Below are 144,179 nucleotides of genomic sequence, written 5' to 3'. Positions count from 1 at the left end.
TTGAGTCAAAACATAAAAGTCCATTTTTCTTCGAAACTATAAGAGATACGGCCAAAACAAGAGAAATCTGTGATCACTTCTATCTCATACAAAAAATCGATATTTTGAGTGAAAACATAAAAGTCCATTTTTCTTGGAAACTATAAGAGATACGGCCAAAACAAGCGAAATCTGTGATCACTTCAGTTTCATACAAAAAATCGATATTTGAGTGAAAACATAAAAGTCCATTTTCTTGGAAACTATAAGAGATGCAGCCAAAACAAGCGAAATCTGTGATCACTTCTATCTTATACAAAAAAACCGATATTTTAAGTGAAAACATAAAAGTCCATTTTTCTTGGAAACTATAAGAGATACGGCCAAAACAAGCCAAATCTGTGATCACTTCTATCTTATACAAAAAACTTATATTTTAAATGAAAACATAAAAGTCCATTTTTCTTGGAAACTATAAGAGATACGGCCGAAACAAGCGAAATCTGTGATCACTTCTATCTCATACAAAAAATCGATATTTTGAGTGAAACTTAAAAGTCCATTTTTCTTGGAAACTATAAGAGATACGGCCAAAACAAGCGAAATCTTTGATCACTTCTGTTTCATACAAAAAATCAACATTTTGAGTGAAAACATAAAAGTCCATTTTTCTTGGAAACTATAAGAGATACGACCAAAACAAGAGAAATCTGTGATCACTTCAGTTTCATACAAAAAATCGATATTTTGAGTGAAAACATAAAAGTCCATTTTTCTTGGAAACTATAAGGGATACGGCCAAAACAAGCGAAATCTGTGATCACTTCAGTTTCATAAAAAAAATCGATATTTTGAGTGAAAACATTAAAGTCCATTTTTCTTGGAATCTATAAGAGATACGGCCAAAACAAGCGAAATCTGTGATCACTTTCAGTTTGATACAAAAAATCGATATTTTGAGTGAAAACATAAAGTCCATTTTTCTTGGAAACTATACGAGATACGGCCAAAACAAGCGAAATCTGTGATATAGTCTTGACTATAGACTAGACTATAGTCTATATACTAGACTATAGACTGGACTATAGACTAGAGTATAGACTAAACAATGGACTATGCTATAGAGTTGAATATAGATTAGACTATAGACTAGGCCCTCCTATTAATCTTGTAACTAATATTTATTTCCTTTTGTTTACATTACCTTTTTCAGGTTGTTTTAGATGGCGAAGAAGTACAAATAGATATATTGGACACAGCCGGTCAAGAAGATTACGCTGCCATTCGTGATAATTATTTTCGCAGTGGTGAAGGTTTCCTTTGTGTTTTCTCCATAACAGATGATGAAAGCTTCCAAGCAACACAAGAATTCAGGTAAGTTTATTTTTAGCTATTAACCTAAAAAACACTATATATTTATACTGTTTGATGTATTTACAAGCTGTCATCCTTGACACACATTTTTCCAAAGAAATTTGATATTTATAGCTGGAGAGTATTTTCTGCGTTATATTTTTCTTGAAATTGTTTTCCTTTTTTTTTTCAAAACAATTAAAAGTGTTTTTATTATGACAGTGTTTTTGGGGTCTTTGGGTTTTTGTGTGAAATTGTGTTAACAAGTTGTCACATCTTATGTCTTGCGTTATAACGTCGCCACACTAACTATGTATATGTATTAGTGTAAAAAGTGTGTTTATTTATTTAGAGCCTTCATTAACACTTACTTTTTTTCATCGCTGGGGATGTGTTCATGCATTTTGCCTTTATTTTAATTTTGTTTAAGATTTTTGCTTTAGAGGTTTAATGAGAGGCTGGTATTTAGATTTTGCCGGTTTTTTAATTTAATACAGGTTATTGCACAAGGTTTGTACTGGACAAACATTGCTGTTGATCCAGAATATGCCCTGCAGTCTACTAAAAGCCCCATATAAGGATTTTATTCTAAATAAAATGCCTTCTTAATTGTTAATTTTCTTAACAATATATTTTTTATAACACAGCCAACTTATGACACTTTGACAATTAACGTCTCTGCTCTAACCTGTGTTCTAAATAAATAAAGTATTTATTTCAATGCCTTAACTAATTAACGCTTTGTCATGTGTTTATTATTTTTTTTCTATTTAATTTTATTTTATATAGTTTTTAGATGAGGGTTGTTTTGTTTATTCATTGTTTTCTAATCTTAGTCAAGTATAGTGTTTTTACAACTCCTTTATTGCCAGACATGTTTAATTAACTGTAAAATTATTTAAATAACATTAGAAGTTAAATATTAACAATACAAACGGAATTGAACTTTATATTCAAAGAAGATTTGAGGCGAAGATTGGACAGTCACAGATGTGACTGAACATTTTAACTAATCATTCGGTTGGTCCTTCAGCGTCTAGTTTTAATAATCTTAATCGAAAGTTTTCGATGTGGCGCATCAACAAACAGTATTTTTTGCATGTAATGGAGTATGTAAATGGGGATCCTAACATTACAGTTCATTTGACAGTTCAGCCTTTTGTAAGTCCAACCGGCAGCAGCTACAAACTCTCTTTATACTCACTATCAAAAACGATGTGATATATTGGTTTTGTCATACTGTTTGTAACACGTCAAATTTATTGTCTAAGGCCCCCAAAAGTATGTGTACATGTTCTAGGTCCTTATTAGGTTTTAAGACGATCTTGCCACATATATTTCTTAGCGGTCGAAGATTCCACCTAGCCGCCATACAAGTGCCCGCCCAGTATACTGTTTGAACTGTCCATAATTGATTCTACCTTGCATGTTGAAAACACGAGAGAGTTCAAACGAAAATAGCTAGAGATCTGAAATTTACCACGTATATTTCTTAGCGGTTAAAGATTCCACCTAGCCGCCATATAAGTGCCCGTTCAGAATACTGTTTTAACTGTCCATAATTGATCCTGCGTCCCAAATGAAAACTCCTTCAATGATGCAATTTGTAATAAACAAATTTTGTAGGAACCAAAATCTATCTACCAAATTGTATAAGAATCGGTCCATATCCTCCATTAACGATTTCCTCCAGAAAATTACTTCAATGCTCAAAGCTATCGGATTCGACATAAATAAGTTTTGCAGAAACCAAAATCTCATGGTGAATTCTCCAAAACCAACTTTTTTTAGCAAATGTTTAGAAAATCGGATATTTTAATTGATCCTATCCCCCCTATAACTCTTACTCAAAACGATTTTTTATTAATAATTATTGATAAAAGTGGACAGAATGTGATAAAAGTGGACAAAAACAATTTGTTTTTAAAAAAGAATCTCTCTTTAAAATTCGAAAGAACTTAGTCCACGATGAACCCAAGTAAAGGTCATATTCCAATACCCATGATGGGCCTCAAAAATAACCTACTATTCTCTATTTATTGTCACATGTAAAGCAGATCGATCTTCTGTTCTCCGTTTTTCTTTAATGTTAAGAACGGGAACTTAGAAAAATTCTGGGAATAGCCCTACTCATGCAGAGTTGGGAGTAGGAATAATGATTGTGATAGATGGGAGAAGTGTTTATGGAAATGTGTTTAAAAAGAATTCTAGATGAAAAGCATCTTAAAGTAGCTGGTATTTGGCAAGAAGTTCTTACTGGAATTTTACAGACACCGCAAGAACCTCACGCATAACCGGGATAAAGTTCGAACCACTGCCCTGCTGGCTATTGGTTCCCGTGTTTTCAGATTATATAAATCATTCCATGAATACATTTGACACCACCAGTTTATAGTTCCGACAGACTAGAGGTACTGGTATCAAGCACCTATTTTCCCCTGGATTGCAATCACACCTAGATGGGGAAGTTCATTAAGGTAACATGCCCCGGGTGGATTTTTCCAGACAGTTACGAATTGAGATTACCTCCGTTCCCACGTTCACTTGCCAAGATTTTCACCAGATTTCGCATTTGGAAAAAAGTTCTTACTGAAATTTCACAGCCACCTATAACCGGGACAAAATCCGAAACTCTGCCCAGTGGGCTATCGGTTTCTGTGGTTCCAGATTATACGGCTCTCTGGTTCGATCTCAGATCAAATTATGCCAAGGAAAGACCATGCATACATTTGACACCACCAGTTTATAGTTCCAACTGACTAGAGGTACTGGTATCAAGCAACTATTTTCCCCCGAATGGCAATCACACCTAGATGGGGGAAGTTCATCAAGGTAACATAGCCCTGTGTGTATTTTTCCAGACAATTGTGAATTAAAATTATCTCCATTCCTACGTTTACTTTCCAAGATTTTCACCAGATTTCACATTTTGTCTTATAAATAAATGTCACTGACAACAACTCAAGAGTATATATATGATTGGAAGTTTGAGAAAAAAGATTCTTAAGTTTCTTTAATCTACAACAACTCGAAGAAAGCGATCTGTGCGGAAGATGCATCCAAATGGATAAAGCTATTAACAATACTAAAATATCTAGAGCCAACGGCTAATGGAAGACATTATCTATCTTATGTTCAAGATGATAGTTTAAATTCTATATTTAGGACAAGGTTCCCTGATTATAAACGATATCGAGCTTAAACCCATGTTAAACATAGGGTGCACTATTTATTTCTTGTGCACTCTTTATACTAATAATAACTTTTATACTTGAAACTATAAATATCCACATTAAACTCAATTTACTTGGGGTATATATTAACCACTTGTCCCTTGATATTCAATATAATAAGATTTTAGTTTCAATAAATAAAAAAATTATAAAAAAAAACGTTTATCACAATTATAAGCAAATCACCGAGTCACAATAAAAAAAATAATTCTGAATAATGTTCAAAGTATATTTATGTTTCACAAATGAGTGATAGATATTTTCAGGGTTAAGTAAACTCATTATACTGATAAAATTCTCAAGTGATTGGTTATGGAAATAATTCTAAAACAAAATTATTTGCACGAGAATTTAAAGCAGTCACGAGCAAAACTGAAATTCTAATGCACGCGTGCATAGGCCAAGAAATTCTGCTGACGCTTTGTTGACACACCTACACTATAAGCTTGTGTGTATTAGTGTGTCTGTGTTTTACTAACATGACCACTTGTTTGTTGCTTTGTTACGATCTCAGAGATCAAAATCAAATCAGTTGCTGTTCAGCTTTTGTAGAAGCAAGATCACGTTGCGGATTTTTTTATGCTTATGATTTTTTCTCTTTTATTACACCTAGCAAAATGTTTGATATAAATTGGGAAAATGATTTCTTTTTTATAGAAAACATGGACGGTGAGGCACAATGCGTCGTATGTTATAAAATTATATGTAGAAAAGCTTTATTTTTTTTGAAAAGGCATTATGAAACTTGCCATGGACCCTTAAATGACCTTAGGGGACATGACAGAAAAGTAAAGTTGTTGCAATTAAAAGGTTAACCGATCAACACATTGGTGACTTATTGCGTATTAAGGAATATAAAGGAAACATTGATTTGGATAGATTAGTTGAACTTTAAATTAAGTTCAGTTAATATCTCGGTAATATCCCTTAAAAGTTCGAAATCGAATAGAAAGTCGTGATTTTCTTAATGATATTTCAGTAGTTTTATTTAATACTACTTTTTAAAAATACCACTACTTTTCTTAAATGAAAAACTCTTTCCCTTTATTCCATTTTTGTTTAAAATGCCCAAAAGTTCATGAGTTTTTCTCGTCGTAAAAAGTATTTGCAATAGAAAACAAATTTCAAAACTTTTCTCAGTGTACCACCATTTTGTTATAACGTGCAGTCATCTCTCTGCTGCTTAACGCACACAAATATACACATGGTGGTATGTGTTTGCCCATGACTGATTTAAAGGCATTTAGAAAATTGTAAAAATTAACGATTGTGAATGAAACATTATAATGAATCATATTAAAACATATGTTAATATTTAAATAGGCACAAGTTAATAGTTTTTCTTGTTTTATTTAAACTGGGGGAACCTGGATCAATAATTTGTTGTGTATACATATGCATTTAGAGAGAGAAAAAACAACTACAACAACATTTACTTAAAGTTACATATGTTTTCCATACAAACTTGCCCTTAATGAGCAAGTTGACACATGCGGAAGTTGGTAACAGTAACTGAAGCAGTTAAAATACAAAACTGCAAATAAAACCGACAATCCAACCAACAAATTACTAAATATATACATACATACATCAGGTAAACTTAACTGTGCGAGTATTTAAGACGATTTTTTATGTTGGCGTGTTAGTTTTACATTAATTTCCTAGTTTTTTTCCCCCCCTTAAGTATGTTTATGGGAGTTTGTTGTCGCCTCATGATGATGATGACGATGATCGACTGACGACGTCGTCTATATTTGCATAAATAAAGGGGTTTTGCAAAGGTTGTGTTTATTTAATTGATATCTGACCTTTTTTAAGGCATTATAAGGCCAGATAGATCATATTTCTTGTTCGGTAGACTACACTGCAATCCCGATTATGAACTCTAGGATTTAATCCGGAGTATAGTTCAGTCTAAAAACAAAACAAATATCTAAACTATAACCAAAGCTATAGTCCAAACCTATTCAGAATATAGACAAAACTATAGTCCAGTTTATAGACCAAACTGTAGTCCAGACTATAGACTTTTCTGAAGTTCTTAGTTAAATCAAATTATAGACAAAAATATAGTCCATAGCCTAAAGACTAAACTCTAATCCAGAGTAGAGTAAAGTAAAGTAGATAGTCTAGGCTATAATTAAGACTATAGATAACACTTTAGATAAGACTATAGTTAGGACTTTAGACTAGACTATAGGAATCAGTAAAACCGGAAAAATTAGTTAATATTGAAATGTCATTTCAAAATTGTATTTCTTTACTTGAATTTGATTTCTAAGAAGCTTTCCCAATTCAATGACTATACTAGTGATCCACGTAGACTATTCGATTACTGTATTAATTACGAGAAAGTTATTATATCATATATGATTCTTTGCAAAGTACATGCAAGTACAACAAACAAAACACATAGAATTTTTTTCTATTTTCGATGTATTAATTCGATTTCCAGCCTCATTTTCAAATCCCCTATAATTATGTCTACATTAATGTGTATGTAAATATTAAACTCGAAAACATACATATTTGTTACTTACCGTCATTTGTTGTGTGTACACGCCCAAAAGCTTTTCACTAAAACTCATTAGAAAAAGTCATAAACAAATGAGGGTAAATTTAGAGCAAATACTTTTATATTTTATGGATCTTCTATAGAAACGTATAATATACATAAATCCAATTGAAGTTAGAAAAGTCAATTATGTATTTATATTTCGAAACAATTAGGTGTGGGACATTACCTCATTTATTAAATAATAAAGAATTGTTTTCTAATTTCTTTGAAATCCCTTTAGGAGTTTGTTTTGTCATATTTGAACTAACTTAACCGTAACTAGAAGTTAAAATTTTAATCAGAATACCGAATTTTAACCACTAACTGTTGTCTTGTCTACAGTCTAGACTTAAGTCTTGTTTTTAGTTTGCACAATAGTCCGGACTATGGCCTCGACTTAAGTGCTTCCTTGCGTAGAGTCTTACCTATAGTCTGGACTATAGTCTTGTCTATACTTAGTCTTGTCTATAGCCTGAACTATAGTCTTGTCTATAGCCTGAACTATAGTCTTGTCTATAGTCTGCACTATAGTCTTGTCTATAGTCTGCACTATAGTCTTGTCTATAGTCTGGACTATAGTCTTGTCTATAGTCTGGACTATAGTCTTGTCTATAGTCTGAACTATAGTCTTGTCTATAGTCTGGACTATAGTCTTGTCTATAGTCTGGACTATAGTCTTGTCTATAGTCTGGACTATAGTCTTGTCTATAGTCTGGACTATAGTCTTGTCTATAGTCTGGACTATAGTTTTGTCTATAGTCTGGACTATAGTCTTGTCTATAGTCTGGACTATAGTCTTGTCTATAGTCTGGACTATAGTCTGGACTATGGTCTTGTCTATAGTCTGGACTATAGTCTTGCCTATAGTCTGGACTATAGTCTTGTCTATAGTCTGGACTATAGTCTTGTCTATAGTCTGGACTATAGTCTTGTCTATAGTCTGGACTATAGTCTTATCTATCTTGTCTATAGTCTGGACTATAGTCTTGTCTATAGTCTGAACTATAGTCTTATCTATAGTCTGGCCTATAGTCTTATCTTTAAGCTTTAGTATTGGCTATAGTCTTATCTATAATCTGGACTATAGTCTTGTCTATAGTTTGGACTATAGTCTTGTCTATAGTTTGGACTATAGTCTTGTCTATAGTTTGGTCTATAGTCTGCACTATAGTCTACGGACTAGTCTATGGACTAGTGTATAGTTCTGACCATTTTATAGTCAAGTATATAGTGTAGACGGCAGTCTAGTCTTTAGTCTTTTCTACAGTCTGGTCTATAGTCTTATCTCCAGTCTGAACTAGAGTCTAGTCGTCAGTCTTGTCTATAGTCTATAGTTTTATCTCCAGTCTGAAATATAGTCTTCTCTATAGTTAGACTTGTCTGCAGTGTGGATAATCTTTTGTTATAACTAAAAAAGTTTGCAAATCCTACAAAACTTTCGTTTGCTAATCAATACAATACAGTAATATTTAATTAAACATTTAAAGGTTGTTAGCTTTAACAAAGGAAAACACATAAAACATTTATAATTACTATTAAAACTGTTTAGATATAAACTTTTTTGATCAGCAAATTTTTTAATAAGTACAACAATTAAATAGAAAAATTTTAATTATACAATTTTTTGTTAGTTTTTGTTTACTTTTTTTACTGGCACAATATAAAATTGCTATTTAATTGCGGTTGGAAATTCCTTGTTTTTTTGCAATCAAAAAAATTAACATAAACATTTATGCCCATATTCTGTTTAAAAAATATATGTATTTAAAAAAAAATATGCTGGTTTTTTGTTCAACTAAAAATACCTTCATAATCTTTACAAAAAGTTTTAGGGTTGGGTCTAAAAAGTACTTTTTAAATTTAAAGGCGATAAACCTTGTGTTATGGCGAAAATTTGTAGTTGTTAAACAATTAAAAAGTACTTATGGGGGAAATACATATGCTATAGAGAAATAAGGTACTTTTTGTGTACATTTTTTATTAATTGAGAAATTGCTATGCGTTTATTGTTATTGTTTTTATCTTTTTCTGCTTAATTTTCGCACTATTGTTTTATGATTTTGAGATCCTCATCTATTTGTAATTGTTTGTTGCTTTACTACGTAGTAAATATTAAATTTACTATGGAGGGTAAAATTAATTTTTTTATGCTATAAATTAAACCACAGCTTGAGATTTTCGTAATAAGATATTCTAACAATGTTGGGGAATTATTAATAAATCTTGATTAAAGCAAGTAAGAAAGTATAGTCGGGCGTGACCGACCATATGATACCCTACACTAGTTATGAATATTAAATGTGATTTATTTTTCATAATAATTCATTGTTCCGATACATTTAAGCAATTTATGGATGAAAAACTAATTTTCTGGGGGCTGGAGGCAAGAGTGGACCAAGTTCGATAAAGTTTTGTGAATATATTTATATTTATATACTATTTATAAATTTATAAGTTAATTTTGGACATTCAAGTAATTTTATGAAGGGGACTTTGTATGGGAGCTAGGGTCAAATGAGGCCCGATCTTTATGAAATTTGGCAAGGTCATCAAGGCTTGTATAAAACTTAGTTGTGCCGTTTTTTTGTATCGATATACAGGTATATTTAACATAATTATGAACTCAGAAGCCCTTTTCGGAGGGTTATGTTGTATGGGGGCTAGGTGAAATAATGGACCGATTTTAACAATTTTCAATAGGCTTCGTCCTTGAGTCACAAAAAACGTGTGTGCCAAATTTCATCCAATTATCTCGACATTATAGCCCGACAGACGGGCGGACGGACATAGCTAAATCGACTCAGAAAACTCAGAAAAAATCTAAGCCGATTGGTATACTTTAATGTGGGTATAGGACGAATATTTTTGTATGTTACAAACATCAGCACAAACCCAATATACCCTTCCCACTAAAGTGGTGTAGGGTATAAACACTTGATTTTAGTTTTATGGAGGGGAAACAAATCAACTTACAGCTTAATAAGTAAAAAGTGATAAAAACGATAGTAAAACTTAAAACTGCAGTAGATAAGACATTAGTCCAGATTATATTCAAGACTGCAGATACAACTATAGGCCATATATTACAAATGAGTACGTATCAGACTAAAGACAAGATAATTGTACAGACTATGGACTGTAGACCGGAATATATGTATATAGTATATTCTTCAGTCTAGTCTATATTATAGTCTATAGTTATATCTAAAGTCTACAGGCTATATTCCAATCTCTATGTGTCTATAGTCTAGTATGTAGTATAGTTTATAGTCTACATTTATAGGCTAGTCTACAGTATAGTCTAATCTATAGTCTAGTCTATAGTCTAGTCTATATTCTAGTCTATAGTCTAGTCTATAGTCTAGTCTATAGTCTAGTCTATAGTCTAGTCTATAGTCTAGTCTATAGTCTAGTCTATAGTCTAGTCTATAGTCTAGTCTATAGTCTAGTCTATAGTCTAGTCTATAGTCTAGTCTATAGTCTAGTCTATAGTCTAGTCTATAGTCTAGTCTATAGTCTAGTCTATAGTCTAGTCTATAGTCTAGTCTATAGTCTAGTCTATAGTCTAGTCTATAGTCTAGTCTATAGTCTAGTCTATAGTCTAGTCTTAGTCTAGTCTAGTCTATTATAGTCTAGTCTATAGTCTAGTCTATAGTCTAGTCTATAGTCTAGTCTATAGTCTAGTCTATAGTCTAGTCTATAGTCTAGTCTATAGTCTAGTCTATAGTCTAGTCTATAGTCTAGTCTATAGTCTAGTCTATAGTCTAGTCTATAGTCTAGTCTATAGTCTAGTCTATAGTCTAGTCTATAGTCTAGTCTATAGTCTAGTCTATAGTCTAGTCTATAGTCTAGTCTATAGTCTAGTCTATAGTCTAGTCTATAGTCTAGTCTATAGTCTAGTCTATAGTCTAGTCTATAGTCTAGTCTATAGTCTAGTCTATAGTCTAGTCTATAGTCTAGTCTATAGTCTAGTCTATAGTCTAGTCTAGTCTGATCTATAGTCTAGTCTATAGTCTAGTCTATAGTCTAGTCTATAGTCTAGTCTATAGTCTAGTCTATAGTCTAGTCTATAGTCTAGTCTATAGTCTAGTCTATAGTCTAGTCTATAGTCTAGTCTATAGTCTAGTCTATAGTCTAGTCTATAGTCTAGTCTATAGTCTAGTCTATAGTCTAGTCTAGTCTATCTATAGTCTAGTCTATAGTCTAGTCTATAGTCTAGTCTATAGTCTAGTCTATAGTCTAGTCTATAGTCTAGTCTATAGTCTAGTCTATAGTCTAGTCTATAGTCTAGTCTAGTCTAGTCTATAGTCTAGTCTTTCGTCTAGTTTATAGTTTAGTCTTTAGCCATGTCTACAGTCTACTTAATAATCTAATCCATTGCCTAGTCTGTAGTCTACTCTATGGTCTAGCATATAGTAGTTTATAGTCTTCACTATAGTCTGGTCCATAATCTAGTCTATTCTACAGTCTGTGGTTTGAAATTTGTTGCATCAAACCTTGAAATAAATTTGCAATAAAGTTTGTTAATGGAAAAATTCAAAACGATCTTATTTGCATTCTAAAATGTTTTTATTGTCAAATTTTATATAGAAAGGTGCTAAGTCTTGTTTACTTCTACAAGAAACATTTTTCTTGTTAAAACTTCTGATATTTATTTATTGATTAGTATAATTAAGCAAAACCGAGAAATTATTTTTATATATTTTTATAATGTTTATTAATCATCATTCAATGTAAAATATATATATTTTTTTGTTGCAGGGAACAAATATTGCGCGTGAAAAATGACGAAAGCATACCATTCCTGTTGGTTGGTAACAAATGCGATTTAAATGACAGGCGCAGAGTTCCACTGAATGAATGTCAGACAAGAGCTCAACAATGGCAGGTGCCATATGTGGAAACATCGGCCAAAACACGTGAAAATGTCGATAAGGTAAGTTGTTGCTGTTACGATTACAATGCAATTACTTGTTTAAGGTTTTCATTTTCTGCTATAAAACAAATCCTGTCTGTGTAGTTCAATTATTACCAATGAAAAGGGTTTATTACAAGTTTTCTTTTTTAAATGCAGCTGAGTTTTTAAGTTAGTTTATGTTTTTTTTATATATAGTTTATTTTATTACAAGTATTACTTTGTTTTATTTATTTTGTTGTTTTTGTCCAGTGAACACTTATACGTAACCCTTCTATTTTACATTTAGTTCTGATCTCTGTTTTTTATTATAATTTTACATATTTACCCATGCATACTTCTCAAACACACTATTACACACACGCTGCAATTTTTATTATTATTATTTTTTTTTTTCCTTTAAATGTTTTATTGTTATTTTACTTTCATTTTTTTATTTTCAATATTTTTCTTTAATGTTGTGTCTTTTGTTTAGTTGTTTTTCATTAAATTTTTATTATTATTGTTGTCGTTTAATTTAAGTTTTTCTTTATGGCATAATTTTCCAACTTTCAGCATTTTTTTCACTTTTTTTCTTTCACAAATTTTCACTACTTTCAACACAAAGAGTTTGAAATTTGATTGTTTGCAAAAAAATAAATTAGTTTAATTTTAGGCAACTTGTTTAAAATGTTGTTTAGAAGAATCTTGATACAGAAGAAGAATTGAAACTAAAAGAGGAATTTTTGTAGAAACTAATCTTTAAAATAATTCTTCAAAGTTGGGCTTAGCCCAAATCGCTTTTCAAGAAAATATATCTCCTATAGACAAGGCTGTAGTACAGACTATAGAGCAGACTAAAAGCAATACTATAACCCAAACAATAGACAGGACTATATTCCATACAATAGAGTAATCTGAAGTACATATTATAGTACGGACAATAGTCCAGAATATAGACAATACTATAGTTTCCACCATAAACATGACTGTAGACAAAAGTATAGTTTAGAATATAGACAAGAGTCTAGTCAGGAATATAGGTAAGATTATAGGGCAGACTTTAGACTATACTGCAATCCCGATTATGAACTCTAGGATTAAATCCGGAGTATAGTTCAGTCTAAAAACAAAACAAATATCTAAACTATAAGCAAACCTATAGTCCAAACCACAGTCAAAACTTTATTCAGAATATAGACAAAACTATAGTCCAGTTTATAGACCAAACTGTAGTCCAGACTATAGACTTTTCTGAAGTTCTTACTTAGATCAAATCAAATTAAAGACTAGACTCTAATCCAGAGTAGAGTAAAGTAAAGTTGATAGTCTAGGCTATAATTAAGACTATAGATAACACTTTATTACTATAGTTAGGACTTTAGACTAGACTGTAGGTCGTATTCCAGAGTAGAGAAAATATTGAACGCAGGACTATAGTTTAGACTATATACAAATAAATTATAGATACAAATATAGTCCATAGTCTGAACTAGAGACTAGACTGTAATCCACAGTATAGAAAAGTAGAGTAGATAGTCCAGGCTATAATTAAGGCTATAGATAATACTTTAGATAAGACTATAGTTACGACTTTAGTCTAGACTTTAGATAGTAATCCAGAGTATAGAAAATATTGTACTCCCGACAATAGTTTAGACTATATACCAATCAATTGGTCAGACTGTAGACAAAATTGTATCCCAGAAGCTAGTCCATACTATAGTTTAGACTACATTGAAAGCTATAGTTCAGATTGATTGATTGATCTTTCTATTATCTATAGTCTGAATTATAGACTAGATTGTAATCCGGATTATGGATCAGACTATAGAGAATACTATAGTCTAAAGTCAGTTTTATAGACTTGAATGTAATCCTTACTATAAAGCAAAGCTATAGTCCAAACCACAGTCAATACTCTATTCAGAATATAGACAAAACTATAGTCTAGTTTATAGACCAAACTGTAGTCCATACTATAGACTTTTATGAAGTTCTTAGTTAGATCAAATTATAGACAAAAATATAGTCCATAGCCTAAATTAAAGACTAGACTCTAATCCAGAGTAGAGTAGAGTAAAGTAAAGTAGATAGCCTAGGCTATAATTAAGACTATAGATAATACTTTAGATAAGACTATAGTTAGGACTTTAGACTAGACTATAGTTCGTAGTCCGGAGTATAGAAAATATTACACTCACGACTATAGTTTAGACTATATACAAGTCAATTATAGACACAAATATAGTCCATAGTCTAAACTAGAGACTAGACTGTAATCCACAGTATAGAAAAGTAGAGTAGATAGTCCAGGCTATAATTAAGGCTATAGATAACACTTTAGATAAGACTATAGTTAGGACTTTAGTCTAGACTTTAGATACTAATCCAGAGTATAGAAAATATTGTACTCCCGACAATAGTTTAGACTAATCAATTGGTCAGACTATAGATAAAATTGTATCCCAGAAGCTAGTCCATACTATAGTTTAGACTACATTGAAAGCTATAGTTCAGATTGATTTATCTTTATATTATCTATAGTCTGAATTATAGCCTAGATTGTAATCCGGATTATGGACCAGACTATAGAGAATACTTATATCCATAGTCTGTTTAATGGACTTACTATAAACCGACTTTATTTTACACTATAGACAAGAATATAGTAGTCCGGACTATGGACAAGTTTATAGATACGATTAAGGATAAGACAATAGTCTAGAATATAATTCAGACTATGGTGTAGTTAAAACTATAGACGATAATTTAGTTTAGACTTCTATAGTTTAGATTATAGATAAATCATAGACTAGACAGTAGCCCAGCACATAGTCCTTACTGTAGACAACACTATAGTCCAGACTCCAGTAAAGACTATAGTCCAGAGTGAAAACTTTTCTATAGTTACAATAATAGGTACAATTATAATGCATATTCCGAACTATAGACTAGACTATAATACAGACAATAGACAAGAATATTGTCCGAACTACAGGGATTATTATCTCTGATAATATTAGGAAATCTGACTTACCGACTTTAGGAAACTTTAGCGCTTAAAAAATTTAGAACGTTTATAACTGAGGTGCCCTATAACTGATCAAACAGTATGACATAAAATTATCTACTTTCTCCTTTTTGAAAATCTTTTGAATTCATATAAATATTTGATTAGTCTCTAAATAGATTAGCGTGTGTTTTAGAGAAAAAATTTTAGAGAATTTAAATTTTAGAACTAAAATTATAATATTTTTAAACTTTATTTAAAACTTTCTTAATAATTTTTAACTAATATTTTAACTTACTAGTTTGTTTCTTTATAATTTGCTGCAAATATTATAATTTAAATTGTTTTTAATATTAACACTTTTGCAAATAAAGATTGTTAAGTTTTGTAGAAAAAATATATATCTAATAAATAATAAAAATAATAATATTTAAATATTACCGCTGCTGCTGCTTCTATAATTTAATTTGATTTTTTTCTTCTCTTTCTCTCTTTTTCTCTTATAAAAAAAAACCAAACAATTTTTTTAAATATTCTCTTTTTTGACCATCATCTCGTATATTGTTTCATTTTTTTTCTTATTATTATTATAATTATTAATTGTTTTTTGTATGTAAAATGCAGGTATTTTTTGATTTGATGCGCGAAATAAGATCACGCAAAACTGAAGATTCAAAAGCGACCAGTGGGCGAGCTAAAGATAGATGCAAGAAACGGAGATTAAAGTGTACATTTCTTTAGGCAATAGGTGCATACTTTTTTACTCTATCTCTCCATAAAACCAAAACAAACAAAAAAAAATACCAAACAAATTAACCAAAATTAACAAAACTATTATTAAAACTAATTTAACAAACAAATAAAATAATAATTTCTTTAACAAACAAAACATTATTAATATTAATAATGGTTTTGAAAAAATACCTCTAAAATAGTTTAACACACACACTTTTACTTTTTTCTAATATTTAATTTAAGTAATTTTTACATTTAACAATTTAAAGTAATTTTTATATCAGAAAAATTTAAATTTCTTTTAATTTTGTTGTTTTTAGTTTAAGAGGGAATTCATGGTCATGCTGTTGCATGTTTTAACAAGTATGATTATTTTGTAAAGGAATTCAAAACTAAATTTTTCCGTTGCTAATTCGTTTGGCAAAACAATATAAACTTATAAAAGAGAATAGTCTTAACTATAGACCAGCCAATAGTCTTGACTATAGACCAGCATATAGTCTTTAATATAGACCAGTCTACAATCTTGTCTTTAGACCAGCCTATGGTTTTGACTATAACCTGCCTATAGTCTTGAGTATCGAGCAGCCAATAGTCTTGACTATAGAGCATATAGTCTTGAATATAGACCAGCATATAATCTTGTCTATAGACCAGCCTGTGGTTTGGTTATAGTCCTGCCTATAGTCTTGATTATAGATCTGCCTATAGACTTGACTATGGACGTGCTAATTGCGTTGACTATAGACCAGTCTATAGTCAATAATCTTGAATATAGAACTAGTTCTAGTTCAGTTCTAGTTCAGTTCTAGTTCAGTTCTAGCTCAGTTCTAGTTCAGTTCTAGTTCAGTTCTAGTTCAGTTCTAGTTCAGTTCTTGTTCAGTTCTAGTTCAGTTCTAGTTCAGTTCTAGTTCAGTTCTAGTTCAGTTCTAGTTCAGTTCTAGTTCTAGTTCAGTTCTAGTTCAGTTCTAGTTCAGTTCTAGTTCATTTTTAGTTCTAGTTCAGTGCTAGTTCAGTTCTAGTTCAGTTCTAGTTCAGTTCTAGTTCAGTTCTAGTTCAGTTCTAGTTCAGTTCTAGTTCAGTTCTAGTTCAGTTCTAGTTCAGTTCTAGTTCAGTTCTAGTTCAGTTCTAGTTCAGTTCTAGTTCAGTTCTAGTTCAGTTCTAGTTCAGTTCTAGTTCAGTTCTAGTTCAGTTCTAGTTCAGTTCTAGTTCAGTTCTAGTTCAGTTCTAGTTCAGTTCTAGTTCAGTTCTAGTTCAGTTCTAGTTCAGTTCTAGTTCAGTTCTAGTTCAGTTCTAGTTCAGTTCTAGTTCAGTTCTAGTTCAGTTCTAGTTCAGTTCTAGTTCAGTTCTAGTTCAGTTCTAGTTCAGTTCTAGTTCAGTTCTAGTTCAGTTCTAGTTCAGTTCTAGTTCAGTTCTAGTTCAGTTCTAGTTCAGTTCTAGTTCAGTTCTAGTTCAGTTCTAGTTCAGTTCTAGTTCAGTTCTAGTTCAGTTCTAGTTCAGTTCTAGTTCAGTTCTAGTGCAGTTCTAGTGCAGTTCTAGTTCAGTTCTAGTTCAGTTCTAGTTCAGTGATAGTTCAGTTTTAGTTCAGTTCTAGTTCAGTAATAGTTCAGTTCTAGTTCAGTTCTAGTTAAGTTCTAGTGCAGTTCTTGTTCAGTTCTAGTTCAGTTCTTGTTCAGTTCTAGTTCAGTTGTAGTTCAGTTCTAGTTCAGTTCTTGTTCCGTTCTAGTTCAGTTCTATTTCTGGTGTATTACAGTTCCACTTCAATTCTAGTTCAGTTCTAGTTTAGCTTTAATTTAAGATAGATATAATAGAGATACATATCTCAAAAATGGAACAAGTTATAACATATGAGAAAACTTTACATTTATCTACAAATGTAATGGAGAAATTGCGAATTCTATAACAGACTGTGAATTCCTCTTATATTATTTTTATTTTTAAAATTTTCTATAAAACTTCTTGTCTTCTAACAAATCAAATAACACTTTCTAACTTCTTTTTTTCATCTCTCTTTCTAAAACTTTTAATTTTTTTTCTACGTTTATCATTTTATTTATTTTCATATTTTGTTTTTTTTTTCTGCATAATTTTGTTTTGATTTTTGGCTTTTGTCTTTTATTATACTTTTACTATCACACATGATTATTATTAATTATAATTTTAATATTTTATGTTTTTATTTCTCTTGTGGATTTACTAATTCAGATAATTTTTGGTCCACATGTTTAACTAATTTGTATATTTTTAATTTTTCACTAAAATGTATGTATGTATTTATTTGTTGTATTTGTGTTGTTTGTATTTATGCTTTTTTTGTTTTCTGAAATTAATATAATCATATTTTTAAAATTTAGGTTAAGAACAGTGTTTTAATGATGGTGTTGTGGTTTTTATTGTAGTTTGTTAGAAATTTAATATTGTTAGTTTTGTAGTTGTAGTATTAAATAAGTATTGATTACATTTGGATAATTTAGATATAGTTAACTAAAAATATTAAACAACAGACAGCTTTTATTAAACCTTCGGAGAGTAGGTATTCCTCAAGGGCCAACAATTCGAAAAAAAGTTTTAGTTAGTTAGTTAGTTTGAAAGGAGGATCCAAAGAAATACACCTAGACCTCCAATGGGCCTTTAGCAGTGTCTCTGATGGGAATCAATCCCACAATCTCTGGTCAGATCGTGGATTTTCTTCCAAACATACGTGTTTGAGAAATAGTCTTATTAGAATCGAAGTTTGATAAGCTATAATTTTCGAATTGTCGTGGATCGTTGCCAGAGTAACGTAATTATCCTCATGTTAAGCAAAAGAACATTTTTAATCAGAATATTGTGTTATTAATTTTGCATAAAGTCTAGAATATATACTAGACTAGACTATAGAATAGACTATAGACTAGACTATAGACTAGACTATAGACTAGACTATAGACTAGACTATAGACTAGACTATAGACTAGACTATAGACTAGACTATAGACTAGACTATAGACTAGACTATAGACTAGACTAATAGACTAGACTATAGACTAGACTATAGACTAGACTATAGACTAGACTATAGACTAGACTATAGACTAGACTATAGACTAGACTATAGACTAGACTATAGACTAGACTATAGACTAGACTATAGACTAGACTATAGACTAGACTATAGACTAGACTATAGACTAGACTATAGACTAGACTATAGACTAGACTATAGGACTAGATCTAGACTAGACTATAGACTAGACTATAGACTAGACTATAGACTAGACTATAGACTAGACTATAGACCTAGACTATAGACTAGACTATAGACTAGACTATAGACTAGACTATAGACTAGACTATAGACTAGACTATAGACTAGACTATAGACTAGACTATAGACTAGACTATAGACTAGGACTATAGGACTAGACTATAGACTAGACTATAGACTAGACTATAGACTAGACTATAGACTAGACTATAGGACTAGAACTATAGACTAGACTATAGACTAGACTATAGACTAGACTATAGACTAGACTATAGACTAGGACTATAGACTAGACTATAGACTAGACTATAGACTAGACTATAGACTAGACTATAGACTAGACTATAGACTAGACTATAGACTAGACTATAGACTAGACTATAGACTAGACTATAGACTAGACTATAGACTAGACTATAGACTAGACTATAGACTAGACTATAGACTAGACTATAGACTAGACTATAGACTAGACTATAGACTAGACTATAGACTAGACTATAGACTAGACTATAGACTAGACTAGACTAGACTATAGACTAGACTATAGACTAGACTATAGACTAGACTATAGACTAGACTATAGACTAGACTATAGACTAGACTATAGACTAGACTATAGACTAGACTATAGACTAGACTATAGACTAGACTATAGACTAGACTATAGACTAGACTATAGACTAGACTATAGACTAGACTATAGACTAGACTATAGACTAGACTATAGACTAGACTATAGACTAGACTATAGACTAGACTATAGACTAGACTATAGACTAGACTATAGACTAGACTATAGACTAGACTATAGACTAGACTATAGACTAGACTATAGACTAGACTATAGACTAGACTATAGACTAGACTATAGACTAGACTATAGACTAGACTATAGACTAGACTATAGACTAGACTATAGACTAGACTATAGACTAGACTATAGACTAGACTTTAGACTAGACTATAGACTAGACTATAGACTAGACTGTACACTAGACTATAGACTAGACTATAGAGTAGACTAGACTATAGACTAGACTGAAGACTAGACTATAGACTAGACTTTAGACTAGACTATAGACTAGACTATAGACTAGACTGTAGACTAGACTATAGACTAGACTATAGACTAGACTATAGACTAGACTATAGACTAGACTATAGACTAGACTATAGACTAGACTATAGACTAGACTATAGACTAGACTATAGACTACTATAGACTAGACTATAGACTAGACTATAGACTAGACTAGACTATAGACTAGACTATAGACTAGACTATAGACTAGACTAGACTATAGACTAGACTATAGACTAGACTAGACTATAGACTAGACTATAGACTAGACTATAGACTGGACTATAGACTAGACTATAGACTGGACTATAGACTAGACTATAGACTAGACTATAGACTAGACTATAGACTAGACTATAGACTAGACTATAGACTAGACTATAGACTAGACTATAGACTAGACTATAGACTAGACTATAGACTAGACTATAGACTAGACTATAGACTAGACTATATACTAGACTATAGACTAGACTATAGACTAGACTATAGACTAGACTATAGACTAGACTATAGACTAGCTATAGACTAGACTATAGACTAGACTATAGACTAGACTATAGACTAGATTATAGACTAGATTATAGACTAGACTATAGACTAGACTATAGACTAGACTATAGACTAGACTATAGACTAGACTACAGACTAGACTATAGACGAGACTATAGACTAGACTATGACTAGACTATAGACTAGACTATAGACTAGACTATAGACGAGACTATAGACTAGACTATGGACTAGACTATAGACTACACTATAGACTACACTATAGACTAGATTATAGACTAGACTATAGACTAGATTACAGACTAGATTATAGACTGGACTATAGACTGGAATATAGACTAGATTATAGACTAGACTATAGACTAGACTATAGACTAGACTAAAGACTAGACTATAGACTAGACTATAGACTAGACTATAGACTAGACTATAGACTAGACTATAGACTAGACTATAGACTAGACTATAGACTAGACTATAGACTAGACTATAGACTAGACTATAGACTAGACTATAGACTAGACTATAGACTAGACTATAGACTAGACTATAGACTAGACTATAGACTAGACTATAGACTAGACTATAGACTAGACTGTAGACTAGACTATAGACTAGACTATAGACTAGACTGTAGACTAGACTATAGGCTAGACTATAGACTAGACTGTAGACTAGACTATAGACTAGACTATAGACTAGACTATAGACTAGACTATAGACTAGACTATAGGCTAGACTATAGACTAGACTATAGACTAGACTATAGACTAGACTATAGACTAGACTATAGACTAGACTATAGACTAGACTATAGACTAGACTATAGACTAGACTATAGACTAGACTATAGACTAGACTTAGACTAGACTATAGACTAGACTATAGACTAGACTATAGACTAGACTATAGACTAGACTATAGACTAGACTATAGACTAGACTATAGACTAGACTATAGACTCGACTATGGACTAGACTATAGACTCGACTATGGACTAGACTATAGACTCGACTATGGACTAGACTATATGTATTAAGTATATAATTTAGGTGTTTTTATTATATTTCAGGTGGTCAACAGACTAGACTATAGACTAGACTATAGACTAGACTATAGACTAGACTATAGGCTAGACTATAGACTAGACTATAGACTAGACTATAGACTAGACTATAGACTAGACTATAGACTAGACTAGACTATAGACTAGACTATAGACTAGACTATAGACTAGACTATAGACTAGACTATAGACTAGACTATAGACTAGACTATAGACTAGACTATAGACTAGACTATAGACTATACTATAGAACTAGACTATAGACTAGACTATAGACTAGACTGTAGACTAGACTATAGACTAGACTAGACTAGACTTAGACTAGACATAGACTAGACTATAGACTAGACTTAGACTAGACTATAGACTAGACTATAGACCTATACTAGACTATAGACTAGACTATAGACTATACTATAGACTAGACTATAGACTAAACTATAGACTAGACTATAGACTAGACTATAGACTAGACTATAGACTAGACTTAGACTACTATAGACTAGACTATAGACTAGACTATAGACTAGACTATAGACTAACTATAGACTAACTATAGACTAGACTATAGACTAGACTATAGACTAGACTATAGACTAGACTATAGACTAGACTATAGACTAGACTATAGACTAGTATAGACGACTATAGACTAGACGATAGACTAGACTATAGACTAGACTATAGACTAGACTATAGACTAGACTATAGACTAGACTATAGACTAGAGTATAGACTCGACTATAGACTAGACTATAGACTAGACTATAGACTAGACTATAGACTAGACTATAGACTAGACTATAGACTAGACTAGACTATAGACTAGACTATAGACTAGACTATAGACTAGACTATAGACTATAGACTAGACTATAGACTAGACTATAGACTAGACTATAGACTAGACTATAGACTAGACTATAGACTAGACTATAGACTATAGACTATAGACTAGACTATAGACTAGACTATAGACTATAGACTATAGACTAGACTATAGACTAGACTATAGACTAGACTATAGACTAGACTATAGACTAGACTATAGACTAGACTATAGACTAGACTATAGACTAGACTATAGACTAGACTATAGACTAGACTATAGACTAGACTATAGACTAGACTATAGACTAGACTATAGACTAGACTATAGACTAGACTATAGACTAGACTATAGACTAGACTATAGACTAGACTATATAGACTAGACTATAGACTAGACTATAGACTAGACTATAGACTAGACTATAGACTAGACTATAGACTAGACTATAGACTAGACTATAGACTAGACTATAGACTAGACTATAGACTAGACTATAGACTAGACTATAGACTAGACTATAGACTAGACTATAGACTAGACTATAGACTAGACTATAGACTAGACTATAGACTAGACTATAGACTAGACTATAGACTAGACAATAGACTAGAGTATAGACTAGACTATAGACTAGGCTATAGACTCGACTATGGAGTAGACTATAGACTAGACTATATGTATTAAGTATATAATTTAGGTGTATTTATTATATTTCAGGTGGTCAACAGAAATGAAGACAGATTATGTAATGATTGAATGAAAGTATATCATCGGGTTTTATATTGTTTTACACATTTTAGGTTAAATAGTGTAAATATTGTATTATATATATTTTGTAAATATTCTTTTAAACTTATCTTATGTTTTAAACCAATTCTTTTCTATATAAATTTCATTATTTACTTTGCTTTAATCTGCACAACACTTGTACATTTTACTTTTCTAAAACATTTGGTTTCTCTATGGTTTTTAATGAATTAAAAACATATTAATATATATGGGAATTATATAATGATTATTAATTTATTTTTATTCTCTTTATCTCTCTTACAAATAACTTTAGATATTTTACGATCTTATCAGGGATATTTCAACACGTAAAAAACAACGTCAAACTGAGGTACGAGAGCCGACAAAAACCAAAACTCATTGCTGCCAATTGCTGTAATAAAACATCATTATTAAAAAAAACATATTTCTTTTTATTATTATTATTATTAATAATTTTTTAATTTAAAATTAAAATAAACACAATTTACTATATATTATTCATGAAAAATAAAACAAAAATAAATATTTTTTTTATTTGCAAAATTTTCCTTTTTTTAAATAAGTTTTTAGTTTTTTTTTTTTGTAAAATGTACCATGTACACCGTGAAAAAAAGTATTTCCACAGTTTTTAGTTGTTAATTTCCTTACTTTTTTAAAGAATAAACAAACAAAAATTTAACTAAAAGAACAAAAAAAAAAAAAAAACTATTATTAAAGTAATTAATTTGCAATAATTAAAATGCCTTGATTTTTATTATTATTATTATTCTTTTTTTAATAAATAATATTTGTATGTTAGAAATTCTCCTATTTATATGTATTAAGCTTGTTTTTTATATATACACACACATGATAAACAACTATATTTAAACAATAAAACAAAATAAATTTATTAATAAATTAAACAAAAAAAATAATAAAATTTTACGGCAATTAGTAACTGCAAAACTTTAATTAACAAACAAAATAAAAGTGAAATTATGTATTTATGAAATAAAACCACAACTTAAATGAAAACGATTGTAATGGTATGAAAATAAATGAACAAAATACATAGAAAACATAAAGAAAGCTTTTAGTCTCTTAAAAAATAAAACAAAAAACTCATAAAGTCAGTCATATTTAAACAAATTATATATCATTAAAACAGAAGATATTACAAAACGATGTAATAAAGGTTAACAGATAGTGTTTTTGTTAAAAAGTTATACCAACTAAACTATAGACTAGACTATAAACTACAACATAGACAACACTATAGACTAGACTACGGACTATACTATAGACTTGAATATAGCCTAGACTAAAGACTAGACTCTAGACTGGACTATAGATTAGACTATAGATTAAACTATCGACTAAACTATCGACTAGACTATCGAGTATTCCAAAACTGGACTATAGACTAGTTCATAGACAAGACTATAAACTGGACTATAAACTAGACTATAAACTGGACTATAGACTATACTATAGACTAGAATTTAGACTACACTATAGACTAGAGTATAGCCTAGACTAAAGACTAGACTATAGATTAGACTATAGACTAGACTATAGACTAGACTATAGACTAGACTATATACTAGATTATAGACTAGAATATAGACTAGATTATAGACTAGACTATAGACTAGACTATAGACTAGACTATAGACTAGACTATCGACTAGACTATAGACTAGACTATAGACTAGATTATAGACTAGACTATAGACTAGACTATAGACTAGACTATAGACTAGGCTATAGACTAGACTATAGACTAGACTATAGACTAGACTATAGACCAGACTATAGACTAGACTACAGACTACACTATAGAATAGACTATAGCCTATACTATAGACTAAACTATAGACTAGACTATAGCCCAAACTATAGACTATACTATAGACTACACTATAGACTAGAATATAGCCCAGACTAAAGACTATACTATAGACTAGACTATAAATTAGACTATAGACTAGATTATGAACTAGACTATGGACTAAACTATAGACTAGACTATAGACTACACTATAGGCTAAACTATAGCCTATAGACTAGTCTAAAGTCTAGACTATAGCTTATAGACTAGTCTATAGTCTAGTCTAGACTATAGGCTAAAATATATACTACACTATAGACAAGACTATATACTAGACTGTGGACTAGACTATAGACTAGACTATAGACTACACTATAGACTACACTACAAACTAGACTATAGTCTAGACTACAGACTACACTATAGAATAGACTATAGCCTATACTATAGACTAAACTATAGACTAGACGAAAGCCCAAACTATAGACTATACTATAGACTACACTATAGACTAGAATATAGCCTAGACTAAAGACTATACTATAGACTAGACTATAGACTATACTATAGACTAGACCATAGACTAGACTATAGACTAGACTAGACTATAGACTAGACTATAGACTAGACTATAGACTAGACTATAGGCTAGACTGCACTATAGACTAGACTATAGACTAGACTATAGACTAGACTATAGACTAGACTATAGACTAGACTATAGACTAGACTATAGACTAGACTATAGACTAGACTATAGACTAGACTATAGACTAGACTATAGACTAGACTATAGACTAGACTATAGACTAGACTATAGACTAGACTATAGACTAGACTATAGACTAGACTATAGACTAGACTATAGACTAGACTATAGACTAGACTATAGACTAGACTATAGACTAGACTATAGACTAGACTATAGACTAGACTATAGACTAGACTATAGACTAGACTATAGACTAGACTATAGACTAGACTATAGACTAGACTATAGACTAGACTATAGACTAGACTATAGACTAGACTATAGACTAGACTATAGACTAGACTATAGACTAGACTATAGACAATAGACTATAGACTAGACTATAGACTAGACTATAGACTAACTATAGACTAGACTATAGACTAGACTATAGACTAGACTATAGACTAGACTATAGACTAGACTATAGACTAGACTATAGACTAGACTATAGACTAGACTATAGACTAGACTATAGACTAGACTATAGACTAGACTATAGACTAGACTATAGACTAGTATAGACTAGACTATAGACTAGACTATAGACTTAAGACTACTAGACTAGACTATAGACTAGACTATAGACTAGACTATAGACTAGACTATAGACTAGATATAGACTAGACTATAGACTAGACTATAGACTAACATAGACTAGACTATAGACTAGACTATAGACTAGACTATAGACTAGACTATAGACTAGACTATAGACTAGGACTATAGACTAGACTATAGACTAGACTATAGACTAGACTATAGACTAGACTATAGACTCGACTATAGACTAGACTATAGACTAGACTATAGACTAGACTATAGACTAGACTATTAGACTAGACTACTAGACTAGACTAAGACTAGACTATAGACTAGACTATAGACTAGACTATAGACTAGACTATAGACTAGACTATAGACTAGACTATAGACTAGACTATAGACTAGACTATAGACTAGACTATAGACTAGACTATAGACTAGACTATAGACTAGACTAGACTTAGACTATAGACTAGACTATAGACTAGACTATAGACTAGACTATAGACTAGACTATAGACTAGACTATAGACTAGACTATAGACTAGACTATAGACTAGACTATAGACTAGACTATAGACTAGACTATAGACTAGACTATAGACTAGACTATAGACTAACTATAGACTAGACTATAGACTAGACTATAGACTAGACTATAGACTAGACTATAGACTAGACTATAGACTAGACTATAGACTAGACTATAGACTAGACTATAGACTAGACTATAGACTAGACTATAGAATAGACTATAGAATAGACTATAGACTAGACTATAGACTAGACTATAGAATAGACTATAGACTAGACTATAGACTAGACTATAGAATAGACTACAGATTAGACTATATACTAGACTGTACTATAGACTAAACTGCTGGACTGCAGACTAGACTATAAACTAAACTATAGACTGGACTATAGACTAGACTATATATATATCTTGAGCTGCACTGAATCCAAATCTGACCCTAGAACTTTCCAATCACATCAGTTTTTTGGGATATCATCGTTTTGGTCATATCTGGGACTTTATAACAGCGCTCATCACAGCTCAATTGTTTAGAAAAGTGTACTAGGGAACATTAAATTGAATTTTTATGATGTTTCAAAACCTAATTAGGCGTAAAGACCCTGCTCTAATATTACCATTAAAAAAACTCACTTTACCAACTGATCTGTTAACCTCTGTTATAAATATTTTGTGAATCATCCATAATAATAGTTATTTATATTGAAAAGTAATATACAATTTTTTTTTAATTTTTTTTTAAATAAATAAAAAAAACTCCAGATTATGAAACACACACAAAACAAGATCAATAACTATTTTTTTAATATTTAAAATTATTAGAAATTTCGACTCTTAGATGCTTTTACATAAATATGCCATGAAAACTTTAAATAATTGTTAACTGAGAGCTGTAAAAGGCGATTAATAAGAAATGTGTGACAGATCTCAAAAAAATATTTAAACCTTTCATTGCATATTTATTACTAAAACTGATGATGATGTAAACTACATATTAACAAATTTGAATACTATCCAATTTGTCTATTAAATTTCAATGAAATTTCAAAACCTTTTCAATACTAGTTGTGAAAATGTAATGTAATTTCAGAAAATTTCAAAAATATCTCAATTTGAAAATTCTGAACCTATAAATGGACATTTTCTAAAACTTTAAACACTTAAAATGATTGCAGATTTCAATATCAAAACCCTATTCTTTAATATTTTAAAATATCTGTCTGTCTGTTTTAACATTTAAGTCAATAATTAGTCAACCTTAATTACCACAAATACATTTCTTTATTAAGTTTATAATACGATTCTTATTAATAAGTTTTTAATAGAACATTATAAAAACAACAACAACATACATATATAAAACTAATACTTTTGAGGTTTTCTATTATTTATATATATATTTTTTTTAGCAAACAACTCATTGTTTATAAATCACCGAAGGTTGTTAAAAACCTCATTATATAAATAAAAAAACATACAGAAAAATATGTAAAAAGTAAATATTTCTTTTTTATATAAAAATATTCAATATGCAGCATCTTAATTTCCAGTTAAAATAACAAATAAATCAAGTAATTTAACAAAATTTAACAACAAAAACTAAATTGAAAGTTTATATTTAACACAGGATTTAAATTTTTAATTTTTTATGAAAATATATTTATATTTAAAAAATATTTTTAAATTTTAAAACCTGTGTTTAATGACAACTTCAAGTTTAGCAACTACTCTAAATTTGTTATACAGTTTGATTTTCAGTTAATCAAATTTTTCTTTGTTTTTAACCAAAATTTAAATAGTTTGTATTATTTTCAATAATTATTGTTTCGACAACCATAGTATAGAGAACTGATAAAACATTAAACAAATGCATTTTCGATATGTTTACGAATCAATGAAAATAAACTTAATAAAAATACATAAATAGCTTCAATAAATACAAAACAAAAATACATTTTTATTTGAAATAAATTGAAATTGTTTTATTCAATTAAAAATTAAATAGCAAGTAAGTTGAGAATGCTCTATAGGTAGTTGGCACTTTGGGAAGCAGAAGGTATCAGAAATTTTCAGAAGAAATTTCCGGAATGTTTAACTGTAAGTTTTGAAATATTTTTTTTTTTTTTAAAATTTTAATTTTTTTTCTGTTCTCTTGCAGGTTTTTTGGATTATTTCACTCGGACTACAGCTTGATTCAGCACTATACGTTTTTGTAATATATAGAACCAATTTATGTTCAGACTAGTTTATTATATAGTCTAGTATGTAGTTTAGACTATAGTATTTTGTTTAGACCAATCTATAGTTTTTTTATAATGTCTATTCTATAGATAATAGATTAGACTAAAGACTATAACCTAAGTTTTTAGTCTAATCTGTTGATTAGCCTAGTTACACTTAAATCTAGTCTGTACTCTAGTCTATTGTTTAGTCTATTATCTAGTCTATAATGTAGTACATATATAGAGTAGTTTATAGTCTAGTCTATAGTCTAGCCAATAGTGTAGTCTAGTCTATAGTCTAGTCTATAGTCTAGTCTATAGTCTAGTCTATAGTCTAGTCTATAGTCTAGTCTATAGTCTAGTCTATAGTCTAGCCTATAGTCTAGTCTATAGTCTAGTCTATAGTCTAGTCTATAGTCTAGTCTATAGTCTAGTCTAGTCTATAGTCTAGTCTATAGTCTAGTCTATAGTCTAGCCTATAGTCTAGTCTATAGTCTAGTCTATAGTCTAGTCTATAGTCTAGTCTATAGTCTAGTCTATAGTCTAGTCTATAGTCTAGTCTATAGTCTAGTCTATAGTCTAGTCTATAGTCTAGTCTATAGTCTAGTCTATAGTCTAGTCTATGGTCTAGTCTATAGTCTAGTCTATAGTCTAGACTATAGTCTAGTCTTTAGTCTAACCTATAGTCTAGTCTAGTCTAGTCTATAGTCTAGTCTATTCTATAGTCTAGTCTATAGTCTAGTCTATAGTCTAGTCTATAGTCTAGTCTATAGTCTAGTCTATAGTCTAGTCTATAGTCTAGTCTATAGTCTAGTCTATAGTCTAGTCTATGGTCTAGTCTATATCCTAGTCTATAGTCTAGTCTATAGTCTAGTCTATTGTCTAGTCTATAGTATAGTCTATAGTCTAGACTATAGTCTAGTCTATAGTCTAGTCTAGGGTCTAGTCTATAATCTAGTCTATGGTCTAGTCTATAGTCTAGTCTATGGTCTCGTCTATAGTCAAGTCTATAGTCTAGTCTATAGTCGAGTCTATAGTCTTGTCTATAGTCTTGTCTGTAGTCTTGTATGTAGTCTTGTCTATAGTCTAGTCTATAGTCTTGTCTATAGTCTAGTCTAAAATCTAGCCTATAGTCTAGTCTATAGTTTAATCTATAGTCTGCTCTAGTTTACACTATAGTCTAGTCTTTTATCTAGTCTATTATATTGTATAGTCTATAGTCTAATCTATAGTCTAGTCTGCATTCTAGTCTTTAGTCTAATCTATAGTCTAGTCTATATTCTAGTCTATAGTCTAGTCTATAGTCTAGTCTATAGTTTAGTCTATAGTCTAGTCTATAATCTAATCTATAGTCTACTCTATAGTCTATTCTATAGTCTAGTATATAATCTGATTTATAGTCTACTCTATAGTCTATTCTATAGTCTAGTCTATAGTCTACTCTATAGTCTTGTCTATAGTCTAGTTTATAGTCTAGCCTATAATCTAGTCTATAGTCTACTCTATAGTCTTGTCTATAGTCTAGTTTATAGTCTAGCCTATAATCTAGTCTATAGTCTAGTCTATAGTCTAGTCTATAGTCTAGTCTATAGTTTAATCTATAGTTTAATCTACAGTCTACTCTAGTTTACACTATAGTCTAGTCTATAGTCTAGTCTAGTCTTTTATCTAGTCTATTATATTGTATAGTCTATAGTCTAATCTATAGTCTAGTCTGTAGTCTAGTCTTTAGTCTAACCTACAGTCTAGTCTATATTCTAGTCTATAGTCTAGTCTATAGTCTAGTCTATAGTCTAGTCTATAGTCTAGTCTATAGTCTAGTCTATAGTCTAGTCTATAGTCTAGTCTATAGTCTAGTCTATAGTCTAGTCTATGGTCTAGTCTATATCCTAGTCTATAGTCTAGTCTATAGTCTAGTCTATTGTCTAGTCTATAGTCTAGTCTATAGTCTAGTCTATAGTCTTGTCTATAGTCTAGTTTATAGTCTTGTCTATAGTCTGTAGTCTAGTCTTTAGTCTAATCTATAGTCTAGTCTATATTCTAGTCTATAGTCTAGTCTATAGTCTAGTCTATAGTCTAGTCTATAGTCTAGTCTATAGTCTACTCTATAGTCTATTCTATAATCTAGTCTATAGTCTACTCTATAGTCTTGTCTATAGTCTACTCTATAGTGTAGTCTATAGTCAAGTCTTTTATCTAGTATATAGTCTGCATATATTTTTGTATATTGTCTAGTCAAATCTAATCTATACTCTAGTATATTGTATAATCTATAGCAAAATCTGTAGTCTAGTCTATAGTTTAGTTTATTGTAAAGAATATAGTTTAATCTTTTGTATTTTCTATAACCCAAAGAAGCGTCGTCTACGTAAATGTCCGTTTCTACTTCAATTGACAATGCTGGGAGTTCAAACTAAAATAAGAAGTTCAAAATAAGAAGTTGAACGGGAATGGTAAGAGGACCATACACGGAATAACTCCAATACTAAGAGATTTTAATAGATATAGACTAGACCATAGTCTAGTCTATAGTCTAGTCTATAGTCTAGTCTATAGTCTAGTCTATAGTCTAGTCTATGGTCTAGTCTATATCCTAGTCTATAGTCTAGTCTATAGTCTAGTCTATTGTCTAGTCTATAGTCTAGTCTATAGTCTAGTCTATAGTCTTGTCTATAGTCTAGTTTATAGTCTTGTCTATAGTCTGTAGTCTAGTCTTTAGTCTAATCTATAGTCTAGTCTATATTCTAGTCTATAGTCTAGTCTATAGTCTAGTCTATAGTCTAGTCTATAGTCTAGTCTATAGTCTACTCTATAGTCTATTCTATAATCTAGTCTATAGTCTACTCTATAGTCTTGTCTATAGTCTACTCTATAGTGTAGTCTATAGTCAAGTCTTTTATCTAGTATAGTCTGCATATATTTTTGTATATTGTCTAGTCAAATCTAATCTATACTCTAGTATATTGTATAATCTATAGCAAAATCTGTAGTCTAGTCTATAGTTTAGTTTATTGTAAAGAATATAGTTTAATCTTTTGTATTTTCTATAACCCAAAGAAGCGTCGTCTACGTAAATGTCCGTTTCTACTTCAATTGACAATGCTGGGAGTTCAAACTAAAATAAGAAGTTCAAAATAAGAAGTTGAACGGGAATGGTAAGAGGACCATACACGGAATAACTCCAATACTAAGAGATTTTAATAGTCCAGTTATTGTAAAGAAATTGCTTAATTTGTTAATAGTTAAAGAAGTTAAATATGTATTAATAATTCTAATTTTTTTCCTTACATTTCATTGGAGACCCTTTCAAATCATGCTATGGCCAACCTTCATTTCGGATTGATATCAATAATATCCAGTTATTCGTCTGCTGCTAATATAGCAACATTATTGTCACGAACATGAAGCAGATAACAAATAATTTTTTGGGAAAGATAACATTAGATCTAATATATTTCTAAGTTTTGATATGAATTTAGATTTAATAGAAAACTGTTCGAATTTGTATGTAGAATACATTGTACATATGTTTGTATTTTAAACATTTTTCATACAACAAATAGTTTAAACAGTAAGATAACTATTAAAACCTGTTGCACACTAGTCGTTTTAGTATAAATTTTATAATATAACAAAAAAATTTCTAAAAATAAAGAAATTTTCGAAAGTCTGGCAACAATGGAAAGATAATTTTTCAATCAACATTTAGCTTAAATATAAAGCTAACGATTGATGCTAATATCAAACAAAGACGATCATTATTATTTGAGAAACTGTAATTTAAAGAAACTGAATATATATAATAAGGAAAGTATAGAATCTGGCAACCCTGGTAAAATAAGTTTTACTATAACCAAAAAACAAATTAAAATCTACCGATTGACGCCAGTTTTACTAAAATTGATAAAGTATTAAGAGAGTTATAGTATTTTCAAATATTTACGTTAATATAGCAAATTACGAAATATCTGGCAACATTGGTAAAATTGTGTTTCAATGAACATTTAGCTTTAATATTTTTCTATCGATTGATACCAATTTTATCCAAATTATAAAAATATCTATTGAGAAATACAAATTTTGAAATACTTAACATAATAATATGACATATGGAGATGTATGGTAACCCTGGTAAAATAATTTTTAATAAACCAAAAAGTCGTAATTATAATCTACCGATTGAAATTTGTTTCATTAATGTAGATGGAATAGTTCAAAAGTTATAGCAATTTTAAAAATCCCTTAATTGGCACCATTTTTTAAAATACGACAACCCTGCCACTACATCGGTTCAGCGCCATCTATTGGTAGAGTACATGGTTTTTTTGCAAAGTGAAAGACAGCATCCAACAGATACCTATTTTCAAAACGTTATAACTCAAAAACTACTGAACCGATTTCTATGAAATTTATGCTGTCCTGTAGGGTTTATATTGAAGATTCAGAAAATTTATTTTGCCGGAGTTGCCACCTTTTTAAGAGAGTGCTTTTGAGGACAAAAGAGATATATTTTTAAAATCTCATAACTAAAGAACTACTATACTGATTCCTATTAACTTTACACGGACTTTTAGAGCATATTTTGAAGTTTGTAAAAATTATTTTGACAGAGTTGCCACTATGTTGAAATTGTCAAAAACTTGGTTAAACATAACATATCCAGAACGATATGTATTCATAATGCTAAACCGATTTCGATCCCATTTATATGGCGATATTTTGTAAATTATCATGTTCAGAAAATGTTTTTAACCAGAGTTGCCACCTTAAGAAGTGTACTGTTGAGGACAAAAAGTTGGTATTTTAAAATTTTATAACGTAATAACTGCAGAACCGATTCGGATTAAGTTTACATAGACTTTTATTTTAAAGCATAAATATATTGAGATTTGTTAATTTTATTTTATCACAGTTGCCACTATCTTAAAATTAGTAAAATACTGGATGCAACATATAACATACATATTTACAATACTTCTGAACATACATATTTTAAAAACACAATATCGATATCTGAGCTGATATCAATCATGTTTATAAAGAAATATTTTTCCAGAGTTGCCACCTTACATTAATATTCCATAACACAATAATAACGTGATCGAAATCAGTTACAATGATTCAGTATTATGTTTTCAAAACATCAGTAACGTTTCTGCTTTTTTGTAAAATAAGGGATGGCCACTCTGGTAAATAAATTTTTCATAATCTTCAACATATCCCGTGCAAAACTATGTAAACTTGAACGAAATCGCTTACGTAGTCTCAATATCATATTAAGAAAACATTTTATATTATTTTAAGTAATTTGACACTTTTAACATAGTGGCAACACTGGCAAAATAAATTTTTGCAATCTTCAAAACATGCGCATTCTGTTGATATAAAGTTTATCTGCATCGCTTCAGTAGTTTTTGCGCTATAATGTTTTGAATGTTTCTATCTGTATACTCAGTTTTCAACACTTTTAACAAGGTGGCAACTCTGGAAAAATAAATTTTCCGAATCTTCAATTAATCCTCTACGACATCATATACATTTTAACAAAATCGCTTCAGTAGTTTTCGAGATATAACGTTTTGAAAATATGTGTCTGTGGTACGCAAAATTTTGATTTGCAGAAAAACCATGTCCCCACCAATAGATGGCGCTGAACCCATGTCGTGTCAGGCTAGTCGTGTTTTGGAAAATTGGTAATTTTAAGGATTTTTAAAATTGCTATAACTCCGAGAATATTCAATGGAATTTAGTGGAACTAACGCCATTCGTTAGTTTAGAATTTAAACCACTTCCTATAGTAAAAATTATTTCACCAGTGTTGCCAGACTTTTGAAATTATTATGGTATTACATGAAGTTTCTTTATTTTGCTATTACTGCAAAAGTACTGACATGATTTGACTGAAATTGGATTCAATTGAAACGCAGTGATTTGTGCTCAGTGTTGTTCATAAACTTTTTTAACTAATGTTGCCAGATTTTCTATAATTGTAATATATTTATCACAATCATTGAATGTTTATAACTTTGGAAATACTAAACCGATTAGCGTAAAACTGGTATCTATCGTTAGGTTATGAATTACACTATAGCACTCATGAAAATTTAGCACACCAGTGTTGCCAGATGTTTGAAATTATTCTAGTATTGCCTTAAGTTTATCATTCAGCTATTACTGCAAAATAACTGACATGTTTTGATTTAAATTCGATTCAATTGAAAGAGTGAGATTTGCGCTATGAGTTGTATTTATCATTTTACCAAAATTATTTACCAATATTGCCAGATTTTTAAAAGTTTTTATTAAATTCTTTGATTTGTTATAACTTTGAAAGTACTGTACCGATTTGCGTAAAACTGGCATCTATTGTTAAGTTATTAATTATGCTATAGGCCGCATGTAAATTTAGACCTAGTATTGCTAGACGTCTTAATTTACTCTGGTATTGCCTTAAGTTTTTTCATTCAGCTGTTACTATAAAAGTACTGAAATGATTTGATTGAAATTCGATTCAATTGAAAGGTTGAGATGGTGACTAGGTGAAATTATGGGCCGATTTCAAACATTTTCATTGGCGTTTGCCCTTGGACCAAAAGAAGCGTTCACTTCATCAAATTATCTTACTAACTGCGACCTGTAGAATGCCCACAAGGTTTACATGGACGGAGGGACATACGGACATAGCTTAATCGACTCAGAAAGTGTTTCTGAGTCTATGAGCACCATGGTCCCTAGTATTTAATATCTAGTTTAAAAAACCTTGACCAAGACCAGAAAACCACCCATACGACGTAATGGTAGTGTTAAGAAAGTGTGCATACAAATACACAACATGGAAGTTTAGAGGAGGGGGCTGTAAGGAAATGGGAATATTAACTTTGAAACATTTTCTACAATATCCTGCCAAAATGCTTGCGTTTCACTCAAATAGGTTTACTAGTTCCCAAAACTGCAATGCTTCAAAGAATGTGTTAAAAAAGCAGCAAATTCCGGAAATTTGGCAACATTGGTAAAGTATTTTTGCAAACAGCGTCTAGCTTAAGTGTGCACCTATCCAGTGATACCAATTTCATCGAAATCGTACCACAATTTTTCGAGAAATGGCGATTTGAAGAAAGAAAACCACCCATACGACATAATGGTAGCGTTAAGAAAGTGTGCATATAAATACACAGCATGGAAGTTTATAGGAGAGGGCTGTAAGGAAAAGGGGATATTAATTTTGAAACATTTTCTACAATATCCTGCCAAAATACTTGCGTTTCACTCAAATCGGTTTTCTAGTTCCCAAAACTGCAATGCTTCAAAGAATGTGTTAAAAAAGCAGCAAATTCCGGAAATTTGGCAACATTGGTAAAGTATTTTTTTTCACACAGCGTCTAGCTTAAATGTCCACCTATCCAGTGATACCAATTTCATCGAAATCGTACCACAATTTTTCGAGAAATGGCGATTTGAAGAAACACAAAATAAATCGAAAAATTTTAAAATCTGGCAACCCTGCTAAAATAATTTTTTATAAAAGAAATAAAGTTAACTAAAACCTATCGATTGACACTAGTTTAACTAAAATTGATAAAGTAGTTTAGGAGTTATAGCAATTTTAAAAATGCAGCCAAAATGTACTAATTTCAGGAAATCTGGCAACATTGGTGAAATAATTTTTGATGTATCACTTATACAAAGATAAACCTATCGATTGACACCAATTTCATCGAAATTATATTGATATATTTTGAGAAATAGCTGTTAAAGGAGACTTAATATAATAATAAGAAAATAAGGAATCTTCTGGTAACCCTGGTGAAATAATTTTTAATAGAACCAATTCCACAAATTAAAACCTAGCGATTGACACCAATTTTACTAATGTTGATAAAATAGTTCAAGAGTTATAGCAATTTTAAAAATCCCTTAATTGGCACAATTATTCAAAACACGACAACCCTGCCACTGTATCGGTTCAGCGCCATCTATTGATAGGGTACATGGTTTTTCTGCAATGCAGAAATTTGTGTACCACAGACACATATTTTCAAAACGTTATAACTCTAAAACTACTGAACCGATTGCTATGAAAATTACACTGGCTTGTAGGGGTTGAATTGAAGTTTCATAAAACTTATGTTACCAGAGTTGCCATCATATTAAAAGTGGTGAAATTCCGTAGAGCAGAAAGTTATTTTCAAAACCTTATAACTAATGAACTACCAAACCGATTCCGATCGATTTTATTAACTAACTTAATTACATTAACTTTTAGAACATATTTCAAAGATTTAAAAATTTATTTTGCCAGAGTTGCCACTATGTTAAAAGCAGCGAAAAACTTTCTAAAACAAAATAAACATTAAAACGTTATAGTAATACAACTGATTAACCTATTTAGATATATTGAAATTTATAAAGCAATATTTTGCCAGAGTTGTAGGGGTTGTATTGAAGTTTCATAAAACTTATGTTACCAGTGTTGCCACCATATTAAAAGTGATGAAATTCCGTAGAACAGAAAGTTATTTTCAGGACCTTATAACTTTGGAATTACCAAATCAATGAACTTTACATTAGCTTTTACAACATGTTTAAAATATTTGAAAATTTATTTTGTCAGAGTTGCCATTATGTTAAAAACTGCGAAAAACTTTCTAAAAGTAATTCATATTAAAACGTTATAATACTGACATTGATGAACCCATTTAGTTATATTGAAGTTTATAAAGAAATATTTTGCCAGAGTTGCCACATTATCCTTTGTACAATAACATTCAATTGTAGACTATCAACGTAATTGTTCATAATTAACAAGATATCCACTAAAAGAACATATAAGTTCAGTTACCAAGTTTCAGTATTGAGTTTTCAAAACAATTAGAAACGCTTTAGCCCCATTTTATTTATTTAAAGATGGCAACTCTGGCAAATACATTTTTCATAATTTACAACATATTTGGTGCAAACCTATGTAAACTTGAACGAAATCGCTTATGTAGTCTCAAAATCATATTTAGAAAACATTTTATATTATTTTAAGTAATTTGACACTTTTAACATAGTGGCAACACTGGTAAAATACATTTTTGTAATCTTCAAAACATTCGCTTCAAGTTGATATAAAGTTCATTTGCATCGCTTCAGTAGTTTTTGTGCTATAATGTTTTGAAAGTTTATATCTGTTTACTCAATTTTCGACACTTTTAACAAGATGGCAACTCTGGAAAAATAAATTTTCCGAATCTTCAATTAATCCTCTACGACATCATATACATTTTAACAAAATCGCTTCAGTAGTTTTCGAGTTATAACGTTTTGAAAATATGTGTCTGTGGTACGCAAATTTTTGCATTGCAGAAAAACCATGTACCCCATCAATAGATGGCGCTGAACCCATGTCGTGTCAGGGTAGTCGTGTTTTGAAAAATTGGTCATTTTAAGGGATTTTTAAAATTGTTATAACTCCGAGAATATTCAATGGAATTGAGTGGAACTAACGCCATTCGTTAGTTTAGAATTTAAACCACTTCCTATAGTAAAAATTATTTCACCAGTGTTGCCAGACTTTTAAAATTATTATGGTATTACATGAAGTTTCATTATTTTGCTATTACTGCAAAAGTACTGACATGATTTGACTGAAATTGGATTCAATTGAAAGGCACTGATTTGTGCTCAGTGTTGTATATAAATTTTTTTAACCAATGTTGCCAGATTTTCTTTAATTGTAATATATTTATTACAATCATTAAATGTTTATAACTTTGGAAATACTAAACCGATTAGCGCAAAACTGGTATCTATCGTTAGGTTATGAATTATACTATAGCACTCACGAAAATTTTGTACACCAGTGTTGCCAGATGTTTGAAATTATTCTAGTATTGCCTTAAGTTTTTCATTCAGCTATTACTGCAAAAGTACTGAAATGATTTGTTTGAAATTCGATTCAATTGAAAGAGTGAGATTTATGCTAAGAGTTGTAAACAAAATTATTTAACCAATGTTGCCAGATTTTTAATAGTTTTTATAACATTCTTTGAATTGCTATAACTTGTAAAGTATAAAAGCGATTTGTGTCAAATTGGTGTCTACCGTTGAGTAACTAATTATACTATAGACAAAGTATAAAGTTGCCAGATTTTTTTTAAATTTCTTTTATATGTTTGTGTATAGTTTTTTATTTTATGTTAAAGCATAGCATATTTACCTTTTATGTTAATACGTAATCAATGATATTCTTTTCTTTTTTAATTTTTGTAAAATTATTTTTATTTAAACTGTTTCTTTTTCTTTTTTATTACTTTTTGATTATAAAAAAAATCATAAAATGACACAAATTTTCGGAGTTTCTTTCAAATTGCTTTAAAATTAAAAAAAAAAAATAATAATAAAATAATTATAATAATAATAATAAAAAATAAAACAAATAATTTTCTCTTATGTATAAAAGCTTAATTCTCATGTTTGTTTCAATTAACAATATTTTATTACAGTTAAAATATAATTATAAAAATAATATAATAATAATTAAACATAAAATTTTTATTTGTTTTAATAATAATTTAAATAGTTTATATTTTAAGAAGAAAAATTGCTTGTATTGAAAGATCATTTTTAATAAATTTCTTGGTTTGAAAAATCATATGTATGTTATTGTTATTGCTTATCATAAAATTATGGTTATTTTTAAGAAAAAAAATTAAAGTAAAATTAATATTTTATTGTAGTTTTCATAATTAAAATTGTAATTATTTCACTCATGTTTAAAAATTAATATAAAATTTAAATAAATTTATAAAGAAATTATAGATAAATTTGAGTTTATTGTTATTTTTTTAAGGTATATTTATATTGTTATTTATTTAAACTTACATTTATTGTTTTTTACTTTTACTTAATTTATTTGATTTTTTTTCTTGTTTTATTTTAAATTTTATTAATATGTATAATAAGTTTGAAGTTTTAAGTAATTTACAAAATTATATTTTATTGTTTGTTAAAGAAATTAACTTATTAGTATTAAAAACTAAAGTTTTTTAAATGATTTTTTTTTATTATTTTTTATAGATTTTCAACTGTTTTTATTTAGTTTTATATATTATTGTTAAGTATACATAATTATTTAGGTTATTTTAGAATTTTTCTTTTGTTTTTGATTGAAATTTTCTATTGTTTTGTTGTATTTAATATGAAATGAATAAAAGTTAATCTTTACCTTCAAAAAAAAGTTTAATTCAGCAAAAAGCAACAAATATTTTAAATGGTTTTCTTAATGAAAAAAGTTTACTCTTGTTCCAGTTTAAATCTTTTACAAATGTTGCCCTCAAACATGCATAATGTTGCCTTTTTGGTAATGATAGTTTAAGTAACAATAAAATATTAATTGCAGAATAAAATTTTAACAAAAAATGTTAATAAAAAAAGAAGAAATTTTTAAAGATTTTATATTAAATCAGTTTTAATGATTTTTAATCTATTTTTAAAGGTATAAAAAGAAAACAATGCAACATTTTCATCCTCGTCAAAGAAACACTCACATTTTGACTATTACTTAGAGAATGGAGTTGGAAAAGAAAGAATATTTTCTTGCAAAAGTAAACTGAGGGCTTTTAAGTTGTTTTTAAGAAGAACGGCAGAAAAGGGCAACATTTTCCCAAAAAAATGCAAAAAATTTGTAACAAAAAAGTAAGTTGCCTTATTAAAGCCTATCATTGTTTCAGATTGGAGCTGAAACCAATAAATTTAGTTTGATATTGCCATTATCGGAAGTGGAGTTAAAATTGAAACGGAAGAACCGAAGTTATAGCATCAAAAGGGCAACATTTTCTCAAAAAATGCAAAAATTTTTGCCAAAAAAAGTAAATTGAATGATTATAGCCTATGATGGTTTCAAACTGGTGCTGAAACCAACGAATTTAGTTTGATATTGCCATTATCGGAACTGGAATTAAAATTGAAACGGAAGAACCGAAGTAATAAGACTGATTCCAAGAAGTGGTTACAGTGCAATTGAACTGGTTCGTTTAGAACTTCTTATAAGTACTTTAGAATCAACACAATGTTTAACAGGGTTCGGTTTGCACTCATTCTAGAACTGGTTTCATGAAGTAGTTACATAACTAGTGTATTATCAGTGCAATAGATAAGTACTTTGAAATCACCACAATGTTTCACAGAACAGATTCCGTAAGATTGATGTTAAATAATTTGAAGGGGTTCTGTTTAGAGTAGTTCTAGAATAGGTTCCAAGAAGTACTTACGGAACTTGTATGCATTCTTTCAACTATTGTTTTAAGAGTGCAATTGAACTAATTCCTTTAGAACTTCTTATAAGTACCTTGGAATTATAATGTCTCACAGGACAGGTTCTTGAAGTATTTGCAAGGTTGTGCAATAATCGAACTGGGTTCGATTTGCACTCCTTCTAGCACTGGTTCCAAGAAGTAGTTACAGAACTAACTAAACCAGTGTATTATCTATGCAATAGAACTGGTTTCTTTAGAACTTCTAACGAGTTCTTTGGAATCACTATAATGTTTCATAGAACAGGTTCTGTAAGTTTGCTGTTCAATAATTTGAAGGGTTTCTGTTTACATTAGTTCTTGAATAGGTATCAAAAAGTACTTATGGAACAAGTATGTGTTATTTCAACTATTGTTTTAAGAGTGAAATTGAACTAATTGCTTTAGAACTTCTTATAAGTTGTTTTGAATCATAACAATGTCTCACAGAACAGATTCTGTAAGGTTGCTGTTCAATAATCAGAAGGGGTTGTGTTTATACTCATTCTAGAGCTGGTTCCAAGAAGTAGTTACAGAACTAGTACGTTTTCATTAAACAAGTGTATTACCAGTGCAATTGAACTGGTTCCTTTAGAACTTCTTATAAGTAGATTGGAATCACAACAATGTTTCACAGAACAGCTTCCGTTAGGTTGCTGTTCAATAATCTGAAGGGGTTCGGTTTACACTGGTTCTAGGACTAGTTCAATGAAGTAGTTACAGAACTAGTAGGCGTTCATTAAACTAGTGTATTAACAGTACACTAGAACTGATGTCTTTACAAGTTCTTTGGAATCACTATAATGTTTTACAGAACAGGTTCCTTAAGGTAGTTGTTCAATAATTTGAAGGGATTGTGTTTACACTCATTCTAGAACTGGTTCCAAGATGTGGTTACAGAACTAGTATGCGTTCTTTCAACTATTGTTTTAACAGTACAATAGAATTGATTCCTTGAGAAGTTCTTATAAGTAGTTTTGGAATCACAACAATGTTTTACAGAACTGGTTCCTTAAGGTGGCTGTTCAACAATCTGAAGGGATACTTTTTACACTCGTTCTATTTTCAAGAAAATTACAAATTTACTAATAAAATTTAAAAATTTAAACTCACTTGGAGGCAATATTAAAACATTTTGCAAAGAAATATGTAATTAAATGTTAAAGTTGCACAGAAATGTTTTATTGTTTTAAGTTTTTTTTTTTTTAATTAAAAAGAATAGTATGTACTAACTAAAAAAGGTAATACATTAATAAATACAATTGATTTTTATTTTAAATTTTCTTTTTAGCAAGTTTATGAGATTTTTTAAATATTTCTTTCTATTTTAATTACATTTCTTAAACTTTTATTCATTTAGATTATCAATTACACAATTTTTTTAAACTCTTTTTTTTTAATTTTTTTTTGTCTGTCACGTAGGCACTATTATTTTTTTATATTTTGTTTAGATAATGTTCTCTTAATGAATTTTAGTTTTAATTTTTTTATTATTAAATTTATGACAAATTTGCAAAAAAAAAATTTTTGTTTATTTTAAAGATTTGTATTTTGTAATGAAACTTTTTTTTATTATTATTGGTTGTCTTGTCAATTCTGTTTTTTTTAGAGATGTTTTTGTAAGTAAATTTATAAATATGTATACGTTTTATTTTAATTATTTTTAAATTTCTATATAGTTTTTGTTTATATATATAAAAAAAATTATTGTTACTGTTTACCCTTCAATTATTTTTAGATATTGTTAAGTTTTTATAATTATTTTTTATTAATGAAAATGTATTTTTATTTATTGTTTTTTATTTTTGTTTATTATAAGTTTAATTTAAATCATTTCGTTAAGTTGGTGTTTTAAGAGAAAATAAAACAAAAATATTAGCTTTAAGTTTATTAAATTAAGTTTAAAGCGAAAAAAAAAAAAATTATGAAAATACTTTTTACACTTAATAATTAATTTTTATATGTATATAAAAAAAAACTAAATTAATTTACTTAATTAAAAAAAATTAAAGAACAAAAGTTTATTTTATATATCAACTAACTAAGTTTATAAAATAAAATGTTATTATTCTTTCTACAAATTATTAAAAAAAATAATAATTTTTAAATTTCTTTTTTTTTAGAGTTTTTGTTTTTTAAAAAACGGTGGATGGTTCAAATTCATAAACAAATGAATTTATTTTTTTTTGTTAAATTTAGTTTTAATCTTTTTTTTATACATTAATTTTACAATAATAATTATTTTTTCGTGTTTTTTTTGTTTATTTTTTTTAATAATAAATTTAAAAATTATTTATTTATTTATATAGATTTTGTATTTTTGTTATATAATTATAATTAAACGATTTAAAATCTTAAAAATTAAAAAAAAATTGTTATTACACAAATATATATTTTATATATATATAATTTACACTAAACAGAAATTAAAACTTTTAAATTGTTTTATTTTTCAAATGGTTTTTCCACATAAAAGAAAACTACTAATTAACTTAATGAATTTTTAATTTGTTACTTTAACAGCTTAAAAAGTAATGTTAAATTAATAAAATTGGAAATTTTAGGTTTTGTTTTAGGAAATGTTATAATTTTACAAAAATATTTATATTTCTTAAAAAATTTTTGAGATCATTTTATTTGTTATATAATGGATGGGTTTATATGTTTGTAGTTGTTTTTTTTTTTAGAAAAAATAATTAAAGAAATATAAATATTTTATTATATACTTTTTTTTAATTTAAAAAGATTTAAAAAACTTGCTTTAAAGAAAATTTTTTAAAAAATTTTAAATTTCATATAAACACCAATAATCAAGCCTCTTAATTTTAAGTAAACCCTAAAAAAGAATTCTAAATAAATTCTATAAAAAAAAAAACAAAATTGTAAAGAGATTTATTTTATAAAATAGATTTTGTATGTTTAAAAATATAAAATATTAACATTTAAATAAAAAACTTGTTATTTATATATTAAAACATAAAAATTCTAGTAAATAGTTTCGAAAATTTAAAAAAATTCTTTATATTTTCGTGATATTATAAAAGTATACATTTTTGTAAGAGTCTAAGCTTTAAAGTATGCAAAACTTTTATATTTTTTATTCAAAATTTAGTTTTAAATTAGTTTTGGAATCATGAAAGCTTTAGCTTTCTAAAATCATCTATTTCATTATATTTGAAACTTATATTTCAAACATAATTTAAAATTTAATTTTTCTTAATTTTCCTACTTTAACTTAATTTTTCTAACGAATTTTCTATAAAACCCTTTAAATCTTTTTCATAATTTTAAAAGTTTGTAGTGTTTTAGAAACAAATTGTATAAAATTTTTGAAATCGTTTAGTAATAAACAAATTTAGAAAACTTTATTTCTCTTAACATTCTTTACAATGTTTTGTTTGAACGCCTAAAAGTAGGCTATGTATATAAGGACACAAATTGAAGAAATTCTATATGTTTAGAAACTAGCAGGTTTAAGCTTTTCATGTAAATTTTTATGCTTAAATTCGAATCCCTTTTTGGAACATAATAACAAAATTGTCTCAGCAATTAGAGAGCTATCTGTCACTCAACCTTCTTTACAATATTTTATATAAACTCCTAAAAATAGGCTATAGATTTAAGCATACAAATTTAATAAATTCTATATATTTGGAAACAATATGTGCGAATTTATTTCATTATTTTCGAGTCTCATTTTCGAACGAAATAATGAAATTTTTCGTTCGAAAACTTAAGACATTTAATTTTTCTCCAGTTTTTATACTTTGATTTAATTTTCTTACCGACTTGTCTTCGAAAGTATATATTTATAATTAAGCTTTTTAAAGGCTTAGCTTGTTGTTATTAGAGTTTTAGAAATCGCTTAAAAATTGTGGTAATTGTGGATCGGCAATAAAAATTTTACTTTTTTCATTCACTAATTTTTCTGACGTCAACAGATTTCCTCTGTTGTGAATTTTATCGAATTTTGTAAACAATCAATCAACAGCTGTTGCGAACAAATTCAACTATTGTGAATGAATTGCTTAGGACAAGTTCGAAATAGCAATTTTTCATCTAGAAGAATAAATTCTTACTTTACTTCTTACTGTGCGAATTTATTTCATTATATTTCAATCCCATTTACGAACATAGTAACGAAATTTTCCCTGTGAATTTATTTCATTATTTTCGAATCTCATTTTCGAACAAATTAATGAAATTTTCGCAACAAACTTAAGACATTTCTTTTTTCTCCAGTTTTTATACTTTGACTTAATTTTCTTACCGATTTGTCTTCGATCCAATTGAGCTTTTTAAAAGCTTAGCTTGTTGCGATTAGAGTTTTAGAAATCGCTTGAAAATTGTGGAACTAATCATACCGATCGGCAATAAAAATTTTACTTTTTTTTCATTCACTAACTTTTCTCACGTCAACAGATTTCCTCTGTTGTGAAATTTATAGAATTTTGTAAACAATCAACAGCTGTTGCAAACAAAATCAACTATTGTGAATGATTTGCTTCAAAATTGAAAGTTTGATACAAGAAAAATGCTAAGCTTTGATCTACAAAGATTTTTTTTACAAATGATGAATTTCTTTTAAAATCTCTATACAATTTTGTTTTTATGGAAATATCATTTCTATTTTAAACAAATTATCAAATTAATACCCATTTGTTATCAAAAACAATTGCTGAAATAGTTAATTCTGGAAAAAATTCTCTATAAACAATTATTTTTAATACAAACTCTTAAATTTCGAAATTTTTTTAACCTAGTAAGATTTATTATAAAGAAATATTGTAATCAGTGATGCCAAGTGTAGGGATTTTTCCCTTTTTGTAGGGATTTTTTTCAAAAATTTCACGTGTAGGGAAAAAGGGAAAGATTTCTTACTATTGTCAAATTGTAGGGATTTTTCAATTTCATAGTTTTTAACAACTAAAAATATACTCTTTCATGTATTAAACTTTTAAATTAAAAATGAAATCAGTTTTAAGTGTATCGTTAGTAAAAATTCCGCTTGTAATTTCTACAATATATGTACCTACATATCGCTACAAGACTGGCATAATCCAAAATTCGGCTTTCTTGAACTAAGGTCTTCAAAACATGCGACATACTAAAATCTTTCATATAGATTTATGAAATTTCAAATATGTCTATTATTTTCGATGTGAAATCGATTTTTTGTAAACGTAAAAACTAAAACCCACGTTTTTGTGAATATTAGACAACTAAAAATTTAATTTCAATTTAGATGAGAAACATATTAACCTCAACTATCTGAATCTGGATTTTTAAAACCCCTTGATTTGTTTAAAAGTTATTAAAAAAATAGTTAAATGTCATTAAATATTCATATCCGTTTTTCTTGAAACGACTTTTTGGATTATGCCAATCCTGTAGGGCGATATATTCTGACTCCTTATAGATAGAGTAGCCGGGGGCTTAATGCAGTAACTCAGGATTAAATAAATGAATTTAATGTTCTGAAAATTTATAAAAGTAAACCGCAAAAAGTAAACGCAAAAGTAAACCTTATTTAAAATAATTATTTTATGAAAATTTTTTTGTTGGAGGCACATAAAATAAATTTTTATCACGATTCGATATACTGCCATAAATCTTTCAATTGTTTTTTTTTAATCTTAACTGAAGAGTCAGGGTTGGAAGATTTGTATGATGTAAAATTGAAAGAAAAAAAAAATAAAATTTAAATTCTAGAAATTTCATTCCTAAAAATTAAAAAAAAAAAATACATACATATATGTATATTATAAAACGGAGCTAATATTTTAGTTTTTGATGTTATTTTTGTATTTTTTAAGATAAACTTTGAAAAAAATGGAAAAAAGTAGTGTAGGGAAAAATGTAGGGAAAATAAAAAGTGGGTGTAGGGAAAAAAGGGATTTTTTCTCATAAGCGTAGGGATTTCTGAAAAAATTCTCCTGGCATCACTGATTGTAATTAAAATAACATTTAAACAATAAAAAACTTCACAATTTACTTAGAAAAACAAGGTTTCGAGTTCCAAAACTACTATAGAATAGACTGTAGCCTGCACTATAGATTAGACTATAGTCTTGACTATAGTCTGGACTATACAATAGTCTATAGTCTGTACTATAGAATAGACTATAGTCTGGACTATAAAATATACTATAATCTGGACTATAGAGTAGGCAAAATGTTCGAATTTGTTTAAATAACTCATTGTAGTTCAAAATAGTTTCCTTTCGATTCGAATTAGTGTTATAAGTAGTTGTTACCAATACGATTCTAGAGAATTTCGAAAACTTTCTCAAAATAGAAAGCAATCAATGGAGTTTTTTTCATAGAGTTCTTGAAAATCACCCAAATTTGATAATTTTTCAATTTCCTTAACAAATGCTGAATTGTAAAGTTTTTCATTTAACCAAATGTTATTTTAACAAGAATATTTAAAAATATGTAAATTTGTTTCCTAAACCTTAAAATTTCCAATATTTCCTATAACATTCACGAACAAACAAAAATAAAATACATACAACATATTTAATGATGCAGTGACGAGGACAAATCATTGCTATTGCTGGCATTTAGCAATGCTGTACTATTACTACTACCAATACTACTTAAAATATTACTAACACCACCACCACCACCAACACTTGCACCACCACTACTCGCGCCCACTACTAAGCCACCCACTAGAGGTGAAGAAGAAGAACTATTATTACTTACAGCTCCAGTGACATTGGCTACTGCTGCGGCGGCCATGGCAGCAGCCGCTGCTGCTGCTGAACTTAAATTTAAAGCTGCACTTTCAGCGGCTGTTGTATATTCTTGCGCTGATAACTTGAGAAATTGTTCGTAGGCCGTTAGGCGTGAAGAGGCAGCAGCTGCAGCGGCGGAGGAAGCAGTTAAGGGATCTGGGGCTGTGGAAGAAACCATAGAATCCATTTCATTTGTACAAGTTGAATTTGCAGAGGCTGCAGATGAGGCATGATGATGATATAGTTTTGTTTGAGAGGTTTGGGAATTTGATGATGTTGCTGTTGTTGTATGATATGAAGGAGGTGGTGGTCGTTGTTCGTGGACAACAGCCGCTGCTGCTGCCACTTCTGAGGGTGTCAATTGACACTCAGTCATTGATGTGGTTAAAGGTAAAGGTAACTCTTGTTTTTGTCTTGGATATGCAATATTTTGTGTACAATTAATTAAAAGATTGCTGGGGTTTGTAACGGTGTTGCTGTTGTTGTTGTTGCTATTAGCATTAAGCCTCAAATTTGTGTGCTGTTGATGATGATGATGATGCTGTTGTAAATGAGAGGATTGCTGTTGCAGCTGCTGTTGGTGGTGGTGGGACTGTAAAAGAGTTGGATGATGCAGCTGATGTTGTGTAGATTGTGACGTTGTTGTCAAATCTAAATTTTCATTTAGATTTGTTGTAGTATCATTAAGGTTGTCTATTGTTGTTGTTGTTGTTGAGTATATATCTTCTCTAGGCTGTTGAGAAGTATGTGCCGTCGTTTGTTGCTGTTGCACATCCATGGGTATGGGTGACGTGGGTGATTGTTTAATTATTGTCGTTGTTGTATTGTTGCCAGCTAAATATCTTGTACTATTTACCACCGTTCCACTAGACTCCTTTTTGTCCATTATAACACCACCACGTTCTTCTAAAAGCATACTGCTGTTTAATCTACTATTGTTTTCACTAACAACACCATTACTTAGATCATCAAGACCTGTTCGAAGGCTGCTGCTATTAACAGTGCCGCTGCTGGTTTTATTAAATTCATTAAGTGCTGTTGTTGTGGACAGTGTATTGTTGTTGTTATTACTATTATTATTGTTGTTATTATTATTAGTGTTATTGGCCAATGCTGGGAGTTCATGCTATTCCTTTATTAACCGATAAATGTGATGCGTGGCACCACTATTTTGTGCTGCAACTTCAAAGACATACGCTATGCAGAGTAATGTCTCTTGTGTTTCGCGGGATTGAATTACCTTTGAGTAAAAAGAAAATAAAATTATTGAAATAACTAATTTGCATTTAGTTTAAATTCAAAAACTTACTTGCAATATTGTAAAATTTTCCAATACACTATTCATCATATAGTGTTCAGGTAAATTTTTCAACTTTTGTATGAAATTAATCATATATTCGCACATGGGTGAACGTTCAATGCGATAAACAAAACGGCCATTTTCCAAGCGTGAATATTCGGTTTCAACCTTTTCCACTACTTGCGAACCAAATGAGCAGACTTTTGTCGAACACACCAAAACCACATTTTCATTACTTTCGTATCTAGTGAGGTAGAGATCAAAATTATGAAATTAATAGTATAAAAATTCGTTTGAAAAGTATTAGTTCTACACCATTTCCAGTTATATTTTAGAACTTTCTAGTTTTAGCTGAGTTTTCGTTTAGTTAAAGTTTAGTCCTAATTTAGTTCTAGTTCAGTTCTAGTTCAATTCTAGTTCAGTTCTAGTTCAGTTCTAGTTCAGTTCTAGTTCAGTTCTAGTTCAGTTCTAGTTCAGTTCTAGTTAAGTTCTAGTTCAGTTCTAGTTCAGTTCTAGTTCAGTTCTAGTTCAGTTCAAGTTCAGTTCTAGTTCAGTTCTAGTTCAGTTCTAGTTCAGTTCTAGTTCAGTTCTAGTTCAGTTCTAGTTCAGTTCAAGTTCAGTTCTAGTTCAGTTCTACTTCAGTTCTAATTCAGTTCTAGTTCAGTTCTAGTTCAGTTCTAGTTCAGTTCTAGTTCAGTTCTAGTTCAGTTCTAGTTCAGTTCTAGTTCAGTTCTAGTTCAGTTCTAGATCAGTTCTAGTTCAGTTCTAGTTCAGTTCTAGTTCAGTTCTAGTTCAGTTCTAGTTCAGTTCTAGTTCAGTTCTAGTTCAGTTCTAGTTCAGTTCTAGTTCAGTTCTAGTTCAGTTCTAGTTCAGTTCTAGTTCAGTTCTAGTTCAGTTCTAGTTCAGTTCTAGTTCAGTTCTAGTTCAGTTCTAGTTCAGTTCTAGTTCAGTTCTATTTCAGTTCTATTTCATTTCTAATTCAGTTCTAGTTCAGTTCTAGTTCAGTTCTAGTTCAGTTCTATTTCAGTTCTAGTTCAGTTCTAGTTCAATTCTATTTCAGTTCTAGTTCAATTCTAGTTCAGTTCTAGTTCAGTTCTAGTTCAGTTCTAGTTCAGTTCTAGTTCAGTTCTAGTTCAGTTCTAGTTCAGTTCTAGTTCAGTTCTAGTTCAGTTCTAGTTCAGTTCTAGTTGAGTTCTAGTTCAGTTCTAGTTCAGTTTTAGTTCAGTTCTAGTTCAGTTATAGTTCAGTTCTAGTTTAGTGCTAGTTCAGTTCTAGTTCAGTTCAAGTTAAATTCTAGTTCAGTTCTAGTTCAGTTCTAGTTTAGTTCTAGTTCAGTTCTAGTTCAGTTCTAATTCAGTTCTAGTTCAGTTCTAGTTCAGTTCTAGTTCAGTTCTAGTTCAGTTCTAGTTCAGTTCTAGTTCAGTTCTAGTTCAGTTCAGTTCTAGTTCAGTTCTAGTTCAGTTCTAGTTCAGTTCTAGTTCAGTTCTAGTTCAGTTCTAGTTCAGTTCTAGTTCAGTTCTAGTTCAGTTCTAGTTCAGTTCTAGTTCAGTTCTAGTTCAGTTCTAGTTCAGTTCTAGTTCAGTTCTAGTTCAGTTCTAGTTCAGTTCTAGTTCAGTTCTAGTTCAGTTCTAGTTCAGTTCTAGTTCAGTTCTAGTTCAGTTCTAGTTCAGTTCTAGTTCAGTTCTAGTTCAGTTCTAGTTCAGTTCTAGTTCAGTTCTAGTTCAGTTCTAGTTCAGTTCTAGTTCAGTTCTAGTTCAGTTCTAGTTCAGTTCTAGTTCAGTTCTAGTTCAGTTCTAGTTCAGTTCTAGTTCAGTTCTAGTTCAGTTCTAGTTCAGTTCTAGTTCAGTTCTAGTTCAGTTCTAGTTCAGTTCTAGTTCAGTTCTAGTTCAGTTCTAGTTCAGTTCTAGTTCAGTTCTAGTTCAGTTCTAGTTCAGTTCTAGTTCAGTTCTAGTTCAGTTCTAGTTCGATTCTAGTTCAGTTGCAGTTCCATTCTAGTTCATTTTCAATTATGCGATATTAATAGTTCTGTTCTGCATTATTTCTAGTTTAGTTATGTTTCTAAAAGAGCTCTACTTACTGGCTAGTTACGCCATAAAAGTCACCGGTTTCGGTGCCAGTTAAGTCTGTATTTAAATCGGCCCAACATTTCACTAAATAGAAAGCATTCTGAGGACCTTTCTCATAGAGATCTTTAAGACCACCCGATTTTTCGGGGAATTTATCAAAGATTTGTCGTATATCAACAGTCTCAAGTAGGGGATCCGAAAAGGAGGGTTTACCGCCCAATTGTACAAACAAATGCCGGTTGTACTATAATAATTAAAAAAGATAAAAATTAATAATTAAACCATTTTTTAATAAATATATAATTGCTAATTATACTCACAATTTCATCTCGTCTTATTTCCATAAACGCTGAAAATTCTAATAATCTAAATTTGTGCGTTGCTATCGCTCTGCCCTCCCACGGCAGCTGTGCTGGCGGAAGTCCAGCTTCAATATCACCAGATACAGCTGTTGATGGTTTGCCGGCGGGATATGGTTGTTGTGCAAATGGTTTTATACTGTAATCATAAAAACTTTGAGGGTCAATGTAATCAGATAAATTATTTTAAGCCTTGAAAATTAATAATATATGATAACTTACTCTTGTGAAGTGCTCGGCTGTAGACCGGGTTGCCAAAATTGCTAAATAGGGGAGAAAAATAATTGATGTAAGGTTAATAAAAGCTTTATATAAAAAGCATCAATTAAATAGTTATTACTAAGGTTTTTTTTTTAACATAAAAGCCATTTTTTATGAAAAAAAGCAAGGTTTTTATTATCCTTTATTAAAAATGAGGCACACATTTATTTAATTACTTTAAAATCTAATTAATATTGATATTAAGAGTTTTCTGCGAGAGCAAGCTTTAAGTTTTAAATGAATAATTTATATTTTATGATTGGTTTCTTATAGTACTAATGGTTTTTATTTTAATTACGAACGCCTTAAAAATACTGGAATAAATATTTAATTCCATCCAAAAGCTTTTGATTTAGCTTTTTATATTATGAAGCTTAAAATCAAAATAAGTTGTCTTACTGCCGGTCCACACTAGGAAACTTTTTTTGGGAAACTTTTGATTTTGGGTGAGAGAGAAAGAGAAAGAATATCATTCATCTCTCTCGCGGTACGGAGTTTCTCGTACTCGGATACTTGTTTTGTTATTCTTCTCATTCGTACAACAACAAATCAATGCAATTAATACGTAGTTTCTGAAACAAAAGTTTCTATGTGTGGACATTAAGGAAACTTCAAAAGAGAATTAAGAAAAAGTTTCTCAACAAAAGTTTCCTAGTGTGGACCAGGTCTTACTGATTTTTATGTAGACGTGAGCTTAAGAAGAGTGAGAGAGCTATTGCCGATAACTGCTTTAAACATTCAAAGGTTATGTCCTGATAGCTTACAATGTTATATATCATGTTAAGAATGATGCAGTACGAAAGTACTGCACGATCGCCTTATTAAAGTGGTAACTTTAATCGTCTTGAGTTTAATGATCTCACTTTTGCGGTCATCGCTCTCTACTTTATTATTACAAAGTAGATTTTAGGGTGAATATTTTCTATTTGTAAGTATAGCGAGTTATGTATGTACGAACAGACCTCGAATGTTATTTCTATAAGTTCTTCTGTAATCGTTTCATAGTTAAACGGTCTCTCTCATACACTATCGGTTCATGAAACACACCTCCGTCAGCGTCAGCTTAAATTATCTTTTTGGGCATATTCTACTTTAATGTAAGTGTTAATTAGATCTCTACGATCTGGTAGTTTAAGAACTTTGAACCTGAGATATTGAAAGTAAGTTAAATCAGATCTAATCTGAGTTTTCTGGAAGTTTATCGGGATTTAGAAGAGAGATGTTGTAGTCAAAAGATCTGGTAAGAAATCTAGAAATTTAAGAGAATAAGATAGTATTTGAAACATTAATGTTGAGTTGCTACAATTTTGAGACTACAGATTCCCTTTGAGGACTTTCAACCATGTTTTGACGTTTGCAGCTTGGAGCGTGTCAATCCCCTTATTCGGCGTATCAATTACGTTTCTGCATTCAGATACGGAACGATTGAAAAAAGTTGTTCCAGCATAAAACGAAATCCATTTTATATCGATGCTTTACGATTATATGTTTCGATTCGAATTGAAATGGTGAATATAGTACGGAATCTAGATTCTATAATCTAGTTTAGTTAGTTAGTTAGTTAGTTTGAAAGGAGGATGTATATACATCAAATCCGAAGAAATACACCTAGGCCTCTATCGGGCCTGTTGTGCGCTCCTTAACCAGTGCCTCAGGTGGGAATCGAATCCACCACCTCCGGTCTACCAGACTAGAACACTAACCACTAACCTACCGGAGGCCACATATAATCTAGTTTAAGCTTTAGTATAAAATCGTTTATATAGTCTCATCTAGTTCTAGAGAATCTTGTGGATATACTTTCATCAAAGATGAGGGTTAACTTTTTATCGGCTTTCTGATCTTCTAACAGATCATGGGTTTCTGGATTTGGAGTACGCCAACGTTTTATTTTAAAATTTCTAATAGATCTACTGTGGAGTCAATAAACAATACTTTTAATCCATTGCTTTAAAGATCCCTTTGGAAACGGTCTTCAAAAGTTACTTACTCTATAAATATAAATACCTAAAGTCATTGCATATATAACCCATAATTAAAAATACATCTAGCACACATACATTTAAAATCTCAATGATACCACCACAATAAAAAAATGCACACACATATATATATGTCGGTAAATGACTTACGAACACAATGGGTTAAAGTTAGCAGCGCCTTAAAATACTAATTTACATACGAACATACAAACATAATCAGATAAAGAATACAGATACAGAAGAAGGACACACAAATAGCAATTAGTACAAGACAATCTTACTACCGGATATAAAGGCAAGGACGAGGCCACAGGCGCTGATGAACAAGACGAGGAAACAGCAGCAGCAGCAGCTACAGCAGCCAATTGTTGTTGATGATGTTGCAAATAGCCAGTACCTAAGGCGGCTGCTGCTGTTGCCGTTGCATGATGTTGCAAATGCGTAGAAGATTGTAGGGTCTTGCTATTGTTATGATTACTACTAATATTATCAGTTATACTATTGTTATTGCTATTGTTAGGATTACTATTAGTAAACGACGAATTTGTCGAATTAATATTGGTAGCAGTAGTAGTTGCTGCTGCTGCAGTCGTTGTTGCTATTGCTGTTACTGGGGTACTAACCGAATTTGTTGTATGTTGATTGTGGTGATGGTGGAGATGATGGTGGGGATGCGGCGGTGGTGGTGGCATATCTGGCCGTAAAGGATGACCCAAAGGATTTGCGCTAACAGCCGAAGAAGACGAAGACGACGTGGACGAATTGGCCGACGTGTGATTGTGTAAGGGATGGTGGTGGTGTTGATTACTAGGGTGGTGGTGGTGTTGGTGGTGCAGATGATGATGTGGGTGGTGTGGATGCACAGCATGATGATGATGGTGGTGGTGGTGTAAACCACTAAGGGCAGAGGCAGCTAATGTCAAATTTTTCACCGCCTGAGCGGATACTATTTGTGAACTGGTCATGCCAGACATAGCCTGTAATGCCTTTTCCTTTTCATTTAACAGCTGTAAAACGGCGGCATTATTTGCACCAGGACCACCTAAAACACCATTTGGTTCCTGTAACCGAAAATAAAATTTTCAAAGTGAAGTTGTAGAGTGTGTGAAACAAAAAAAAAACTCGTAGCTTGACTTGATTTCTGAAGTTTCTGGGGAGGCGATATTGGTTGATTTTGAGTATAAATGTATGTATGTAAATGTGGTGTGTTGTGGAGATGGTAGATGAATGGAGTTTGTTTTTTTTTTTGGATAGTATAATGTTATGGTATCCTGGATGTTTAAGATGTTACCTTGTAAGTTATAGAGTATGTGTGAATTTGAAGGATGATTTTTTTAAAATGGGTTTAAACGCAGCTGGTTTTTAAAGTAGTTTTGAAAACTACTTTTCTTTAATGTTTTAGCATTTTAAATGGGATGATTATGATTTGTTGTTTTTTGGTTTGTATTTACACTGAAACAAAATGTTGAAAATTTTTAAAAATTTATTGATTTGTTAAAAAAAAAATAAACTAACATTTTAAACAAAACAGTTGATCTAATACAGACTGAATTAGTCTTTAGTCTAGGCTCTAGTATAGAGTCTAATCTAGACCCTATTATAGAGTATAATCAAGACTCTAGATTTAGTCTAACATTGATTCAATTAGACTTTGGTTAAGGCTTTATTAGGATCTTGTAAAGTGCTCTGGAAAAGAGTTTAGCCTAGGCTCTGGTGAATAGCCTAGTCAGGCTCTAGAATAGAGTCTAGCCTAGGCTCTGGTGTATAGCCTAGTCAGGCTCTAGAATAGAGTCTAGCCTAGGCTGTGGTATACAGTCTAGTCTAGGGTCTAAAATAGAGTCTAGTTTATACTCTAATAAAAAGCTTAGTCTAGTACATGGTATAGAGTCTTGTCTAGGTTATGGATCTAATATAGAGTCTAGCCTATGCTCTAGAGTAGGATATAGTCTAGGTTACAGAATAGAGTCTAGTCTATGCTCTGGAATAGAGTCTTGACTAGGCTCTACAATATACTCCAGTATAGGCTCTAGTGTAGTCCAGGCTCTTGTATAGAGTTTGATCTATGCTCTAGTATAGAGTATAATCAAGGTTCTAACTCAGAGTTTAATCTAATCAAATAAACAGTCCAGCCTAGGCTCTAGTACAAAGTCTAGGCGCTAGTACAGAGTTTATTCTATGCTCTAGTTTATAATAGGATCTAGTTTAGAATATATTCTAGTATCTTGTTTAGTATCTATTCTAGGCTCTAATTTAGAGTCTAGTCTAGGATTTAGTTTAGAGTCTAGTCTATGCTCTAGTATAGAGTCTAATCTAGACCCTATTATAGAGTATAATAAAGACTCTAGATGCAGTCTAACATTGAGTGAACTACACTTTAGTTAATGCTCTAGTAGAGAGTCTAGTGTACTCTAGGCTTTGGTATAGTCTAGTCTAGACTTTGGAATAGAGTTTAGCCTAGAGCTAGATATAGAGCTTAGTCTAGTACATAGTATAGAGTCTAGTCTAGCATTTAATATATAGTCTAGCCTAGACTCTAGAATAGAGTCTAGTCTATGCTCTAGAGTAGAGTCTAGTCTATGCTCTAGAGTAGAGTTTAGTTTAGGCTCTGAAATAGAGTATAGGCTCTAGTGTTCCAGACTCTCGTATAGAGTTTAATCTATGCTCAAGTACACAGTCTAGCCTAGGCTCTAGAACAGAGTCTATTGTAATCTCTAGTTTAGAGTCTATAATACATTCTAGTCTCTAGTTTAGAATCTATTCTAGGCTCTAGTTTAGAGTCTAGTCTAAGATATAGTTCAGAGTCTAGTTTAGGCTCTAGTATAGGGTATATTCTTGGTATAGGTTGTTGTCTAAACTCTAGTATTGGCACTAGTCTAGACTCTAATATGGACTGTATTTAGCATCCAGTATTAAGTGTAGTCTAGGACCTATTCAAGACTTTTGTGTAGAGCCTAATCTAGGTTGTAATATAGAGTATAATCATATCTATTCTCTAATATAAAGGCTAGTCCAGACACTTGAATAAAGTTGGGTCTAGATTTTAGAATAGAGTCTAATCTAAGCTCTTGCATAAAACCTTATCAAGACTACAGTATAGAGATTTTGAATATAGTATGGTCTAGGTAGGTTGGTAGGACAGAAACTAATCTAAGCTCTAGTTTAGAATATAGATTGTACATTATTTTCTAGTTTTGTTAATAATGCAAACTCTAGTATGGAGTCCAATCCATGTTCTTGTATAGAGTGAATACTGATTAAAATATGATCTAATGATATGATATATGATCCAACATCTGCCTGAAATATATGTCACTGCCTTTAATGTTTTTAACATAATTATGTTATAATTTTAATTTATTTCAAATCAAAGTGATTCAGGCCCTGGGAAAAAAATATAATATTTTAAAGTGCTTTGATTTCTAGCTAAACAGTCTAGAAAAGTTTGAAATATTCTTTTATATATATAAAAAAAATAGAAAAACAGTTTTTTATACTTTTTGCGAAATTACAAAAAATTTTAACAATTTTCTTTGACATTATAGTTGTTTGTTTTTGTGTTTTATTCCTTTATGTTTTTGCCATGACTGTCAAAGGTTTCTTTTTTTTAAACTGAACGCACAAAATCTTTTTGTTAAATGTTTCTTATTTATTTTATATAAAATTTTATTGTTATATGTAAGTACATCTACATACATACCATACAAATGTATGTATGTATGTACCTAAAGTTGGTAGTTTAAGATACACTCCCTGGGCAGGATGCAAACCTTTGTATAGTTTATTGCTTTTGTTTGCTATGACTGACTGAATGCCAGCTTTGCTATGGTAGCAGCAGCAGTAGTTTCTCAGCAGTGTATGTATGTATGTACATGAAATGAATTTTATTTTTCTATTTGTTAAAAAAATGCATTTGTGTAAAGTTCAAAAAAAAGTTTGTATGTTTTTAATTTTTTTTGTAGTTTTTCCTTTTGCAATTTTATTGTTGTTTTCTATGTGTATTGTATTTGTTTCTGGTCTGTTTTTTGTGTAGCCTGTGATGGCATCTTTTTCTATGTGAAATATCAAAGTAAGTTAAGTGTTTTTCTCATTTTTTTTGTAATAGTTTTATTTGTAATTTATTTAGTTGTAAGTTTAAAATAAGTAAGTAATACTAAAAAACTAGAAATCAAATATGGAAAAATTGTTAAATCTTTTAACTTTTTAGTTTGCCTCCTAAAACTAGGCAATAGTTAGCAATATTTCAATCACCCTAAAAATAGGCTTTAAATTTTTCTTTATCTTTTATTTTAAAGAGCTTTAATTTTAGTTTAATTTTTTATGTAAATTTCTTAATAAAAACACTTGCTTTTTTTCTTTTGTTAATAAAAAAATGACTTTCATTTTCTTTGGGAATTTCTTTTTTTACAATATAATTTTGTATATTAAACGATAAAATGATAAATTATGAAATAAAGCATGAAAAACGCAGGAAACATATACATATAAAATGGCAAAATATTTATGTGGTTAATGATTTAAAAACGAAATATAAATTAATAAAATCAAATAGATAAATTAAATTTTTTTATGATTTTAGTAAGCGTCACACAAAAATTTAACTTACAACTTTGATTTTCGCCTGTATTTCGCGCAGTTTTCGACGTGCCAACACTTGTATGTGAGAACTGACTTGTTTGCGGGTTCTCGTTTTGCCGGTGCGTAATTTAATATAACGGGCGATAAGTTCGTTGCGTCCTGAAAGAAGAGCAAAGAAGAGGGAAATTGTTAAAAAATATATTTAAAAATATGAAAAGAAATACTTTGTAGACCAAGGGTCTTATTCCTGAACATTTATCAAAGGTTTATAAAGGAGAAATTGTTCAAATTTTAATAGTATAGTATCTAGGCTTTAGTAAAAAGTCAAGTCTAGACTCCAGTATAGTATCTAGTTTAGGATCTAGTAAAGATTCAATCTAGGCTCAGCGTATAGTCTGTAGATTCTAGTCTAGGCTATAACATTTAGAATAGTCTAGGCTCAAGTATATAATATAGTAGATTCTAGTACAGTGTATAGTCTAGTCTCTAGTATAGCGTCTGGTATAGAGTCAGGTCTAGGCTCTTGTATAGCCCAGGCTCTAGTATATACTCAAGTCTAGCCTCTAGTGTAGAATCTAGTCTGGACTTTAGTATAGAATCTAGTCTAAACTCTAGTGTAGAGTCTAATTTAGGCTCTAGTATAAATTCTACTCTAGGCTCTAGTATAGTCTACTCTAAGCTCTAGTATAGAGTCTAGTCTAGGCTCTAGTATAGAGTCTAGTCTAGGCTCTAGTATAGTCTACTCTAAGCTCTAGTATAGAGTCTAGTCTAGGCTCTAGTATAGAGTCTAGTCTAGGCTCTAGTATAGAGTCTAGTCTAGGTTCTAGTATAGAGTCTAGTCTAGGCTCTAGTATAGAGTCTAGTCTAGGCTCTAGTATAGAGTCTAGTCAAGGATCTAGTATAGAGTCTAGTCTAGACTCTAGTATAGAGTCTAGTCAAGTATCTAGTAGAGAGTCTAGTCTAGGCTCTAGTAGAGGGTCTAGTGTAGGCTCTAGTAGAGAGTATAGTCTAGGCTCTTGTGTAGAGTCTAGTGTACGCTCTAGTATAGAGTATAGGCTCTAGTATAGAGTCTGGTCTAGGCTCTAGTAGAGAGTATAGTCTAGGCTCTACTAGAGATTCTAGTCTAGGCTCTTATCTTAGTCTAGTCTAGGATCTAGTACAAAGTCTAATCTAGGCTCTAATATAGAGTCTAGGCTCTAATATAGAGTCTAGGCTCTAGTATATAGTCTAGTCTAGGCTCTAGTATAGAGTCTAGTCTAGGCTCTAGTATAGAGTCTACTCTAGGCTCAAGTATATAGTCTAGTCTAGGCTCTAGTATAGAGTCTAGTCTAGGCTCTAGTATAAAGTTTACTCTAGGCTCTAGTATATAGTCTACTCAAGGCTCTAGTATTGAGTCTACTCTAGGCTCTAGTATAGAGTCTACTTTAGGCTCTAGTATAGAGTCTACTCTAAGCTCTAGTATAGTCTAGAGTCTAGACTCTAGTTTACAGTCTAATCTAGGCTCTAGTATTGAGTCTAGTCTAGGTTCTACTATAGAGTCAAGTCTAGGCTCTAGTATAGTGTGTACTCTAGGCTCTACTATAGAGTCTACTCTAGTCTCTAGTATAGAGTCTAGTCTAAGGTCTACTGTAGACTATAGACTATACTCTATACTAGAGACAGTAAAGAGTGTATACTTGGCTCAAATATAGATTTCAATTAAATATTTTATTGTTCCTTAAAGTATGCTATTATATTCTTTGATTCAAATCCCTACAGAATATATTAAGTTATATTTTTGTTTTTATAATTTATTTCAAAAACATGTTTTGCAAAGTTCAGAAAAATATTGTTTTGCTGCGTATTTACGTCTTCTAAAAACATACTTTATTGTTTTTAAATCTTCCTTAAAGTATGCTGTTATATACTTTGACTAAAATCCCTGAAGATATGCTAAGTATTATTTTTTTAGTTTTGAAGTTATTTATAATTCTGTATATTTCTACCTTTAAGCTTAAATATTTAGCTGCTTTTAACTGTATGTCTGTCTATCCTTGCCTTCATTTGCTTTTTATTTCATTTCTATATATTTTTATTTAGTAATTGCACATTCCTAAAATACTTTAAGTTCACTTTTAAGTTCCTTCCATAAGACAAAAACAAGAAAATCATTAATTTATTTTTAGTATTTAATCAAAAATTGTATTTTTATGTTTTTTAATTAAAAAAGATTTCTTTCAATTATTTAATTTTGGTGCAAATTTACTTTAGCTTTGACTTAGTTAAAATGACTAGTTATAGTACTTAGAGCAAACACTTTTTTATGTTTTTTAATTGAAAATCCCAATTAACCCCTTTGAGTGATCTTTAATAGACATAGAGAAACGCCCCAATTCATTTCACATTTTATTTAATTTTTTTAATTCTGTTCTCTATAGTTCCTTTTGTTTGAGTCTTTTTATTCAAAAGTATTTTTTGTTTTGTTTTTGCATTCAATTGTGTCTAGAGTTTGATATAAAAAGACATAGTATACAAATTTGACCTTTGATCTGGTTGGTTTTATTGCATTTGTTGTTTTTTTGTTTTATTAGTTGGTGTAAATTAACACAATTGTATTATTGTGTTTTGCATTATAAAGTGGGAATTGTATTAAATTGATATTATTTTTCAAAAAAAAAAATTAATTTTACAGTAAATGTTTTAGAAATGAACAAATTTATTTATGAATAAGTTATAACAGAATATAGAACAAGAATTATTTTTTGTTTTAGTTATTGCATAAATTTAGTGAAATGGATATGCAAATTTATTATTTGTGAAACAGAAATTGAAATTATTTATATAGAACACAAAATAATATATATTTAAAAAGAAACCTTGAAAGTTCAATACTAAACAAGAGTTAGAGAGTCTTAAGTGATTTTGATTTGTTATAGAATCCAGTCTAGAGTCTAATCAACACTCTATTATAGAGTTTAGTTTAGGCTCTAGCATGATTCTAGAATGGACTCTAGTACAGAGTATAGTATAGGCTGTAGTATAGAATCTAATATAGGCTCTAGTATAGAGTATAGTATAGGATCTAATATAGAGTATAGTTTAGGCTCTAGTATAGACTCAAGTCTAGCCCCTAGTATAGAGTCTAGTCTAGGCTCTAGTATATAATCTAGTATAGGCTCTAGTATAGAGTCTAGTATAGGCTTTAGTATAGAGTCTAGTTAAGGCTCTAGTATATAGTCTAGTATAGGCTCTAGTATAGAGTCTAGTATAGGCTCTAGTATAGAGTCTAGTATAGGCTCTAGTATAGAGTCTAGTATAGGCTCGAGTATAGAGTCTAGTATAGGCTCTAGTATAGAGTCTAGTATAGGCTCGAGTATAGAGTCTAGTATAGGCTCTAGTATAGAGTCTAGTATAGGCTCTAGTATAGAGTCTAGTATAGGCTCTAGTATAGAGTCTAGTATAGGCTCTAGTATAGAGTCTAGTATAGGCTCTAGTATAGAGTCTAGTATAGGCTCTAGTATAGAGTCTAGTATAGGCTCTAGTATAGAGTCTAGTATAGGCTCTAGTATAGAGTCTAGTATAGGCTCTAGTATAGAGTCTAGTATAGAGCTCTAGTATAGAGCTCTAGTATAGAGTCTAGTATAGGCTCTAGTATAGAGTCTATTACAGTCTCTAGTATAGGCTCTAGTGCAGAGTCTAGTCTAGAATCTAGTATATTTTCTAATCTAGACTCTAGTATAGAGTCTAGAGTAGGGTCAACCCCTCCCCCGCAGCCTGGTATAGAGTCTGGTATAGGTTCTAGTAAAGTCTAGCCTGGGATTCAATATAGAGTCTAGTATAGGATCTAGTATACAGTCTTGTATAGGCTCTAGTATAGATTCTAGTATAAGTTCTAGTATAGAATCTAGTCTATGCTCTAGAATATATTCTAATCTACTCTCTAAAGTAAGATCTATTATAGTCCGTAGACTAGGATATAGATAAGAGATAGACTAGTCCATAAACAAGTTAGAAGACTACTCAATAATATAGTCTATAAACTAGTTCTAGTCTATGGACTAGACTACTGAATAGTCTATAAACTAGACTATTGACTTGTCTATGGAGTACACTATTGACTAGTCTATGGACTAGACTATTGACTAATCTATAGACCAGATTATTGACTAGGCTATTGAGTAGTCTATTGACTGGTTTATGGATTAAACTATTAACTAGTCTATGCACTAGACCATTGACTAGTGTATGGACTAGACTATTGACTAATCTATGGAATGGACTACTGACTAGTCTATAGACTATATTATTGACTAGTCTATGGTTAGTCGTTTGACTGGTTTATTGATTATATTAACTACTTATTTTTTATTAAAAATATATATACATATATGTATATAAATTCCTAACCTTATTAACTTTAATACAACCAAAAATATGCATTTCTATTCTATTACATATTTTCGCCCAAAAATATGCTACCAAAACTATGTATGTGTGTGTGTTATAAAGGATTTTTCCACTAATATTTCATAAATCGATAATGATGAAAAGTGTTGCTATTAATGGTTTTTAGTGATGTGGTTACTGCTTCGCACACACATCAACATTTTTGGAAGTGTACTCATGCCAACTTTGTCTGTTTAAAAAACAGAAGGATATTAACAAAAAATATTTCAATTATCTCTGATGATTTTATAGCAAAAGATGAAAAAATAAAATCGAAAAAGAAAAATTTCCACAACATCAAATATTTACCACATGCATTATGAAAATAACGACGACGAGCAACAACAAAAATCTGTTGCCAAAAAAAAAATGCTCGCATTCCCTTTTGCTTCCCTAGGAATTATTAACAAAATAGAAGAGGAGCTATATTGATGAGAATGACGATAATGATGCCTGGCAATAGTTTTCTTTTTTTAAGAATTTTCATACATCTACTACTAGCTTTAGCATGATGAGCAAATATTGCTGCTGATGATGAAAATATTTGTGGTTGTTATCACTATCACTTTGTTGTGAACGTGCAAACTGTAGAAAAATTCTTTTTTTTTTTTTTGGAAAACAGCATTTTTTTAAGAATTTTCCTTTCCTTGTCATAGTTAGCGGAAAAAATTGTTTTTGTAATTAGCAATGTTTCTTTCTTTTTTGGTACAGGTGTGTCACAAAAATAGGAAATATTATGCAGGTAAAAGTGTCATAATGCTGAAAGAAGGCAAACCTTATAGCGAAAAGAAAGTTGTGTTCTTTTTTTTAGGTTGTTAAAAAATATTCTTCTTTTTTCTATATAAAATATAACTTTTTAATTAGTGTAAATAATTGAAAAATAATAATAACACACCACTAATTAGCGTGAATTTTGTATAGTGTGTTTGTGGCTGCTGGGAGGAGATGTAAAATGAATGCTGTTGTTGACGATGATGATAGCTTTCGACTTAAGGGTTAGGGGGAAATTTCTGCAGACAAATTGTTATTGTTGGGGAAATTCTATAGAATTTTTTATTAAATAGAATAAATTCTTTAATTAATAACAGCAGCCTGAAAGTAGGCATTATTTTTGGTTAACTTTTTAGCAGACAAAAGTATGCAATATTTTTTGTTGCTAATAAGGAAGTAGTTGTTTTGAGCTAAAATTAAAGAATTATTATATTCGCAACATGAAAATTAATAAACTTAATTTGTTTTCGTGTTAAATTTCAAAATAATTTTTAATTTTTAACGTTTTTTTAGTTTATGAACTAGACTATTCATTTATCTATGGACCGGACTGTTGACTAGTCTGGCGATTAATCTATTACTAGTCTATAGTCTAGTCTATAGTCTAGTCTATAGTAAAGTCTATAGTCCAGTCTATAGTCTAGTCTATAGTATAGTCTATAGTCTAGTCTATAGTCTAGTCTATAGTCTAGTCTATAGTCTAGTCTATAGTCTAGTCTATAGTCTAGTCTATAGTCTAGTCTATAGTCTAGTCTATAGTCTAGTCTGTAGTCTAGTCTATAGTATAGTCTATAGTATAGTCTATAGTTTAGTCCATAGTCTAGTCCATAGTCTAGTCTATAGTCTAGTCTATAGTCTAGTCTATAGTCTAGTCTATAGTCTAGTCTAAAGTCTAGTCTAAAGTCTAGTCTATAGTCTAGTCTATAGTCTAGTCTATAGTCTAGTCTATAGTCTAGTCTATAGTCTAGTCTATAGTCTAGTCTATAGTCTAGTCTATAGTCTAGTCTATAGTCTAGTCTATAGTCTAGTCTAGTCTATAGTCTAGTCTATAGTCTAGTCTATAGTCTAGTCTATAGTCTAGTCTATAGTCTAGTCTATAGTCTAGTCTATAGTCTAGTCTATAGTCTAGTCTATAGTCTAGTCTATAGTCTAGTCTATAGTCTAGTCTATAGTCTAGTCTATAGTCTAGTCTATAGTCTAGTCTATAGTCTAGTCTATAGTCTAGTCTATAGTCTAGTCTATAGTCTAGTCTATAGTATAGTCTATAGTGTAGTGTATATTCTAGTCTATAGTCTAGTTTATAGTCCAGTCTATAGTCTAGTCTATAGTCTAGTCTATAGTCTAGTCTATAGTCTAGTCTATAGTCTAGTCTATAGTCTAGTCTATAGTCTAGTCTATAGTCTAGTCTATAGTCTAGTCTATAGTCTAGTCTATAGTCTAGTCTATAGTCTAGTCTATAGTCTAGTCTATAGTCTAGTCTATAGTCTAGTCTATAGTCTAGTCTATAGTCTAGTCTATAGTCTAGTCTATAGTCTAGTCTATAGTCTAGTCTATAGTCTAGTCTATAGTCTAGTCTATAGTCTAGTCTATAGTCTAGTCTATAGTCTAGTTTATAGTCTAGTCTGTAGTCTAGTCCATAGTCTAGTCTATAGTCTAGTCTATAGTCTAATCCATAGTCTATTCCATAGTCTAGTCCATAATCTAGTCTATAGTATAGTCTATAATTCAGTCCATAGACTAGTCAATAGACTAGGCCATAGACTAGTCAATAGACTAGTCCATAGACTAGTACATAGACTAGTCCATAGACTAGTACAAAGTATAGTCCATAGACTAGTCAATGGTCTAGTCTATAGCCAATAGTCTAGTCCATAGACTAGTTAAAAGTCTAGTCCGTAGACTAGTCAGTAGTTTAGTCCATAGACAATTCAATAGACTAGTCTATGGACTGGTTAATAGTATAGTCCATAGTTTGGTCAATATACTAGTGTTAATCAACATAGACTTGTCCATAGATTAGTCAGTAGATCTTTCATTAGTCAAAAGAATAGTCACTAGATAATAGACTAATCACTAGTTAATGGGCTAGTCTGATTTAAAGCATATTTTTAGGTCAAACTCAACAAACTTAAATAAAAATAAAAAAAATGGCTTAAGGACAAAGTGTAGCATATCTTTAAGGCTAAAAAATTAAAGTATAATTTTAGGAGAAACTCAATAAATTTTAAGATTTTAAACAAAATTACTATTAACATTTATAAACTGTCAAATAAATATACATATACATACAAAAAATGTCGTTATCGTTTTTTGTTGTTGTTGCCAACTTATTGTTGTCAATAAATTACAACCATTTAAGTTTAACAAATAGAAAAAGATTTAAGATATTCATTCACCTTAGTTCCTAGTTGCAAAGCAAAAACAACATAAATGAATGACAACAACATCATGTACAATGACTATTATGTATAAAATGTCTAGCTGATTTTTAAGATGTCTACGAATGGTGAGTGGAAGTAGTACTCACAAACAAACATACATACATAGATAAAACACATACATATCTTATGAGTTTTTCTTTAAAGTCATTTTTTTCATTATTCTTCATGTTTTAAAGAGACACCTACACATTTCCTTTTATTGTTTGAATATGCTATTATTTTTCTTTTTTTTTCCGACTACATATTTAAGTTTAAATAAACTTTATTACATTTAATTTGTTTTAAGCTGAACAAAAAAAAACTTATTTGTATATCTATAGAATTTTATTAAAGTTTATATATCATGAATAAACTCCTGGCTAAAAAGACCACCATTTATTATTATGATGGAAAAATATGATTTTAGAACTGCACCCGCCTTTTAGCATATTTTTTGGTTTAACGATTTTTTTTAGCATAAATTTGAAAGAACATAAGTAACGACAACGATTATGTGTCTTTTAAAGACTTTTGAAGATTTTTTATTTTATTTTATGATTGTTGGTTCCTGACTTTAGAGTCTATTGGTCAAACCTTAATGTTGTCTTCTGTCTAAGACATTCAGTCATATTTCATCATCATCATCATCATGTTTTTAGTTTTTATGCAAATTGTAAAAAGATACAAACAACAAAATTTTTGTAGTAAATACTGAATACATATCTGTTAGATTAACTGTGAGTGTAATTTATTTAAAATTGTTAAAATTTGTCAGGAAAATTTGTCAGCTTGTGCTTTTGGTTTATCATAAATGTTTATTTGTAGTTAAGTTTAAGACAATTTTAAAGTTTTTGTTGATTTTTTAAAGGTAGTGGCTGACGTGAATGCAACTTTTTAAGGATTGTAGGCATAATGTTATAAGTATTTCCCAGCAAACATTTGGTAATGACTTTGAACTGTAACCACTTAACCTATTAATATACTTCTTAATGACTACTGCACATATTTCTGATTACATAGAAGTAGTCTAATAACTCCTTATTAATAATGTATTATATAAATACTTTCTGATTCATTAGTTATCTTCTCCGTGAATCTATATACATTCATTCCTACGATTTACATTCACCACTTTTTTCAAATTACTTGTAAGCGATTGTGGTATTACCTCCAATGACATCAACGTGTTAAAATAATGTCTTAAATTATATTTAAATGACTTACTTGGTAATGGAATTTTTTTGTCGGGTTGTTTTAGGATATATATAATGCAAATTCGCCTTATACTACGAGTAATGATATATTGTATTCCGACTACTATTGTATACTCCGATATAATATATCATTAGTTATGTCTTTCTCAGGTTATCTTCTTATACTTAAGCTATTGTCTTGTATAGAAAACTAACATCGTAAACTTGCACTTCCCTCTTATACCAATAGTACTACAGTCTTATACTCAGACTAATCTCTTATAATATTATGGAATTACTACTGTTGGTTATTGCTATATATAACAAAAATCTGTCTACCGATATATGTAAGAATACAGCTTTATACTAAGACTAAAGTTTTAAACGCCCGACAGACAAAAGAGTGCCATAACGGAACACGTTTCCAGAGGTAAGCTTTACATTATATGGCTACCAGGTCACTCGGGAATAATCGTCAATAAAAGATCAAATGTCCTTGCTGAAGAGGAAAGGGTGCATGATAATGTTAAACTGACCAATGCAAAACCGTTCGACGCAACGAGGCCTGAATTAAAAACATGGACTAGATAAGCCCATTAATTCACTTAGAATAATGTACAAGTGGATACACAGGTTTAAAGGCAAAACTATGCAATATTGGACCAAAGGATTTAGACGAATATGGAGCATGCGGAGAGAACGGTGAAAAACTAGAACACTTTGTCCTTGTCAGGCTTTCTTCGAAGTTAGATTGGAAAATTCTAAGTAAATATATTGCAGAAACAAAATTTCTGAACATTGGACTATAATTCCTTTCATAGAAGTCTATATCGGGCGTTTTCACCATTATTTTCTATGAAAAGGAGAGTCTAGGTGTATTTTATTGGACCTTTAACCTAACTTTATGTCTCATTTCTCTAATGATATTACGAGATTTCTTTCAAGCCTATAATTTTTATCATCATCTTATACTCGGATTTCCTTCTCAGTTACTCGACCCATATATCCGCGTCCATGATTGTGGGTCACCAACATTGATTTTGGCCCATTCCTTCGAGGTTATGATACCTGAAAGGAACGAAAGGGCCAATCAAACATGATGACAGCAAGATGCTGATCAAGTATGGTTTACTGAGGGTTCCAAACACACTGATGGTGATACTGGAGCAGGCATTTGTGGTCCTAACTTCCAGAAGGCAAACTCCATGGGAAAATATTCCTCAATATTTTAGAGGGAAATCTATGCCATCTTCATCTGTGCTAAAGAGTGTGTGAGGAGAAGGTTAATGTCAGACAGCCAAGCATCAATCAAGGCCTTTCTTTCGTATGAAGTTAGGTCGGGTGTTGTGATGGACTGTGTGTCCTCATTGAACGAACTGGATAAACACAACAAATTAATAATATGTTGGGTACCCGGCCATGATGGTTAGCAAATAGAGGTGCTCTTCGCCCCACTTATATGCACTGAACCATGGATCTTTATATAACGAGGTACTACACTTTAAAGTAATGATACTTCAGGATGTCAGTTATAACAGGAACTGGTGGATGGATTAATCTAGTGAGAAGGAAACTAAGGGTACAGATCGGTTCTGCTTTACTTATTTAAAGAAAATTCGTCATTTTAATTCTTTCAATTCGTTTTTAAATGTTTCTCCAGTTTATAACGGTTTTTCCTTCAAATCTGAAAGATACTGATAGACAGAGAGGTATTTTTTCTAGAGAAAAGCAAACTGAGTTGTTCTTTGGGATTAGAGAAGACGACTGAGTGGTTCTTTGGGATAAGAGAACCCTCCCTTTTGAAGCAGATGATCTAGATGGGATAAATTAATAACTTTAATAACAACAAAAATTATCACTCTTTTATAACGCTTCGAAGACTTCTTCAAATCACATTTTATTTGAATAAATTTGTAGAGATTTATGTCATCTAATATTTCCGATTTATTAGTGGTTTGTAAAACTAAGATAATTTTTAATTAAAAGACGTTTAAGCAGTCCCATAAAAACTCTAGCCTACTTTTAGTATAAACAATAAAACCTTAATATAAAGCATACTTTAAGGCTTGTTAAACAAAAACACCCTTTATGCCCTCTGTATACTACCTTTTTCTAAAGTAAAAAACCAGCTCTTACAACTTTTCTCTCCAAAAAAACAAACTTTTCTTTAACAAAAAAATTTCTTTCACAACAACATTATATAGGTTTCGGTTTAATTTAAAAAAAATATTTTCTTTTGTATAACTAGTTACCAAAAAATTTTCCGCTTTTTTTCCAAAAGAAACATGATTCTTACAAGAGTCAAAGAGCGCTAAAAAGAATTTGTTTATTCTTTTTGTTTTTTCTTTGCGGAAAATATATTCATTTAAACGCTGCTATCATGACTGACTGACTGGCTGGTGTTATTGTATTTGTTTATTATTTAACTTCCGTTTAGTTTTTCACACCTTTTTCTTGCTTCCTTTTCCTTAAAACCTAGCTCTCACTCTTTCTCTCTCTATGTAGACTTTATGGGTGACACAACCTCATGCTATTGACATAAACATCCTGACTGGTTGGCTGTCTGGAAGGCAGGCAGGCGGGCTGTTAGGCAAACTTATGTTGGCCATCTATGTAAAATGTTTAATGGTGTTGGAGATTGGTTTAACCTCCTCATAAAGTATAAAGTTTAAAATTTTTGTTTACTTTTGTAATGATAGTCTATACAGAAAAAAGTTCAACAGAAAAAAGAAAAAGAAACAGTTTTCGAAAGAATAACATTAAACTAGATATTTATAACAGTCAGGGGCACTTTTCAAAATCCATAACAAACTAAACTGTAGCCATTTTGGCGATATGTATAACCAAACCATTACAATTCCTTACTTTTGAAAAAAGAAGTATTGTACACTTGTTTTAGTGGAAAACCAAGTGTTGCCCATCACTGCTTTACATGTATTTATTTGTATACCGGGTGTATAATGCTTTCAACAGCAAAGTTGCCAAAGAGAAATGTTTATTCTTGTTTTTGCCTGTGTTAACTGTGTGTAATTGTTTGTTGTTGTTGTGTTCCAAATGGGTGTGTAAATGGGTAGTTGTGCTTGTTGCTGGCAGCCATTGAGGCAGTCAGGGAAGCAGGACTTCTTTATTTTGTTTCGCTTGGCTTTGTGATGATGTGAAAGTGTAAACAATTTTCCCGTTATAATGTCTGACTTTTTGTTTACATTTATAATGTTGTTGTTGTTATTGTTATAGTTGTTTATTTTTGTTGTAAACATATTCTCAAACTCTTCGTTTTTTAACAAACTTTATGTTGAGTTGTTGTTTTTTGGGGATTTGTTGCAAAAAGTTTATGTAGATTGTTTTTTTTTTTTTTTTGTAAATATATACCATTTGTGGCATGTTCTTTTGTTTTTATTATAGCCTGCTTGCAACATTTAGTAAAACAAACGCTCTTGTGTTCCGTTTTTTTTTATACAGTTCAGTTGTTCATATAAGAGGTTTTTTTAATACTTATTTCCCTATTCTCTCGTATAGTGTCTTATATTTTGATTAATTTATGAGTTTTTCAAGTTTAATTGTTTTTATAAACAAATAAAAGTTTCACATAATCAATGGAGGGGAGATAAATGTGTTTATGTTTTTTCTTAAATTAATATAAGGAAGTTCAAAAATAATAAACAGTTTGGGGCAGAAATTCTAAAAAACATGGGAATAATCAAATTTGAATCAGACGCCATCCTCTAATCATGATCGTTGTCCACTTTTTTCGCGAAACACCGATCTTAAAGCGAGAGAATTTTGATTTTATGATCGATTTGTGATACTGCAATAGTGATCGTTATCCACTTTCATTGAAGTCGTCAAATACCAATCTTAAAGTGAGAGAATACAGATATTTTATGATCTACTCGTGATTGATCGCGATTTTAAGTACAGTTTAAGATGTTGGAGAAGTTTAGGGAAAGTTTTCATGACTTAAATCGATGGATCATTGTTAATTCATATCTGTGCAATGATCGATCAATGATCGTAAAATGGCAATTTCAAAGCCACTTGGAAATAATCACAATGAAAGAGAGTATAGAATCGCAATAAAAGAAAAGGGAACTCGAGGAAACAGAACGAGTGTAAAACCATTCAACAAAAAACATAAGCGATAAATTTGACCAATAGGAATAATGAAATGTGATCGTGAGAATACTGATTTTATGATCGATTTGTGATTAATCGCAATTTAAAGAATCAGACACCACACTCCTATCCTGATCGTTATCCACTTTAGTAAAAATTTCGTTGAATATGTCAAATACCAATCTCAAAGTGAGTGAATACTGATATTTTATTATACGCTCGTGATTGATCAGAATTTTAAAAACAGTTTATGATGTTCTTTAGGGAAGTTTTCATGACTTAAATCGACGGATCATTGTTAATTCAAATCTCTAATCACTAGATTGATCAATGATCATAACAAGGCAATTTAAAGCCTCTTCGGATTAATCGCAACAAAAGAGCGAATATAAATACAATTAAGCTATAGATGTGGTCAATAGGAATAATGGAATGTAATCGTGATCGAGATCGTTGTCCACCTGATTCTCTAAACATTGATCTTAAAACGAGAGAATACTGTTCTTAGGATTGATTTGTGAAATCGCAATTTAAAGAATTAGACAATCGTTATTGTTAACAAATTCGCGGAAGTCAAATACCGATCTTAAAGTGAGAGAATATTGCTATTTTATTTCGATAGCAATTTTAATGATAATTTAGATGTGATCATGATCATTGTCTACTTTCATTGCCAAACACCGATCTTAAAGCGAGAGAATACTGATTTAATGACTGATTTGTGGTTAATCGCGATTTAAAGGATCAAACACCTTACTCCAATCGTGATCGTTATCCACTTTAGTAAAAATTTCATTGAAGTCGTCAAATACCGATTTTAAAGTGATGTATTATAATCTATAGTTAAGTTTGATCTATAGTTATGTTTACATTCGTGATCGTTATCAACTTTAGTAAAAATTTCGTGGAAGATGTCAAATACCGATCTTAAAGTTAGAGAATACTGACATTTTATTATCTACTCGTGATCGACAGCGATTTTAATGGTAATTTAAATGTAATTGTGATCGTTGTCCACTTTCTTTGCCAAACACCGATCTTAAAGCGAGAGATTACTAATTTTATGAGCGATTTGTGGTTAATCGCGATTTAAAGAATCAGACACCATACTTCAACCTTGATCGTTATCCACTTTTGTAAAAATTTCTTTGAAGTCATCAAATACCCATTTTAAAGTGAGAGAATACTGATCTTTTATGATCTATAGTTTAAGATATTATGTTCTTTAGGAAAGTTTTCATGACTAAAATTGATGGATCATTGTTAATTCAAATCTGTGCAACAATCATTAGAATGTTCAATGATCGTAACATGGCAATTTAGAGAATTTCGTCAATAGACTTATTTGTATTTAAAATTGTTCTCTTCTTCTAAAAGTCGGTTTTTTAAATTTTATGTGGACTTCGCAATTACACACATCGTCCTTTTGAGATTGGTAAAGTTAGTATGAAAACGATCGTCTTGTAGTCGATCATGATCTTGATCAATACCACATTTTGCTACAGTTGAATATGTATCAGTCGTATTTGTCGTATTCCCGATATGCAAGAGATCGCTCTTCACACTTTCTTTGAATGTGTGATCATTTATTGAAAGCAAATGATCTAACAAATGTATCGAAAACCAAAGATCGGTCACCCTACTAATATTTAATCTAGATCTTGTTCGTTGATCTTACTGAGTGCAGTAATACATACTGTGAACACATATCGATACTATTTGACTGCCATTGTATAGCAGTCTGCATTATAAACCACCAGCTCTTAATAGCAGTATGTCGATCAGGTCATAATGGTTTCAGAAACAAAATATCAGCTCTCCCTATAGTGCTTTAGCTTCAACTTTGTGTAGTTTAAAAGAAGTTGTTCTTGTATTGGACTATAGGATCAAAGGTCCTTAAAATAAAATCTGTTTTCCTAGATTTTGAAGAATATAAGTAGTAAAGGTCTTTAACTATCCCATCCCATGCTTTTTAAAGTAAAAAAGTAATATAAAATATTTTTTTATTAAATTCTTAAGCAGAAAATAACTAAATTCTTTTTTAATAACGCCTAAAAGACAACAAATCTTTTTCTTTTCAAAAAATCCCTTAAAATAGGCAATACATTTAAACACCCCGACTTCCTGCTTAAGCGTTAAAAATGTTAGCTTTTTGAATACTAAATATAGAAAAGAAAGGCAAAATATTTATTAAAAAATAAAAGTGTCAAGTCATTTGATTTGCAAAAAATAAAAAAAAAGAAACAGATTATTTTTACTAGAGATTTACAAACATTTTATATTTAGCATAGAAAAGACCTCAATAAATATGCAAATATATTTAAACAAATTTTCTACTTGTCACTGAAAAGAATATATATGTTATTGCACACTCGTACATATCCAGGCAGAGTTGGGTATTGTTATAGTATTTGTTTTTTTTATTTGTTTTGTATTGTTAAGAAGAAAAAGTGTTTTAAAATTTATAACTTTTAAGGTTAAACAATTTCCAGTAAAACTATATGTTTTGCAGCAAACAGGAGACAGTTTAAACAAAATGACAAAAATAACAGCAACAACAACAAGAGTAATAATAAAAAAAGGACAATATGCTAAAGTCCTGGTACCGCTCTAAGGCTGTGTGTGTAAAAAAGACAAAGAGGAACGATTTGTGTGTGTGTGTGTTTTTTTTTGTCGGTATGTAAAAATTGTCCTTTAATAGAAAGGATTTTTTTTTTTTTTATTTGGTAAAACGCACACAGCAAAGGACTACAATGTGTTTAAACAAACATACACATGAAACATTTAAAATAGTACCTTTTAACATAGACAATTTGGTTAAGTGTGTGTGTATGTGTGTGTGTAGATATGGAAGGAGTAGCAGAAGGTTGTGTAAAACAAAAGACTTTGTTGGCTACACGATTACGTTTACAAAAAACGACGACCGAGTTTTGTAATTTATGTCCTTTTTCATTTAAATGATAAAGTTTTTTCCCTACATATTGTTGGTGTTGTTGTTGTCGTTGTTATTTTTAAATTTACGTAAAGGGTCGTCTAACTTTATAACACACCAGCAAAGCATACATAGACATGAGCAAGGTTTAAAATTTATAGCATTTTATATTTAGGTTTCGTGAATTGAATTTGATTTTTATGGGCTACAATTTCTTACAATCCACTCTACCTACCCCCCCCTTCTCCTCATACAACTGCTGTCTATAAACCTAGTGTAATTAATTTTAAGAGTGTGATAATAGACAAGGGCTTACTCTAGTCTTTATTCCTACATAGGCAAATTGTTGGTCTAGAAGTCTTTAAGCAAAAAGAGAGAGAGAGAGAAATGGAAAAGGATTTTTTATTTAAGAAATAGTTTGTAAAGAGCCTTAGGTTATACTTTATTTATGAATAAAACATAATGCCTTAAGTTATGCGTTAAAAAAATAATTTGGATATTTTATTTATTTTATTACAAGTTAGTAGTTGTTGTGTTGACTTTGTGGTTATTAGAATTTTTGAGCAGAGTATTATTTATGTAGTCAATAAGGCCTTTAAGGTAAATCATTTTCAAGGGGTTTTGGGGGATTTTGGATAATGTTTAAAAAGTTTTTAAAATGTTAAAATAATGATTTATATGTTGATTTTAATTTTAAAGTTTTTCTTTGTTATGTTGGATATGAGAGGATGACTATTGTAGGAATGCTTTCAGATATAAGTTGATTTGAAAGTTATTGGAAGGTTTATGATGTTAAGTCCCTGTTAGAAGTTCTAATTTTTTATCAAGTCCAATGACATAAATCGATAGTTTTTCGTAATAGCTGTCCCCACTTAAGTCGCCAAACATCAATCTTAAAGTGAGGGAATACTGATTTTAGAATAGATTAGTAGTTAATTACGATTTTAAGAATCAAACAACATCCTGTAAAAGTGATCGTTATCAACTTCAAATACCGATCTTAAAGTGACAGAATACTGATCTTCTATGATCTACTCGTGATTGATCGCGTACAGTTTAAGATGTTATGTGCTTTAGAGAAGTTTTCATGACGATGATCGTTAATTCAAATCTGTGCAATAATAATCAGAATGATCAATGATCTTTACCTTTAAATTTAAAGAATTCCGTTAAAAGACTTATTTCTAACTCTGTAGCGGTTTGCTAATCAATAAAATTCAAATTTTTATTAATCAGACATCATCCTATAAACGTGATCGTTATAAACTTTAGTAAAAATTTCGCTGAAGTTGTCAAATACCGATCTTAATATGAGAGAATACTGATATTTTATGATCTACTCGTGATTGATCGCCATTTTAAATACAGTTTAAGAAGTTTTTTATGTTCTTTAGAGAAGTCTCCATGACACCAAGACTTCTTTCTAACTCTGTAGGGGTGTGCTAATCCGCAGAGTTTACATTTTGTTAATCAGACACCATCCTGTAATCGTAACCGTTATGTACTTTAGTAAAAATTTCATTAATGTCGTTAAATACCAATCTTAATATGAGAGAATACTGATATTTTATGATCTACTCATGATTGATCGCGATTTTAGTACAATTTAAGAGGTTATATGCTTTCAAATCAATAGATTATAGTTAATTCAAATCTCTGCAATACTCATTAGAACGATCACTGATCTTTACCTTGAAATTTAAAACATTTTGTCAAGAGATTAGTAAAAATTTCGTCTATATGGTCAAATATCGTTTCTAAAGTGAGAGAATACTTATGATCTACTCGTAATTGATCGAGATTTTAAGTAGAGTTTAAGATCGTATGTGCTTTAGATACGTTTTCAATAATCATTATAACGATCAATGATCTTTACCTTCAAATATAAAGCAATTCGTCAAAAGTCTAGTAAAAATTTCGTTGAAGTAGTCAATTATCGATCATAAAGAGAATACTTATGATCTAATCGTAATTGATCGCGATTTTAAGTACAGTTTAAGATGATAAGTTTTCATAACTTTAACATCGTTAATTTAAATCTGTGCAATAGTCATTAGAATGATCAATGATCGTAACATGGCAATTCATAGAATTTCGTCAATAGACTTTTTTTCTATTTAAAATTGTTCTCTTTTTAACACTAGTTTAAGAGAGAACATTCCAATTAGTTGAAAAGCTAAAATACAATATACGATCGATAACGCATACTTCGGAGTTATGTTTTCTCTCTCTCCGCTGATTCTGGTTTTAGAATCTAAAGTTTAGATGAAAGACGTTTAGCATCCTTACATTCAACATTTACATCAGTTGATCGTTTACTACATCAGAGAGAGAAAGAGAGAGAGAGTGTGTGTAAGAGAAAGAAATATAGAACCCGCTATTTACATATATAGACCTTAAGAAACTAAAAATCAGATCAATTATGTTAAATGTTGAACATATATATATGTACGATCAAAATGCTTTAAAAAATAACTTTACTGAGAGGAGATCAGACTAAAATAAAACGTTTCAAATCTATAACTTTCAAAAAAACAATCACGAGATGTCTTTAACTTGAGGAACCAGACTAGTTAAATATTTAGAACCTCTAATGCAAGACAAAGGTGCTTCAAATGAAAGATGGACGGACTTTGTCAGATAGTTTTTAACATTTTTAATTCATCTTATCTTATTTAGATACTTTCTTTACTAAACATCATAACCTAAGTTATTTTGTAATTTACTTTAAATTAAAATTTCCTTATCCCATTTAACCATCATAATAATTTGTTTCTATTTGCAAATCAAACCCCCACATATGGACTTATACTACTTATACCGAACATGATGATACATACATTTAAATGTCATAAAAATTTTCCACTAGATTACAACAAAAAAATACTACAAACTACAGCAACTACATAAAAATTAACCAGAAAATTTTGTAAGAAAAAAAATAAAACTTCGTCACATAATGTGGGAAGTATAAATAAAATGCATTAAATGTGATTACAGCACATTTCCTCATCATCAAAACTACTACAACACATAAAGACAATGTAACGAGAAAAAATACAAAATGTATCCAAACACAAAGGCGCTACCTACCTTTTTGTGAAAACTTTGAAAAAAAAAAATCACCTAGAATTTGTGAAACAAAGTTTTTCGAATATTCCTGCTTTAAAATTTGTTTATTTCTTAAAATATATGTAGCTTACAGGCATATCACATCATAAGTTATCATATCTTTTAAAATACAATATCACTTAGACTGTGTGTTGGGAAAACTCCTTGCGGCTCTAATGTTTAAGCGCATAATGCAATAAACCACATTAGTAACTCCCACACACACACACAGTGTGTGTGTACGTTTGAACAATGTATGGCTAAAGTATAACTTTTTTGAACTTTGTAACTCTCATTTATATTGTTGTTATAATTTATTGACTTGACTGCTTGGACTGCTTGATTTAGAAGCGCTCTACTGATAATTTTATAGAAAAACTCACACAAAAACAATGGCAAATATATTGATTCCTTGCTAAAGATTAGAAGGCGACATATGCATATTATTACTTATATATATTGGTTCTATCGGGGGAAGTTAATAAAACACTTTAACATTCTTAGGAAAGTTTAAATTGTAAGTTCATTAACTTAATGGCAATTTTCCATGTTATTGATCGATCGCGATCATGCACAAATAATCGCGATCGATGATCATTCCTGCATGATCGCAATTATAAGGATTCTTTCTGATGATAAATCGATAGATTTTTCCCTAATTTTGAACATAAACATTTTAAACTGATCGTAATATCAGAACGATCAAAGATCGTTATATGAAAATTTAATCGATCAATTCGTTTATGATAGCGATTACAAGGAATGTTTATGTGAAAAGACACCTATATAGGCCTCAATCGGATCTGTTATACGATCCATAGTCTCTCTAGAGTGAATCGAAATAGACTAGATTTATTCACTTTAAAATTGTCCCTTATCGGAGCTGTTACTACTATGCCCCGAAGAGGACATCGAAGATTCGGTACAAGTCGAAAAACTAATGTTCGTTTAATTAGTTTGAAAGGAGAAAATACACCTATATAGGCCTCAATCGGATCTATTATGCGATCCATAGTCTCTCTAGAGTGAATCGAATAGACGAAATAGACGAATATAAGTCGAAAAACTAATATTCGTTCAATTACTTTGAAAGGAGAAAAGACAATCGGATCTGTTATGCGATCCATAGTCTCTCTAGAGTGAATCGAAATAGACCTCATGTCTGGCAGACTGGAATACTAATCTACCGGAGGCTTTAGTGAGAAACACTTTTCAATGTACATAGAATAAAGACGCCAATAAAGAAAAGCTCACAAATGTTTTAGTTGTATCGGAAGATCACTTATTTTCGGATCGTGGGTTAAAGGACATTAAACACCACCGAAAGATATTGAATTGAATAATGTTCGGGACCTTACTAAACAATCATTTAGAATGGAAGCCTTTTACCTTTGTTTATTAGTTCGAGATCGGGACAGCTTGTCCTCCATTAGATTGTAGTTTCGACCAGGCGAAGGCCCTGGTTAACAGGGAAAAATCTGAATCTTGGAAAGACTTCATAAATGAATATCACAGTAAACTAAATGAATATAAGAAAATTATTAATTTATTTAAATATTAATTTATGAAATCTATCCAAAACTCCGATTTTCCACTGTTACCCAGGGCCTTCGCCTGGTCCAAACTACAATCTCATAGAGGACAAGCTGTCCCGATCTCGAACTATTTAATAAAGCTGTTAAACGATTCCTTAGTAAGGTCCCGAACATTACATTATTATCTACCATTGATTAAGGCTAGGCATGGGCTTTGAATAAGACTTTTTCTATCTTCGAAACGTCTCTTACAGAAAAAGTCTTATTCAAAGCCCATGTCCTGCCAGATCCAATGGTAGATGGACAGGAAATTGGTAGAAATGAAATAGGCAATTAAACCTCAAATGGACTCTCTTTTATCACCTGGTATAAAGCGTACCATAGAGGAACCGAAACGGGGAAAAAAAAGAAGGCATGTCCAAGGGTATAATGAAGAGCAGGATACGGTGATATTTTCCCGGTACACTTGCAGATGGAGGCGGAATTAGTTTTAAATCATCTGTCAATGATATTTACAACATGTTTCAAATACGCATATACTCCCCTTAGAGACTTAGATGCAACATTATTTATTGAAAAAACCTCCAAATTTATCATCCTTAAGCAGTAAATTGTCTTTTAAAACCTCTTAACAAAACACCCTTTATTGAACAAAACCCACACAACCTCCCCCCCTCTCTCTCTCTCACCCTCAACAATTTGTTTAAGGGTAACAAAAGCTAAACATAAATATTTTCAGCTTAAAAGTATGCTATAGCTGGCAAACAATAAAGAAAGCAAGACTGCTAAAAGCATTTATTATAACTTTTTTAGCTTTGTAACAAGGATTTTCTTTTTTTCACTCGTTTTTTACTGCCTTGGATTATTAATATAACATAATTTATATTGTATAGATGAGTATATAAATATATAAAATTTGCATAGATTTTGTAAAGAGGAGGGCGGGGGAGGGTTAAATTCAATAAATTTTTTTCCTTAAGCTAAAGTCAGTCAAAAAGGTAATACAGTTGCTTTAAGTGTAAATATGAAATATGATATTTACTTTATAAGCAAAAGAAAAAAAGGACATAAATACAACAATTTATAGGGAAAGTACATGTTTACTTCTAAGTAAATATGTTGCTAAATTTAGCCTAAAATATGTTTCAGTTATTTATATTAAATATTGAAAAAAAACCAAGAATATTGAAATATCTTGAAAAGGAATTAATAAGCTTAAGGGCAAATATTTTGTATTAAATTTAACTGGGATTTGATTGATATTAATGAAAAACAAAATTAAACTTAAGAATAAGAAAACTTAAAGTCCTTTAAATAAACTAATTGAAACAATAGAAAATACAGTATAATTCAGCTTAAAAACTGTAATAATTTAGAATTGATTATAAAGCTCTTTTTTCTTTAGCCTACTTTTAGCTGTTATTTATTAATAACTAACTACTGCCTATGTTAGGTGTTTTTTCTTTCAGAAAAATCAATATCTTTTCTTGTTGTTTATAAAAAAACAGCATTTAATATTATTATGATTTTCCTAAGTATGTGTCCTTTAAGTCCTTTTTTCTGCTATTTTTTTCTTTCATTTTATCTACATTTTTATTGTTACACTAAACTAATTTTAATATCAAATTTTGATTTGATTTATTCTGCTGCCAAGAGAATAGATTTTGCTAAAGCTTTCTATATAAAGGCAAAAATAAAATAAAGGAACAATTTTTAAATTCAATTTAAATACTTGTCCACTCGATTTATTTCAATATTTTAATGTCCTTTTTTTTCTATACCAACAGCTCAAAGGAATAACAATTTTTTTCTATTTTTTCTATTACAGATCCCTTTTACCTCCCCTGATATAAAGTTAACTCATGCAAAATTCATCACGTTCCTAGAATTCACACACACACACTCGGGCAGACATATGCAGAGAGAGGAAATAGAGAAAAGAGGAGAGGGGGGGCAAACAATTTAGGAAAGGATGGAGAGGGGGAGCAAAATGAGGAAGCGAGGGGAGCAAAGATTTGAGAGCGAGCGAGCGAGATCGATGCCGACGGCTCGAGCTAGCGAGCGAGCGAGCGAGCGACAGCGAGCTAGCTAGGAGCGAGCAGCGATGAGCGAGCTACGAGCGAGCGAGCGAGGAGCAGCAGAGCGAGCGAGCGATCGAGCGATCGGCGAGCGAGGAGCGCGAGCGAGCGAGCGAGCGAGGCGAGCAGCGAGCGAGCGAGCGAGCGAGCGAGCGAGCGAGCGAGCGAGCGAGCGAGCGAGCGAGCGAGCGAGCGAGCGAGCGAGCGAGCGAGCGAGCGAGCGAGCGAGCGAGCGAGCGAGCGAGCGAGCGAGCGAGCGAGCGAGCGAGCGAGCGAGCGAGCGAGAGAGCGAGCGAGCGAGCGAGCAGCGAGCGAGCGAGCGAGCGAGAGGAAGCGAGAGAGCGAGCGAGGAGAGGAGCGAGCGAACGAACGAACGAAACGAAAACGAACGAACGAACGAACGAACGAACGAACGAACGAACGAACGAACGAACGAACGAACGAACGAACGAAAACGAACGAAAACGAACGAACGAACGAACGAACGAACGAACGAACGAAAACGAACAACGAACGAACGAACGAACGAACTAAACGAACGAACTAACGAAAGAATAACAAACGAACGAACGAACGAACGAACTAACTAACGAACGAACGAACGAACGAACGAACGAACGAACGAACTAAAAACGAACGAACGAACGAACGAACGAACGAACGAACGAACGAACGAACGAACGAACGAACGAACGAACAACGAACGAACGAACGAACGAACGAACGAACGAACGAACGAAAGAACGAACGAACGAACGAACGAAACGAACGAACGAACGAACGAAGAACGAACGAACGAACGAACGAAAACGAACGAACGAACGAACGAACGAACGAACGAACGAACGAACGAACGAACGAACGAACGAACGAACGAACGAACGAACGAACGAACGAACGAAACGAACGAAACGAACTAAACGAACGAACGAACTAACGAACGAACGAAAGAACGAACGAACGAACGAACGAACTAAAGAACGAACGAACGAACTAACTAACTAACTAACGAACGAAACTAACTAACTAACTAACTAACGAACTAACGAACTAACGAAAAACTAACTAACTAACTAACTAACAACTAACTAACTAACTAACTAACTAACGAACTAACTAACTAACTAACTAACTAACTAACTAACTAACTAACTAACTAACTAACTAACTAACTAATAACTAACTAACTAACTAACTAACTAACTAACTGACTAACTAACTAACTAAATAACTAACTACCTAACTAACTAACTAACTAACTAACTAACGAACTAACTAACTAAAGAAGTAAAATTTCTTTTACAATTTACCCCATTTAAGAACAACCCTCGTTTATTATATCTCTAAAATGATTTTCTAATATAAAACTCTACTATTTAACTTTGACTGTATCTTTTCAGTTCTACTTTTTTTCCTTTTTTCTTCCACTAAGTGTCATTTCTGTCTTGTGAAGCAAAAAGAAAAAAAATTAAAAAAAAACTCAGCAACGATTATGTCTGAAGGATCTAATGTGTTGTGAAGACAGAGAGAGAAAGTTCATGTCCTTTTTTAATAATGCTGTTGTGAATAATTTTTTTTCTAAAATTTATAACTGCAGAGAAGAGTTGATGTTGTTGCTGACGATGATGATGATGTTGATGGAAGGACTAAAGCAGTTGTCATGTTTTGAATATGTTGCTGTTGATGATGATGAATTGTGAAATGTTTTGTGACAAACTATTTTACTGAAGTTAAATGCTAAATAACAACAAAATAAATTTATTTCATAAAACTAAAAGATGTGTTTTGTGAATATTATGTTGAAGTAGTACGTAGTAGAGTTGGGTCAGGCAAACTTTTGTTTTTTTTTTTATGGAGTAAAGAAAGAGTAAAAACATGATAAAAGAATAATGAGAGAAAGGAACAGGATTCTAGAAATGTCCTTAAGCATATTATTGGATGCATGTTATAAACTAATGTTAAACATTTGCACATTCTTTAGTTTTCTATTGTATTAGAGTTTTTTTCTTCTGTTAGTTTTTTCTATTTTGTTTCTACTGTTCTTCTTTGGTATAATTTAAAATAAAGTGCATTTAAAAAGTTTCTGCTTAAAGACAATGGTGAATCTTTTTTTGTAAATTTTGTAGGAAATAAAGAATTAAAATTTACTTGAAAGAAATTACTAGGAAAATTGTAAGATATTTAAAGAACATAGTGAGTATATTGATTTTTTGCTTCGGGAAAGTTGAATTTTGAACCAACTGAGAACATATTATGATTTACTTCTTTAATTTGAAAAAAAGTTCCCCAGAAGCAAACCAGTTGCTCAATGAAGCTTATGGTGATTGTGTGTCGTCGGTACCAATGTTCTAGAAACGGTTTGTGTGATTCAGAAGTGGTGATTTTGACACGATAGACAAATTCCCAGCAAAAACCTTATGATGACTTTTACTTACTCAACTACTTATTTTGCAATGTCTAATACATACCGTTTGCATTACTTAGAAGTAGTACAGCAATGACTAACAAGCTCTTGTTAGAATGTTGTCGAACTCAAGAAGACCTTGCAAAATCATTAGGAGCAACTCAAGCAGCAATTTCCGAACGTTTGCGAGCAACCTGGGAATTTGCGTACGTCGGGCGCAATACTTTTTAAAAACTATTTAGAAAGAATTGGTTGAGATTGTATGCTTCGCCAGTCTTATAGCCCAGATTTTGTCCTAACCGACTGCTATTAGTTTCGATCGAGAATGCCGTCCTCGGCATAGACTTTACTTCAGAACTTGGTATCCGAGGTTGATTTGAATCGTTCTTGACTTCAAAAGAACATAACAGTGAATCTGTTCCGAACACAACGGATTGGTTTGAAGGAAGAATATGTGGCCAAACATGAAAGCATAATATATCATGATGACAACGCTCGGGCGCCTGTTGCAATACTTTTTAAAAAGTATTTAGAAAGAAGTGTTTGGAAAGTTTGCCCCGGCCGATTGCTATTAGTTTCGATCGAGGCACAATACTCTCTCCTACATAGGCTTTACTTCAGAACAGGGTGTCCAAAGTTTGCCTCATTGGGGCGGTTGACAGTTATTTTGGAGCGGAATCTTTATATTTCCAGGAAAATGGATCGAAGTTTTACTTTTGATTTTATAATAAAAACTATTTGAAATTACAATTATCTAAGTTTGCATGATAAAACGTAAACATTTTGGAACATAGCTTAAGAATGGCGAATCATCCCCAGTGGTCTATGAACCCCCATTACTCAAGTAGTCGATTTTCTGTTCTTTCTTTATAAAAAAAACTTTCTTAGTTTTACTTAATCAAGTTTTTACTGTGAAACTCTTTAATTAAGAAAACAATTAGATTGGGCAAACATTTTGGAAATACCTTAAGAATGGCTAATGAACCCCTTTCCTACAAGTAATCGATTTTCTGTTCTTTCTTTATAAAAAAAAACTTTCTTAGTGCTATTTAATTAAGTTTTTAGTGTGAAACTTGTTAAACATGAAATCAAAATAAGGAAATAGCTTAAGAATAATGAATATACCCCAGCGGTCTATAAACCCCCTGCACTCAAGTAGTCGATTTTCCGTTTATTATTTATAAAAACTTTTCATAGTTCTGCTTATTCGTAATTTTACAGTGAAACCTTTTAATTAGGAAAATAATTCTGATAAAAAAAACTTCAGATTAAAGAATCTACCCCAGTGAATGAACCCCTTGATTTACTGTTCTTTGCTTATAAAAAAACTTCTTAGTGCTACTTAATTAAGTTTTAACTATGAAACTTGTTAATAAGGAAATAGCATAAGAATGACTAATCTACCCCAGCGGCCTGTGAACCCCTTTGGCATAAGTAGTCGTTTTACTATGCTTTGTTTGTAAAAACCTTTCAAGGTTTTGCTTATTCGAGTTTTAAACATCTTAATTAGGAAAATAATTCTGATTGAAAAAACGTAAAAATAGTGAATCTACCCCAGTGGCTTATGAACCCCAGTCACGCAAGTAACCGATTTTCTTTTCTTATTTATCTTGTTTTAATAACAACCTTTTTTTAAACGCAGTTTTCAAGAGTTTTTACTAGAAAACTTCTTAATTATGAAAATAATTCTGTTGAAGCCCCTATGGCTTATGATCCCCTCTTTCTTAAGAGTTCTCATTTATGCTCTAATTTTTAGTTTAAAATTTTTCTACTAATTTCCACTTAAATCATAACACCTGTTTACTTTTGTTAAGAGAAAAATTTAAAAATTCATTCAGACAAATCAATATTTAATTCCCAAAAATAATTTTTATGAAAAAATCATGATTAACTTAAATGACTCTTTAAACGTTTTTTAAATACAGACATCAATATAAATTTAAAACAAAATCACTAATGACATAAGTATGATGTAATAAGACCTCAATATTATCAACATAATCAAAAAGAAATTTTCAAAAAAACCCAAGACCTGTCCACACACAATAACTTACAAAAGTAAAATGGAAATTTTGAAAAAAAAGAAAATATCGATAAAACAAAAACTTACAACAGGTATATTGAAGACATCTTAGCAGACATGATTACCGAAAAAAAAGAAGAGACCGGGCAGACGTTTAGACAGACATCTGCATAACCTTTTCAAACAAATGCATCTGTGCAGTTTGCCGCATACACAACAGCCGACAAATCAAAGTCAAGTCAGAGTAGACTGCTGCAGTAGATGCACAAGATAATCATCTTGTTTTTTTCTTTCTTCAAACGCACAATTTAATGAGCTGGCTGGAGAAAAAGACATTCTCGGTTTTTGAAACCAAAGATGCAATCAAAGACACGCAATGGCAAAAAAAAAAAATCAAGTGAACACAACTCAACGCTCTACATGATAGGAATAAGATTGAGGGCAACCAAAAAGGATGACATATATTACGTGGGTTTGTTCATTCATACAAAATCAAAATTAAGAAAAAAAAAAAAACTCAAACTGTCTTCCGTTCAAAGTCTCAGTATGAAATCATTTTTTGATTTATGACTTTTTTTGTAATTATGGTTGTAATTCAGAACAAAAGGCAAAAAAATCAAATAGTAGCTTATATCGTTTCAACTTAACCTTAATTAACTTTTTTATCTTATCTTGTAAGAAATCTGTCAAATTTTATTCTCAATATTTGTTGCTCTTGTTAAGAGAGTAAATTTTGTATATCTTTAACTTACCATACATTTTACCCTCATCGGAGAGTATAATTTTTCTACGTCCACATGGTGGATATATTGAGAGGGCTTCTTGAAAACTTTGTTCAATATCTGGACTCCAAACACCTTCGGCATCGGCATTTGATAGATCTTTTTCATCCTGGAAAAGAAATTAAAAAGAAAAATAGCAAATTTAATGAAAAGTTCTTTATGGAAAAAAATATTAAAAAGAAAAGAAAATTTATCAAAAAATTGCCTTTAAAGAACAAATTTTAAAGAAAATTTATTGAAATTTTTTTCAAAAGAAGAAAAATATTTTTGCTAAAGAAGAAACTTTAAATTTCTCTAGAGTTCTTCTCTACTGATGGTGAATTTTCTTTAAGAAAGAAAATTTTTGAAAAAATATTTTCACAATTTCCTTAAGAGTTTTTATTAAAAAATTTCTTTGAGGATTTTTGCCAAAAAAAGAAAATTTTCAATATTTTTTTCTAAAGAAAAAAACTGATCGTGAATTTTCTTCTTCTCTAGAGAAGAAAATGTATCGAAAATGTTCTTTATAGAAAAGATTTTAATGAAAACTTTCTTTAAGGATCAAAAATGATGGCTGCAGAAGAATCTTTAGCGAACATTTTCTCCATAGAATAAGAGTGATCGTGAATTTTTGAAATAATTTCTCAATTTTTCAATTAAATCTCTTCCTTAGAGAACAGATCTCATTGAAAACTTTCCTTAAATATCAAAGATTATTGCTAAAATATAAAATTTATTAAAATTTTTCTTAACGATCGTGAATTTTCTTCTTCTCTGGAGAACGGAAATGTTCTTTATGAAAGAGACTTTATTTAAAACTTTCTTTAAGGATCAAAAATTTTTGCTAAAGAAAAAACTTTAGCAAACATTTTCTTTACAGAAGAACACTGATCGTAAATTTTCTTCATCTCTTTGTAATCTTTGTAGAAGAGATTTTATGGAAAAAATTCTTTAAGGATCAAAAATGATTGCTAAAGAACAATCATTAGCGAAAATTTATTGTAGAGAAGATACTTGATCGCCAATGTTCTTTAAGAAAGGCAATTTTTGACATAATCTCCAAAGAAGAATCAATAGAAGAAAACTGATCGCGAATGTTCTTTGGCGTTTATTGCCAAAAACGAAAATGTATTAAAAATTTTCTCTAAAGAAGACAACAGATCGTGAATTTCTCAAGAGAAGAAAATTTATTGAGAATGTTCTTGAAAACTTTCTTTGAAGATCAAAAATTATTGTTAATGAAGAAAATTTATCAAAAAAGAGAATAAAACGGATCGTGAATTTTCTTTAAGAATGACAATTTTTGAAATTAATTGTCAATTTTCTGAAGAATGTTCATTGTAGAAGAGATTTTATTGAAAACTTTCTTTGAGGATAAAAAATTATTGTTAAAGAAGAAAATTTATTAAAAATTTTCTTTAAATAAAGAAAACTGATCGCGAATAATCTTTAAGAAACACAATTTTTTAAAAAAATTCCCAACTTTTCAAATAATTTCCTTAAAAAGGAGATTGTATTGAAAACTTTCTTTGAGGATCAAAAATGTTTGATAAAAATTAAAATTTTTCAAAAATTTTCTTAAACTTAAAAAAAGAAAACTGATCATGAATTTTCTTTAAGAAAGAAAATTTTCTAAAAAATTTCCAAAATTTTGCAAAAAGATTTATTGAAAACTGATCGCCATGATTTTGATCGTCAATTTGCTCTAAACAATAGACTTGATCGTGATTTCCTCTTAAGTAAAAAATTTATCATTAAGTTTCTCATAGAACATTTTCTATAAAAAATATTTTCTGAATTAGAAAAATGATCGTCAGATTTCTTAAAAATTATCACCAATTTTCTGTAAACCTATAACTGATCTTGATTTTCTCTACAAGAGAAAATTCTCGTAAATTTTCTCTAATCAAACAATATTTTTTAAAAAAAAATTTTTGAATTTTCTCTAAAGTAGAAAATTGATCGTCAGTTTGTTCAAACTGGTCGCAAATTTTATCTGAAGAAGAAAACTGATCGTAAATCTTCTTGAAGAAAGAAAAAAAAATCTCATTCCAAAAAGAATATTTGTCGAAAATTTCTTAAAAAAAAAAATATTCATAATTTTTTGATCGTCAGTTTTCTCTAAACAATAGAACTGATCTTGATCTTTAAAGTATAAAAATTATTGTAAATTATCTCTAATAACAAAATTTATTGTAAATTTTCTGAAAGAGGAAAAGTTTAGTTAAATTTTCTCTAAAGTAGAAAATTGATCGTCAGCTTGTACAAAAAATGATCGTAAATTTTCCTTTCTTTAACATTATGTGAGCTATGATCCATTTCAAGCTTTTAAAAGTTACCCAATATGAAATTTTTGCCTCAAATTTTTACAAGTCGTTTAAAAATTACAACCAATTTTTTGAAAAATTTACTGGAATCATTTCATTCGTTCCTTTAGAAATAAATGGGTCTCAAACGGTTAATTTCAAAATGAATAAAATTAAAACAATCGATTTGAAATATGGAATTATAACATGAAAAAAAAACCCTAAAACATCTGTAATTCGCTTCATCTAGAGGTGTGTGCGTGTAAATTTTTAAAAAAAATTTCACATCCTGCTTGAAACTTTCACACATACCGTCTGCCATTTGCCATTAATTTAACAAATATATTTAACCACAAAAAACTAAAAACAAACTACTAAAATTCTGACAACTAAATAGGAGTCATATAACACAATGATTTATTATGTCCAAACATACTCATATGGTTTTTAAATAATAAACCCAACTAAAATAGATTTAATAGTTAGGATTAGGGAGAAAGGGAGGTTCTAAACACAACAGTAGTCAAGGTACTTGACATAACTATATGTATGTATATAATCATATAATTTTAGGTGTGACACTTAAATTACAGTTAAAAATGGAAAAAAAAAAATATATATAATACTTATTGATACTTCAAAACTAAAACACACAGATATTAATACGCACACACACACACTCTAAACTCACTCACTAACTAAGTAATATGGGTATTTAGGGGGAAGGAAGTTCAAGTGTCATGTAATGTGAGACATTTTTAGGTTTAAATGTTAGAATGTAGTGCTTAACATTTTGTAGCAGCTAAAGCAGCAGCAGCAAAAATTCAAGCAGAAAAATGTGATTATGATCCTTCCTTAAAAACTTTATGAATTGTCCTATTTATTTGCCATAGTCTGCTATAAACCTAAACCCATACATTAAAGATGTGTCATATATAAAATTATTAAATAAGGACAGTTCAAGAAAGATCTTTGAAAAACATTACAATAGAATGATCTCTAATACTATTTAAGGTGGCATCCAGACCTCCATTGAAGCATTTATTGTTGTATGATGCTGATCTTTCTTTTCCTGTTTATTCTTTTCGAAAACTTTTCATTTAACCCTCGTTTCTGACTTTTAGTTGTTACGGGCTTTTTTAAAGTACTTTATTATTATTATGTGACACTCTTGACAATTAAAAATCACTTGTAATTGCAGTCAAGTGTTACACTTATATCCTATCAAGTGTTCATACACACACACACACACACACACACACACACTCATTTATCCAACTATAGCAATCCATTGACACTGATGACAATGATGAGAAAATTTCATATGAGTATGTATTTTTTTGAGGATTTTAATTTGTATGAGAGTGTAGTATCATTGCACTTTAGAAGTAAAGAGATAGGGAGAGAAAGTGTCATACGTATGACACTTTATTAAAAAAAATTGTTGCCGTTGTACGTGAATAACATATGATACATTTTCCATCAGAGATGGTAACGTTGATGCTATTTTATATTCCAAATTTCCGTAATCCATATAATACTCAATTTATTGTATAACAGTTTAAGTATAACAGATTTGATTTCAATTTTACGTGTATAAAACATGAAACTTTTTTAATTAGAAATGGAAAAGTTGATCCGTTGAAAGATTATCATAATTGTATAACAGTTTTTCTATAAACAATATTCTGCTCAGTTTAATGTTAATTTTTTTGGTATAACAGTTATTTGTAAAAAGTTGTAGTATAACAGTTACTAACTGTTACTAACAGGTACAGAAAAGTTGATTCGTTGAAGGATTATCATAATTGTATAACAGTTTTTCTGTAAACAATATTCTGCTCAGTTTAATGTAAATTTTTTTGGTATAACAGTTATTTGTACAAAGTTGTGGTATAACAGTTACAAACAAACAAAAAAACTAACTAACTAACTAACTAACTAACTAACTAACTAACTAACTAACTAACTAACTAACTAACTAACTAACTAACTAACTAACTAACTAACTAACTAACTAACTAACTAACTAACTAACTAACTAACTAACTAACTAACTAACTAACTAACTAACTAACTAACTAACTAACTAACTAACTAACAAACTAACTAACAAACTAACTAACTAACAAACTAACTAACTAACTAACTAACTAACTAACTAACTAACTAACTAACTAACTAACTAACTAACTAACTAACTACTAACTACTAACTAACTAACTAACTAACTAACTAACTAACTAACTAACTAACTAACTAACTACTAACTAACTAACTAACTAACTACTAACTAACTAACTAACTAACTAACTAACTAACTAACTAACTAACTAACTAACTAACTAACTAACTAACTAACTAACTAACTAACTAACTAACTAACTAACTAACTAACTAACTACTAACTAACTAACTAACTAACTAACTAACTAACTAACTAACTAACTAACTAACTAACTAACTAACTAACTAACTAACTAACTAACTAACTAACTAACTAACTAACTAACTAACTAACTAACTAACTAACTAACTAACTAACTAACTAACTAACTAACTAACTAACTAACTAACTAACTAACTAACTAACTAACTAACTAACTAACTAACTAACTAACTAACTAACTAACTAACTAACTAACTAACTAACTAACTAACTAACTAACTAACTAACTAACTAACTAACTAACTAACTAACTAACTAACTAACTAACTACTAACTAACTAACTAACTAACTAACTAACTAACTAACTAACTAACTAACTAACTAACTAACTAACTAACTAACTAACTACTAACTAACTAACTAACTAACTAACTAACTAACTAACTAACTAACTAACTAACTAACTAACTAACTAACTAACTAACTAACTAACTAACTAACTAACTAACTAACTAACTAACTAACTACTAACTAACTAACTAACTAACTAACTAACTAACTAACTAACTAACTACTAACTAACTAACTAACTAACTAACTAACTACTAACTAACTAACTAACTAACTAACTAACTAACTAACTAACTAACTAACTAACTAACTAACTAACTAACTAACTAACTAACTAACTAACTAACTAACTAACTAACTAACTACTAACTAACTAACTAACTAACTAACTAACTAACTAACTAACTACTAACTAACTAACTAACTAACTAACTAACTAACTAACTAACTAACTAACTAACTAACTAACTAACTAACTAACTAACTAACTAACTAACTAACTAACTAACTAACTACTAACTAACTAACTAACTAACTAACTAACTAACTAACTAACTAACTAACTAACTAACTACTAACTAACTAACTAACTAACTAACTAACTAACTAACTAACTAACTAACTAACTAACTAACTAACTAACTAACTAACTAACTAACTAACTAACTAACTAACTAACTAACTAACTAACTAACTAACTAACTAACTAACTAACTACTAACTAACTAACTAACTACTACTAACTAACTAACTAACTAACTAACTAACTAACTAACTAACTAACTAACTAACTAACTAACTAACTAACTAACTAACTAACTAACTAACTAACTACTAACTAACTAACTAACTAACTAACTACTAACTAACTAACTAACTAACTAACTAACTAACTAATTCCCATAAACAATTTTTTGTATAACAGTTTTTTATGTAAATTTTTAAATGAAGTATAACAGTTTTTTGGTTACTTTCATTATAAAAGATATTTTTCACAAGAATTTTCTGTTACAAATTTGTACATACAGTTTCGAGTATAACAGTTTCCTATATAAAGTGTTTAATAAAAATTTTTCTTTACAACAATTTATGTATATCCAATGATCTATTAAAAATGTTCGTATAACAGTTTATTTTCAACAATATATTTAGTGTATAACAGTTTTGTTTTGCAAAAATTTTCAATATAACACATTTTTTCAAAGATATTTTCCGGTAAAACAAACTTTTTACCAAAGAAATTTACGTATAACAGTCTGTAGATGAAAATGCTATTATACTGAATATTTTATAAAATAAACCTAATAGTTTACCATCCCTGCTTTTTATACTATAAACATAAATTTATGACACTTATTGAAAATGTATGTTACACAAGTATTTTTTTATATTTTATTTCTTAATAAAGATTGAAATGATTTATGTTTTGTAGGTTTTTTTTTATTATTATTTTTTTTGCCAGAGTGATTACTGTGGGAATGATATAGGTAAATATGTTTTGCTGGAAAATATCAGGAAATATTAACAGATGTATAAAATATGGAATATGTAATAGAGTAAAGAACTGGTTTAGAAATCTAGTATATAACTTTAAATGTTACAAAATCATGGCAAAAAAAATAAATAGATTAATAGGGAAATTTTTTTAAAATTTTATTTAATTAAATAATCAAATGTTTACGTTTGAGCAGACAAAATTATACTTTTGCATATATACAATTTGTGTAATTAGTAAACGGGTTAATTTTGTAATGAAAGAAATCTGAAATGATTTCGTATGCTTAAAGTTTGGCCCGTTTGAGTATTGATAGAAAACTGAATGGATTACTATAAAAATCGGTGTAGCTCTTTATTGGAATCATAGACGAACATTATTTGCCTTTTGTATTATAATACTCATACAATTCAAAATTAATTTTATTGTTAAGTATCAGTTTATTCGATTTCAATTAAATCGATTCTGTTTTGATTAGATACCAAATTATTCTAAGATTTTATTTGTTTTAAAATAAAACCGTTAAAATTTTTATAAATCAGTTCATTATACTTACATCACTCATATCGCCGACATCTAAATTTTTACTATCTACCATACTGCCATTTGAGTCAGCCGGTCCGAGCGAACTCGGATGGCCGGCACTCACTGGCGTCCACGGTGAGGTTATAGTGCCAGGGCCAACTATACCGTCTGAAAAAAAGGAAACGAAATGAAAGGGAAATTAGTAAAATTAGACAAAACTTCAAAATGAAAAAAAAAAAAATATATATGACTATACTTTAGTCAAAACTATAAACTAGACTATTGCCAAGACTGGACTATAGTCAAGAATATAGTACATAGCCAAGACTATGGTACATTGACAAGACTAAAGACTCAACTAGATTAGACCATAATCAAGACTGGAATATTTTGGAATATTTTCTGGAATATTTTCAAGACTACAGAATGGACTAAATACAAAACTATATATTAGACTATAGTCAAGACTATAATCAGGACTATAGATTAAACTATAGTCAAGACAATAGCTTAGACTATAGATTAAACTATAGTCAAGACTATAAATTAGACTACAGTCAAGACTATAGATTAGACTATAGCCAAGACTATAGATTAGACTATAGTCAAGACTATAGATTAGACTATAGTCAAACCTATAGATTAGACTATAGTCAAACCTATAGATTAGACTACATTCTAGACTATGGATTAGACTATAGTCAAGACTATAGATTAGACTATAGTTAAGGCTATAGATTAGACTATACTCAAGACTGTAGATTAGACTATAGCCAAGACTATAGATTAGACTGGAATATTTTCAAGACTACAGAATGGACTAAATACAAAACTATAGATTAGACTATAGTCAAGACTATAATCAGGACTATAGATTAGACTATAGTCAAGACAATAGCTTAGACTATAGTCAAGACTATAGATTAAACTATAGTCAAGACTATAAAATAGACTACAGTCAAGACTATAGATTAGACTACAGTCAAGACTATAGATTAGACTATAGCCAAGACTATAGATTAGACTATAGTCAAGACTATAGATTAGACTATAGTCAAGACTATAGATTAGACTATAGTCAAACCTATAGATTAGACTACAGTCTAGACTATGGATTAGACTATAGTCAAAACTATAGATTAGACTATAGTTAAGACTATAGATTAGACTATACTCAAGACTGTAGATTAGACTATAGCCAAGACTATAGATTAGACTATAGTCAAGACTACAGATTAGACTATAAACAAAACTATAGATTAGACTATAGACAAGACTCTAGATTGGACTGTAGTCAAGACTATAGTGAAGACTATAGACTATAGTCACGACTATAGATTAGACTATAGTCAAGACTATAGCCAAGACTATAGATTAGACTATAGTCAAGACTATAGATTTGACTATGTCAGACTATAGTTTAGACCATAGTCAAAACTATAGATTAGACTATAGGTTAGACTACAGTCCGGTTAATTAATAGCAAATGAGAATTGTTCTAATTTTTGATATGAATTGGTATAAAAATTAATAAATTTTGAAGATTTAAAAAATGTTTCCTCAATAAGTGAACACCCTTAATCTTCGTGTTGATGACACTTTTTGAAAACCTCATAAACAAATAAACAATTACAAGTGACAGGGACTGCAGGCAGCATCATTCAACACCAAACAACCAACAATGTTTAATATTTATGCCAAAAAATACTAACAAATAAAGGGTGTTCCAAAAAAACACAGTTATTTAAAACAAAATACTACAACATTTTCAAAGTATATTCCATCACTTGTCAAAGTAAGACAAAGTCCCTCCAAAACAAAAGTAAAACCAAAAAACTAGTTTTTCATCTAATTTTTATAACACCCTGTTTCTTTATATATACAGACATGCAGATCTTTGCAATATACATATTCAAAATTTTTATACTATTAAGACCCAAAAACAAATCTACAACAAACCAAAATCATCATATAAAAACTTTTGTGGTATTTTTGTTGTTATATTTATGCATACTAGCGTGACAAATGTAAATACAGAAAAAAGTGTTTTTTTGACACAACATCGAGTTTTGAGCATGGTGCACAAATAATCTACAAACACCTAAACTTTAATAGAAAATTTTAAGCCCTAAATAAAAAAATTCAACAGCATAGATGCACAATTTTGTGCATTCAAAATGTTTTATGAGCTTTAAAAAAAAAAAAAAAAAAAAACAGAGCAAAAATAACTGCGATCAAATTGCAACTAATTTCAACCACATACATTTTTTTGCTGAAAATAATGGTTTTGGTTTTATTACAATTTTTCACAGTTTTATAACACATTTTAAAATACTGAGATTACAACATTTATCACTAAAAATGTCCACGATAAATACCAGAAACAAATTGTTGCATTTTAATCATTCAAAAGTTGTCATCTAGTGAATCTGGAGAAAGAAGGACAGGCGTTGTTGGTGCAGATAAAATATTATGATGCAAAAGAGAGTCTATTAACGATTTGTTACAGTTTTAAGTGGGAGTTGATGAAAAATTGTTATGAGTTCTTTATGGCGTATTGTTGAGAGACAATTGAACTTTTAGGGAAAATTTTACAAAAAAAATATGCAGTCAGACTAGACTATAAACTAGACTATAAATTAGACTATAGACTAGACTATAGACTAGACTATAGACTAGACTATAGACTAGACTATAGACTGGACTATAGACTAGACTATAGACTGGACTATAGACTAGACTATAGACTAGACTATAGACTAGACTATAGACTAGACTATAGACTAGACTATAGACTAGACTATAGACTAGACTATAGACTAGACTATAGACTAGACTATAGACTAGACTATAGACTAGACTATAGACTAGACTATAGACTAGACTATAGACTAGACTATAGACTAGACTATAGACTAGACTATAGACTAGACTATAGACTAGACTATAGACTACTATAGACTAGACTATAGACTAGACTATAGACTAGACTATATAGACTAGACTATAGACTAGACTATAGACTAGACTATAGACTAGACTATAGACTAGACTATAGACTAGACTATAGACTAGACTATAGACTAGACTATAGACTAGACTATAGACTAGACTATAGACTAGACTATAGACTAGACTATAGACTAGACTATAGACTAGACTATAGACTAGACTATAGACTAGACTATAGACTAGACTATAGACTAGACTATAGACTAGACTATAGACTAGACTATAGACTAGACTATAGACTAGACTATAGACTAGACTATAGACTAGACTATAGACTAGACTATAGACTAGACTATAGACTAGACTATAGACTAGACTATAGACTAGACTATAGACTAGACTATAGACTAGACTATAGACTAGACTATAGACTAGACTATAGACTAGACTATAGACTAGACTATAGACTAGACTATAGACTAGACTATAGACTAGACTATAGACTAGACTATAGACTAGACTATAGACTAGACTATAGACTAGACTATAGACTAGACTATAGACTAGACTATAGACTAGACTATAGACTAGACTATAGACTAGACTATAGACTAGACTATAGACTAGACTATAGACTAGACTATAGACTAGACTATAGACTATACTAGACTAGACTAGACTATAGACTAGACTATAGACTAGACTATAGACTAGACTATAGACTAGACTATAGACTAGACTATAGACTAGACTATAGACTAGACTATAGACTAGACTATAGACTAGACTATAGACTAGACTATAGACTAGACTATAGACCAGACTATAGACTAGACTATAGACTAGACTATAGACTAGACTAGACTAGACTATAGACTAGACTATAGACTAGACTATAGACTAGACTATAGACTAGACTATAGACTAGACTATAGACTAGACTATAGACTAGACTATAGACTAGACTATAGACTAGACTATAGACTAGACTATAGACCAGACTATAGACTAGACTATAGACTAGACTATAGACTGGACTACAGACTAGATTATAGACTGGACCACAGACTAGACTTTAGACTGGATTGTAGACTAGACTATAGACAAGACAAGTCAAGATTAGACTTTTTTGGTTATTTTTACTCAAAATCCCTGTAAAACATTGAAATTGTTTAATTTGTTTTAGTTTCTTTTAACTATTTAATTTTCACAAAATCAATTTTTGTGCTTTACTATTATGTTAACTAAAAGTTTAATTAAATCTAATTTAAATAATTTTTTTTTTCTTTTTGTCAAACTAACTTTTAGCAGAGTTTTGCTTTGATTTTGTTATATTTTTGATTTTATTAACAATATTCATTATTTATTAATGAATATTTGAAATTTTTGCTTTGAGTAAATTTTTTTTTTTTTGTAATTTTATCATTTGATTTTGTGGTTGTTTTGATAAATTTAGTTAGGAGCTTTAATAAAAAAAATTAAAGTTCTATTTAAATTTTAAATGAATATAATAAAAATACAACAATTTAATTAAAATGGTATTTAAATTTAAATTTTAAAATTAAATATCTAAAATAAAATTAAACTCTAATAAAAAAGTACTTAAATATTAAAAAGCACCTAAAAATATACTCTCATTTCGAGATGTCTGGCTATTAAGAGCTGGAAGGACCAATTCCTTTATAAAGTTAAAGTTATGTAGTAAATGCCTTTAATATTATGCACAACTGAATTTAATAAAAAATTTATTTTTATTTTTGCAATTATCTTTCCCAAGAGTCTATTGTTGTCTTTCCATTGTTTAATAAAACGTTTGAAAAACATTATAACGACCCCTTTAACTTAATAAAGAAAGAAAAAAATCAATTTACTTTTTTATATATCACTGCTTTCAGATGTGTTTTGCTTGGATTGGGAAGAAAAGGACACATGTCCCTTTTCTGCAAATGTTTTTTACGCTTCAAATACATAATTAAATTTATATTAAAAAACGTTAAATGGAAATTGAAAAATAAAAAACAAACAAATACCCAAAATACACAAAAACTCAAGTGCTAAACACCCTTCATTACAGAAATCATATGAAAAAAATCACCCTCGTAGTTTCGAAATGAATAGACACGTAGTCGTCTTGTCAATTCAATCATTACCCAGCAAAAAATATTTGATGTCATACTTTACAAACCACATCTTAATCACATCTTAAAATGCGATTTCATATTTTTCACTTTTATAAACCAAATATTTCCTTACAAATGAAACCCCAGTTAAAAGTGAGGAAAGAGATGTGGAAAAGTCATTACAAATAACATATTTGAAGTACATCATGATTTGGTGAAAGAGTAGTGAAATTTACATAAGCGTGTCATTAAGAGAATGTGTTTTATTTTTGACATCCAAATATCGGATTTTTACTGCTTCTAAAAATAAGATCAGATGTAGTTCAAAGCTGCCAAAAATGAACAACATCCCTCCAATGACACGCTAATGTAAAATTCATAGGTTTTACACCCGAATTTGAAGCACTTCGGGTTACTAGTTGTGATGAAAATTCTACATCTTTTTCCACACTTTTTTTGCTGGGTAATATCTTTGCTCATCATCAGTTTTAGTGTCAGATTTCATCATTTACAAATGATTTTTTATAAAAATAGTTTTAATGGATAAAAGCATTGAACTTAGAATGTAGTTGTAATTGTTAAAGTTGATATTGTCAGGACTGTAGACTGTAGATATTGTCAATGCAATAGTTGAGACTACAGACTGGACTATAGCAATGACTAAAGATCAGACTGCTTAAATGTACAGTCAACTCAAAACATCCGACTATAGATCAGACCATAGTCTAGAGAATACAACTGATTTGACTATAGTCAAGAATATAGATTGCTTTATAGACAAGCATATAATTTGTAATACATATAGTCAAAATATAGTCAAGACCCTAGACATGATTATAGTCAAGACCACGGACTATAAATCTGACTATAGTCACGTACTAGACTATAGTTAAGACAATACACAGGACTATTTTTAGATTGGATTATATTCGATATTAGGACTAGACTACAGACGAAACTAAAACTAGACTAAAGAGACTATAGACTGAAATATTACCAAGATTAGAGTAAATATCGAATTTGACTGAAATGCATAAAAATAACTTCTTTTTTAAGGTGAACAATCGCTTTTCGACATTTTTCAAAATTTCCCAGAAACCTGTTTTTTTATTATTTATAAATAAACAATATTTTCTTTTTTTAATTAAATTAACATAAACACCTTTTTTTCGTGTAAAGCCCAAAACCCAAAAATATATAATTTTCTCACTCAATCACATTTATTATTCTATATATTTTTTGTGTAAATTTTATATATATTTTTTGCCATTAAAAATTCATAATTTATTTGTTTTGTTTTTATAATTTTTGTTGTTGTTTAATTATTTTTTTTTTTTTCTGTTTATAAACATTAATATGGTTGTTTCTTCTTCTTCTTTTCCACGTTTATTAATCGTGTTTATTTTTATTTAAAAATTCAAAAATATATAAATAATTTAATTTTAAAACGTAAATTTTTGAAATTCTTTTGTTCTGTCACATCAGCAGTATTTTCTGTCATACGCAACAACAACAATGAATTGAATTTTTCTTTAGCACTTTGGGTTTTTTAGGCATTTTACCTGATTTTTGTTGTTGTAAATGTTTAACTAATAAATGCTTTTTTTAATTTAATTCCATAAACGTTTTTAATCAATGTGTTGTTTTTAACTGTTTTTTTTGTGAATTTTTCTTTAAAATTAAAATACTCGTCTTGTGTTGTAAGTTGAGATCTTCTGGATGGGAGGGCAGTTAATTAAAAGACTTAACTGTTGGTCAAAAAAAGAAAGTCTATAGTCTATAGTCTAGTCTATAGTCTAGTCTATAGTCTAGTCTATAGTCTAGTCTATAGTCTAGTCTATAGTCTAGTCTATAGTCTAGTCTCTAGTTTAGTCTATAGTCTAGTCTAGTCTAGACTAGTCTAGTCTATAGACTAGACTATAGACTAGACTAGACTATAGACTAGACTATAGAATAATCTATAGTCTAGTCTATAGTCTAGTCTATAGTCTAGTCTATAGTCTAGTCTATAGTCTAGTCTATAGTCTAGTCTATAGTCTAGTCTATAGTCTAGTCTATAGTCTAGTCTATAGTCTAGTCTATAGTCTAGTCTATAGTCTAGTCTATAGTCTAGTCTATAGTCTAGTCTATAGTCTAGTCTATAGTCTAGTCTATAGTCAAGTCTATAGTCAAATCTATAGTCTAGTCTATAGTCTAGTCTAGTCTAGTCTAGTCTAGTCTATAGTCTAGTCTATAGTCTAGTCTATAGTCTAGTCTATAGTCTAGTCAATAGTCTAGTCTATAGTCTAGTCTATAGTCTAGTCCTAGTCTATAGTCTAGTCTATAGTCTAGTCTATAGTCTAGTCTATAGTCTAGTCTATAGTCTAGTCTATAGTTAGTCTATAGTCTAGTCTATAGTCTAGTCTATAGTCTAGTTCTAGTCTATAGTCTAGTCTATAGTCTAGTCTATAGTCTAGTCTATAGTCTAGTCTATAGTCTAGTCTATAGTCTAGTCTATAGTCTAGTCTATAGTCTAGTCTATAGTCTAGTCTATAGTCTAGTCTATAGTCTAGTCTATAGTCCTATAGTCTAGTCTATAGTCTAGTCTATAGTCTAGTCTATAGTCTAGTCTATAGTCTAGTCTATAGTCTAGTCTATAGTCTAGTATAGTCTAGTCTATAGTCTAGTCTATAGTCTAGTCTATAGTCTAGTCTATAGTCTAGTCTATAGTCTAGTCTATAGTCTAGTCTATAGTCTAGTCTATAGTCTAGTCTATAGTCTAGTCTATAGTCTAGTCTATAGTCTAGTCTATAGTCTAGTCTATAGTCTAGTCTATAGTCTAGTCTATAGTCTAGTCTATAGTCTAGTCTATAGTCTAGTCTATAGTCTAGTCTATAGTCTAGTCTATAGTCTAGTCTATAGTCTAGTCTATAGTCTAGTCTATAGTCTAGTCTATAGTCTAGTCTAGGCTAGTCTAGGTCTATAGTCTAGTCTAGAGTCTAGTCTATAGTCTAGTCTATAGTCTAGTCTCATAGTCTAGTCCGATAGTCTAGTCGATAGTCGAGTTCTATAGTCTAGTCTATAGTCCTAGTCTATAGTCTAGTCTATAGTCTATTATAGTCGAGTCTATAGTCTAGTCTATAGGTCTAGTCTATAGTCCGAGTCTATAGTCTAGTCTAATAGTCTAGTCTTAAGTCGAGTCTAATAGTCTAGTCTATAGTCTAGGTTCTAGAGTCTAGTCTATAGTCTAGTCTATAGTTCTAGTCTATAGTCCTAGTCTATAGTCTAGTCTATAGTCTAGCTATAGTCTAGTCTATAGTCTAGTCTATAGTCTAGTCTATAGTCTATTCTATAGTCTAGTCTAATAGTCTAGTCTATAGTCTAGTCTATAGTCTAGTCTATAGGCTAGTCTATAGTCTAGTCTATAGTCTAGTCTATAGTCTAGTCTATAGTCGAGTCTATAGTCTAGTCTATTAGTCTAGTCTATAGTCTATCTATAGTCTAGTCTATAGTCTAGTCTATAGGCTAAGTCTATAGTCCGAGTCTACAGTCTAGTCTAGTCTATAGTCTAGTCTATAGTCTAGTCTATAGTCCTAGTCTATAGTCTATAGTCTATCTATAGTCTAGTCTATAGTCCTAGTCTATAGTCTAGTCTATAGTCTAGTCTATAGTCTAGTCTATAGTCTAGTCTATAGTCTAGTCTATAGTCTAGTCTATAGTCTAGTCTATAGTCTAGTCTATAGTCTAGTCTATAGTCTAGTCTATAGTCTAGTCTATAGTCTAGTCTATAGTCTAGTCTATAGTCTAGTCTATAGTCTAGTCTATAGTCTAGTCTATAGTCTAGTCTATAGTCCTAGTCTATAGTCTAGTCATAGTCTAGTCTAGTCAGTCTATAGTCTATAGTCTAGTCTAATAGTTTTTTATATTTATAGTCTTATCTATAGTCTAATCAGTTGTCTAATATATTTATATAGCATTATCTATAGTCTAGTCTTTAGTCTAGTCTATAGTCTATAGTCCAGTCTAAAGCCTAGCCTTTTCTTGCCTTTGCGCCCACATTGTGTTTTTTGCATGGTTTTCCTTTAAAACACTTCAGTTTTGCATATAAATAAACAATTTTCAACATAATTTCTTAAAACTTTGTAATTCTATTTATAAATATTTAATATATATTTGTTTTGACCAATTTGGCTAAAAAACAAAAACACTTAACAGCTAGATTCATATACATAAATACGTACGTAGTAATAGTTAAACAATTTAGCATACATAATTTAAAAAAAAAAAAAAAATTGTGGCGCCCAAGTTTGTAGCAAAAACTAGAAGCGAAAAATAGCAAAATATATGAACAAAAAATTGTAACTGACCAAAGCCATAATTCTTAAAGAAAACTAAAAAAGAATTACACATAAGAAGAGCATGAGTACGAGGAGTCCATTTGATATAAACAATATAAATGTTTAAAAGTACTTTTTGTTCGACAAAAAAAAAAGCAACAAACTGGGAATACTAAATATAGACAGACGTGTGCAATATGTTGAGTGTTAAAAATACGAAAATAATTTATTCATTAGACCAACTTACTGCTGGTTGGTTTGGTTGGTTTTCTTGATTCGTAGAGTGGTTGTAAGAAGTTGTGTGTGAGTTGAATGAATTGGGCTCCCAACAAAAGTACAAAAAGAAAGAGTCTTGATAAAAAATTCTTACAAAATATTATGTACAATGTGGGGGACTTCTTTAATATTTTTTTTTTTTTGTTGATTTTCATTGAATATGAAAAATAAATTTGTAATATTCATTTTTAGCATTTTAAATTTATTAATATCTTTTCTTCACGATTTTCTTTTACACATTTTCCCTCATAAAGTCATACATCATTGTCACACACTTGCTGACAAAGCGTCAGAATTATTTTACCCAAAAAAAAAACAACAATTCATACTAGTTGTACTTTAAACTTGTGTTTATTAAACATTTTATTATGAGATTTTTTGTTAAAGGAAAATATTGCAGAAAACTTTAATTTTAGGGGATTTGTAAGGCCGAGGATTATTGTGTTGACTTTAGCCTATAGTCTAGTGCATATTCTAGTATATAGTATAGTCTATAATGTAGTCTAGAGCCTTACGTTTAGTCTAGTCTGCAGTCTATACTCCAGTCCAGTATATAGCAAAGTCTATAGTCTAGTCCATTGACTACACTATGGGCTAACCTATAGACTATGCCATAGGCTGGACAATATTCTAGACTAAAGACTAGACTATAGACTACACTATAGACTACACTATAGACTAGACTATAGACTAAACTATAGACTACACTATAGACTAGACTATTGACTAGACTATAGACTAAACTATAGACTAGACTATAGACTACACTATAGACTAGACTATAGACTACACTATAGACTAGACTATAGACTACACTATAGAATAAACTACAGACTAGACTATAGACTAGACTATAGACTAGACTATAGACTAGACTATAGACTAGACTATAGACTAGACTATAGCCTAAACTATAGACTAGACTATAGACTACACTATAGACTAGACTACAGACTAAAGTATAGACTAGACTATAGACTAGACTATAGACTACACTATAGACTAGACTACAGACTAAAGTATAGACTAGACTACAGACTAGACTAATAGACTAGACTATAGACTAGACTATAGACTAGACTATAGACTAGACTATAGACTAGACTATAGACTAGACTATAGACTAGACTATAGACTAGACTATAGACTAGACTAGACTATAGACTAGACTATAGACTAGACTATAGACTAGACTATAGACTAGACTATAGACTAGACTATAGACTAGACTATAGACTAGACTATAGACTAGACTATAGACTAGACTATAGACTAGACTATAGACTAGACTATAGACTAGACTATAGACTAGACTATAGACTAGACTAAAGACTAGACTATAGACTAGACTATAGACTAGACTATAGACTAGACTATAGACTAGACTAGACTATAGACTAGACTATAGACTAGACTATAGACTAGACTATAGACTAGACTATAGACTAGACTATAGACTAGACTATAGACTAGACTATAGACTAGACTATAGACTAGACTATAGACTAGACTATAGACTAGACTATAGACTAGACTATAGACTAGACTATAGACTAGACTATAGACTAGACTATAGACTAGACTATAGACTAGACTATAGACTAGACTATAGACTAGACTATAGACTAGACTATAGACTAGACTATAGACTAGACTATAGACTAGACTATAGACTAGACTATAGACTAGACTATAGACTAGACTATAGACTAGACTATAGACTAGACTATAGACTAGACTATAGACTAGACTATAGACTAGACTATAGACTAGACTATAGACTAGACTATAGACTAGACTATAGACTAGACTATAGACTAGACTATAGACTAGACTATAGACTAGACTATAGACTAGAATATAGACTAGACTATAGACTAGAATATAGACTAGACTATAGACTAGACTATAGACTAGACTATAGACTAGACTATAGACTAGACTATAGACTAGACTATAGACTAGACTATAGACTATATATAGACTAGACTATATATAGACTAGACTATAGACTAGACTATATAGACTAGACTATAGACTAGACTATATATAGACTAGACTATAGACTAGACTATAGACTAGACTATAGACTAGAATATAGACTAGACTATAGACTAAAATATAGACTAGACTATAGACTAGACTATAGACTAGACTATAGACTAGACTATAGACTAGACTATAGACTAGACTATAGACTAGACTATAGACTAGACTATAGACTAGACTATAGACTAGACTATAGACTAGACTATAGACTAGACTATAGACTAGACTATAGACTAGACTATAGACTAGACTATAGACTAGACTATAGACTAGACTATAGACTAGACTATAGACTAGACTATAGACTAGACTATAGACTAGACTATAGACTAGACTATAGACTAGACTATAGACTAGACTATAGACTAGACTATAGACTAGACTATAGACTAGACTATAGACTAGACTATAGACTAGACTATAGACTAGACTATAGACTAGACTATAGACTAGACTATAGACTAGACTATAGACTAGACTATAGACTAGACTATAGACTAGACTATAGGCTAGACTATAGACTAGACTATAGACTAGACTATAGACTAGACTATAGACTAGACTATAGACTAGACTATAGACTAGACTATAGACTAGACTATAGACTAGACTATAGACTAGACTATAGACTAGACTATAGACTAGACTATAGACTAGACTATAGACTAGACTATAGACTAGACTATAGACTAGACTATAGACTAGACTATAGACTAGACTATAGACTAGACTATAGACTAGACTATAGACTAGACTACAGACTAGACTATAGACTAGACTATAGACTAGACTATAGACTAGACTATAGACTAGACTATAGACTAGACTATAGACTAGACTATAGACTAGACTATAGACTAGACTATAGACTAGACTATAGACTAGACTATAGACTAGACTATAGACTAGACTATAGACTAGACTATAGACTAGACTATAGACTAGACTATAGACTAGACTATAGACTAGACTATAGACTAGACTATAGACTAGACTATAGACTAGACTATAGACTAGACTATAGACTAGACTATAGACTAGACTATAGACTAGACTATAGACTAGACTATAGACTAGACTATAGACTAGACTATAGACTAGACTATAGACTAGACTATAGACTAGACTATAGACTAGACTATAGACTAGACTATAGACTAGACTTTAGACTAGACTATAGACTAGACTATAGACTAGACTATAGACTAGACTATAGACTAGACTATAGACTAGACTATAGACTAGACTATAGACTAGACTATAGACTAGACTATAGACTAGACTATAGACTAGACTATAGACTAGACTATAGACTAGACTATAGACTAGAATATAGACTAGACTATAGACTAGAATATAGACTAGACTATAGACTAGACTATAGACTAGACTATAGACTAGACTATAGACTATATATAGACTAGACTATATATAGACTAGACTATAGACTAGACTATAGACTAGAATATAGACTAGACTATAGACTAGAATATAGACTAGACTATAGACTAGACTATAGACTAGACTATAGACTAGACTAGACTAGACTATAAACTAGACTGTAGACTAGACTATAGACTAGACTATAGACTAGACTATAGACTAGACTATAGACTAGACTATAGACAAAAGCAAATTTATTAGAATCTTTTCTAAATTTAAAATTTCAAGACAAGAAAGTAAATTAACAACTGCTGAGGCGAAAAAGTACTACTGGAGTTGGGAGTTGAAGTTTTATTATTTAGTTGCCACCTGTCAAAATATTTAAAATTTTGTTTATTTTTAATAAAAAATTTTCTCACACTTTATTAGTTCTTCTCCTAACTGTCAAACAGTGCAAAACTGTGAATAGCCTTAATGTATTTTCTTCTTTATGTTTATAAATTTTTCATTCATAATTATCAAGTTATTAACCTAAACATTTCATAAAAACGTGTTTTACATATTTAATGAATCCAAAACAATAAAAAAAATTACTACATTTTCGAGTATATTCACCAATCGTTCGTTGTTATTGGTTGGACTTGCGATACAAATGCGTATTAATGTCTCGCCACATTGCGTTTTAATACTTTATTGTGTTGTTTTAACTTTATTATGCCAAAAAACAAAAACAAAAGTAAATAATTGTTTAAACAATAACCCAACCAATCTATATACCCTTTTTAAGTTTTGGGGCCTTCTGTAAAGAGTTTATTCGTGTATGGCCTCATTTTCTTTTAAGTGATTGTAATTTGTAAATTACAAGGCGCGTAGATTGATGTCGATATTAAAATTTTATATTTATATTTGCTATAATTAGTAAGTAGAATTTTTAAAGGTTCAGGATTTTATTTTTATTAAATCCGCACACCTGTCAATAAACTAATCAATATATACTTAGTATATATAAACTGTAAAAATTTTTAAATTAACTATTTTGAATTTTAACTCATCACATCAAATTGCATCTAAATCCATTTTTAACTTGCACTTTCAAAATTATCTACTCATAAGTATTAGCCCATGGATTAGTCATTAGATTCGTCAATAAACAAGTGCATTTAGTCAATAGACTGGTCCATAGACTAGTCCGTTGTCTCTCTATGGACTAAATAATAGAATAGTCTATAAACTAGACTACTCTGTAGAATAGCCTAGTTTGTAGACTAGACCATATACTGGGCTGTATATTAGACCATGAATTAATCTTTCGACGTGACCATAGACTAGTGTAAAGACTAGACTATTCCATAGACTTTTCAGTAGACTAAGATAATAGTCTATTGAAAGGTCATATACTTTACGTGACCATAGATTAGTGAAAGGCTAGACTATTCCATAGATTAGACAATAGACTATTCTATGGACAAGTCTATATATTAGACATCAGAGAAGTGTATTATCTAGTCCATTGAAAAGTCCGTATACATATCCAAAGACTAATTCAAGGGGTAGTCTACAATTGTCTATAGACTAGACAGGAGACTAAAGAATATATATTGATCCAAAGGCAGTTTTATATATTCAGAAAAAATAACTTGAAAATTTAACACGGATCGTCTAATAAATTATACAATTTTGATGTAATCGGTCCGTTATCAAATCCTGTGATCGTGCAAACTCTCTTATATAGGGCTCTAGGCCTCATATGTTTAATAACAACTGCTTCCTCCTCACAATCAGCATCGTAGCATTGTATCGTTATATATCGCTATTACCTTTTCGATTTGCCAATTCTGAATTGGACTAATAATATCTTTACCTTTATTACTCTATTTAAAACTATATATGTTTATATATATTTTCCAACTTACCGGCCAAGGCCTTAAATTCCTCAAGATAATCCAAATTTTTGTGTAACGGCGCCACTTTGGTGCCGTGATTTTCACTTTTAAGAAAAATTTTGATAAATTTTCAAAACACACAGAATTAAGAAAAAGGGCACTATTTTTCACAATAAATTAAATTTTTTAAGATTAATTTTTTTTTTAATTGGAAAAGATTTAATAAATAAAAATCTTTTATATCAAAAGTATTTTATATTTATAATTAACGCAAACAAACATTTAGTAACACCAAACATTTAGGTTAAAAATTCAAAATTTTATAAAATGAAAATGCTCATAGAGTAAGTAGTTGTAGTTGTTTTGTTATAAAATTTAACGGCGATTTCAAATATTTTAAAAGGCAGCAGCTGCTTTTCAAAATAAAACGTTTACAAATATGTATTACAGGGGTGGAATTTCTAGTACAAACACTTTTTAAGTTAGAAAGGTAACAAAGCAGGGAAACAACGTAAATTTATATTTAAAACTTTTCTGGTTTTATTTTATTATTTTTTTTTAATTAATAATATTTTTGACATTTATATTTAATTGTATTAATATTTTTCCAAGCACCACACTTTCTTCAAACATCACACAAAATCCGTTAGTAAAAAACCCCGAAATTCGAAAAAAAACTACGAAAACAACGAACGCTTCACAAACCAAAAATTCATTAGATTTTTGTCACAGTGTGTATGTTTGCTATGAGAACAATATTAAAACTGTTTTTGTTTTAGTACTTTTTTCTGAGTGTTTCCCAAAACGAAAGAAAAAAAAAAAAAAAACACACACACACGAGAAAAAAAAATTAACAAACCGAAATTACAACAAATCAAACAAATAATGCCAACAACAATAAGACGAAAACAATAACGCCACCACCAACATTAGACGCATTGTAGGGGATAATTGTGGTACTAGCCACCACATCGGCAGCAAACATTCCCAAATAAAGCAAAAATATACTCTAATAAAAAGGGAAATATTCTCATGTAAATATTCCTTCATCTAGGATATTCTTGTTTGTATGAGTAAATAACACCATTTGATACCATTTTACATTAATAACTCTTGAGGGAGGTTTTTTGTTGAGAAGAGTTTGAGCTCAAAACAAATTTTTACATACTTACAGCGAAGAAACAACAATAACAGCCAACATGTAATACGAAAAATATTTTTGAGTATTTGAGTGTTTGAGTTGAACATTTACCAACTCTTCTTACATTTACACAAAAGGGGGAGTAGGCTGTAAAAGTTATTGTTTTTTTTTTTTCTTTCTTCTTTTTTTTTTGTTTTGTTCTTCTCCGTCATAATTGAGTTTTATTTTCTTCTGTTAGACTCTTCTTGGTATGGAATTTTAGGAATTCAAAGAATTTTTCGTTTAAAAGAGAGCGGGAATTTATGAATTGTATAGAAGGGGAGGGGCAGAAATAAATAAAAGAATTGGGAATTTAATAAACAGCTGATTTTTTAAATGTTACAAAAGAGAGTGGGAAAGAGAGAGTTACGAAGTTTGAGCTGTATTAGATGAAAGTTTAAAAATGCATGGGTTTGATGTGGAAATATTAAAGTTAGAGGAATATTTAAATTATTGTTAAAGGTTAAGCAAAATTTGTTATCAATAAATTTTGAAATATGTTAAAAATATTTTGGAATTAATTAATGTTTTTAACAGCTAACGGGAGTGTGTTAGAGGCAATGATACATGCGATAGAACTAGTTCATCTGAACTGAACTAGAACTGAACGAAAAGTGAAATAGAACTGAACTAAAAGTGAATTAGAACTAAACTAAAAGTGAACTAGAACTGAACTAGAACTAAACTAGAACTGAACTAGAACTGAACTAAAACTGAACTAAAACTGAACTAGAACTGAACTAGAACTGAACTAGAACTGAACTAGAACTGAAACTAGAACTGAACTAGAACTGAACTAGAACTGAACTAGAACTGAACTAAAACTGAACTAGAACTAAACTAGAACTGAACTAGAACTGAACTAGAACTGAACTAGAACTGAACTAGAACTGAACTAGAACTGAACTAGAACTGAACTAGAACTGAACTAGAACTGAACTAGAACTCAACTAGAACTCAACTAGAACTCAACTAGAACTCAACTAGAACTGAACTAGAACTGAACTAGAACTGAACTAGAACTGAACTAGAACTGAACTAGAACTGAACTAGAACTGAACTAGAACTGAACTAGAACTGAACTAGAACTGAACTAGAACTAGAACTGAACTAGAACTGAACTAGAACTGAACTAGAACTGAACTAGAACTGAACTAGAACTGAACTAGAACTGAACTAGAACTGAACTAGAACTGAACTAGAACTGAACTAGAACTGAACTAGAACTGAACTAGAACTGAACTAGAACTGAACTAGAACTGAACTAGAACTGAACTAGAACTGAACTAGAACTGAACTAGAACTGAACTAGAACTGAACTAGAACTGAACTAGAACTGAACTAGAACTGAACTAGAACTGAACTAGAACTGAACTAGAACTGAACTAGAACTGAACTAGAACTGAACTAGAACTGAACTAGAACTGAACTAGAACTGAACTAGAACTGAACTAGAACTGAACTAGAACTGAACTAGAACTGAACTAGAACTGAACTAGAACTGAACTAGAACTGAACTAGAACTGAACTAGAACTGAACTAGAACTGAACTAGAACTGAACTAGAACTGAACTAGAACTGAACTAGAACTGAACTAGAACTGAACTAGAACTGAACTAGAACTGAACTAGAACTGAACTAGAACTGAACTAGAACTGAACTAGAACTGAACTAGAACTGAACTAGAACTGAACTAGAACTGAACTAGAACTGAACTAGAACTGAACTAGAACTGAACTAGAACTGAACTAGAACTGAACTAGAACTGAACTAGAACTGAACTAGAACTGAACTAGAACTGAACTAAAACTGAACTAGAACTGAACTAGAACTGAACTAGAACTGAACTAGAACTGAACTAGAACTGAACTAGAACTGAACTAGAACTGAACTAGAACTGAACTAAAACTGAACTAAAACTGAACTAGAACTGAACTTAATTGGAATTGAACTAGATCTTATTAAGTCCATGAATTCGTAATGTTAGATCTGATTTTGCTAATTTTACTAGAGTTCATATAGTTTATAGACGTCATTTCTTTCTAAAAAGTCTCTCTTCAAATTTCAGATTACCACCCGAACATGTATTGAATGTAATCTGCCTGAGGCATCGGGACCCCGTACCCGACAAGCGGTTTCTTTCACTAGCAACTAGACTAGATTTGGTTCAGTTCTTTCCGAGTGTTAAATGATCTTGAAGGAAACTGTTTTCCCAATATTTAGATTACAAAATGATCATGTATTAAACACAATTTATTTGACATATCAGATCCAGATTATCTGAAAGGATTCTCGAAATACTTTTTTCACAGATTGAATCATATCTGATAAGTTGATAAAGTTTTTGATAATCTCTATATGTCTGATCAGATGTGTGGCCTCTGCTTGAGTATTTATCGTAACCGAGGAGATTTTAGCACCAGGGGCCAAGAAAATTTAATCATCTGTCTGGAATTTTAATATAAAAAATCAAAACTCCAGGAAATCTTTCATAGAATTCCCATTTCCAGACATTTTTCTATGTATTCACTTGCTTCAGAATAGTTTTCTGTGAGATTTGGGGATTCTGTTTCAATGAATACATTCCTTTATCTAAACCTAACCAGTTAACAATTTTATCTTTGTTGTATGTATTACAGCGTCAATTTTTATTGTAATTCAAGGTGGTGGTTTATGGTTAATAGTTTTGTTGTTTTTTTTTTGTGTCTTTTCCACACATTTCCTTTCACGTACAATATTTGCAGATGTTATTTTTATGAAATAACTGAAATTCTTTAGTTATTGTATTTCAACTTCTAATTAGAAATCTAATAGATTTCATCATCATTATCATTATAGAGAAGTTTCATTGTCAGTGTTAGACCGAAGTAAAAATATGATTACAAAGAGTAGAGGAGAAAAACTAAATGATCCTCCTCTTCTTTTACATGTATGTTCTTACATACATAGGAGTATTGAGAGTATTTATTAGATTCTTAATGGTTTATTGAGTACTTTTTTGTTGTTGTTTCTTTCTTTTACTTTGTTTCATTAATATTTATGCTAAAGGTAAAAATAACAAAAAGTTTATAGAATTTATGGCATTTTTTTTTTGTTGTTTCAAGGGAGTATTTATTCTATGTTTCTATGTGAGAGTATTTGTAAAGAGAATATATTCCAACAGTTTTGCAAGGAGTCAGAGGTCTTATTATATATATTTTTGGATCATTTGAAGTGCACAGGAGGAAGATCATTAGCCACTGAGGTGGTTCTAAGTAATGAGTAAAGTAAGTCACATGTCACTTTAGTGTGCCTAAGTAATCTAGAGAGTAAACAGTTTAAAACTTTTTCCCCTGTACTGTGTCTTAGTAAGATGTAATGGAAACCACCCGGGGTAATCCCTTACCTAGTCTATGGTATATTTATAATCAAAGCAAATTGAGATTGTAGAAAGATTCTATTGATCCTCAATCAAATCACTACATCGGGACTGTGTCTTAGTAAGATGTAATGGAAACCACCCGGGGTAATCCCTTACCTAGTCTATGGTCTATTTATAATCAAAGCAAATTGAGATTGTAGAAAGATTCTATTGATCCTCAATCAAATCACTACATCGGGACAGTCACCCAAAACTACCGGGTAATATTTCATTAGTTTATTTGTATAGGTCATTGTAGGTACACAAATAGTATGTCATACATTTTCTTATAGTAATTTTAAATTTGTAATACTGAATAGAAAAAAAGAAAGAAAAGGTACCAAACTGATTTATTAAAACAGCCCATTATATACTGTACTCGGTACTAAAAAAAAAACTACAATTCTTTTTATTTGTTTTTCTTGCACATAATTTAAAATTTGCAAAATGTGAAAGGCTGGCTGCTTGGCAGTCCGGGCGGCAAGAAGAAGAAAGAGTGAGAGAAAAATAAGAAAATGTGTAGTGTTTTCTTTTAAGTAAGAAGGGAAAAAGCAGGAAGGTTTGTCCAAAGGTTAATAAACTCTGTTAAGGAAAAGAATGGAATAGATTAAGAAGGCAGGCACATGTTGTTTGCATAGAAAAAAAAACTATTTCTTTGGAAGTGGATTTAAGGTTTACAGAATTATAAACAATTGATCATGTGTTAATGTTTTTGAGGACTTTTGATCATCTGTTTACATTCTCTTTGGGAGGAGATCAATTTCAAAGAAAGTATCAAAACAAATTTTATTACATAGTTAGTTAGTTTGTAAAGATGAGGTTTGTTAAATCAGTTCCGAAGAAAAAGTACATATAGGACATTATCGGATCTGTTGGGCTTTTCTGGTACTAGAACACTATCAATTAACATAACGATAAAATCATACAATACTTTAGAGATCAAAAAAATCTGAGTTTTCCTTTCAGTTGTCATAAAAATCCAATTCCAACACATTATGTTTTAGCAAACGAAAGAAGTTCAAGTTCAAAACTTTTAGTTAAACTCTGATTGTTCAGATAGTCGCTGTAGTGGTAGTCAGATGTGCGACATCGGCCTGAGTACTTACATTATATATAGCACCTAGTAACAAGGGTATAATACAGTTTATTTTTGATCATAGGACAAGTCCATAGGACTCCTATATAAAAGTTTATCTTGTATTGTATTTGTCCTTAGCATAGAATATTTTCCAATTGACTGGAAGCACTTACCTAAAAAGAGACAAAAAAAAAATTATAAAAAATATTAGACAAGAATTAGATTTTTAATTTTTTTTTACATAATATCAAGTTTAAGTCAAGGAAATTGTAAATGTTTGATATATAGATCTCATTAGTATACCAACTGCATTACTTAGGGGTAGTTTAGTGATGCAAGACTTATAAATAAGTAAGTTAACAACCCTTAAACATAGTTACTTAAATCATATGCAAAAGAAATAGGTAAAAACTTAGACTAGGGCTTTTCTACGCTCGAAAATAGTACAAAGACCCTATATACATGGAATTCTACGTAACAACTAACAGAATCCTATGAGGCGATCGAAAATTTCCTAAACAACTAACTAAACTATATTTAAATCAATTAAACGTCAAAATTATTTAAAATTTTTAATCTTTAACAAAAGGACTTTATACTTTCTATTGTTAACTACACACTTTTACCTGACACTATTTTATATAAACAAAATATTTATTTTATGCATAAAGTTCCAGAAATTGAAAAAAAATAATAATTGAATAAAATTAAAATGTCTTTGATGTTTTTTCGAATAACATTTACTTTAGCCCACACCACAAAAAAAAACCTTAGATACTGACAAGCCTTTTTAACACAATAACATTTGCAACAACAAAGAAACCGAAAAATATCACTGAAACCCTTTGGCCAGATACATGAACAAGACAAAAACGCCGAATTTGAATTATAAAACAAAAGCAGGTGGCAGCGACGAATGTGGAATGTACTACAGCAAGAGAAATATTAGGGGACAATTTAAAGAATGAAATAGTATAGAAAGTTTTAAGGATCAAGAATTGAACTAGAACTGAACTATAACTGAACTATAACCGAACTAGAACTGAACGAGAACTGAACTAGAACTGAACTAGAACTGAACTAGAACTGAACTAGAACTGAACTAGAACTGAACTAGAACTGAACTAGAACTGAACTAGAACTGAACTGAAAACTAGAACTGAACTAGAACTGAACTAGAACTGAACTAGAACTGAACTAGAACTGAACTAGAACTGAACTAGAACTGAACGAACTGAAACTAGAACTACTAGAACTGAACTATAGAACTGAAACTAGAAACTGAACTAGAACTGAACTAGAACTGAACTAGAACTAGAACTGAACTAGAACTGAACTAAAACTGAACTAAAAATGAACTAGAACTGAACTAGAACTGACTAGAACTGAACTAGAACTGAACTAGAACTGAACTAGAACTCTGAACTAGAACTGAACTAAACTGAACTAGAACTGAACTAGAACTAACTGAAAAACTGAACTGAACTAGAACTGAACTAGAACTGAACTAGAACTGAACTAGAACTGAACTAGAACTGAAACTAGAACTGAACTAGAACTGAACTAGAATGAACTAGAACTGAACTAGAAACTGAACTAGAACTAGAACTGAACTAGAAACTAGACTGAACTAGAACTGAACTAGAACTGAACTAGAACTGAACTAGAACTGAAAGAACTGAACTAGAACAGAACTAGAACTGAACTAGAACTGAACTAGAACTGAACTAGAACTGAACTGGAACTGAACTAGAACTGAACTAGAACGAACTAGAACTGAACTAGAACTGAACTAGAACTGAACTAGAACTGAACTAGAACTGAACTAGAACTGAACTAGAACTGAACTAGAACTGAACTAGAACTGAACTAGAACTGAACTAAACTGAACTAGAACTGAACTAGAAACTGAACTAGAACTGAACTAGAACTGAACTAGAACTGAACTAGAACTGAACTAGAACTGAACTAGAACTGAACTAGAACTAGGGTTCTATAAATCGACTTTCGAATAATCGAACAATCGACTTTCTGTCGGAAAAAGTCGAAAACTCGAATTCGACTATTTTGTTCCAAAAAATTCGATAACTCGACTATCGTCCAAGAAAAAAGTCGAAAAGTTAACTTTGTAAATAAAAGTCGAAAAAAGTCGAAAAGTCGTAAAATGTCGAAAATAGTCAAAGTCAGAAAAAGTCTAGAAGTCGGAAAAAAGTCAAAAAGTCGAAAAGAGTCGAAGATAGTCGGAAAAAGTTGAAAACTCGAATATAGTAGAAACAAGTCAAAAATAGTCGAAAATTTGAAAAAAGTCGAAAAAAAGGCAAAAACTCTAAAATAGTCGAAAAATCTAAAAGTCGACTTTTAATTTAATGAAAAAATGTCGAAAAATCGACTTTTCATAAAATGCAAAAAAGTCAAAAAATCGAAAAGTCGACTTTTAGCTAAATGCAAAAAGTCGACTTTTCGTTTAAAATATAGAACCCTAACTAGATCTGAACTAGAACTAGTAATTAAATGTTACAAGCCATTTGACAATTGTATCGTACACATCGTTAGAAGTCAGAAAAAGTCGAGAAGTCGGAAAAAAGTCAAAAAGTCGAAAAAAGTCGAAGATAGTCGGAAAAAGTTGAAAACTCGAATATAGTAGAAACAAGTCAAAAATAGTCGAAAATTTGAAAAAAAAATCGAAAAAAAGACAAAAACTCTAAAATAGTCGAAAAATCTAAAAGTCGACTTTTAATTAAATGAAAAAATATCGAAAAATCGACTTTTCATAAAATGCAAAAAGTCCAAAAATCCAAAAGTCGACTTTAAGCTAAATGCAAAAAGTCGACTTTTCGTTTCAACTATAGAACCCTAACTAGATCTGAACTAGAACTAGTAATTAAATGTTACAAGCCATTTGACAATTGTATCGTACACATCGTTAGAAGTCAGAAAAAGTCGAGAAGTCGGAAAAAAGTCAAAAAGTCGAAAAAAGTCGAAGATAGTCGGAAAAAGTTGAAAACTCGAATATAGTAGAAACAAGTCAAAAATAGTCGAAAATTTGAAAAAAAAGTCGAAAAAAAGACAAAAACTCTAAAATAGTCGAAAAATCTAAAAGTCGACTTTTAATTAAATGAAAAAATATCGAAAAATCGACTTTTCATAAAATGCAAAAAGTCCAAAAATCCAAAAGTCGACTTTTAGCTAAATGCAAAAAGTCGACTTTTCGTTTCAACTATAGAACCCTAACTAGATAAGAACTAGAACTAGTAATTAAATATTACAATCAATTTGACAATTATATCGTACACATGGTTACAACCCATTTGACAATTGTATCGTACACCCTACACTCCTTTATTGCTACAGGCTACATTACGAAAGGTAAACTAAAGTAGTATTTTAAAAATTTGTCTATTTTTAAAATATTTGCATTTACAATAAACATTCCAACAACATTCCTAGACAACTCATGCCCTAACAAAAGCTAACCAAAAAAGGCCACCTTTTAATTCCAACAATACTTTTCAGCCAACCAAAAAACGGGCTAAAGGGTAAAAGTGAAATAAAAATATTAGATAGACTAAATTAATAAACATTAACGAAAAAAAAAACAACACTCGCTCACACAATATTCATAATTTGCTTAATTGAAAGTTCACCCTTGAGGAATTTTAGGAATTTATTAGAAAATTATACTGAACAAAAATAAAAATCGACCCAAACTAACTAGACATTCAATGTTCGAAAAGGTAATGGAAATGCGTTGAAATCTATTTATTGTAAATGTTCAAAATTGACTGAATTCTAAATGTAATGTAAAAAGGAATTTTTTGTAAATATTTCTTTCATTTATTTTTGGTGGCAGTAATAAAAATATAATAAACCACCCCTTGGTTCAGAGGATTTGTGAGTGGTGAATGAACTGCTAGCATTTGCTTGACTGCTGCTGCCTGTTACTTATAATGATGTTGTTTGATGAATGAAGCCAAATGCATGAGCACGCTTTTTGTATAAATATTTTTTTTTAACAGTCTGAGCTGCAGCCAGCTATTATTCATCATCATCTAGTTTGAGAAAACAAAATAAATGTGTATTGTTATTGAGTGGCTGATGAACAAAAGCGACATTTCATATATAAATGGTGGTACAGGTATCCATCCTTGAACTATCTAAACACTATTTTCTGTTGAATAGCAAGCAGCAGCTACAAAACTGTTTTAAAATCTTGCTGAAAATTTGTAAGAATTTTGATGGCAAAAGGGGTGGTGGCAAATTTACGCACTTTAATGATATTCTAAAAACTGAGTGTTTGAAATTCGGGTGTTATTTATGAGTTTTGAAGAGGACAGTTTTCAAAAAGTTTGATACTAAAAATTATATTTAGCCCCAGAAAAGATCTTTTAATTAAGTAAAATGATTAAGACTTTAAAGGAAAATGTAACTGGTTATACCCTCTCTGTTCAATATCCTTTCCATTCTCTTCTCTGTAAATTTCAAGTTATTTATAAATTCATTCCAATAGTTCCATATATTTGGTAGGTCTCTAGATGTTCCTAATTAGTTGATCATTACTTATTGGCTCCTACGAATGCAGTAAAGAAATCGATCTTATGACAACTGATAAAGTCATGTTAGGGTGTCTGACCCTTCAGTGTTAAGAAATCACAGACCAAACATTGTTATTCTTGGGACCTGTTAGAATCCGATTAGAAAAGGAGTTGGTGATCGGTTTAATACACATTTGCGTGGACAACTTAAAGCCTTTGAATCGGCTCAATGATCTTTGTTACTCTTTGGACTTGATAAAACCTTATTAGAAAACCATTTTGAATGTAAAGATCGAGTTAATGATTCATTAGTTGAAGAAATCGCTAAACGTTCATTCTGAACCGATAACATTATAAACCAGCTTAAAAGATCAGTTGGGATCAATCCAATATACGATTTTGATGATATTCGATAACTTTTACTGATGCTATTCTTTAAAGAGAAGGGGGTGATGGTGATCGGTCCAATACATTCTTTTGAAACATGCTTGACCATGTTCAATCGTTGCATTGATATCGATAAGGTTTGATTAGATAAGAATATGGTGATAGTGCACGTTATTAATTTTTATTGGCATATTGATTATCACTCCTTGGCGCACTGATTATTCTGAACTGATGATAACCTTTACAAACTCCATCTTATAAACCAGATCAAAAGATCAGTTGTTGAGCGGGATTAATCCAATATACGAATTTGGTTTTCTTTGGTAACTTTCCCTGATGCTATTCTTTGCATTGAAAGTGGTGATCAGTCATTGGACTGGATGTCTAAATCGGCTTCTCTGATCTATTTAACATCTTGACAATATTAATCATTGATCTTTTTCTTAACGTTTTGGGGAATTGATCATTCGTATTATTTGCAATTGATTAAGCCGTGACCGATCGAGATCAGTAAAGGCTTAAACTAGCAGTTACTGATCTCGATCGTTCCATAACGTGAGTTAAGCCTTATTAATATTTCTGTTGTGGTCTTGATTTCTCTTTGTCTAACATACCTTACGCTGCTTTGGATCTTATGATTCTGATCTTCTACGATATAAAATTTGCATTCTCTTAGCGTATTGATCTTCACTCTAATTCGACTTGATGGAACCACTTTTAAAAGGGATTGGAGATCGCGATCTGCAATCATACATATTTGGCCATGTTCACATCGTTGCACTGGTAACGATGAGGATATTTTCGATGAGAATATGGTGATCGTGCAGGTTATTATTTTTTATTGGCATATTGATCATCACTCTTCTTTAAACTTCTGCTGGGAAGGAGAGTAAGTAAACGCGATCGGTAAGACCTGATTAGATGAGAATATGATGATCCCTAACGATCATTTACTCATATCTACTCAGTTTGCGTTTCTGATTACTGATCTTTACCATCATAGATTTAGCTCTACGGAATCAGAGAGCATTGGAATTCTCTATGAAAGGATCCTTTTCTCCAGGCGGTCTCTTAAATGTTAAATCATTTCTTTTCTATGAAATCTGAATGGTAAATATCTTCCTTAATCAAAAATTGGTGCGATTTTCAAACCCGATGTTTAGAAGAGATTAAGGAAGATTTGAGGGATCTCAGACCTTTGGCACATTGATCATCACTCCTCATTGTACTCCTGCTAGGAAGGAGAATTAGAGTAATCGCGATCGGTTCAATACATGTTAGTTAGGTCATGTTGGATTTTTGCTCTTATTTTGATGATCCTTAAAAATCATTTGATCATTTACTCATCTCTACTCTGTTTGTGTTTCTGATTAGAAATTAGAGTGATTCTCAGCCAAACCTGATCTTTAGTGAAGATCAAGGAAGATTTGGTGAATCTCAGACCTTTGGCCGGAGGACGTGCAATATGACAAACAAAGAAAGTGTCAGAAATGACACAATAGCTCTGCTCATAAAGAATGTGACCACCATTCGTAGGGGATTTTTGCAGTTTAACTTTTAAAGTCTCTAAAAGCTATTTTGGAGTTATATACGACTTTAATATTGCTAATGAGTCTAGGATCCAACAAGTCTTATTCATTTCGAGCAGGATCCAAACAAAAATGTTTAATTTATCATAAAATTCCTACTAAATACCACATTTTTGCAAAAACCCTTTATAAAACACATGATTTTTATCACATAATATTTGTCTTTTTCAAAATAATACAAAAGGAATTCATACATGAAATGAAACCTTTTCATCTTTCATTTACCATTCCACCTTTTAATATCGAGATTCTGTATATTTTGTTCATTTGAAAAAACAACAAAAATTTTCGATTTCATCACAGTTTATTAGAAACATCAACAAACTAAATAACTGAGTGTCTAACCATACGTCCTTCTGTCTAACCGTTCTTCCGTACATATTCCTACGCCTGCCGTTCGTTATAACATTCATGTTACAGCTGGTTTTATGCCTCTTTTTTTTTTTTTGTTGAAATGCAAGACCATAGAAATTATTATTTGAGAAAAAGGGAGGAAATATTTTTCTTTTATAAACACTACAATAACAACTAACAGCAGCGGCACGAACTATATAGGAATATAAAGGACAAAAATGAATAAATATTTTTATAAAAATTCCTGCCTGAAAGTAGACAAAATATTTTGCTTCTATGCTGCTATCGCCTGTTTCTACTACTCATAAATTCCAATTGCCTCAAATGCGTATTTCCTTCTATTTATTAATAATATTTTTGTAAAAATTTCTTCTAGAGCGTTTATTGTTTAGAAAAATATTTATTCTAGAGAGATGGGAGAATGGGAAAGGAAAAGGTAAAGAGTTGTTGGGAGGAAAATTAAAGGAATTGATAAAACTTTAATCCTTAAATTTAATTAAAATTTAAACTTTTTTTTTATCAAAATTGTCACTTTTTAATTGAAATTTACCCTTTTAATACTCTTTTTATCAACCATGTGTTTACTTAATCCTTTAATTACTCTCCCCGTTTAAAGATAAACAAAAGCAAATATACAATTTCGGAGTTGTATAGAGTTGTTATGATATTATAATATAGTTGTTGTTTCTGCTCATATGCAATATTATCATTGTTGTTGTTTTTTTATATTTGTTTGCTTTTTCATTGAGAAAGATGCTAAACCACTTGGCCATATTGAAAACAACTACAACTAAAACAGCATCACCTTTCAAAGGATGAGTCATGTAGTTGAGGTGAATATACATAAAACACAAAAACACGTTTTTGTTGGTTTTTGCATGAGAGGGAGAGGGTAGAAGGGAAAAGAACGCTGAACAAAAGGTGAAAGTTGATTTTTGTTAAAGAAAATTTTTAATTAAAAATACAGCTATAGTTATAAAAAGGATTTAATTAAAATTTCGAAAATAAGTGTTATACACAATTGTATCTATAAAAAAAAACTGTTATACACATTTTTTCCGTTAGCAATTATATACAACTTTTTCTATAAAAACAAGTCTAATACAGAATTGTGTATAATACAAAAGTGTTATACACAATTTTTTGTATAGAAAAAAAACTGTTATACCCTACAAAAATAACTCTTTTTCTATAGAAAAATGTGTTGCTGAAATTTTTCTATGGAAAAAACTTTTTTATACACAATTTTTCTTTTAGTTACACATACTTTTTTTTATAGAAAACTGTTATACAAAATTTTTTCTATAGAAGAAAACTGTTATACACAACTTTTCTATACAAATGACTGTTATACCTACATTTTCCTATACAAAAAACTGTTATTCACAATTTTTTATAGAAGATGTTTTTTACATAATTTTTTTTATAGAACAACAAATGTTATATACAACCTTTTCTACAGAAAAAAATGTTATACCTACTTTTTCCTATAGAAAAAACTGTTATACACAATTATTTTAATAGAAAAATATTTTTATTTATTTTTTATAGAATAAAATGTTATATAAAACCTTTTCTATAGAAAAAAGTGTAAGTATACATAAATTTTTCTACAGAAAAAAAAAACTGTTATTCTCATATATTTTCCTATAGAAAAACAGTTGTAGACAATATTGTTTCTATAGAAAAAAACTGAAAAAAACTGTTATACAACTTTTAATAGGAAAAGTTTTTTTTAAAGTGTTATACATAACTGTTCTACAACTGTTAAAACATGTTGCTATATAAAGAACTGTTATACACAATTATTTTAATATCAAAAGTTTTTTAATATTTTTTTTATAGAATATACAATCTCTAATGAAAAAGTGTTATATATAGTTTTTCTACAGAAACAAACTGTTAGTTATACTTTTGTTTCTAGAGAAAAAACTGTTATACAACTTTTAATAGAAAAAGTTTTTTTTACATTATATTTTTTTAGACAACAAAGTGTTATATACAACATTTTCTATTGAAAAAAGTGTTATACATATTTTTTTTCTACAGAAAAAACAGTTATAAACAACTTTTTTCTATATAAAAAGTGTTATACTTAATTTTTTCTAAAAAACTGTTATACATAGCTTTTCAATTGAAAAATCTGTTATACATAATAGTGTATAACAGTATTTCTATATATATAAAAATAGTGTTATATATATTTTTCCATTTAAAAGATTGTTATCCACAAGATTTTACCCAATTTTTTATAAAAAAAACTGTTATACACAGCTTTTTCTATAGAAAAAACTGTTACATAAAATTTTTTCACGGAAAAAACTATTAGCTTTTCTATTGAAAAATCTGTTATACCTAATAGTGTATAACAGTTTTCTATGTATAAAAAGAGTGTTATACACATTTTTCATTTAAAAGAATGAAACTGATATATCTAATTTTCTATAGAAAAAACTATAGATCTATAGTTATATATACTTTATAGATAGAAAAATGTGCTATACGCTACTTTTTTTCTTTACAAAAAAAGCCGTTATACAAAAAATGTTCTATTGAGAGTGGATCTCACAGCCGAGCGGCTCTTATATTTAGATGAATAGACTAAAGCCGTTGATAGGACACGTCATCATTCTATACTGTACATACAGACGTGTCCAATGAACAGAAACAGAAGTTGTCAGGAACAGATAAGTTAACGTGGGATCCTTAAAGCAAATAGATGTATGACGGCCGGGATACCGCAATAGACGAAAGTCCGTGCTATAAAGGTGTGTGTAAAATTGATTGGATTGTCACAGAAGGCAATTAAGGGGATATCCAGTGATAAGGTTAAATGTAAGACTGTATTGGTCTGTAAGACAGCCTTAACTGAATACACTTTCAGTGGTTATATCCGATTTGTGTGGCACCCATATGATGCAGATATAAGGGTACCAGGTTACTCGGTTATAATCGACAATAAAAGAGCGAATAAATTTGGTATAAATGGAAGTAAGATTGAGAAATTGAATTTGACGAATGCAAAATCATTAGACGCAACGAAGTCTGAATTAAAAACATGGGCTAGGGAATACCATTCAGCCACTTTGGTAGGACCACTAAAATTCTATAGGTATCACAACGTGAATAGGGTGAGAAGCCTATTTAGAATGATTATTTCCGAGTTACGTATGACAATATGTATATGGGAAATTTCATGTCAAGTGACACAACTCAAAAAATCAATTTTGATGAAATTTGCAAAAGTGATGAAATTTGTAAAAGTAGGTCAGACACAAATTATTAGCTCTATCTTTCAAGAGGGGGTCAAAGTTGGACATTTTGGTCATACAGAGTTTTATAACAAAGAGTGTAACTTTTCACCTATTGGTCCTAGCAAAAATTGTCCAAAGGAGTTCAGATAGCTATTTTTCCATTCTTTCTTTCCATTCTTTTAACCATAAAGCTCTTTAAGGAAATGGTCTAAGCTTTCTTTTGAGTAAAAAAATACAACAAAAACGTCCATTTTGAAAAAGTAGGGGAAAATTAAGTGCAAAATATTGAAAATATTCTTGAGTGAAAAAATAATTTTTTTGATAGATATCCCACTATAAAGCCCTTCAAGGAAATTGTATAAGCTTTCTTATAAGCAAAGAAAAAAGGGCCCATTAAAAAAAAATAATAATTTTTTTTTAAAAAAAACATTTTTAAAAAATTTAAAAAAAAAATGGAAAGAATGAACTGAACTCCTTTGGACAATCAATTTTTGCTAGGACCATTAGGTGAAAAGTTGAACTCATTTGAATAAAACCCTATATGACCAAAATGTCCAACTTTGACACCCTGACTCTGACAGTTCTTGACTGATAGAGCTGTGTCTGGCCTACTATCCCATAGTGCACATTTCATCCAAATCGGAAGACATCGATTTTTAAAGTTGGGTCACTTGACACGAAATTTCCCATATGTGTTCCATTCAAAATTGGATGAACAATTTCAGACGAACGAAGAGCATGTAGATAGAACAGTTTAAATTCTTTCTCTGTCATTAGCATTCTTTCATCAAAGTTAGATCCAAACGTCTTGGAAGCAATTTTACATCCGAAGGAATATAATACCTTAATAACACGACTGTAAAATTATAAGGAACTACATCAATTCCTTTTATAGATCGCTGTATAAGATGTTTCCACCAAGAGCTTCCTTGAAATGGAGCGAAAAACAAGCCTAATATCGGCGCAGATCAGATTTCAGATCTGTTGTAATATAAATTCTCCTTTCCACATTTATTATTGGCCTAACCTATTTTAATAAAATGAATTTAAAAATTTTTTTTAGATCTTATAAATTTTATTCACTTGCCCTTGAGTTATTCAAGAAAATTTTGAATAATTTTGAAATAAAATATAAAATATAAAATATATATAAAGTAAAAGGGTGTAGTAGTTTTATTAAAATTTTAAGCTCAAAGTTAAAACAACCCCTTTGAACTTTTTTTTTTTTTTTTTGTTTCTGTTTTAGAAAATGCACTTTGTGGCAAAAAAACACACACACACAAGCGAAAAACTTCCCTTTTTCTATTGTTTTGAGTTCTTTTTTTGTTTTGTTTAATACTTCTGTCACAAATTTTTCAAATTCCATTCAACGTTATTCCACAAAACTTTGGCAAAACAAAAGGAAAATGTCAACAGAAAAATTACCACGCACGTTGTTTTTTGTCCTTTTTAAAGGACCCAAGAGTTTACGTAGTGAGACTTCAGTCTTAATGCGAGTAGTTAGCAAGGGTAGCCATCTAGCTAGCCTTGTTGCTGTGTGATCTGCGAACTGCATGGTTTTAGGTTTGTTTGAGTATGTTACTGTTAAAATACACATGTGTGTTGTATTTTTTTAACATTTTTATTTGATAAATTCTAACATTTCATGTCAATAGTACGTAACATTAACTATAATCAACAACAGCAACAATATTAAAATTTTTACACCAATACATGGTCTCATATTTTAATATTGAGGTAGGTTGCTATACCTGTACTTGGTTCTCACAATTCTGGGTATAGGGTGAGTTTCTCGTTACAATAAGAATTTGGAATAAAACTAGAAAAATTTAAATTTTCTTATAAGAAACCAAACTTATCGAAAATGCTTAAAAAACAGTCCAACTGGATTAACATAAAGCCACCACTGACGGCCTTATATTAAAAAACTGATTTAATGCTTTAAAAACCCATAAATTTTAAATTTTATGTAAAAAATGTCCCAGTATTTTCTTGTAGAACCCGCGTATTACACATTTCTTATAATTTGTCTCTAAATTATTTACAAAACATGTCTAAAAATATGCCATTAGCTCATGAATGAACAGAATTTCTTATTAAAACGATATATGCCAAAAATTCTCGTCATATATAAAAATAACTTGGCGCTTAAAAACAGGTGCATCTAATAAAATTTTCTTTTTTCCCCCATAATTTACTATAATTACCACCCAAAAAAAAAAAAAAAAAAAAATTTAAACATTTTTATTTAAAATAATACCCCTCATTTTTAAACTGGAATAAAGCAAAGAAAATTACAAGAAATATTAAATAAATAGACTCATTACGTAACCAAAACAAAAAAAAAAAAAAATTACCAACGTCAACAAAATTGTTTTTAAGGTTGTTGCAGAGTGCACGTTTAAATTATGCAATACATATAGTAAATATAACCACATAACCACCAGGTTAGACCAGGGCAGCAAATAGAAAACAACCACTTTAGCATTTAAAGTACAAAACTTGAACTAATTTTCCGTTAACAATAACGACAAGTGGCAAGTTCTATTAAGTATTTTCCTTGTTCAACCCCTTTTGGGGTACACTTGGTAGTAAATTTGCACGTTGTGGTTTTATTACTTTAAGCATGTATGTATGGTCATTAATATTTAATAGTTTATTGTTAATATTTTTTTTTTAATTTTTAGCATTTCAGTATTTGTAAAAAATTCTTTAAAGCAGAGAAAATGTGGTTGCCATTTAAGGCGAAAATATTACAATTGTACAGCTATATAATCTTGGCAAATGAAAATTTTATAAAGTAATTTGCAGACTATACTCCAGACTCTCGATTATTCTATATCCTGTACAATATAGACTACAGTACAGGATATAGAATATATTATTATCAATAATCCAGGCTGTAATCTAGCCTATAGTCTCGTCGATAGTGTAGTCTATAGTCTACTCTATAGCCTATAGTCTAGCCTATAATCTACTCTATAGTCTAGTCTAGTCTATAGTCTAGTCCATAGTCTAATCTATAGTTTATGCTACAGTGTATTCTATTGTCTACTCTATTGTCCAGTTTATAGCCTAGTCTACAGTGTAGTTTATAGTCTAGTCTATTCTATAGTCTAGTTTATAGTCTAGTCTATAGTCTATTCTATAGTCTAGTCTATAGTCTAGTCTATAGTCTAGTCTATAGTCTAGTCTATAGTCTAGTCTATAGTCTACAGTCTACAGTCTAGTCTAGTCTATAGTCTACAGTCTAGTCTATAGTCTAGTTTATAGTCTAGTCTATAGTCTAGTCTATAGTCTAGTCTATAGTCTAGTCAATAGTCTAGTCTATAGTCTAATCTATAGTCTAGTCTATAGTCTAGTCTATAGTCTAGTCTATAGTCTAGTCTATAGTCTAGTCAATAGTCTAGTCTATAGTCTAGTCTATAGTCTAGTCTATAGTCTAATCTATAGTCTAGTCTATAGTCTAGTCTATAGTCTAGTCTATAGTCTAGTCTATAGTCTAGTCTATAGTCTAGTCTATAGTCTAGTCTATAGTCTAGTCTATAGTCTAGTCTATAGTCTAGTCTATAGTCTAGTCTAGTCTAGTCTATAGTCTAGTCTATAGTCTAGTCTATAGTCTAGTCTATAGTCTAGTCTATAGTCTAGTCTATAGTCTAGTCTATAGTCTAGTCTATAGTCTAGTCTATAGTCTAGTCTATAGTCTAGTCTATAGTCTAGTCTATAGTCTAGTCTATAGTCTAGTCTATAGTCTAGTCTATAGTCTAGTCTATAGTCTAGTCTATAGTCTAGTCTATAGTCTAGTCTATAGTCTAGTCTATAGTCTAGTCTATAGTCTAGTCTATAGTCTAGTCTATAGTCTAGTCTATAGTCTAGTCTATAGTCTAGTCTATAGTCTAGTCTATAGTCTAGTCTATAGTCTAGTCTATAGTCTAGTCTATAGTCTAGTCTATAGTCTAGTCTATAGTCTAGTCTATAGTCTAGTCTATAGTCTAGTCTATAGTCTAGTCTATAGTCTAGTCTATAGTCTAGTCTATAGTCTAGTCTATAGTCTAGTCTATAGTCTAGTCTATAGTCTAGTCTATAGTCTAGTCTATAGTCTAGTCTATAGTCTAGTCTATAGTCTAGTCTATAGTTTAGTCTATAGTTTAGTCTATAGTCTAGTCTATAGTCTAGTCTATAGTCTAGTCTATAGTCTAGTCTATAGTCTAGTCTATAGTCTAGTCTATAGTCTAGTTTATAGTCTAGTCTATAGTCTAGTCTATAGTCTAGTCTATAGTCTAGTCTATAGTCCAGTCTATAGTCTAGTCTATAGTCCAGTCTATAGTCTAGTCTATAGTCTAGTCTATAGTCTAGTCTATAGTCTAGTCTATAGTCTAGTCTATAGTCTAGTCTATAGTCTAGTCTATAGTCTAGTCTAGTCTATAGTCTAGTCTATAGTCTAGTCTATAGTCTAGTCTATAGTCTAGTCAATAGTTTAGTCTATAGTCTAGTCTATAGTCTAGTCTATAGTCTAGTCTATAGTCTAGTCTATAGTCTAGTCTATAGTCTAGTCTATAGTCTAGTCTATAGTCTAGTCTATAGTCTAGTCTATAGTCTATAGTGTAGTCTATAGTGTAGTCTATAGTCTAGTCTATAGTCTAGTCTATAGTCTAGTCTATAGTCTAGTCTATAGTCTAGCCTATAGTCTAGTCTATAGTCTAGCCTATAGTCTAGTCTATAGTTTAGTCTAGTCGATAGTCTAGTCCATAGTCTAGTCTATAGTCTAGTCCATAGTCTAGTCTATAGTCTAGTCTATAGTCTAGACCATAGTCTAGTTTGTCTATAATCTAGTTTATAGTCTAGTCGGGACTAGAAATTTAATATTTCATATTTGAACTAATTTAGCCAAACGTTTATTAATTCATCCCATTAGAAGCAGTCATATATTAATTCGTTGCACATTTGGTAAAAATATGTTGCAACAATGCAAACAATCTTTATTTCCCTATAACATCACTAAAACAAAAATTATGACACAATTTTTGATTGCAACTCAAAATTATTGTTTGTAACGAAATCGAAAATGAAACAACCAAAACAGATTTATTTGTGCAAACAAATTATACTTAAATAATGTAAGTAATTCATTTTTAAATAAAAAAAAAAAAAAACTAAAAAAACAACAACAACATATTAATGGCATAATTTTTATTGTTAAATAAATTTAACGCAGCTCAAATACTGTCTATTAAACTGTAAAATAAACCCTCTTTAGCGAAAAAAGAAAAAAACGTTTTTAAGCGGTATATTATTTTAAATTGTACATAAATAAATGAAGTTTTATAAAAACACACATTAAAACAACTCAATTTTATATAAAGACCCACAAACTAACAAAAACAACAAAAATAATGATGTATGAGTATTATAAACTTGCAACAAAACGTACAGAAAAAAAAGACTTAAATAAAATTGTACAAATTTTGATTGCATCAAAAATTGCAGCAACAACAATAATAATTGTTCATATATGTTAAAATAAAATTAAACAGCTACAAAAACAACAACAATAAACACATATGCTCTTTACTCGTGTGCTTTGCAATAAACATTCATGCAACTTATGTTGTTTTTGTTGTTGTTGGTTTTGATGTGCATTAAATGTTTCAACTTTTATGTTGGCGTAACTTATTATATTGCTGTTGTGTGTTGCTAATGTTGTTGTTATTGTACAATATAAACAATATTTTTGTGTTGCATACAACATTTACTTTATTTTGTTGTTTTTGTTATTATTGCTGGCAACGTTTTTTTTGTTTTTCTTTTATATTTATTATGAAAATAAAACACACTATGAACATCATTTTCGTTTTGGTTAAGTTGCAACTTAAAAGCAGAGACAGACAGAGGGACACACAATGTATAGGGTTCATATAATCATTCAGTATTTTTAATGTCGAAAGAACACTTAAAGAAAAATATGGGAGATTTGCAATTAAACCGATTCTTAACTAGACTAGAGACTCGTCCAAACCACAGACTATATTATACTATCTACTAAAAACTATACTATATATAGTTCCGACTATGGTTTAGAATTTAGTCCATACTTTAGTCCAAACTACAGACAGACTATAGTCCAAACTCTACACAAGACTATAACTAGTCCAGACTAGTCCAAACTAGTAGCAGACTAGACTATAGACTAGACTATTGCCTAGACTACAGATTAGAATATAGTCCACACTAGACTACAGACTAGACTATAGACTAGACTAGACTATAGACTAGACTATAAACTAGACTATAGACTAGACTATAGACTAGACTATAGACTAGACTATAGACTAGACTATAGACTAGACTATAGACTAGACTATAGACTAGACTATAGACTAGACTATAGACTAGACTATAGACTAGACTAGACTATAGACTAGACTATAGACTAGACTATAGACTAGACTATAGACTAGACTATAGACTAGACTATAGACTAGACTAATAGACTAGACTAGACTAGACTAGACTATAGACTAGACTATAGACTAGACTATAGACTAGACTATAGACTAGACTATAGACTAGACTATAGACTAGACTATAGACTAGACTATAGACTAGACTATAGACTAGACTATAGACTAGACTATAGACTAGACTATAGACTAGACTATAGACTAGACTATAGACTAGACTATAGACTAGACTATAGACTAGACTATAGACTAGACTAGACTAGACTATAGACTAGACTATAGACTAGACTATAGACTAGACTATAGACTAGACTATAGACTAGACTATAGACTAGACTATAGACTAGACTATAGACTAGACTATAGACTAGACTATAGACTAGACTATAGACTAGACTATAGACTAGACTATAGACTAGACTATAGACTAGACTATAGACTAGACTATAGACTAGACTATAGACTAGACTATAGACTAGACTATAGACTAGACTATAGACTAGACTATAGACTAGACTATAGACTAGACTATAGACTAGACTATAGACTAGACTATAGACTAGACTATAGACTAGACTATAGACTAGACTATAGACTAGACTATAGACTAGACTACTAGACTAGACTATAGACTAGACCTATAGACTAGACTATAGGACTAGACATAGACTATACTATAGAATAGACTATAGACTAGACTATAGACTAGGACTATAGACTAGACTATAGACTAGACCTATAGACTAGGACTATAGACTAGACTATAGACTAGACTAAGATAGGCTAGCTAGGACTATAGACTAGGACTATAGGACTAGACATATAGACTAGACCTATAGACTAGACTATAGACGAGACTATAGACTAGACTATAGACTAGACTATAGGACTAGACTATAGGACTAGACTATAGGACTAGACTATAGACTAGACTATCGACTAGACTATAGACTAGGACTATAGACTAGACTATGACTAGACTGACTATAGACTAGACTATAGACTAGACTATAGACTAGGACTATAGACTAGACTATAGATAGACTATAGACTAGACTATAGACTAGACTATAGACTAGACTATAGACTAGACTATAGACTAGACTATAGACTAGACTATAGACTAGACTATAGACTAGACATAGACTAGACTATAGACTAGACTATAGACTAGACTATACTAGACTATAGACTAGACTATAGACTAGACTATAGGACTAGACTATAGACTAGACTATAGGACTAGACTATAGACTAGACTATAGACTAGACTATAGACTAGACTATAGACTAGGACTATAGACTAGACTATAGACTAGACTATAGACTAGACTATAGACTAGACTAATAGACTAGACTATAGACTAGACTATAGACTAGACTATAGACTAGACTACTAGACTAGACTATAGACTAGACTATAGACTAGATAGACTAGACTATAGACTAGACTATAGACTAGACTATAGACTAGACTATAGACTAGACTATAGACTAGAATAGACTAGACTATAGACTAGACTATAGACTAGACTATAGACTAGACTATAGACTAGACTATAGACTAGACTATAGACTAGACTAGACTAGACTATAGACTAGACTATAGACTAGACTATAGACTAGACTATAGACTAGACTATTAGACTAGACTATATGACTAGACTATAGACTAGACTATAGACTAGACTATAGACTAGACTATAGATTAGACTTACAATTACAATTAATTATAGACTAGGCTATGGTCTACATTAAGGACTAGACTATAGAGTAGACCATACTACAGACTAAATTGTAGCCTGGACTAACTCTAATATAGACTAGTCTGTAGTCAGACTACAGTTCAGGGTAATAGTAACATTTTCATTTAAACTTTTCCGTGTATTGTTTAATATTATTTTTATACAAAAATCTCATTTATTCAATTTATTATCGATTTCAAGTTAAAATAAAATTTGTTTTTCAATGTTTTTTTATTAAATCTTGCATTAAAATTTAGTATTTACACACATGTTGTGGCTGGCAATTCAAATTGTATGTTATATTCTAAAATTTTTAAGAAATTTTTTTTTAAATAATTTTTTTTTATGGTATGAACAAATAACATTTATAATCTTATATGTGGGCATTATTAACAATTCAAAAATGATGTACGATTATTTGATTTTCTGTGAATTGTAGCCAAAATAAAGAAACAACACCTCCACGGAAAAACTAAAGTACGATTTTTGTTTGGTTTGCAAAAAAAAAAACTATATTGTTTTAATTGTATTGGGTTGAGGTTGATTGGGAAATCCAATCATGTGAATTTATTTTTTGATTTATTTTAACAAAGATTATTGCGAATTTTTGTTTGTTAGAATTTTTTGAGAGGATTGCAGCATAAAATATGGTAGTTTCATGAAACCAGCATGAATAAAGAATTTATTTATTGCTTTATTTTGCTAAACAAATTTTAAGGAATTTTTTGCAAATTTTAAATATTTTTGAGTTTAAATATAAAAACTGCAAAACTATGTTTCTTAGAGGTTAATTAACATCATAAAAAATGGAAATTTCTTTTTAAAATTAGTTAAACTTGGTTTAACTAAGTTTAGTTAAACTTGGATAAACGAAGTTTAGTTAAATTTCATATTAGTTTAAGAATTAACACAAAATATTTGAATGAATCTGCCATAAATTTTTAATCTTAAGTCAAAAGTTAAAAATTATTAACTGAAGTTTAGTTAGTTCAGTACTTAACTTAAATTTGTTCTTAGAACTGATTCTTTTCCTTCAACAGCTAATATGGAACTTTCAATGAAACATTTCTTTTCCAAAAATCTTTAATTTTTTTATCTTTTTCTTTAAATAAACATTTTGTTCACTAACTATTTAACAACTTTATTTTCAAATCAAATTGAGAAGAATGAAAAAAACAAAAACTTTCAAAAACTTCCCAAATAAATGTTGATGATGGCGTTGATGGACACATGGTACCGAAAGCAAAAGAAACAAACTACTCTAACAGGCAGTTAGTCCGTTAAATTGTATGTTTTTTTGAAATTAATTGCACTTTAATTGACTTTAAATTGAGCTTAATGCCAAATAAATGTAAGAAAACGAGACATAACAGCTTACAGCTCAAATGATGGACTGAATGCAACAGTGATCGTCAATGAAAGCCTACAGGGGACGAATGCTAAAAGCTAAGGAACTCGATTGAATGCAGCTTTTCAAAAAGGTATAAAGAGCAATAAAACTTACATATAAACGGAAGCTTTTAAGATTTCAACAAAGTGGTTGTACCATGTATAATCTCTTTCAGCCAATCTGGGGATTAGTGTTTCGAAAGAAAGAAATAACAAAGTTTTCGTGTACCATTCACAAAAAGAGTTAAAGAACACTCGTCAATGTCTTGTCCTCATCATATAGTCAGTAGCAGGCTTGGAAAATTCACTAGTATTATACTAGTTCATGTACTACTCCTTCGACTAATCCATAGACTAATCCATAGACTAGTCCTTAGACTATTCCATCGTCCAGCCCATAGACTAGTCCATAGATATGGACTTGTCCATGAATTAGAAAAGTCCATAGACCAGTCTATGTAATAGTCTATGGACTTGTCTATAGACTATTCCATAGACTATTATATAGACTAGTATATAAACTAGTCTATAGACTTTTGGTAAGCAGAACTGGTGCTGTGGGATGAACCAAACGTAATGTTAGGGTGCCCAAATTAGTCTATAGTCTATAGACTAGTCTATATAGACAAGTCCATAGAATAGTTTATAGAATAGTCTATAGACCAGTCTATAGACAAGTCCATAGAATAGTCTATATAGACAAGTCCATGGAATAGTCTATAGACAAGTCCATAGAATAGTCTATAGACAAGTCCAGAGACTAGTCAGTTGACTTTTCTATAAACAAGTCCATAGACTAGTCAATAGACTTGTGAATAGACAAGCCCATACACTAATTCACAGACTTGCCCATAGGCAAGTCCAGAGTCTAGTCCACAGACTAGTACATAGTTTAGTCCATAGACTGCTTCATAAATAGGTCCATAGATTTGTTATTAGACTGGTCCATAGATAATTTCAAAGGCTATTCCAAGACCAATCTATAGACTAGTCTATAGGCTAGTCCATAGACTAGTCTATAGACTAGTTTATACACAAGTCCATATACTAGTCTATACACAAATCCATTGACTAGTGCTTACACTAGTCTATAGACAAGTCCATAGACTAGTCTATAGAATAGTCTACAGACAAGTCCATAGACTAGTATATACACTAGTCTACAGACAAGTCCATAGACTAGTCTATAGAATAGACTATAGACAAGTCCATAGACTAGTATATAGGCTAGTGTATAGACAAGTCCATTGACTAGTCTACAGACTACTCGATCGACTAGTATATAGACAAGTCTATAGACAAGTTTATAGACAGGTCCATAGACTACTCCATAGATTAGTCCATAGACTAGTCCATAGATTAGTACATAGACTAGTCTATAGGCAAGTCCAGAGTCTAGTACATAGTTTAGTCCATAAACTGCTTCATAGATAGGTCCATAACCTTAGACTGGTCCATAGATAACTTCAAAGGCTATTCCATAGGCTAGTCCACAGACTAATTCGTAGACTAGTCCATAGATCAGAACATTAACAAGTCCATAAATTAAACCATGGACTAGTTTATGGACTAGTCTTTGGATCAGTCTATAGGCTAATGTATGAACTAGTCTAGAAATTAGTTCATAGATTAGTTCAAAGAGTATTTCGTGGACTAGTCCATAAACTGGTCCAAAGACTAGTCCATAAATTAATCCACAAATTAGACCATATACTAGTCGATAGATTAGTCCATAGATTAGTTCATAGATTAGTCCTTAGATTAGTCCATAGATTAGTCCATATACTATTCCGCAGACTAGTCCATAATCTAGTCAGTAAACTAGTCCATAGACAAGTAGCTTAGAACATTTAATCAAAAAATTCTAAATTAAAAATTTCCATGCCTGATCTCTAGTAGCAGTTGCAAATCTTAACAACATCATTGTCTTAAGTCCCATATAATCATCATGTTGGTTATTATGATCATGCCGAGATGGATGAAGATGATGATGAAGACGCTAAAAATGATTACCATCTAGCAGCCATCACATCTTTAATAATCATTAGTAAATTGTCGTGTTTAAAAACAAGATTTTTTATTTTATTTTATGAACTCTGCATCCTCTCGATTCTTAAAGATTTTCATATGCATTATATTTGTGCTTTAGTTGCAAAAAGTTCTAAGTATAAATTTCCAATTTAAACCTTTTAAAGCTTTATTTGTTGTGTATAGCACTTTTTTTTACTTTTTGATAGTTATGTTATCATGCAGGACCTTTGGCACAGTTTTATGGGTTTTAACCCCGTTTTGGTGTTTCCAAAAAGTGGTTAAAAAGTACTTAAGCCTTTTTGCAATTAAGATTACTTTTCCATTATATTTATACCAGACCACTGGGGAATAATCGGCAACGAAAGAGTGAATGTACTTGCTACATAGGGAAGGGAAATCGAGAAATGAGCAGAATTAAAATATGGGTGAGAGAACTCCCACTCGGCAACTTTTAATAATGGAAATGATGGGTAGGACCACTAAAATCCTAACGAGAGCAGATATTACATTCCTCTAGAATACTGATTGGAAAATTCTACGGAACTATGACCAGGAGTCTTAGTTTCTGAACATCGGGCGATAATAGCTTTTGTTGATCTCCCCCAAACTTTTTCATGAAAAACAGCTCACAACAGTCGTGATAGATTTGATGTAATATACATCTTCCTTTTAACTTTCTACTAATTAAATTTAGTTAAAATCTTTGAAAAAGTTCTAACATTTAAATTCATATTTAATTATTCTGCCATTCATGTAGCCAACTATAGATAAAGTGATTGTATTTTTCAACTCACTCTCTTTCTATCAGTCACTTACTACTTTAATAATTCTATATGTTTTTGTTTTCTTCCCCGCCACCTCTCTTCTTCATCTTCTCCAGCAGCTCTTCCTTTTGAAATTGTAAGTAAAACCAGTTTTTGGTTTCTTTCATTAATTTTCTTACTTTGTGTTCTCAGTGTTCTGATTATATGGCCTGAAAACTTAAAGCTGTTACCATTAAAGGTTCCTTATGGACTTAATAAACATCAACAACAACATCTACTACTTGCAACCATCCAAAAACAGTAGTAAACCGGTTAGATGTTGCAAAAAAGAAAAAAACGAGCAACATTAAGCCTCTAAAGACAGCAGGAAAGAAATGATGAAAAAGAAGTCAAAAAGAATTATTAACGTATAGTCAGTCGTCGACGACGTCGTTCGTTGTTAAGTAAAGTCGGGTCTTAAGGCAATGAAAGTCTTACTTAAACTTTCAATCCTTTCATAAGTGATTGTATAATAACATGAATACTAAGATGTCTGTTATAAAGATGATTATGCTGCAGATGATGATGTCCAACTGTGTTTGTATTGGGGTCCTGCAGTTCGCGATAGTTAAACCGATATAGGGACTGTAGTTCCTAACGTTGAAAGATTACTTTGTGACAAGTTATTTTAACCAGAGTCAGACCTAGAAGAAAGTTATTAGAATCGATCTTCTCTTTGATTATAAGTGTTTAATTTAGACTTGGCAAATATTACATTTGAAGTGACTACTCTGTTGATTACTTAGGGACACCACAGTGACAATTGATTAATTTTCTTTATATATGAAGACCAGCAGCGATGGACTTTATATTCATATTGAAATTAGTACACATGTATCAAATGATTACGGTACAATAAACAAAATTCAAATATACCACTTTGTAGACTACTAAGGGATACATAAGTAATTAATGAGAACTGTTCTGCATTCCAGTGGAGAATAATATCCTTTCCTTATTAAAATGATTACAAAAGATTCAAAAATATATAAATTGTAGCTAATATAGTACAAGCAAAGGGATACATTATCTCATCCCAAAAACTTCCGGGTGCAACTCTGTATTTAAGAGTGTTCTTTTAGCTGGATTTGTGTTAAAATCGAGGCAAACTACGGGGGGAAAAAGCAGCCGAATGAGTGAAAGAAGTGATTTTTCTTGTTAAAGAACAACAAACTATTAAAAACACGAATAAAAAATCTGAACAGCTGTTCCTTTAGTGATTGATTGTTAAATGTGTTTTTTTCCTCCTTCAGATTTTGTTTTAGTTTGTGTTTGTATATAGTTTTGCTAACTTTAAGATCAAACTGATATGACCCTAATAAATTATTTAATGAACCTCTAAAAAGAGTTAGAAGGGGGGAAACGTAAAGTAAAACAAAATCAAGCAAAAAACAGGCTTTGAAGGGGATTGAAATCTAGAAAGAAAAGGATTTTCTGAATGAATTAAGAGATTCCGAAAGGATTAGGATACAATTACAGAAATAAATAAGACAGGGAGAAGGGGAAATATGGGCCTATCCTTATAAATAGAGGAATTAATGTTAACATTAAAGTTATTTCTGCAGAATTTCATCGTAATACTACTGTTTATAACTGAATTATTGATCTTGAAGTCATTTTCTGAAGAGAACTTTGTATGGGGACTAGGGTCAAATGAGGCCCGAACTTTACGAAAATCGGTATTATTATTTTGTCTTATATTAAACATAGTTTTGCGGATTTTTGTAGAAATACTAGAACATTTAATATAGTTAAGGGCTTAAAGGCTTATTTGGGGGCATGGTTGTATGGGGGCTAGGTGAAATAATAAACCGATTTTAACCATTTTCAATAGGCTTCGTTTTTTGGGTTAAAAAAAAGAAACTTTTCTGTTAAATTTTATCAAATTATCTTGAAAATTGTGACCTGTAGTTTGATTACAAGGTTTACATGGACAGACGGACGGACGGACGGGCAGACAGATGGACATAGCTAAATCGATTTAGAATATGATTCTGAGCCGATTGGAATACTTTATTATTTCTATTATTCCTATGCGTATCATACATCAGGTCAAACCCAATCTACCCTCCCCACTAAAGTGAAGACGAAACGAAATCAAGAAAACTTGACATAAACTATTTCCATTTTCATACTATTTATGAAATTTTTTTATAATGAATGAACATAATTTTTTGATGACATCTTTCGATTCATGCTATTTATTACAAAATTCATTCTAGTTATGAACTATTTTTTTTTTTTGTCTAGAGTTGAACTCGGAAACGTAAAGGTCTGACTTAAATTATTTAAATTTTCATACTATTTATGAAATGTTCTTATACTAAATTTCTTACTCTATTCTTTTAAATTATTAAGTCTACGACATATTTAGAAGGTACGTACCTAAAAATAGAAAAAAGAAAATATGAAAATTAGTATTTTGAATTGAAAATAAAAAAAGTAAAAACTAAAACTGTTAAATGATTTCCAAAATTTGAGCTTAATTTCTACCTTAAACACTTATTTTAAATAGAATTTTTCAAAAAAATAGTTATAGCCACTTCTTATCAAATGAAATCATAAATTATTGCTGGCCCCACCATTACTAAAAGACAAACATGCAAAATTTATTGAAAACTACTAAATGAAACTAAACTAAAAAGTAATTTAACTTTAGTTTACACCAATAGACAGCAGAAGACAACAGAAAACCGAAACGTGTGACAATAATTTATGTGCGACACACGAAAATGAAGTCAAATAAATTTTCATTTCAAAGGCAGCTTAGAAAATATTTGTACTTAAATAGAAAGGAATGGGTAGGAGGCAGCCGTTGAAAAAAAAAAGATAATTTTTTTGTTTTATTTTATTAATAAGTCATAGAATAGTTTAGTGGTTACAATTAATGTAATTGAAAATAAATTCATTAGAAAAACAACAACTAATAAATTCAAAGAGCTAAAGGTTGGATAAGACATGTTTAGGGCAAAACACACCTAGAGAAAAATGATTTACTGACGACTTTTTTAATATTATTTTTTAATTAATAATTAAATGGGCATTTACCACCATTGAGCACTTTTAAAGACTATAAATCTGGACTATAGAGTAGACTATAGTCTGGACTATAGAGTAGACTATAGTCTGAACTATAGAGTAGACTATAGTCTGGACTATAGAGTAGACTATAGTCTGGACTATAGAGTAGACTATAGTCTGGACTATAGTCTGGACTATAGAGTAGACTATAGTCTGGACTATAGAGTAGACTATAGTTTGGACTATAGAGTAGAATATAGGATGGACTAAAAATTAGTCAATACTCTGGACTAAAGAGTAAACTATAGTCTGGACTATAGTGTAGACTATAGTCTGGACTATAGTGTAGACTATAGTCTTGACTATAGTGTAGACTATAGTCTTGACTATAGTGTAGACTATAGTCTTGACTATAGTCTGGACTATAGTCTTGACTATAGTCTGGACTATAGTCTTGACTATAGTCTGGACTATAGTCTTGACTATAGTCTGGACTATAGTCTTGACTATAGTCTGGACTATAGAGTAGACTATAGTCTGGACTATAGAGTAGACTATAGTCTGGACTATAGAGTAGACTATAGTCTGGACTATAGACTAGGCTAGACTATAGTCTGGACTATAGAGTAGAGATATAGTCTGGACTATAGAGTAGACTATAGTCTGGACTATAGAGTAGACTATAGTCTGGACTATAGAGTAGACTATAGTCTGGGCTATAGAGTAGACTATAGTCTGGACTATAGTCTGGACTATAGTCTGGACTATAGAGTAGACTATAGAGTAGACTATAGAGTAGACTATAGTCTGGACTATAGTCTGGACTATAGAGTAGACTATAGAGTAGAATATAGTCTGGACTATAGAGTAGACTATAGTCTGGACTATAGAGTAGACTATAGAGTAGACTATAGTTTGGACTATAGAGTAGAATATAGGCTGGACTAAAAATTAGTCAATACTCTGGACTAAAGAGTAAACTATAGTCTGGACTATAGTCTGGACTATAGTCTGAACTATAGTGTAGACTATAGTCTGGACTATAGTGTAGACTATAGTCTGGACTATAGTGTAGACTATAGTCTGGACTATAGTGTAGACTATAGTCTGGACTATAGTGTAGACTATAGTCTTGACTATAGTCTGGACTATAGAGTAGACTATAGTCTGTACTATAGAGTAGACTATAGCCTGGACTATAGACTAGACTATAGTCTGGACTATAGTCTGGACTATAAAGTAGACTATAGTCTGGACTACAGAGTAGACTATAGTCTGTACTATAGAGTAGACTATAGACTGGACTATAGAGTAGACTATAGTCTGGACTAAAGAGTAAACCATAGTCTGGACAATAGAGTAGATTATAGTCTGAACTAAAGAGTAGACTATAGTCTGGACTAAAGAGTAGACTATAGTCTGGACTAAAGAGTAGACTATAGTCTGGACTATAGAGTAGACTATAGTCTGGACTATAGAGTAGACTATAGTCTGGACTGTAGAGTAGACTATAGTATGGACTAAAGAGTAAACTATAGTCTGGACAATAGAGTAGACTACAGTCTGGACTAAAGAGTAGACTATAGTCTGGACTAAAGAGTAGACTATAGTCTGGACTATAGAGTAGACTATAGGGTAGACTATAGTCTCGACTATAGTCTGGACTATAGAGTAGACTATAGTCTGGACTATAGAGTAGACTATAGTCTTGACTATAGAATAGACTATAGTCTGGACTATAGAGTAGACTATAGTCTGGACTATGGAGTAGACTATAGTCTGGACTATAGAGTAGACTATTGTCTGTACTATAGAGACTAAATTTTTACATTTTCTGTACCCATAGTCTGGACTAAAGAGTAGACTGTAGTCTGGACTAAAGAGTACACTATAGTCTGGACTATAGAGTAGACTATAGTCTGGACTATAGAATAGACTATAGTCTGGACTATAGAGTAGACTATAGTCTGGACTATAGAGTAGACTATAGTCTGGACTGTAGAGTAGACTATAGTCTGGACAATATAGTAGACTATAGTCTGGACTAAAGAGTAGACTATAGTCTGGACTAAAGAGTAGACTATAATCTGGACTATAGAGTAGACTATAGGGTAGACTATAGTCTCGACTATAGATTAGACTATAGTCTGGACTATAGGGTAGACTATAGTCTGGACTATAGAGTAGACTATAGTCTGGACTATAGAGTAGACTATAGTCTGGACTATAGGGTAGACTATAGTCTTGACTGTAGAATAGACTATAGTCTGGACTATAGAGTAGACTATAGTCTGGACTATGGAGTAGACTATAGTCTGGACTATAGAGTAGACTATTGTCTGTACTATAGAGTAGACTATTGTCTGGACTATGGAGTAGACTATAGTCTGGACTATAGAGTAGACTATTGTCTGTACTATAGAGTAGACTATTGTCTGTACTATAGAGACTAAATTTTTACATTTTCTGTACCCATTTTTTTTTTTTTTCGATTATAAATAAATCTAACTCGTAATATGTGGGGGTTTGTCTTGATTTTCGATAATGTATTTTTAATTTTTTTTGGCAAATTTTTAACTTTTTTCGCGTCAAAATCACTTGTTTTTCTGCAACTATTTTTACAGATACTTCTCGTTTTTTAGATTGTTGACTTGACTTGCCACACAATCACTATTTTGATATTGACAGAAAACTAACAATAGCATTAAGAAAAAAAACTACAACATCTGCTAAATGTGCAACAGATGTTCGATTTTTTTCTTCGAAATTATAAAATAAAAACGTAAGAATAGAAATAAAAAATTGATTGTGCCAAATTTTGTAGTCACCTTTTTGTTGTTGGCGTCGGCAGCAGCATTGTTTTTGGGTGAGGGTGTGACAGTTCCTATTTTTGCAGTAACAGTTAGATGAAAAAAAAACACTTATTTAACAAATTCGCTAAATGCCAATAAAAATTCTTTTTATAAGTTCTTTACATTTAACAAATTGTTGAAAATTGAATCGATTTGTTGTTTTATTTTTGAAAATGTCTCGCAGGGAGAAGCGGGCTAGCTGTCGTTCGGTAAACATGTTTATATAGTGATTGACGTGATGTTTAACACTTTCAAAAATCACACGATTTAATTTGAAAGAATTTCATCATGACAAGTGCGCCATTTAGCTCATAACTCCATTGCAAATAAAATTATTTGATCAAAAAGTATTTCAAGGCAAATCGGTCGCCTGATTTATAGAAAACGGCCAAGTTTGACACTATTGTCATATTGAAGAAATATTTGCATTAATTTAAGTAATAATTACATTGAATCGTAGTACATTTTTATAGCAATTTCTTTTATTATTTCAACAAAAAATTTGCTTAAATTTTAGTAATAAAAATTTAAGAGGGGTATGTGAGAAAGAAACAAAGAAGTAGTAGAATTTAAAACAAGTCCATATTTTTAATTAATTTCAATTTATCACATGCTTCCGTCAGTTTTACGTTTTATGACTCTTTTTTTTATTTGCCTCGCTTTTTGCAACTAAAACTACTACATGTTTTACATTTATGAGGAGGACGGGCTGCTTTTGCTGATGATGAAGATGATACACATCACATCATTTGTGGCCCATTTCATTATTTGATGAAAATTTCTTTCTGAGTTTATTAAGTTTTATATGAGATCTTTTACATATTTTTTTTTATGGCAGACAATTAAATTATAATTTGGTTAAATTTATTAAATTTCTAGACATAGAGTTTCATGTGCATAAATTTGTAAAGGCTATTTTTAGTTCTTTTACAAACATTCAGAAAAGAACAGTAGGGGTATTCCTAGTTGCTATTAAACTATAGCATAATAGCAAATTATTTAACTTTAATTTAAAAATTTGTATTTATCATTTTTTTTTTTGTATAATATTTAAGTTCATACCCTTAATACTCATATGCTACAGTTTGTATTTTTTCTTGTGATTAATTCGTAAACTTGTTGTTTGGTAATTAAAGTGCAATTATGTTGGTTTTGTTGTATATTTTTTATTACATTTAATTAAAAGAACAAATTTGACTATTTAAAATATGAATTAGAAAGAATAAATAGAACAAAAAAGACTTCACTATACAGTTTATATGAATTGTAGCCAAGAATATTCTCTAAACTATAAACAAAAACAGAATCAATTTTATAGTCTATAATGCAGTCATGACTATAGTCTAAAATATAGTTAAATCCACAGTCTAAAATTAACAGCAAGACTATAGTACATACAATCATAGTCCTAGAAATAGCCAACAATGTATATATAAATTAAGTCAAGTCCCCAAACTTAACTTTAGCCAATACTATATTCCAGTCTTTAATATGAACTGCAGTCTATAGTCAAGAACTAGAACTAAACTAGAACTGAACTAGAACCGAACTAGAACTGAACTAGAACTGAAGTAGAACTGAACTAG

At 30.4% G+C, this 144,179-nt stretch overlaps 3 protein-coding genes across 6 annotated transcripts; 1 reads left to right on the top strand and 2 right to left on the bottom strand.

Moving 5' to 3' along the window:
- Positions 1-1,192: 1,192 nt before the first annotated feature.
- Positions 1,193-23,779, top strand: LOC119610082 (ras-related protein Ral-a; the record flags this gene model as incomplete). The annotated part of the gene is made up of 3 exons (XM_037965178.1): positions 1,193-1,353; positions 11,884-12,058; positions 23,570-23,779. Coding segments are annotated over 3 exons (441 nt in total), but the record flags the coding sequence as incomplete, so codon positions are not given.
- Positions 23,780-47,276: 23,497 nt separating this feature from the next.
- Positions 47,277-49,109, bottom strand: LOC119610085 (homeobox protein abdominal-A-like). The gene has a single exon (XM_037965183.1). It carries the CDS (start codon positions 49,076-49,078, stop codon positions 47,942-47,944), a length of 1,137 nt encoding a protein of 378 aa, XP_037821111.1. The 5' UTR covers positions 49,079-49,109; the 3' UTR covers positions 47,277-47,941.
- A 147-nt stretch (positions 49,110-49,256) lies between these two features.
- On the bottom strand, positions 49,257-108,607 carry LOC119610083 (protein scalloped). 4 transcript variants are annotated; one of them, XM_037965179.1, is made up of 10 exons: positions 108,548-108,607; positions 93,570-93,706; positions 86,463-86,601; positions 58,734-58,864; positions 54,754-55,191; positions 52,110-52,150; positions 51,849-52,041; positions 51,540-51,772; positions 49,472-49,706; positions 49,257-49,402 (listed from the first exon to the last, which is right to left on the bottom strand). In XM_037965179.1, the coding sequence occupies exons 2-10, from the start codon at positions 93,609-93,611 to the stop codon at positions 49,289-49,291; spliced, it is 1,566 nt and encodes a 521-aa protein (XP_037821107.1). In that variant the 5' UTR covers positions 93,612-93,706; positions 108,548-108,607; the 3' UTR covers positions 49,257-49,288. The 4 variants fall into 4 exon arrangements, with proteins under 4 accessions (XP_037821107.1, XP_037821108.1, XP_037821109.1 ...); XM_037965180.1 differs by having other exon boundaries at positions 51,849-52,026; XM_037965181.1 differs by lacking the exon at positions 54,754-55,191.
- Between the last annotated feature and the right edge of the window lie 35,572 nt (positions 108,608-144,179).

The sequence above is a fragment of the Lucilia sericata genome, unplaced genomic scaffold, assembly GCF_015586225.1.
Source record: "Lucilia sericata isolate MDLA Ls3-8-SP2 unplaced genomic scaffold, ASM1558622v1 Contig001114F_arrow, whole genome shotgun sequence".
NCBI lineage: Eukaryota > Metazoa > Arthropoda > Insecta > Diptera > Calliphoridae > Lucilia > Lucilia sericata.
The sequence above is the reverse complement of the archived record's forward strand: the minus strand, read 5'-3'. Positions and strand labels throughout refer to the sequence as shown.

Bases quoted from the DNA above. Each gene is read 5' to 3' on its own strand.
- LOC119610083 (XM_037965179.1), bottom strand. From the start codon at position 93,611: ATGGTAGATAGTAAAAATTTAGATGTCGGCGATATGAGTGAT. The intron at 86,602-93,569 runs GTAAGTATAATG...TTTCTTTTCCAG, and splicing joins ATGTCGGCGATATGAGTGAT to GATGAAAAAGATCTATCAAA. The intron at 49,403-49,471 runs GTAAGTTTTTGA...TTTTACTCAAAG, and splicing joins AAAATTTTACAATATTGCAA to GTAATTCAATCCCGCGAAAC.
- LOC119610085 (XM_037965183.1), bottom strand. From the start codon at position 49,078: ATGCTTTTAGAAGAACGTGGTGGTGTTATAATGGACAAAAAGGAGTCT.